Source organism: Pseudopipra pipra, chromosome 6 (assembly GCF_036250125.1).
Source record: "Pseudopipra pipra isolate bDixPip1 chromosome 6, bDixPip1.hap1, whole genome shotgun sequence".
NCBI lineage: Eukaryota > Metazoa > Chordata > Aves > Passeriformes > Pipridae > Pseudopipra > Pseudopipra pipra.
In genome coordinates, this window is record NC_087554.1 from 51,989,962 (window position 1) to 52,134,140 (window position 144,179).

At 37.8% G+C, this 144,179-nt stretch overlaps 2 long non-coding RNA genes across 2 annotated transcripts; both read right to left on the minus strand.

Annotated features, from left to right (window-relative positions):
• Window positions 1-19,749: 19,749 nt before the first annotated feature.
• LOC135416228 (uncharacterized) lies at window positions 19,750-83,447 on the minus strand. The gene is made up of 4 exons (XR_010431492.1): window positions 83,218-83,447; window positions 71,469-71,635; window positions 49,540-49,606; window positions 19,750-20,060 (listed from the first exon to the last, which is right to left on the minus strand). It is a non-coding gene; the product is annotated as an uncharacterized LOC135416228 (long non-coding RNA).
• Window positions 83,448-95,042: 11,595 nt separating this feature from the next.
• On the minus strand, window positions 95,043-98,199 carry LOC135416229 (uncharacterized). The gene is made up of 2 exons (XR_010431493.1): window positions 98,040-98,199; window positions 95,043-97,227 (listed from the first exon to the last, which is right to left on the minus strand). It is a non-coding gene; the product is annotated as an uncharacterized LOC135416229 (long non-coding RNA).
• Window positions 98,200-144,179: the final 45,980 nt, after the last annotated feature.

Here is a 144,179-nt window from a genome sequence, read left to right on the forward strand (position 1 = left end):
CATGCAATGCAGCACATAAATTGTTTGACTGCACTAGTGAGAATGTTAGGAAGAATTAAAATTTATTGTGAGTAATTGGAAAACAGTTGTCAAATAGCCAAAGACCCATTCTGAGCCTAACTCAGGCATGGGATACTAATTGCAGAAAATTTTGATAGCACAGGGAAGAATGGGAGTTGTAGGATGCTGTCCACAATAAAAGTGGACATCTGCATTTCAATTAGTAATCAATAGGAGACTTTCGGAAATCCATTACTCTTGACATTACTATGAAAGCTCATTATCTAATTCATCACCTAAATCCACTCAGCCTCTACCTGTGAGGTATTTTCCCAGAGGGGTCCATCCAGTAGATGTGCTTACAGCACAGCCCACAGATCTGGCTCTGACTAAACCGTGATTGGAAGGCAATAAAAGCTTCCTATTACAATCCCAAAGGACAAATGTTTGAAACTCAGGTTGAATTCCTTTCTCCAATTCCTTTGTGAGAGTCAATTCCTGATTGCACCATTTGTACATTTCTGTAGGGCCTCATGTTTCTTCATTCCTGTGGCAATGAACCTTTGCAGTACAAGCTTTCAGCAGTATACCAATATCCAGGTAGGTCAGCTGAACGTGCTCAACTTCAACGAAAGGTCCATATCGCATTTGGTATGCTGTTCCATCACACTCTCCCATTCATCACCACTCATGATTGAAAATTTTAGCAGACATTCTCAGCAAACAAGCAAAAACTGGTAAAATAAATCATCTATATTTGTTTACCTTGTTCCCTGTTTGCCAGACCCCAGACATTTGAAAATCCAATACTAACGGAGAAGATGAAGAATACCAAAATCCACTTAAGAAACACAGCACAAAATTTATACAACACACCTGTAGAGGACTGTGATGTCTTTTGCACCTACCTTTTGTCTATAATGGTCCAATTTTGCGGGAAGGTAACATAGAGTACTATTATTCACATCTTCATTACCGTTTATGTAAAAAATGTGAAACTAAGATTTTAGTGTTAGAATATTATATTGCTGGCATTTTACTATTACATTGTGCATGTGGGAAAGTTTGCAAGATTGCAGATTTTGAACCATATTATGTTTACCAAATTTTGTACTAATTACTGAAACTCAGTAGCTTTTTGAGAACTTAAAGTAGCATATAGGAGTTTCTAAAAAAGGAAGGTGTCTGTGAGTTAGTTGATGGTAATCATTGTGACTGTCTATTCCAGACCAGAGAATATTTTTTTTTCAAATAAACTCTTATATTTAGAATACACCATGTCATTACGTCACTGAATTTTTCAATTACCTGGAGTAAGGACAAGACTGGTCTAGGAATGAGTGTCAAAAAAAGATCTGGTGCCAGAAATTTTGACATAGGTACAGAAACCTCTCTCTTCTTTTCTGGACTTCTAATGCATGCTTTGCAGAATAAAAACTAAGATATACACTATTAGCCTGTTATGTCACTGACAAAAATTTTCTAATTGAAACGATGACACGTAACAATGAATCATTCCCAGTGCTTAGAAGTGAGGTGCATTTCCTTTACTATGTGGATTAGTCTTAAAACAATGCCTATTCATGTAGAGTTACCCATACTCATAGAAAAGTACTTTATGGAGTGAGTAAGTCTTTTCTGATCCTTGTCTTTCAGTTGCCAGTCAAACTGACAGAAATCTGTTGTATGTATTTTTTCAAGGAAAAGTGTATTTTTCTGCCCTTCCCAGCTTTGCCTGGATAGCCAGAGAACCTTAACATCCATTGTAGTGTGCAGTTACCAGTGGAAAGTCTCTGCTTCTCTCTTTCTGACAAAAGGTTGTGTGCTGGTTTGGCTGGGCTAGAGTTAATTGTGCCTAGTTGCCAGCTTTGGTTAAACCATGGCAGGTTGTTCAAGAGCAGTACCAGACATGAACAAGAGACATGCTGCAAGCTACAAAAGCAAAGTATTTGGGGGTAAGGATAATACTTGGAGAGACTGAACAATAACAAAAGTAAAAGTAAACCATGATGTTATGTAATAAAGTTTAGCCCTTTTCATGAGTTAAGGATTACCACTTACACATTAAAAATAGAGAAGACCACAGAGACCACTAAAGCTGGGATTAGAACGCTTAAAGCCCTGAATCCCAGATCTCGCCTTCAACCACTAAACCACATCTTCTATAGTTAGACCTTTTTTTTGAGTCATGGAGCTGCTTATTACTCAACATTCTGCAAGTACTTAAGCACCCTGCTGAACCAAGGCCCACCTCCTGGAGACCAGAGCCTGTAGTTCATACTCAGGCATTTATCCTTTGTAATCATGCAACTGGAATCTGTCTACAGTAAAACACACCCTTTTTCTGCACTGGAAAAATAGAGTCATCAGTTCCTCCGGAGTTCATAGCTTTGTTTTGTAGCATATCACTCCAGTTTTAAGCCGGAACAACTCCACTGCACTCATAACGATTCCACTGTTTAAAAGTGGGCGTAATGTAACAGAGAATCAGGCCCAAAGTCTCCAGTCAAATGGCTCTGCAGCCTTGATGAGAATATCATGCTTTCTTATCATAATCAGCTGTGTTTGTTATTGCTACCACCACCCTGCTGCTAACAGAGATCTGTATTGGTACATTTAAGAGGCACAGACAATCTCACTGAGAACCTGGCCATGCAGTTCTTTTTCATTTGACTGTATTTGATTTGCAAGAAATAATATATTAATTTGCATTAAATAATTATTCGCAAGCTGGAACCTGGTCCCGAGACTTTGACATATGAGTTTCTAGTCATGCTTAGCTGGCTATAATTTTTCATCTGGAGGGTATCTTCACTATGCAAGCTTGATGAACAGGTTATTTTATTTTAGATCTCCAGTGAATACCCATCATTCGCTTTAAAGAAAGGAATACAGAAAATGTATTGGCTCAACTAGACTCTGTCTTTCACATCTCCGTTTAGTCAAGAGCCATTTAAAGTTCTCTTTGTGTCTGCTCAGATAAATGTCTAGCTGGATCCTGTGTGTAATGCACACATTTTGGCAGGACCAGGGGTATTTGGTAACCATATGTGTGATGACTTTTGTGAGATCCAGTCACCTACATGTTCATCTGCCTCGGTTTGTTAGCCTTCTGCATCTCTTGAGTACTCTCTGCAGGAGGTAGCATAGGACAGAGAAGGACAGAGTGGTTGAAAGGACAGTTTTGAACTCTTCTGTCTCTTGCTAGTGCAATGGTAAGCAAGTTTAAATCCTATGCTATTCTTAGTCTGGGTGAGAGACAGACTTAATTTAATATGAATGGCTGCAGACACAGTGTTGTGCCATACAATCATTTAATTTGTTCAACACATTATCCCACTATTCAGAGCCACACAGTGGTTGACAGTTAGTTCACTCTTGTATCATAGGTAGAATTGTAGTGAAGCCTGTAAAACAAAGTGTCATAGAAGACTTGTCTATATTGAAAATCTTCCACTTAATTACCTTCTTAGTTGCCCTCTAAGGTGCTGTTCTGCCATCTCTCTGTTAATCCATTGCAGCTGAAATTTACTGGTAAACTCAAAATATATGCTTCCGAGGACTTGTGTAGAAGATCATAAATGTTCAATGAAGAGATGAAAAGCTTGAGGTAGGATCAATGCAGATTGAGAGCAATAACTGTAGTATATTTTTTTTCCTAGGTTTGAGAAGGTCTTTCTTTGCTCACCATCTTTGTTCAAGTCATTGAAGAAAAGCTAAGGAACAGACCCCAGAGATGGACAGACTGATAAGAGAGATATACTTGCTCCAGGTCAACTGCAGATACAGTTCTCTAATGTGTGAAACCTTGTCCACTGGCCCCTCATTCAGCCCTCCCACACCCTAAATCTGTTCTGGCTCTCAGTTACTTTTGCTAACACAACCATCATGACTCACACCATACTTTACCATGCAAATTCTTTAGAGGAGGAAATGAGAGGAAATAAAAAGGAAATGCTTCCATCGTCTACCTCCTTGACTACAGCATCCTGTAGCCATCATGGCAAGAAGGTGACTGACTGCGTGTCACCATGGCATTGCTCCAAGTCGGGAAGCTCCTTGTCCCTGCCCCTGCCCTGAGACAGTCTCAGGGCTGTCTTACACTCACCACTGTCCATCTGGGGCAAACAGAATTGGAGATAAACAAGATAAAAGTCTAAAAGTCTGGATGGGCTATTGTCCCATTCTCTGATGAACTCTGAGCTCACAGAAGAGCTGCCATTGAATTTGGTGCTCCTGAAGGACAACAGTCTTGTGTATCCTTGGGCCTGACAAGTATCAAAGAAGAAAATCAGGCCCAGGAAGAGGACATCTGAATTTGTCATCTGCCTCACAAAATAAAATGAGGCAGCAGCTGAACTCTTGTAAGATTCCAAGCAGGGTGTCATCCTTTGCTAAACACACAATAAATACATGGCAGATCTCCCCCAGCACTAACCCCACCCACACAGACAGACACACACTTGATCCGTGAGCAGTTTTGAAAATTTGGGCGGTAGAAACGTTTGTCACACCCACAAGCTATATCTGAAAGAAGGGAATGGGAGAAAAGCCATCCATCTTGGCTTCATGCTAAATTATCAGCTTCTTGGCTTTGTGCCAGCTCAGTCAGTTTATAATAATAACTGGCTCTGGACCAAGGTCTTTTTTTAGAGAGAGAGAGAGAGAACACACTGCTTTCTCTTTCCTCAAAAATATTTGTTAATAATCTCTATATTACTCATAATCTGTGTAACTTAATTAAATAAAAATGTCTATTTTAGCTTCCCTGCTAACTGAAAACTGGAGTTGAGATCAACTTATTGGGATCTTGGAACCAGTCTGGATTTCAAGCATGAGACAACATGGGACAGTTTGTAGCTGGATTTCTGGTTAGGGCCCCTGCTACCATGAGACCTGAACACAAACACAGTTTGATCGTGGATGGCATGAAAACAAGAAAAAGGATGAAAATATACAATGAAACCTACTGTTATATTGAACCATGTCTTGAACCTTGACCTGTTATCCCTGAAGATATAGCACAGTGTCTTTATATGACATGGTAAACTCCAAGAGGACTGACTGTACCTGAAAGACAGAGTTGCGATGATACCTGATGTAATATCTTTCTAATTTTAGAATTAATCCAGTCAAACTACATTTTTAATGGCAAGAGCTAAAGGAGAAGCACAATTCTTCTAATTCAAATTAGTGTGTAAGAACTGTCAGATCTCATTCACTTAAATTCTATTTCTTCTGGTCTCCTTGTTGGTTATATTTTTATTATTTAAAACTCCTAGAGATGACCTGCTGTGATTGTATAAAAAGCCCCTCATTCATGTGAGGTGCAACCACAAATAATAACAGTAAGCATAAAGAAAGTAAAAAACATATTTTATGCCTTTTGAACATAAGATACAGCAAAAAAGGAAAAGAACATATACTAAAGAGGTTTCCATTAAGCTGCAGGAAGAACTCCCAATGTTAATGCAATGGCAGATAAGCTTACTCAATATTTTTATTAATGTCTTACAATTTGTTCCTTTCTCAGCTTAGCTAATAATTTATCTTCCTCCTGCAGTGCAAACAGTGATCCTAAAAACTGTCCATGTACAAAAGTTCCTCTCTTGGGTTTTTACAGTTATCCATTGTTACAATCTGCATTCGATATTAAATCTATTACTGCCCTGTGCTGATGTACATTAACCCTATGAAGAAGTGTATTAGGCATACATCAAGAAGTGGTTGAAGTTCAGTTCATGCTGGACGTGTACTCAAATCCCTGGATGTTGAACCTTATAATCATTGACCTTCTTTAACCTTTTTTGTAGCCAAAAGTCGCTCAACTGGGCTGCAAACCCTTCAAGAACAATTTTTATTTTCAAATTTCCAGAGCCTCTTTTTTCATTCTTATTTTACAGTATTTTTAGTCCTTCTACTTCGGGGGCTGTCACTAAGGGGATGATGGTATCACAGGAGGCATTCAGCACTTTACAAGATTAGGTCTCTGGTCCTTGCCAAAAACTGTAAGGAGCTGAAGACTCAGAAAAAGAAAATAAAACTTCTTCTCTGAAACTGGGCAGATACAAAGCAAGCTGAGCTGCAGATGCCATAACACCTTACTTTATCATCATTTAATTCTCCTTATTTATCACTTAAATATTCTGGATCTTATCAGGTATAATAAATGTCAAGATCTCTGAGATAGAGACTATTTCTTTTGTTATTTGTACAGTGCCTTGCAGAATCAAGTTCTGATTCCTAGTTAGCCTGTACAAACCAGTGCACTATAATAATACCATGCGAGCATGAATTGTTTTCAATTTCAGAAATGTTCATGTCTCATTATTGGTCAGCTTTATACCAGGTCCCTATTTTAACTGGAGAAAATGAATCCATTTCCTGTGCACAACTTGCACAAGAGTTTGTATTCTTCACATTTAAGGACAGAGAATCACGATGATAGTCTTTAAGATATGACTGTTGTCAAATTTCATTCTGTGTAGTTTCTCTAGAAATCTCATTATTTTCTTCTTTTTTGCTAAAACTTCAGCTGAAAGTTAGGGTCTGAGCCACAGAGAATGCATACTAAGTGTCAACCCCAAATGAAACTGAATTCTTTGCTCTAGTGGAAATCTGTCTGGTTTATAGACCACAGGACAGATTGAGTCTACTTTGTGCAAAAGTTGGAGGGTTTATAGGTTCAAATGTAAGAAGCACTTTAGAAAATGGACTGCTGCTTTATAAAGCAGTTGATTGAGTGCTGCAAAGAACAGATGTCATGTATTCTCTGATAAAGGTACACCTAAGGTGGAAAGGCAGAGCCTGGTTGCCAGACCCTACAAGGCATGAAGTGCAAAGGCTGCCCTGCAGCAGTGTGCTGTCTTGGCAAAAGGCTGGTGCGGGGAGTTTCAGAAAACCTGAAGTACTCTTTGGGATGCTTTTGGGGGACAGTGACCCTGTCCAGGCCTCCTGGTACAGCTCCCACTGTGGCGTAAGTTAAGAGAACCAGTTCTGAGAGGGAACTGAGTGCACAGTGCTCTCCATGCAGAAACTGCGATTCCAGTGGTGGTTTGTGCTCATTATATAGTGTGAGATCACAAATAGAAGTTTTCACACTTGCCCATCTGCCACCAACTGACTCTAAAGAGCTGGTGAATCATACACTTAAAAGAGGGCGAATTTTTCCCCGCTGCCATTGGAATGTGTTTTGAAATTAAATATTCACAGTACAAAAGCTGAATAACAAGGTTGGGCTGATCACACCAGACACTGTGCATAATGTTACAGACATGAGGGTCAGGGGTCTAGGCCAAGACCATGGCCCTTAGTCACGGCATCAATGAAAGCTGATTCTTCCTTCCCCTTGGTGTCCCTTTCCATGTCTGAAGAGACTATTGAAAGAAAGATTTCTTTGAGAGGAGCCAGAGGAAAGAAAAAAGGGGAGGGGGAGAGGCTTAACTACCATAAATATGGTGAAAAAATATTATTTTTGTACTTGCATATGGTACTTTTTTCTAGCTATATATCTGCATACATTTTCCATTTGCTATTTGTAATTATGGATTTGGCTTTACAATATATTCATCAGTGACACTGTGATCCTTTTGTTCTGCTGCATATTAAAATGGTTCAGAAGATAGATTCAAAAGGTCTCAGGTTCCCAAGAAGGAACATAATAGGGGTAATGCATGGCAAGAACAGTTTCTGCTTTCTGCAAAACAGGAATAAGTAAGGGAGCTATTGCATTACACTTTGTGTACAGTACTCTACTCCTTGTCAAAGTTTTAGACAGATTCTTATCCATTGCAAATATCAGTTCTTATCTGGATTTATATCTTGAAATAATTTTTCATTTTCCCTGTGCTGACAGTGGAAAGCAGGCAGGATTTGTAGAAGTATTATCAGCACATTATTTTTGTGAAGAGCAATGCTAATATGATCATTTTGGTCATTCAAGAGAAAAAGAGAAAAAGGACAAAAGAATTTTTTTGGTTTTTGTTTCCACTTTAAAAGCAAGTTTTCTTTGGGTGTGACTAATCTACATGAAGTATAACTGTATCCATTACCCATTGTAGGTTTGTGCAATATGTGACAGCTGTTTGACCCCATCACTAAAGTCTCCCATGCCATGGAAAAGAGACAGGAGTATGCTGCAGTGAAGATAAAACACCCTTTATTCAGACTACTAGACAGAATCAGACTCCTTGGTTCTCTGGTTGCCAGAGAGACTCTGTATCTTATGCATTTGTATGTCATCACAAAAACCTTTCCAACCCCTGACCTGTGTAGCTCAGTTGCGGATGGAACCAAGTACACTACAGATGTCAGATCTCAACTGCCCCAGGACTCAACTTTGTCTTAGATATGCTGCCTGATTCTCTGGAAACATGACTCCAGCATCCAGGCTTAAGGTGAGATTCAACCGTATTGCAAATGAGGAAGTGGCTATGAACACAGCTGCATTGCACAGGCTCATTATCCCCGCAGTGTGTTTGTATCTACTGCAGTCAGCTTTGTGCAGTGGTGGAAGAATGATCAACTGTTCAACCAAAATCAATGTTTGACTGTTGCTTTCACAGTTTTTTTTCACTTAAGCACATGACTAAGCAATGCAGTGTCTGAATGAAGGTACTTCAGCTTGCATTCATGATACTAGATCCAGAAGTGGAGGCAGAATTTCCAAATCAGTTGGACATTGAAGATAATTTTATTCATTAAGAAACATCTGTTAATTGTGTCAGTAGGGGCTGTCTTACCTCCAGGACCTTGTATCTCTGTACAGGGATGGGTTTAAAATATACCAATATTTCATGTTACCTAGGCTTCCTGTAAGTGCTTCTGAAGTTCAGAACTGCACCTTGGAGACATGACTTTGAGATACTAGTTCTCAGGTTCTCGTCTATAAAACAGATACAGTTTGTCCTAACTCCCACTTCTTGTTGGCCTAATAGTATTAAAAGCGGTGACAACACTTGATGAAGGGCTCCATGTGAGTCATTATTTAAGGAAATAATGACTATTCTGTCAGCTATTTGTTCCTCCTTGCCATACAAAAGCAAGTGATTCTTCCCACCCCGTCATTTTCCAGACCCTACAAACCTGGAAGTGAGGAAATCAAACAAAAGTACATAAAAAGTGTCCAAAGGATAATGAGGAAAAGATAGGCTCAAATGGCAAATGTACATGTGCTGCTCTTAAACACTGGAGACTCCAAAATATTTAAGTACATGCCACATTTTGACAATATGGCTATCCTTGTTTACTTCAGTAAGAGGCCTTTATTTTACCTCTCTTCTTTGAGGGGTTTGAAGATCAGGACCACATTTACCATGGCATTCATGTCTAGAACAGTGAAAAACAAGTCAAAAATACGTTTATTTCATTCCCTTTCTTTCTAAACCCTTCTTTCATTCCCTTCCCATTCTAAACATGCTATGCATGTTTATGTGAAATTAATGTTGGTTATATACCACTGACATTATGGTTAAATAATTAGTGTTGTCTCAGTTTCTAGCAACTTGCTGTTCTTCACTTTGATGTGAGTCTATTTCCTCCTCAAGGAAATTTGGACACAGCTCTGAACTGAGAATTATCAAGTAATTTTTCTAAGCATTATTTTTGGTAGTCTCACTTGTGCCTTTTTCTGCTGATACAGCTATCTACGAGGAAAAGCACTTACCCTGTGTTCAGAACTGTGAAGGATAAAAGGCAACTAACCAAACAATTTTCCTAATTTTCCCCACCTCAGCCTCCTCTCTTCCTCACACATTCAACTTCTTTTATCTTTTTCTCTATCAGTCTTGCTTTTACCTGTTCTTGAAACATTTGATTAGGAAAGACAAATTGACTATTAAGGCAAAAATGATAACTGATGTACTTATATGCTTATACTCAGGCAAACCACATATAACCTGGAGAACGTGCAATTAAGTGACTGCGATCTTTCTGAACAAACTCTTTCCTTCTGTCTCTTCTAAATCATCAGTGCTTTTCATATACCTCTATTTTCCAAAAAATAGGTTTGAGGGAGGAGAAGTTGGATATGGTGCTTTTGTGAGGATAATGCTCAAATCTCTTTTAGCTACAAGGTTCTGCCTTGCACAAAGCTAAGAGAAGAATCTTCAACTTGTTGATAGCATTTTGCTCCACTGAGACCCAGTCTGGCTTCAGTTCTGCTCAGCTCTTCCATGGAACAGAGAGTCAGGAGAGGCTGTTGTCAGGCACTGGTGCTCAACAGCATCTCACTTCATTGACTTCTGCAGGAATTCAATGGGAGGTGGGAGGCACTGCCTTCACAGTGTCTTGACTGTGAAATAATTAGCTCCTCCTCCAACCGCTGGAGTTCGCACAGGAACAGCTTTGCCACTCAAAACATAGCTGTTAACTGACAGAGGTGGAGGTATGTATGATATTTTGGCGTAGCACATGGCCCTTTGAGAACTTACTCTGTGCCTTGCTCTGTGCAGACGCCAAGGTCTACATTCATGCTGCTCATGGCCTAAAGAAAGCAGCACTGAGCCTGAACAAATACAACACTAATAGGCAGGATATACTGGTCAGAGTTCACAGTTTTGCAGAGTCAACTGCATCATGTCCCAAAGCATGGTCAGAATAAGTGCATCTCTGCACTTTATCTATCCTTTGTAAGTTTGCTAGTGCGTGAATGCTCATTCTCTTTCCTCTTTAAAAACACTTTATCTGTTGTTTTGACTTCTGTTCTTTTGTATGCCAACATCACTATGAGTCTCACAACTCTTATCTATGGCTACAATTTCTTTGAATGCTATGCTGTCATCAACCTATGTAGGACATTTCTTTGACCTGTCTTATGACTGTTTTGAAAGAATTTCCAATTAGAAATAATTTTCCATGTGGGTACACTGATACTTTTATTTGAGTGGATATATGTCTTCAGATGTTGAACAACCTTTGCCACAACCCACAGTTAAAGCAATTGCAAGACGCGTGAACAAGAGGTGCAATAAAGACCTTTTAACATCTTTAAAAGTGTTTTCCTCTCAAGTAAGGCATTTCATTATTTTCCTAGAAGGAAATTTTGATCTTGGGAAAGTATTTCCCCAAGTACAAGAGATGGAACCTTCTGTTTCCTCTGATCTTCTCTTGCTTTATGGGTCTTTCCCTTTATGGAGAGAAATAAGGTACACAGTCATTTGAGATGAGCATTGGGGTCTCCAGGAGGCATTTAGTGAAAAATCAGAGAAAAAAACCTCAGGGTCAAAATTCATGCCTGTTTAACACTTTAACTGTTGGGGCATGTATAATAACAATCTATTACAGCAAAGGTGAATTTATGTAGTTCAGCGAAACAGAGCGAGAGATGGAAGCGGTTCTCTCACTATAATGGGAAGAGTGCAGAGTTGTGAAAGGGGAAAGAAACTCAAAAGTTCAACAATGCAGGGTGCAGAACATACAGCAACAATACAAGAGCTGCCCCTGCTTGACCCTTCTTGCAGTTTGAATCTGGTCATCCTAGTATGTTTGGAATTTGGAAATATTACGCACTAGAAAAATGTAAAGTATTCATAGAATCACGTATGCTGCCTAGAGAAACTGTTGTGAAGGATTTCTCATTACTGATATTTGGAGAGGTTAGTGATAGAAATGACTGTGGGATGAGTAATAAGTAAAAATATTCACTCAGACTGATTCAAACCATTATGAATTATGCCTGAGTCAATAATGAGTGTAGGATCCAACATACTGGACTTGATTTTCCTCTCAGTTACAACACTGAAAATTAAAATTAATTCAATGGACTGCATATTGCTAGTAAGTGTGAGAATACATACTTTCAGTCTGTAAGATCCATACTGATGGAGAAGCTCTGTTTTGTAGTTGCATTCAAAAAATTGGATCGAAATCTCAACATTTGTCTCAAGCCATTAGTCTCTGTGTCCTGCCACAATCTTTTGAATTTATTTTCACAAGTTGTTCAAATCAAAAGCACTCAAAATAGGGACTTTTCTTTTTTAAAATCTGCTAAGATAGTGCCCAACAAATCTGCACCAGGAGGTACAAATGTGGAACATGCATGTTACAGCGGGAATGAATCCCAGGTCTTGGGGAAGACAGCTGAGTGAACATGAGTGGTCAATATGTGTATCACCTGGTTCAGTGCTTCTTGAATAAAACATATATGAGTTTGGTTTCTTATCATCTTTTGGACCAATTGTCCTTTTATTTACTTTTGGTTTTGTTATTTCACAGCAAATAAAGATTATTTCCCTGTAATCTCTGACAGTGCATGGTACTGTGACAGAAAGGATCATAAGGACATAAGCTAAAATGGCACATTACCAACCACTGCTGGTACAGGCTAAAAAAGAAGGAAGATTGAAACTTTTTTTGTTTGTATTAAAAAAAATCCTCAAAAACTTACATCATGACTTTTAAAGATATTTGTTAAGATTTTTTTTTATTATTTAACTTCATTTATTTGAATATATGCTGTTGGCTACACAAAAGCGATTCCTCTTCACGTATCTGTAAAGTCTTTTTTCTCCCTTTATATGATCTCTTTTAGTTTTGCAAAACAGTTACAGATTTTGAAGTGAATAGATTGTCTGGATTTTTAAGCTGAAAAACAATTATGCTGTGATGTGTTTTTTGATGAACTCCCGTGAGAAGGTTGCCTACCCCCCAAACCTTTTCCTTCTTATGATATTTTAGAACAAAATTTTAAACAAATATTTTCCTGTCTATTCTAGTGATCAGTCTCAGAGAGAAACTCAGTAATAGTGTCAAATTCTGTGGAGGAAAACAAAGGGAGAAGTAGGGCTAATGGGTAGTGTACTATGCCTGGGTCACCATTCCATTGCCTCCTGAGCTGCACTCTTCCTATGTGACCTTGGACCTTATCCGACTTCTTGTTACTCTGTAAAAAAGAGGTAGAAATACTTGACGTATCACAGAGGTATTGTGAGAGAGATAGACATCAAAGTCTGGGAGGTGCTCAAACACTACAGAGATAGAGACAAGATAAGTACTGTACATAGAAAAAAACTCCATTATATGACCGAAAACTCTGAACAACAAGGCTTTAATCTTTAGACTTACAGTTTAAATAAAGCCTTGTCATATCCCATTGTGTAGTTTTCATGAATGTTTATTTCAACAGCCCTATTGCAGTGACCATCTGGAATCATTCAGTTGTTCAGTACTTCTCTGGGTACTAATTAATTTCTTAAGTCCAGAGAACAAGGGCCTGAGCCTTACCAAAATCTGATCAATATAAGACCTGAAGGGTCAGGTCAGCTTGGCTTATGCCAAGCTCATTCAGAAGCTGGTTTGGTATCAAGTTGCCAAATGGCTTAGGAAGTTACTGGGCACTCACTATGCTCTCAGACTTGTGTTAATACATGAACTTTACCCACAGAAAATGCCAGGTAATATAACCTACCTAAGCTGGTTTTCAGTGCAGGTTAAGAGCATACAGGCACTGATGAATCTTTAGCATTTAATATGGAAAAATCCCAATAATTAAACAGGAATTAAAAGAGCTTTTAATTCCACCCCAACAAAGCTGCTAAGCAAGAGTTAGTCAGCATTTCTCACTCTTTTCCTGCTGCTGGAAAATAGGCTTGTTTGTTCATTCTCTTTTTCTCTGACTCGCTCTCATCTCCAGAAGCTTAAAAGGATAGAGAAGGATCAGGCTCTTTAGACCATTAGATCACTGATCCCTCCTGTTAAGCTGGAATCAAGTTTCTAGATTCCTTAAAGCCTTTGTGTAAGTTCCAAGATTGATGTCTCAGGACAGAAATTCTGCTGCAGTGAACGGTCTCACAGCTGTGAAGACTATGGTACCATATGAATGTCACAGTAGAAAGAAGGGTTAGTAGAAAGTGAATATCTGCAACAGTAGCATTTTTTGCTTCAGATACAGCCCTGTTTAATGAGGAATTCAGAGGGGTTTCATGAAGTCAAACAGCAATAAAGCCCATTAATAAGTTTGCATATAGATAGTGAAATGCATCTATGGTCTAACAAAATAATCAATGTAAATAATCATCATTTCAGCTAAAATGGCTGATCACAGTTGCATTCTCCTGAACTGAAAAAAAATAAAAATAAAGCAGTGTGACTTTAAAATGACAAAGATATTAGCACATTGCTGCTCCGATGAAACACTGTAAAACAAATCTGGTTGGAGGCTGGTCAGTTTGTGCCTGATGCCTAATCGAGAGCTTATATTTACCACAGTCCCTAGGGCACTGCTTTATCTTCAAAGCTTGAGCCAAGAAAATTCGCTTGTTCGAGTTGTCTGCAGGCTGTTTTTCTTTCTTTCTCTCTTACTTTTTTTTTTTCCCCTCCCCTCTCTCTCCCTCTCCAGATCTCCATCCTGGCTCAGTTAACAAACCTATTAATCCCTGGTCAAGTGCATACATGCAAAACTGATGAAAGCAAGCAAATGTGGAAGAAAAGAAACAGAACTGTACAGATCAACACCAACACTACTATTTTCCTTCTGGTTTCATCTCTGTGTTCAGCAAAATTTTATACATGCATACATTTTCCAACATTATGGCAAGATGTAGCTTTGATACATGAACTTAACTGCAAACTTCGGCCAATACTTCTCATCAGAGGCCACTACTTTGTTCAAGAGATAGCAACCAATGATATGGGTGTTTCAGGAGCAAATTTTCAAGATGCCAGTGATGTGCTATTAACATAAATTCTGTTGTGAGCCAATGGGTTTTGGGTAGTTAATTTCCATGTGTGTTTTTGAAAGTTTTAACTGTTTATCAATATTCCACTAATGCAATAGGGAAGGAAACAGATACCAGAAATACCTTTTACAAAGTACCTCTGCAACTCTGCCTATAAATTAAGCAATTAAATATGTGAGATCTATGGTTAGACACCTACAGACTCAATTGAATAAACAACAGTCAAATAAGGTCAATTAAATCTACACAACAGTAGTACTCATACCAGCATGAGACCGAAGATACCCATCAGTATATTCTATTGCTTGAATGTGCTAGTGTTTTGAAAATTTTACTCTGTGTATGTTTATGGCTGCTTATCCCTTCCCTTCCTCCCACCCGCCCCTCAATTATTTCATTCCTATGGAATGCAACTGAGTGTGGAATATTGAATCTCTTCATTTCAGGGCATGCACAGTGTTTACCTGTAGCTCGTACACTACTGTATCTTAATGGGAACTTGAAGGAGGGTTCAAGGTTATTTAGTTTCCATGCTTAATTCATTCTTGAAGAGGTTTAAATAGAGACTGACAGCATGCTAATATTTGATAATCATTACTGTCAGCTAAGGGGGGAATCGATGATCACCTAATACTTCTGTTGGTTTTAGAAATGGATCCTGTGACTGAAAAGTCAAAGTCATTAATCAGCCCATAGGAGGATCCACATAAGACAAAGTACATTCTCTCAACACATAAAGCATGTTGTCTCCTGTTCATGCATGTTATCTTGCAATTTACATTTTATGCAGATTTGCATAGCTCTATGATCTCAAATCAATTTTCTGGCTTACAAGGATGTTTTAAACACTTTCAGTCCCTTTTCGAGTTTCACCATTTTCATCTGCAGTTGAAAATGCTGCTGGCTGAAGCTGCAGCTAGAAGGGGGTACATACTGAGCGGGGGGGAAATCCCTGTCTATGTGATACAAAGAGCAGCCATTTACTAGGAGAAATCCTGTCCTGTTAATGAGAACCAATTTACCAGCACTACTGTTTATATAATTTTATATAGTTCATATTACTTTTTGTACTGTTTACATTAATTAAGAGTATATGTAAACAATAAATAACAGAACTATTATTTGTTCTATTATAATATCAGTCTCAGTCACGCCTACAATTTTTTCATACTTGAATTGTGTAACTCCAGACCCAAACCTCAGTTTCTGTCCTAAAGTGCTAGTAACTGAATACAGCACTGGATATCCAGACAATTCAACAAAAAAACATAACAAAAACATAACATACAGAAATGTATTTCAAAAAATACCTGGGGTGGGCTGCATTTTTAGTATTATTGAAAAAAGAGACATGAGTGATCATAAATAGACATTTTTACAGCTTTCCATTAATCTGGAGTCTGGACTTATGCCTCTTTTTATATCTGATCAATTACTTTCTCAGTGCTATTTCCTTTCTATCACTTCAGCCAGCAGCCTGTGTTTCTGGCACTAAGGGTCTTGAGATTACTCTCAAGTGACAAATGATGATGTATGTACACACAGTTCAGTACTTCTCCCTTGGAGTTTAACTTGACTGGGAAATGCTACAGCCCCTGGAAATCAGGTTCTTTGTTTTCTGGTTTTAGCATTAGAGAAGAGAGGCATCCTGCTTTAATATGAGATTTTAACATTCGGTTTGGAAGTATTTTCTTACTTTCACAATCCTACAGAAAAGACAAGTCTCTTGACATGCACCTTGTGCTTTAATCACAAGAACATCCTTAATTAGAGGCAAATTCTGACACTGAGTCAATTAGATCACTTGTAGAATAAGGTAGTCCTCAGTGAGAATGACAGTGGCAAAATCTGGTCCTTGATAAATGAAAGGCAATGCCAAGTACTTCCCTAGGACTTTGATGAGAATGCACAATAACTCCCTTGTCTAAAAGTCTGAAGCTTTGCTGCCTTTCTTTATGAAAGTAAAAGATTTCGAAATATGTTCTATTATTATTATTTATTTAAAAATATAGTAAATTATTAATTTTCTTTTTATTCTCACTTGAATCAAAAAAATATTCACATTTTTGTTGTTAATTGGCTGAGATTGCAAAGCTGCAGAATTACCAAATGACTAGAATTAAAAATCTTACCTTCCATCTATTCACTCACATGGCACTCACGATTACAACAGTTCTTCCAAGAGTTCCTTTTCCTATCTATAGGTTTGAATTATGTTACCTTCTGTGTTACAACACAACCTCTTTCTAAAAGAGATGACTGCTGTTCATTTCTCAACTTTACTCTGTTTTGTTCCCCAATATGCCCCTTCCTATATTTCTTTTTACTATTGGAACAAACTTGTGACAATAGGGCTGATTCTTTTGTCAGCATACTGGATTTACTAGATCACTGTGCATCTCAAATATTGCAAAGAGGTTATAGAATTTCTACAGAGTGTAGTGGAAGTCATTTATTTTCTGTGGTTTTAACCACAGCACACTGATTCAGAGTGAAAATGGGGTAAATATTTTTATGAAAAGAAAATACACCCATTTATCATTGATAAATTCCAAAATTCAACGTTTCAGCTTGCTCAGATCTATGGTTAATATTATGCATCACTTCTGTTGAAGCATTCACTACAGATAGCTTAGAAGGTCATCATTCTCCAGCTGCAAGCTGCCAATTTATCCAGTTTAAGATTGCATGTCACCAGTGAGCATTCTGATCACTTGTAAAAGCTAGTGCTCTGACCTTAGTAATTGCGTAAGCTCTGCATGGGTCTTCTGGCTATGAGATATTTTCTTACAGGCAGTAGAAGTTCTCAAGACTACACAAAAAGGGAGATCAGAGTAGATACTGTAGTGATTGTTCATACACTGGGAAGAAATGCTTCCTCTGGAGTGGAAAGAAGGCATAAGGGGCCAAAATTGTAATAAAGACATGGAGTTATAACAGGAATAAATTTAGCTCCATGAGTTTGGATGAGCAGCCTGGACAAAATGGTACGTGACAGCTCTTCAGAGACAGGTTTTCCTCTGAGTCTGTACTGCCACTTTAGCACTACATGTTTTTCTTAGCCCTAATCATATGCAGTGCAAGAAAGAAAAGAAACTCAGCTGCTTCTGAGTGCTGAAAAAGACACTAGCTTTAGAGTTTCAGATGAATGGGTAAATGGTTAGATGGACAGAGAGTAGAACCCCACCAAATAAACTCCTCACAATTTGGGTTTACCAATTTTTGATTATTTTTCTCAATAGGTTAAAGAGAAGCACATGGTTGTAATATCTGGAAAAAGTGAGGCTCCATATCATGGTGTTCAGACATTGACCAAATCTCTTATCCAGGACAGTTGAGTTTCCCCACCTTCTGAAAAAGAAAGAAATATTAAAGTTTCTCCCCTTCCATCCTGTCAAGACTCCAAAATAAAGTGAATGACAGATAGTCTTAGTTAACCAATATATCGTGCTATTATCATTCTAAAAATATTTTATGAAGGGTTAGGGAAATAACATAGACTGAAGAAAATAAAAATAGTAACTATTTTCAAATAAAGAAATGTTGTTTGCGACAATTATCATTGAATGAATTAGTTTACTCTATGAGAATTATGAATTGACACTAGAATAAAATTTAAAAATTGTCTAAAATTGTATTTAAAAAAAGTCTCTAATCACTTAACCAACAACAGAACCACAGCCATTAAATTTAAGAACTTTATTGTAGTAATGAGTATGTCATCAGATGTTTGCACAAGCACCTTTCTACTAGCACTTTTACAACGCATTTCAATTTTAAGCAACAAAAGTTCCACCTCTGGCTACTCTTTCAATAATCAAAAGCCACTAATATAAGTAAAACTATTCAGATCTTTCTAACATCCCTTTTGGGTTTTTGCCTGCAAGTGTTTGCACGTGCAGTTCACTTCCAGGTAGAAGTTTAAACATTTGTCCTCTAAATACTGGAAATTGGTGCAAACAAAGTGGTTGAGAAACAACTACTTTGATTTACCCTTGCAATTTAGTTTTGGTCACAAAAATATTGCTATACCTTTAATATATGCAAATTGCATGAACATGGAGTGCATGCCTGAATCCTTTGAAAAATTCCTTCTTAATCTACTAGGCAACTTTGGTCACGTATTTGGATAAAGGAACAAAATTACTGGATGAAGAGAAAGTGGCATATGTAATGTTTTTGAATTTTAGAAAAAACCATTTGATACAGTGTCTGACAAAACCTTACTTGAAAACTTAATTGAAGTTATCTTGAAGAACACTGTTATGTGGATTGAAAACAGACATTAATGGATAAATAGGTAAAAAGTGCTGCAGTGAAAGGGTAAGGACAAATCGTAGTGTCATGACTGACAAGTGGTGCTTACCAGGGCACCAGAGGGATCAATCTTTGGTCCTCCATAACATCTTTATTAATGAACTCATATACAGAGTAAAGTAACATACTGACAAATTTAGTGGATGATACTAAATGTGAGGAGATGTAAAGGAGATGAATAAAGATTTAGATGACTTAATTATAACAACATGAAGAGAGAGTAGTTAAAAGAAATTTCCAATCATTTCAATGTACATTGCTGCAGAAGGATACAAGAAATACAGCAGAGAAATAATCTGTGAGATATAAAGTCTTCTGAGAAATGATTCAGAAGAAAGATCTAGAAGTAGCGGTTGACAATTAAAATTTAATATGAGCTCTCTATATAACATAGAAGCACATGAGGACCACGTCAAGTATGGACCAAAGGCATAGAAAAATAATTTCATAGAATTATAACATAATGAAGTCATAGTCTTTTCTTACATAATTATGGTGTTCCACATTAATGGAATTATTGTTTAGGTCCTGAACAATTGATAAGAAAGCATATCATCTGAAGCAACAAATAAATAAATGATCAGAAGGTAGCTACATAGCAAAATAAGGGGAAAGGCTAAAGCATGCTGGATATTTAAGAATATGCATATGGAAATCACAATCCTTCACGGAGTTGATAACTGAAAAAAAAATTTTTTTAAGAAGAAAATAAAACTGAAAATGACAGTTTAAGACTGAAAGGAAGATGCAAACTGAAGAAAGGACTATGCTATTTATTTACATTAAGTATTATTATCAGAATTGTTGTCATAGAGAAGTGATGGAGCAAACATGACTGAGTGGTTTTGACAGTAAAAGTTCTGATTATGTCTGGCTTCCTTTGAGGTGACAGAAACTGTTTTGTGTTTCTGACGCGTCCAATAGTTCAGTTACGCTCCACAAACCTGATGCATCTGGCCTAAACCACCAGTAGGGTTGAAACCTTCACATCTGGTAAGCTACATTGATTTAGAACATATGCATGCAGGGGGCTTGTCTTCTCTCACGATTTGCTCAGTTGTAGAAAAACTGGAATAGAAAAAACAGAAAGGAAAGTCAGCAGCATCTGGAAATTGGCTATCCTCTAGAGAGATCATGCAGCTCAAATGCCCAGGGTAGGGCTTGGAAATATGATTTATGTCTCCCTGTGCCAGCTTTGATGAATTTGGTGCAACATTACATTGCAAAGGGTGTCTGGGAAATTCTCTGACTATCATGTGAGGTGTCAACATGTATGTAGAGGTGTTATGTAAAGTCTAGTACAACTATGGTAATCAGACGTATCAAGTGACAAGCTGCTCACAAAGTCTTGGAACCCGGGAGCTTTGCACATGGGGATGCACCTGGATTAAGAACAGACAGTCTCTGCACAGGGTCAGAGGAGGCAGTAATCATGCTCCTCAAGCAGGTGCTGCCCCAATCGAATGGCTGTCCAGGGACCATGGGCCAGAGCTTCTTGCAGGATCGTCTGTGGTGCATCAGCAAAGGCAGTGAGCTGTGGGCAGTTCAACCACACTGCTGTGGCAAATGCCTTGAGAGCCATGGTGCACTGGAAATCCAAAATCACTCTTCACATGTAGAAGTTGGGAGACATAACAAGCAGTGGTAGGATGTAGTACCATTTGATAACAACCTTTCTGGGGAGGGAATCAGATATTTCTTTCCGTGTTTCAGTAGAAAGGGCCATGTGTTTGTGCATACTAGGCACTAGGCACTTCTGGTGCAGCTCTGGGACTTTGAGGCTGAAAGAAGACTGGTCTTATGATAAGTTTCTGCAAAAGTTGGCAACTAATTTCTTTAGTCTGAGAAGAAAGTTCAGTTTTGTACAGACACCGTGTGGCATTAGCCTTGTTATGTACAGCTTGGTAGAGGTCACCTTAGAGACAGAAAGGCATTTCCTCTCTGCTTCTTCCTGGGATCACTTTTGAAGTCATATTTGTTCCCTGTTCTGATGTGTAGTGGTTCCAGACCACAACATATGAACATGTCTTGTACCATCTCAGAAGAATAAGGATCTACCAGAAAATCAACTAAAAGCATTCATAAATAGTGCAAACACTGCATGAGCAACACATGATTATTCGTATCGTTCTTCTTTCCTCCCCAAGGGTCCTAGAGCATTTTATTCCCTCCTCTGACACTGAAATGCAGCCACCTCTGGGGTGGAAGCCAGCAGCCATTCAGCATCAGGGACAGTGCCATATTTAAGCAAGATAAATGCACAGAAGAAAGACCATCTGTTAGCATGCCAGTCAATTTGTAGATACAAGTAGATCCATAGCAAGTTGTGACAAATTCGTGTGCCAGAGCCCCCTCCAATATTTCTAGCAGAGTACAGACAAGCACAAGAAAGTCATTTGTGTACACCCTAATGGTGCTGTCAGCCTGCCTGGGTGGACTCTGCACTCTGTGATATCACTGTTCCCCTCTAGGACAAGGGACAGAGCCCAGCTGATGTCATCAGTCGATGGCTCCCCCATTTAAGGGCACGAAGGTAGGCACGTCAACTTTCTCCCTCAGCTCTAGTCAGTGGCTTTGCCAAAGTCTTGAGCCAAAGCTCCTCTAGACGAGTGCCCAGAAACATTTGGCACTAAAACCAAGCTGAGGGATCTCTAAGAGCCAAGTTGTAGAAGCCTCATGGAGTCTCTGTGGCCAAAACCGTGGAAAAGGAAATTAGCTTTGAATAGAGCCCTTATAGATCAAACATCCAGAGTAGACTAAACATCTTTGACAATGAGTCTAATATTTCATGGCAAGGCAATTTTGCTCAGTAATTTGTTCAGATCTAAATGCTTTTAGTTCTCTAAGTTCATTTCTCACTAAATTATTTTCTCAGGACAGTTCGTTTGAACATAATAAGGAATCCAAGCCTCAACTACAGTAGGACCTTTGCAATACAAGTGCATGTGTTATAATACCTTATTTTCCATCATGGAGATTTAATCAAATTCACTAAAATGATGGCCTATAATAGAGATTTTTCAATAATGTATGTTAAAAGGGTTATTATGTAATGACTTAGAAGCTGGGAATGAAAAGATGATAGTGTGTTTCAGCATACAATATGCTGAAAGGATTAGCTAAACTATTGGGAGCCCACACAGGTCTCCTCTACCCTCAGCTCTCATGAGTCATTATGGTCTTGTTTGTTTCTCTGATAAATTCAGTAAACTGGGGTGTAGTATATCATGCAAAAGTGCCATATATCATTCCATTCTCTAATAGGAACATAAAACAACCATTGATTGCAAACTGGCTCTTTTAAAGATTCACTACACTGTTTGGCATTTTCAAATCTTTTTATGTTGGCAAGCTATAATAATAACTCATATGTGATCAAAATGCATATAACTTATTCCAAAGTATTCCGCATGCTAATTAAGTAAACAGAAGTGCACTTGTCTCTACCTCCCTCATCAAAAGAAAGTATGTTTATTCTCCAGAACATTATTTCACTTCAACTTCTCCTTTTTACGTATCATCCCAATCCTTCTTCCCCCACCTCCAGCATTCATATTCGTGTTCACTGACTCTCTTGTTACTGTCTCTCTCTTTTCACATATCTAAAATATTAAAGTAAAGCAAGGCAATGAGTCACTTTTTATCTCTCCAAGGAAAAGAGAGGAAGATGACACATTGTGCGCTGATATTACTAAGAAAAGTACAGTATGTGTGGAGATTTTTTTTTGTTTTTATTTAATCTTTACAACAAAACTGCATTGCACGAGTCATCTTCATCTCTGAAAAAAAAAAAAAGGAGAGCAAAGCAAAGGCAGGTGTAAGAAGCACTAAGAATTATACCAATTATGACACTTTTTCAGTTTGGTTCAGGGCACTGGGTACTTGAATGCAGCTGGAGGGCAGTCACCTAAAAAAAGTTTGATATGTAATAATTTCAAGCAAAATAAGTTTCCCCTTGATGTCCATATGTATAAGTCCCATTAGTATTACTCATTCACATAAACCAGGGGAAGAACAGACCTCTCACATTTGAAGCCAGAACTGCAGTCTGCCATTAGCATGTTTATGGCTTATGTCTTTTTGCACAGAGGAGGCACCACTAACACCTTCACACAGCACGAGCAGGGAGGTGATCCCTGAGTCGACATTCTGGGATCCACATTCTGCAGAGGGCAAAGGGGGAATGTCTGTCTCTCTCAGTCTCTCTCACTGCAGAGCTGAGAGGCCTTTACAAAAGGCTTTCACTCTGAATCTGTTACTTGCTTAAGCACTGGTGAGGCTTTGCATCTACCTTGTATCCAGGAAGGAAACTGCAGTAGGAGGGGAGGACAAAGAGTGGAGTCTGGCACAAGTGAAGTGCTGGAGCTGGGACCAGGAAATTGCTCCTGCAAAGTAATTTTCAAAGGAGTTCACCTGGGTGAAAATGGTCTTTGAGGTACCAATGTTTCAGACCCCAACTTGTGGCTATAACCACTTGTGCCAGAGGAACAGCCAAAAACAGCTGCTCCACGATGTCTCATTAGATCTGCCATTTTACACACAGCAGCCAAAGACAAAACAGGCAGTTGCTTGGCAGAAGCCTGGGGCTGCTTGGCACCACAGCAGAAGCATGCTCTTAGCTCTGGCTGTGGCCAACCCCAGGCACAGAAAGAAGGAGAAAAAGAGGAGGAGGAGAAGGCGGCGGCCAACAGGCAGTGCCAAGCTTCATTATTGCAACAAGATTTACAGGTTGTAGGTTAGGTTTCTAAGCAGGTAACATCGCCTGAAATGATAGAGAAGGACACACACTATATCTGAATCTCTCAGGAGTGCTGTGAGGTCTGGAGAGTCATAAGCAAAAGGAATTGTGTCATAGCCATGCTACTCTCGAGTCTGGCACTGGGCTTCCATCCTTGGGTGTTTTTGTGAAAACAGAGAGCTAGCAAGCCAGCCTTTCAGTGCTTCATAGCATGGCAAATGACTTTGAGTGTTATTATTGAAAGATTAGCTACAATCACCGCAAGCTCCAGCTCAGACACCTATCATGATTAAATTCCATAGTGGCTATACATTTCCATTTTACCCTATCAAAATGCATTTATCCAAAACAACCATTGTAAAGGAAGGAGACAGTTTAAGAGGGAGGCCCTATTATTGTTTGGGTAGTCTTTCTCTTGCAGTGTTTGTTTTAAATGTGAACTCACAGTAAACAAGACTGGCTATGGCTCTTCCACCTTAAGATGATAAGGTATCATCTTCTGATACAGCCTAACTTTAGTACTCTCCTATTTATCTATGCTGGAGAAGACAACACTAATCCCTTCAAAATAACATCTCAGAACTCTCATGTGAGATCCCTGTGGTACCTCATGGGGAAGTCACAAAAATGCAGATCCTGCTAAAAGAATGAATTTCTTTCTTTAAATACAGTGAAGTTTACCTTTTTTTTTCTTTACTGCCTTGGCACCTTCTTTGTTTTCCTAAGACTGTTGTTAATGATAATAAGATCACTAACAACTTCTGGACATTCTGGACAGCATCTATCTGCACTAGAAAGTAGAGCACAAACATTTTCATTTGGATGCCTCAAATTTATCTCTTTCCCCCAAGACTTTTACTTGGTTATTGGGCTCCATTGTGGCAAATGTCTCAGCGTCTCCAACATGCAAGAGTAGGCTGCTCTGTGCAGTAGATCTGTCGCAGTCAGGATGGTGAGGCTGGAAGCCAGACAATTCCACCAGGATCCGTATGCCTGGTTCAATCCCCTTACTAACATGGGGAAGACTTAAATTCTCAAATCCACCCATTGCTTGCCCAGTTAGTTAACTTTTTCCAATGCAGATTTTATAAGGGTTATGTAATAAATTTAACTGTATGCTCAGTCTTCCCCGCTCACCCTTGGACACAAGAGATCTTGAATAACCATTACCATCTAAGCCTCACCTTCAGACATGTAGGCAGAAGCATTTCTGCAGGCTTCAGGAGCAGCCTTTTGATGGAATTGAGCTGAGCAAACCCTGCAAGTAAACATTTAACTCTCAGCTGTGCTTTGGGAAAAATCTCTTGGAAAATCTGCCCCAGAACTGTGTCGGACAGTATGCTCATGTTGTATCCTGAAACATCCAAGAAGAAAATACAGACCTCTGAGCACTTTGCCAAATCACTGGTGGCTGTGCTTATGGAGGACATATTTATACAAGAAATTTCAAAAAGTGAACAGTATTGTCTGAAAGAAATAAGCCCTAAAGGGTGCAACTCTTCTTATGGGACTGAAGTTAAAAAAGAATTGTAGTTTGCAGCATGTATCCTTAATTTTATGCTCTAACTTTAAATGTGTTGAGGTTTTGGAAGTTCCTCATTCTTACATGAAAATATATGCAAGGTATTTATTTTTCTTTCCAGTCCTGGGCAGAAAAAAAAAATAAAAACAAAAAGAAAAAGCACATGAAATACATTAACGTCTAAACCATAATCCTCACAGTGAAGGCAAACTGGGGATTCTCCAAACAATGCCAAGAATGAAGAAGCAGAGAGGGTTTCTCCCCCAAATGTTTAAAGGTCTTTTTTCCCCTCTCATAGTATGAAACTAAGTCTTACAACTAATTTCACAGGATTTCAGGCTGAAGCAACACACTGCAAGCACCTCAGCAGCACTGAATAGAAATCTGCATACCTCTTAGAGGTACAAAAAGTATCATCATGCCTTCAGAGAGCATGTAAGCTATACATCATGAACCTGTATTCCAGAAGCATGAGTTCTATGGAGAGGGAGGATGGATAGGAAGCAAATGTACTTTCAGGGTAGTGTAGCACAACCCTCTCCTCTGCCGTTCCCTTCTCCTGGCATCAGGGTGGATGTAATTCTTCTCATGCATTATTGATAGGCCCAAAAGCCTGCCAAGCTTGCCTGCTTTTTTGTGACAGACAAAGGAGGGTACACGGATGGCACCTCTCACTGCTTGGGGCTCTGCTTTCATTAAGAACATTTTCTGCCTGTTCTCCAAGGGCACCCTCTGTCAGAGACTGCCACACAATAAAAAAAATATGGCTTTGAAGTCCAGTGCATAGAAACAAAATGAATTAGCGTTCAGGTGTTCGTGCAACCTGATTACAAAGGCCCAATTCAGTGGCGTCCTTCACACCTTTTCACTTGTCCCTGCATAATCTCGACACATCTTTTAGGCTCTCTGCCTTTCTAGTCCCCCTCCTCCCTGCTCCCCCCCATCCCTTTATTTCCTAATGCTTGCAGGTCCTCCAGGAAGACACAAGCACTTACAGTTGTTGAGTGATTAAATATTTATAATCAGGGCAATGAGTGAGGTGTTGAATAATAAATGCTAAGGTTGAGGCGGCCTTAGATAATTTCTGCAGATTTCTTCACCCACAGCCTCTTTGATTCTAAGGCAAAATCCTTTTAATTAACAAAAACTTTTTTTCTTTCCTTTCCTTCTTCCTCTTCTTTTTTTTAGCATCTGTGACAGGCAATAGTCCTTTATCACTGTTTTTTTCATGAACTTTAACCCTGAGACAGTACTAGAGCTGTCATTAAAACCTTAGATACATATGCATAAAATTTACATTGGTTGTTGCTTGCTCACGTTTGGGTTTGGCTTTTATATATATATAAAACATATACATAAATATATCTATTTACCTACATTCATTCAAAATCCCCTACATCAACCAGTATTTACTCAGGAAATGAAAATCTGTCGTAAACAGTCAGTCAGTTGTTAGGGACAGTTACAGCACAATGACATGGGAACGATGAGTGACTTGTAAAAAGCTTTTTTATAGAGCTATAATTGTGGCTAACACTGTACTTTACAGAACAGACAGAACAGTTAGATTATCCACAGGTTTCTCTTGATTTGAACTAGAAATTAATTTAGTGTTTAATATATTCTTTGCCCTCCTTATTTTCTCTAACCAATGACATTGGAGGTATGGGGTTTTTTGCATCTTTTTTGCTTAAAATATACTCTTTAAAAACAAAAAAAGATCTGGCTTCTAGAGACGTGATAATTTCAGTTTGAGGGAAGGAATGTTCTTCTTCCTTAAAAAATATTTCAGACACTATTAGTATGGACAAAAAGCCTGTAAAATGATGTCTCATGAGATCAGAAGTCCTGCAGCAAGAAAGAATCTTTTTCCTTCCCCTCTCTCCTTCCAGTTCCATTCATTCTCATGTCTATGCAGAAGACTGATTTATCACTTCTGAATGCTGGATTTGGCTCAGAACTAATGGTATAACACAGAGAAAGCAAAATACAAGGCAATGACCCCTGTGAGCCAGGGTTCAGAGAGACTAACGTGAAATGACCAAAAGTAGGAAAAATGCATTCAGCAATAGGATTTGGAGAAACAGTAAGGAGATATCTGACAGTTAGGAGCTTTGAAGCATTTCAGTGTCAAAGATGACTTAACCTGAAGCATAAAACTAGCAGAGAAGCATTAGGAACCCCACGGTCTGTCTCCAGTCATGTCACTCTGATGGCTATATCACTAACAAAATGGATGTTAGTGTATTTCTACATGTGACAAAACACAGTTTTGAAACTCAGTAAACAAATATTCAATAGTATCTTAAGATCTTCAAATCAGAAAGGAACTGGAAAGCATTCAAAAGGCAAAGCAATGCAAAGGTTTCTGTCTGATGCTCCTTCCCTCTCACACTTTTCCCCTGCTTCAAGGTGCGCTCTTTTCCAGAGGCCACAGCTCCCTCAGGAAATACCCACCTGCTCTGCCATAGTCCTCCACATGGGCGGCAGTGTGGGTATCTGCTTCACCATGGTGTATCATGTCTTTATGTTCCTCCTCCTCCTCCTAACCTTGGTGTTCCCTCTGCTTACTCTAACTCTTTTTGTTCCCTGCTCTTCCTCCCTCTGGGCAACATTTTCTGCCCTTTCTTAATTATACTTTTCTGGGGGCACCACCAGGCTAGCTGATGGGTGCAGCTGTGTCCTGTGATGGGGCTGCTGGAACCAGCGAGGTAGCCCCAGCCTCTTCTCATGGAGGCCATCCTGCAGCCTCCCGCTGCCAGCATAGACACCCAAAATAAGCTAAATATTTTAGCAACGAATTAAATTTTGAGGAACGTGTCATCTAATGTGCTGTAGCTAGACACTGATGATGAATATTTCTACTGATATGTTCAGTTGTTTGACTCTTCAGCTATAAATACAAATCAAGAGAAATTAAGCTGTCCACTTAAGCTCAGTTGTTGAAATACAAAAGGGAATAAGGTTTGAGTTTAAATCAAAACATCTTCACACTGGTGATTCACTCTGTAATGAAAACAATACAGCTGCTCTGGTCATATTACCTCATATTATCTATCATTTTATCAGGTAATTTGAAATAGTTGGACATCCAAAAGAAAGCAGAAGTTGTGATTGATATTTCAAGGAGGAAAATGGTGACATCCCAGCAGGCAAAAAAGTTCACCAGGGATAGAAATATTTGCTCTTTTGCATGTACAATTTCAAATACAGGTACAGAACAACAACAGAAGCAGTAAGCTGAACTTTCTGGAGGATTTTTCCCTTGTCCTTGTTGTGGAACCCTGTTCATGTTGTAATCCTATCCTCCTACCTATCTTCATGCTGCATGGCTACTTCATCTTCCTGTTGCACCTTCGCCAGGCTTCAAGAACTCAGTCCTTAACAAATTCATGTAAGTGTTTACCCATGGGCATAGACCATTTGTATCCAGAAAGATGGGAGGAAAATCCTGTATGAAGAAGTTTCCAGGAACCTATTTGGATTGTAAGCTCTTAGAGCACCACACATCTAGGTAGCCTTCTCTATGGCTTCTATCCTTGTCATATGTTGACCGTAGATGCCGCAAAACAAATTTGTTCAAACTAGTTTTATTTCTCACACCCTTTTGGTATTTATAGAGGGGAAAAAAATCATCCCTAAATCAATTCCTTTAAGTTAATTCAAGTCTTCTTTTCGTAGAGTCTTCTACTCACTTTTCATACTATTTCCTGTTTCCAGAACTGGGTATTTTACTCAAGACTCCATGTCAGCTTTTAGTTGTAAAATGCTGCAAACCCACTAGGTTCAGGAGAGTTGCTTGTGATTTTCACTGATCAATAGAGATCAAAAGTGAGTATGACAGAAGAAATTCCCATTTACACTTCAGACCTTTATACCACCTGTCCTCATCTTGGTATGTATAAGACATTACAGAAGTAAGGCTGTGTTACCCTGGCAGAAGGAAGGAAGGAGGCCTCGAGGTGAACAAGATTTATTCCTGCCTCAAAACATAGTCTTTTGCCTCAAGTGGCCTATTACTCTTACAACTGAGTCCCATTTTGAAACAGATAAGATGCTTACAAACAATTTTTCTCCTAAAGAGGACCATTTGGAGTGTATACGTTGCATAGCATCCTGTGCACAGAGTGAATAATGTGAAAGATTTCATGTAGATGTTTCAGCTTGTAAGGAAACAGTACAGAATAGACAGACCTTGTAACTAGGCAAGATCTTAATTCTCTGCTTCATTCAGCCACTGATTTAATAGAAATGTAAACAGCTTCTTCCCTCTCCACTACAATCATAACATTCTGGAGTATGAGCTGCCACTTCACATGCATTTGTACATCTCCTACCAGCAAGGGTCAGTTCTCAGTTAGGGATACTCAGTGACATTACAATAAAAATTAGAAAAAAAAAAAAAGGTAAATACCACATGAGAAAGTAATTCAGAACTCTGTTGTAAACATCTCAAAGTCAAGAGCAATCCCCAGATTTATTTACAAATCTCACTTTATGAAGAGAAAATTATTCCAGGTGCATAACTAAGATATGTCGGGGTCTCAACAAAAAATCTTCTTAAATATTTGACTCCTAATAGTATTCATCCATGTAGTACTTCATGCTCTTCAGTTTCTCTTTGTCAGGCTCATCTTACATAAGCTTTCAAGCACCCCAAAATGGTGCATTACAGAGTCAGCAGTAGTGTGCATGCCACGACTAGAGCAACGGATGGGAAAAGGTTACCTAGAATTGCCTCCTAATTTTGTTTCCTCTCCACACTAAGAGGTAATTGCTAAACCACCAACTGCTAAAAAGGTCTATCAACAGATGCCAAGGCTGCTGATAGGTTTCAGTCATGTCTTTCCCAGTAGGGGCCACTACAGAGCATCAAATAAGAAGGAAGACTGGGAAGAGAAAATGAGTACAGTATAACAGAAGGAACCAGGTAAATATGAAAAATGCTTCACTGGAAGATTAATCCTTCCTGTAGTCCACCCTTAAAGTAATAAAAGGTTTATGATTCATTTCTTACATTATAATGGAGGAGGCAATTAGTAATTACTGGATTTATAGTATTTGTTGTGTTAACTCAGCCAATAAAATACACAGCAAAACTGTTTTTCTGAAGCACATTTATTGCAAAGTAATGTTCTTGAATCATTAAAAATGCAATCTAACGCACTGCACTTCATGTATTATTACAGAAAGAAGGATGCTTCTCCAATGTACACTGAGATATTAAGAACTCAAATATTTTCTTCATTTTTTTCCTATGCAATTTTTTTTCCCATGTAATTTTTTTCCCAAGGAAAGGTTAAACAATCTAACTCTAGTAATAAGATTTTGCAGAAAAAAATCACATCTGCTTAATGTCTATTGTTAAAAAACTAAGCACTCTTTTTCAATCAAACTGCCACATCTTTCCTCTTAATGTATTATCAAGTTTGGGTCTTTTCTTCACATGAGGGCATGGCCAGACTCATACAGTCTTTACTGGCTACTGGAATTTCCTTTGTATCTGCCTTAAAAATGCTTTTTGTTTCCTCAGAAGTATTTCATTAAAGTATTATTTGCTTCAGTAGTATTTTTATCCTGATGTGAATCAGGTTCCATTATTATACATTGTTCAATTGTATGTAAAGGTTTATATTCTGGAACAGCTATAAAGTAAATTCTATATTAAAACAGTTTTTAATATATAACAAAAAATTAACCTGAATTAACAAAAAATGAAAATATTATTTCTGTTACATTCTTGTATCTCACCTACATGTGCCTTGGAGCTCAAGATATTGGAAAGTAATTGATTTATAATGTATCCATGTTCAATTATTGGGCTTCTGTCCATGAGCTAAATTAAACATGGAGAAAAATAGAAAACACATGAATTTCCATCCAAAGAACACAATCATCTTTCACTTTAGCCAAAGAAAAGTATGCAATAAACACCAGTCATTTAGAGGGACCCTACAGCCGGGGAGGGAAAATGGAAAGGAAAGGGAAAAGAAAGAGATGAAGCTTGCAGAACTCAAGCAAGGCATTTTTCTAAATCATGACTGTAGGCATAATCCCCATGAAATTCAGGGTTGCTTATTCCCCTGTTAATACATTTTCCTATGCATTTCCTAAATGTTTTCATTTTCAAAAATACGATCGATGTTCTCTTCACTGAAAAGAAAACTAGCCACACAACCCTCGATCATCAAGGCAGGAACAGCTCTGTAATGCAATTTCCTTCCAGAAGTTCTTAAAACTGAATTCAGAGTTAAACTGTCATATGTAGCACTCCTCGGGGGTTCCTGGAAAACTGTTTCCTCATCTGAGATGTAACTCTGTGAAACCAAAAAGGGGAACCAGTCAATCTTGTCAGCTGTTTCTAGTCAAAAAGGTTTTTGACAGAATTATAATTCTTAGAAATAGATTTCTGCTATGGAATTAAGTTCACTAGAGTAAAAGCTGTTAGAAAATTCAAAATTGTCAAAATTATTGAAGTAAAATTTCTTTATTCATCTGAACTTTTTTAACCTATTATTTCCAGAATTTTCATCAGTAATATTGATTTTCAGATTGTCTGTGAAAAAAAAAACCTGTAATCTGAACTTTTTGGGGAAGACACTAAAAGATTACATCACCCAACACTAGTGACATATCTACTGCAAATGCATTGTTTTGCAAATATATTGCAAATGCACTGGAGAAAACCTTGTATAACTAACATGTAAAAAACCCCAAACAATAATAAGTTATCTAGCATACTCTTTATCACTGCTTCCTTAATAAAGTTTTAAACCCGAAGAAGTGCCTGTGTGCCTTAGAGCTTGTTGTTTTTTAACCAACCATATCAGTTGATCTAATAAAAGATAATGACTCTACAGACCTTCTCTTTAAAAATATTTCACACAGTCTAGCTAGAGACAGAGGGGGGGAAATTAAGTTCACAAGCCTTGCTTGTGAAGTCCCAACGAAGGGACGATGAATTTGTCTGGATGCAATATGTAATAAACAACCCTGTGAAAAAAAAGGCAGAAGCTTGCACAGCATCTGCTTTGCAAACTTAAATAACTTGGCCATTTAAGTTGTTTTGTTTGGTCTGTTGCATATGGCAAAATGATCCAATTGATGCACTCTACCATCAGTATTTCATTTTTAAAAACTAATCTGTTCCCTTCCCCTCCCCATGTTGATGGAGGATCAGTTTAATATCTGGATTGCTGGCAGTGCACTTGAGTGCTGGTGAGTCAGATAGATGGGAATGCTCCCTCTGAGTCAGTGTGGAGCCAGCCTCCCAGCATGGTGCTTGGGGACACTCTGGTGCTTGAGCTGCAATCATTTAGATCAGAGAAAACCAAAGCCCTGAACAGTTGCGGTCACTTGAAATCAGATGGAATAAAACATAGATATTATGCCAGTATCTTCAGCAAACTCAAAAGAAGACAATAATTGCATGAGGCCAGATCTGCTCACACTCTGCCAAGAAGCTTGATGAGATAAAGATAGTCTTCTTTGTTTTCTGCCATTAAACAGTCAAGCTTATTATTTTTTTTTATTGAAAGAAACTGTAAAAGTTGTTATATTCCATACAAGAAGTGGTTGCATTTCAGTGCTATACAAAGCAATTCTGTTATGTATGAGCTGTAGGTTTGCACATGACATGGAAAAAATTAGTCCTCTAGCTGTTCTTTTGCACAGATTTCAATGGAGTTTAGAGCAGTTCTAGAGTTTTTAAATGATCTATAATTAATCTGAGAGAAAATAAAAAGAATTTAATCAAAAATGAATTCTTTTAGAAAAAAATACTCCATCACCAGTTCTTCCCCTGGCCTATAAGCTCTTTGTAGCAGGGCCAGATTTTTATTTTGTGTTCACCCAGTGCATAGCACAGTCAGCTCCTCTGGGTTTTTGAATGATGCATCTCAACAAAGCTATAACAACAGCGATAACCCTGATGACAATGATGTCCATGATAATAAATTCAACACTTTCCAGTGAATAACACATATAATTATTACACTCCAGTCTGTTTATTATTCAAGTATTTTTAGTTTCCCTTAGCAAAAGTTCATGTCACTGACAATACAGCCAATTAAATACACAAAAATGAACATCTGTAAAATTTCAAGCTACAAAAAAAGCTCTGATACTTTCTTACTTCAAGAAAGGGAACAGACTTGGAAGATTTTTCCCTTTCTTCATTCTGAAACACTTGCTGTAACCACCATCCCCCTCATTCACATAGTTGCATAGTTGGTAATTTACTAGGGATTCATCATGTGCACAGAAACCATCTGACAAACAAAATCAATTCAGTGAAAGGGACAATAACACTAACATTTCAATGCAATTTGATGTGCACAGGTCAGGGAAAAAAGATTGTGGTATTCAAAGTAAAACAAATAAACATTTACTTTAGCACTGTATCAAAATGGAAAAGCACGTTTCCTGATGTGTGAAGTTTAGATGAAACTCTCCAAAAAGTATATGTTGAGATCCTGACCTGAGAACTCTTGTGGCAGGATAAAACTAAATGCAAAATTAAAAGGAACCAGTTCTCCACCCACCAACTTCAGCAGCGCTGCTAGGCACTGTAATAATTAATTGAGCCTTGATATTTCATCAACTGTTGATTACAGAATGGAGCTGAGTGGAACATTTCACACAGAAAGTGAGACAATATTGCAACAAAGTCAGGAAAAAAATATCACTTTTCACCCAGCATGGTTTTGTGAACTTTGACATTTGATTTCATTTAGCCAAATGAAGAATTGAGTTAGAGAAGGTGAGAATACCAGAGTGAGAGGGAGAGACAAGGGTCAGGAAGAACACCATTCTCTAAATGTTTCACATGTTTAATAGCTAATATCTGAAGATATGGGAGCAGATTTTTAGCTTTACCAAAATGTTGTTGCACACAAAGGAGAAAACTTTCGGGGACACAGCCAGTACTCCTAGTTGTTTTGACCAGACTCAAAAGACTGACTCTAAGCCCTGACCAGTAGGGAGGCTGCTCCGTATCTCTCAAGTTGGTCAAGGCCCTCAGTGAAGCATTGAACAGCTGAGCATAGGTGGAACAGAAACTGAAATATAGCCCTTGACACCTGGTGACTTGTTTTGGAGTGAAAACCTTGCCCAAGGGCAGCTGAACCTGGATGTGATGCCAAGGTGTATCTGCTATGGGCATTTGTGTAGCAGCTCAGAAGCCAGTGGTGAGCTGGTTTTTAAAGGGAGTTAAGAAATTAAAGTGTTCATTTTTATGACTGCCGACATTCACTTCAGCACTGCTCAAATCCCTCATCATCTCATGGCTTTCCAAGAGCAAACCCTCTTCAGGTTTTGCCATCAATTTTAGTGTAAGGCTTAAAGAGTTTTGGAGGGTGTTGTATGAAGGGGGTCTTTGTCTAGATACTCGATTTAGGAAAACTCGCCATTCCTTGCATGATCCTGTGTGTGTGTGTGTGTGTGTGTGTGTGTGTATGTGTAGTGTGTGTGTGTGTCTGCACACATTGGAATTTGTTTAAATGTGTTTAAGTATCAGTGAAAAAACTAGCATCCATAATTTAGCTATTTTTGATTTTGCAAGTTATGTATGTACAAATGCAGTGAAATGTATTTCCCTCATACAGCAAACTTTTCATTCCACAACATGATGTAAACAGCTAATTTCGTTCTTTTTGCTAGGACTAGGAGTGCTTTGGATGAAAGAAGGTGGGGGGGAGGAAATACTGGCATGTGTGAAATATAGGAGAGGAAATGTAAGAAGAGAGAAATCAGAACATGACACATAATGGGGCTACAGAAAGAGCAGCTGATAAAAAAAAGATAAGCATTAAAGAGGAAATTAAAAGACAACAAGTTATCCACTTGGAATTGATCAAGAAATGAGAGCATGTATGCCTGTAGTAACATCTCCATCTCCCATTGGCAGTTACTCCAAGATCTAGGGTGTTTCCCTGAATCCTGGCTGACATCCAGCTTGGGTAATTATATTCTACTTACATAAAATTCCCCTTGCAGTTTCAATTGGACACCACTTTGCATCCCAAACTGTTCTGCAGTGTGGTTATGCTTGTTTCACAGCAGAGATGGCTGCATTTCAGCAGGGAGCAAAGTTATCTTTTTATATAGTTCATATACTATGTTATAAAGCACCTGGGACCCTTCTGCATCAAACGTGCTGTACACATTATGTTATCAGTAGTATTCAAGTTATTAGGAGAAATAGTATACAGTCATCATTTATCTACTGAGACAATAAATTTTGTGTTAAGTAGGGTCTAAGCCAAATCACAATGCCATAGTAGTGCTCAGATGGAATTGAATGGCACAGTTATAAAAGTAATTGAACAAGCCAGTACGGCTACAGCTGGGAAAACTAAATCAAAGGCCCAGATCCTCAGCTTAAGTAATACAGATTCACAGAAGCTCAGCTATTTACAACAGTGGGGAATTTACCTCAGAAGAACAGGCTGGCAAAAAGAGACTGACCATCCCTCCCAAAGTTTTAATGCTTTCCCACCTGGCAGGACCAAGCAGGCAAGTGCTGATGAACTGTATTTAAGCAGTAGTAGCAGACTCAGGGGAGGTTCTGAGGCCAAAAAATTAGAGAAAGGGGAAAAAGGCACACACACAAGGGAAGGGCCAGTGAAAGAGAAAACAGAGATTCAGAATGCAGCTAGGATTGCAGAAGAAATCCACAGCAGTCATCTGACACAGGTGAAGGAGATGGAAGATGGCAATTGTGCTGTTGCCCAGTAGCTTGAAAAGAAATCTGACTGCTTATTAGTTTGGGGGGTTTGTTGGTTTTTTTGGTTGTTTTTCTTTATTTTATTTTATTTTATGTTTAGATCAAAAGGGCATCAAGTAATTCAATCCATGTGTTTACACAGAGAATAATATTAGCATGGGGATGCATGGAAACCACATGGGAATATCTACTAAATGAGACTACACTGAAAACAGCCATTCAGCAGTCTTGCAAAACCCCTTGTATGGAGGAAAGTTGACCACTGCATAATTCAACTAAGTGAAAGACAAAGACGTTGAGTGACTGAGTGCAGCAGCTTGTGAGGCAGAGACAGGTTTGCTGTACGACTGGTCTAACCTGCTACTTTTACAATCATTTCCACATCCAAAGTTAGGAGATGGAGCATAATAGGTTCCACAATAAGGAGTGTGATAGAAAAAGTTAATCAATTAGTGTGAAAGCAATGCAGACAAAGCAGAACATTCAGCTTCCAGAATTTCAGGGAAGAGTATCTAAAATACAGAAAATGGTTTAAATTAATTTGTGGTAAATTGTTTTTTTCTTGATCATGCTTCTGACTTACTCAACAGCCACTGGCACTTCATTTACTACTTCTTATTGTAAAATGTAACATGAAAAGGACTGTATAATGAGAGACAGACATTTTTCAGAGCATGATTTTTCTGCTGAAGAAAGCTAATTTTGACCTGGAAAGTAGACCTATGAGAGGAGCCAAATAATTTTTCATCCTTGGTAAAGTTAGAGGTAAGGAATTGTTGAGGCACAGCATCGCCAGCTGGTCAAGGGAGGTGATTGTCCTGCTCTACCCTGCACTACTGCGATCTCACCTTCAGTGTTATGTACAGATTTGGGCACCACAATTAAAAAAAAAAAGATATTAAGCTATTAGAGAGAGTCCAAAGAAGGACCACTGTGTTATGGTGAAGGGTCTCTAGGGGAAGCTGTATGAGGAGCGGCTGAGGTTACTTGGTCTGCTCAGCCTGGAGAAGAGAGACTAAGGGGAGACCTCACTGAGGTCTTCAACATCCTCATGAGGGAAGAGGAGGGGCAGGCATTGATCTTTTCACTCTCATGGCCAGTGACAGGACTCAAGGAAATGGCATTAAGCTGAGTCAGAGGAGGTTTAGGTTAGATATCAGGAAAAAGTTTTTCACCCACAGGGTGGTTGAGCACTGGAACAGACTCCCCAGGGAAGTGGTTACAGCACCAAGCCTTCCAGAGTTCAAGAAGCATTTGGTCAACGCTTTCAGGCACATGGTGTGACTTTTGAGGATGTTCTGCACGGGGCCAGGAGTTGGACTTTAAGATCCTGATGGAATCCTTCCAACTCAGCATATTCTATGATTCTATGAGGCTGTGTGGAATCCATTATTATAGACATTATTTCAAAAACTTTGTCAAGGTAGAGGTAAAAGCTCTAATTATGACAGTATTTGGCATCTTCTAAAAGAGAAGGAAAGTCAGTTGAGAAGGTAGGGAGTTTATTTCCTACTGATTTTTGACTGACCAGCCAGTTTTCTGCAAACTTCAGAAGATAGCAGTACTACAAACAAGACAGTTGAAATAGATTCAAACAGCAAAAGTCAGAATGTGGAGAATGCACTGGATACAGTCAAAGGGGGATAGAATTAAATAGGAAATAATGCTAGATAGCATAATGTCTTTCAAAAGAGAAGAAACTTTTAAAATACAACAGCAGCAGCTATTCCATACTTGGGAAAAAAAAAGTCTTTTTCGGAAACAGTCAAAGATAATTGGGAATAAAGCTTAAGAAAATGGGTCAAGGAATATTTTTATTATTATTTTGCACATACTGTGAAGTATTTTGTTGAATTACAGAGCCCTATATCTGAAAATCTTGCTGAAGCATCTGAGAAAATACTTAATTCTTTATTGCGGGTCTGCTAATGCTCAGAATAAAGCTAAATTACTGTGTCTTTGAAGCCTCATATTTTTGACAAATGTCTAAGACTTCTTGATCTTTACTATGTATTTCATGCTGGTCTGCAAGTGAACTTTGCAAAAAATTAGCTTTTGAATTTGCGCCTTGCATTTTGTCAACTGGATTCTTGTGAGCTTTGGGTTAGCAACTTTAAGCCTCTGCTTCACAGAGGCTAATTAAATTAAGTCAACTGAGTGAAAAGGCAGCCTCTCAGGTCTGCAGTAGAACAAGAGCCAATCCCAGAGGGATGAAGAAGGGTAAAGCAGCAGCATGCAAGCTTTTCCCCTTCCCCCTTCCTCTTTGTGGAAGCTGTCCTAGGCACTGTCCAGGAGGCTGTCAGCTGAAACTGGCGGCTGCCATCCGCTAACACTGGGCACATGAAAATGAGCCAAAAAGGCAACAGAAGGAGAGTGGAAGTGCCAATGTCCTCAAAATTCTGGCGCTGAGTGGAAATAAAATCTCCTTTATCTACCTCACTAATTTGTTTGATTAAGGGGATGTGACTTATCCCCATACATTGGGGACTGGTGAGAAAGCTGCTGGGAGATGGCTTTTGAAATCATGTGTGCAATTGGTTGCAGCTCCCAGTCTGTGGGCAGAAACTACTGTATTATCTCCTGATTAATGAAATGGCCTCACTATAGCAAAGTCTGTGAAGCTGGGAAAGCTTAAGGTAATTTTTACTGGTATGTGTCACAAGGTTTCAGTCAACAGACATAATTTGGAGCCACAGTAGTTATCATGTCAGGTACAGGTGGAAGTTTAGAAAACTCACCTTCACAGGACTATTTTTTCATACTGCAATAAAACCCACAGGTTAAAAGTTCAAGTGTCCAAGTCAGTATTCACAATTGGAACTGGAAATTATTTTACCATATTGCATAAACATGGCAGTAACCTTTCCTTTCTGAATGTGATGTAGCCGTGTGCTATGTGGCTGAAAACCTGGAGGCATTGAGCTCAAAGAAGGAGATAGGTCTGCAGGGAGAATTAATGTGTGTTAATAAACTGGTTATTAACACTGGTGAGAAGGGGAGGTTTCAAAAAACATAAATGCTTTCAAGTACACAAGCTCTTCTTCAGGAATACAATTCACATTCTTGCACTCCTTAAACTCAATGGGAGCTTTAGCATTGGCTCATTCATCCCTCATATTTAAATTGCAAATAGAGAGGATGTAAGATTCATCCTAAAGGAAGTGAAATTGCCTACCATTAAAGAAATTATGGGGTTGTTCTAAATAAAGCCTGGAGTGCTGGAGCATCTTGACCCATAGTGGGTGTAGAGTTCAGAGAAGGCAAGTCAGAACACTTTCTAGCATTGGTTTACCCACCTGTTAAACGGGTCTAACAGTCAACTTCAGGAAAACAGAGAACATTAATTAATGTATCTGATGTTCTCTGAGATTCTAGAGAAGAAAAAGAATACAGTGCAAAGTAGTATTCTGATTTTTGTCATTTTGGTGATCCATCATCCTGCAGCTCTGTGGGGACAGGAACTACTGTCTGATTCAGCAGGCAAACACATGCAAGAGCCGCTGAGATTTGCCTTTGTTGTGGGCTGTCAAATGTGTTTTTATTTTTATTTAATTATCAGCCTTTATTGGGAGTGAGTTCCGATTCTGAGTGCTTTCATGGGACATCATATGATGAGGTGGTACCAAGGGAAGTGCTGCAAAGTAGGTCAGGTACCACAAATGTAACCAGACAAGTCACTCAGGGGAAGTTCAGCTGTTTCAAATAAGTCAGAGACTACAGCCTGGAAGACAGTGATTAAAGCTTAGAAGCCTTTACTGAAGCCACAGCATGATAGGCCTGGATCACTACAGCAGTCAGATAAAGTTGTGCTATTATAAGTTTTCAGCCATCCTGCTAAAATCCTGATTCTGCCAACCTTACTCACATCGAGAACTACCCATTGCCTGGCAAGGAGACCCAATTCCTCAGTTCACATATCATAACTGAGGTCTGAGCCTAGAATAAATAAGGCATAAGAAAGACACTCAGTGCTGTCTACGTTGGATAAAATTTGCTTAAGCCTTTGAATTTTTATCCAAATTGAGCTCACTCATTGATTCTTTTAAGGTTCTTACACAGGCTGGACTTAAAATATTGTCAGCCACCTTAGGTAATTAAATGCATGTTTGTAATTAAATACTCTCAATATTTGTTGAATTTTAGCTATCTTCCCTCAATTACAAAGTAAAAATAAATATGGAAGAAATACTTTGACATATATGTTGCTTAACCAAAACAGTGACCTGTTTGCATCTGCCTAATTTGATACTCAGCTATAATACTAACTTCCCAATCCAGCCTCTTCAGCTTCTGTAATAATTGTTGACTTTTAGCTGCATACTTTCTTAAAAGGGGAAATGTTTGGCGTTACATTCATCTCAGTCTGAAAAGGACTGAATTTCATAAATTTCCTTTCCTTATTGCTGATCTTTGCTAGCTTCAGGTTTTGCCTGAGCATAGGACTAATGTGTTTATAATGTGGGGATTTTTGCCCTGGAATGGAAAAAAAAAAAAGAATAGTTAAGTCTGAGTTGTTTTGTTGTTTTTTTGTTGTTTTTTTTTTCCTCAGTATACATTTTGATTGAGATATCAGACTGGTCCTGATGCTGATTTTTGACAAAATGGATTGTACCAACAGTGCCCTAGTGTACCACACAATCCTTCAGTGCTTTCCCCTTGACATGTTCCTGGGCAAGCAAGCCTTAAAAGAATGCTGTTACACAGCTCTTGTTTAGTGTTTAGATCTTTAATATTTAGATCTTTTAAGTGTTTTGTGTCTACTTCTAACAGGCTTTGTGCCAGTTCCCCAACAATGTAGCTGAATCAGTAACTTGGAGCCTATTCCATGATAGTGGGTCCAGCAGTCTGCTCTGGGTATGTATCTTGTGAGTCCTGCAGCCTGCATGCCTCTTTGCCAAACAATGATATAATCAATAAGCTGCCAGCTCTTGGATCAAGGATGTATCCAAGATATTTTAGGCTTATCCAATTACTGAATAATTGTGTTTGCAATAACCAGCTCATGTTCAGCACATTAGAAGAAGATGATTGCTGCTGACTCTTTCAGTGCCAGTACAGCCAGCAAAGATACACTTTGCTGTGTCTACACTAAACCTAGAAAAGTTACCTTTGAGTGTCTGTTCTCCTATTTATTGTGTCACTGTAATGACATGTAGCTTATTCATGTTGCTGTCCTCCAGTGGGGTTAGTGTTATAGGCATTAAAGATATTGGCATTATGCCTCCAATTTCCTCTTCTCTCCTCTTATACAACCATAGAGCTTTAAATGGTAGTCCCTAAATTCACAACCAACTCCTGAAGCCATCCAGCGAGCCAGGAGGATGCAGAGCTATTTTGAAGCACTGATGAGTACCAAATGCTGTGCTCTTGGAGTCCCCTCTCCCTACAGCCATTAGCAAATCAGTGTACATCCACCTGGCAGATAAGGGTTACTTTTCTTATGGAAACTTGAGTTTTTCAAGGCTTTTCATTCTTCAGACAAAGAAATAACCTATAGACACTGCAGAAAGCTAAGACCATAAAAATTCTAGCTGTGCTGGAACAGTTCTGCTTTGGTGATTTCTTTGAATACAAGTGTAATAACTGCTCAAACAAGACAAAAAAAATGTTAATATATTTTCATAGTCATTCTTTTGCACTTCCAAGAAGATCCCAGGATGCAAAACCTATATAGCATGATTGGGTCTCATGTTGATTCCGAGTCCATAAATTCAGTAGGATTTGGGACTCCTTTGAGAAATCCTATAAAAATTTTCTTTAAAAGTCATGTTTAAAATACATTGTTCCACTTGTGCACTTAGTAGGTAAACATAAATAAGTTACAAATGGAGCTGCATGGGTAACTCTTGATTTTCCTAGAAGAAATTTAGTATTGGAATTTGAGGAGAAACTCTAAAAAACACAGACAATATTCTGGACCAACAACAAAGCATATTTACATGCTGCAGAACAATATACATTCAATTTGAAAGGGTATTGAGAGCAGAAGCAGATATTCCTGGATCAACAAGTGAGTTTCAGTCTGTATCCAGAAGCATGTTCCTCTCTACAGCAATTCACACGAGCTCCCAGGAAATCAGAGGGTGAACACTGAGCATATCATAGATGTAAGGTTTTTCAGTGGAATTGGTCATGGTTTAAAGCAGATCCAGATGCCTGTCAGTCAGTAGTTAAAGGGAACCATATAACCTCTTTCCTGGAAACAGATAAGGTACTTGGATAGTAACAGCTCAGTATACAGAAGCAACTAAAGGAAGAGATTAAAAAAAAAAAAAAAAAAAGAGAAAAACAAAGGCAGTCTAAAACAAGTGGTAACATCACTTTTAATTTTCTTTTTTTTTTTTTACTGACAGTTTTAAAAATCACTTAAAATCCACATAAAAGTACAGTATGTGGGATTCAAATAAACACAAGTGGCCTACTAATGCACTAACGTGTGTGTAATTATTTTAAAATCTGGTTGCACAACAATGAACTCTGCTTTTCATCTTAATCTCATGGAGGAGAAGAGATTTCTGTGGTCTTGGTAAAATGCAATCCACGCCAGGCTTGGACTAGTCTGGCCACCCAGGTTTGCCTTTTCATATATCTGATAGATGTGTTTTGACAAGTTATATTAAGTACAAAGCAGGCCACCAGAGCAGCATGTGGAGTTGATATAGACTGAGACAGAAAGGCAAATAACAGTATGAACACACTTTTGTAGGCAATATTTGCCATAACTGAGTATCCCCCCATACATCATATTACCACACTTAATGAAAAAAAAAAGTCATGCAAGAAACAGGACCTAAAGCCTTTCAAAAGGCAATATTTATGCATATTTTACAGTCTTTACATCTTCCTTATCTATGTCAGGTTTGTTTTATTTTTTATTCTTTTTTTTTAAGAACTAATTCATTAGCCTTGGTGTATCTTTCATTTTTCACTGGTTCAATTAAGGGGAATGGCAGAGCTTCCATTCCCACTCCATCCTTCACCTTCTATTAATACCACTCTGTATTTCATTTAGTCACTCTGAAAACTGGTGCAGAAACTTCATAAGGGGAAAAAAAATGCTGGCACATACACACCTGAACTGATTGCCCTTTTCTTTCACAACCATCTTGAGTACATCACCGTCATCCTCCAGAGCTCTCCTAAACAAGTTTTGGCAAAAGCAAAAACAAACACTATTTTACAACATCTTTGGATGCACTTCCAAAATGCAGAACTAATTAATCAGTAGTCTCTGAGAGACTCAGCTAAATGTGGCTGCCTCTTTGACACTGATCTCTGCTTTGATGTGAATATAGAAAGCATGTGAGCAAACCCCCTAAAAGAGGTAATGGGTTTCAATTATTTATTTGTTTGGAAGACAGGGGAGTGGAAGGTTAGCAATAAGTACACAGCTAATCCTGCTTAGGCCCTCCCAGCTGCGAGGGTGTTTAACTCCCTGCTTCCTTACACTACATCTGTACAGGATGCAGTAGGATGCATTTCTTAGGCTGTCATTGTGCCAAGTTCTTTACAAAGCAGAATGTACTTAAAGGACATGTATACTGTCAAGCCTCATATAAAGGCTGTTATTTTTAATTATTCATTATCAACACTAGAGAGCTGCTAGCTCAACATATAGGCCTTTCCCCTTGCTACATTTAACTGTCATTGGTTTTCAAGTCAAGAGTGTGTATTCTAAGCGTTAGCTAGTCATTAGCATCATATTCTCCGGACACAATATAATCATTCTAATAATTGATTGTAGTGAAGGTAGTCACTTGTATCCCATACAATTCTCAGCCATGACCTTTGTCCTCTGCAGTTTATTATGCACAGAGAAACATCTTGATGTTATAATCTATCTTCCTCACAAATTTACATCAAAGGGCAACAAGCTACATATTGCTCCTTCAAAACACACCACTTGTATGTTGCTGTAAAAGCACCTGCTTTTTCTGAAAAGCATGTTATTAGTAAATGTGAAATTAAAAAAAACACTAAGTGAAAGCCTTTCTCATAGAGACTATGAATGTATGGAGAGAGAAAATACACACAGGATTTTTCTTTAGAAATAAAACCTGTTAAATTAAAGTGGAAAGACTTTTGTGTCACAAACAAAAGGGATATATTGATAGCAGACTGATTAAGAGAAACTGCCTGTAGAAATAAAAGAAATCTACAACACTTATATGATAGACACCTTAGGTAAAATGCCTGTTTTCCTTGTTGACTGGACCAATTTAAAATCATTTCATGTTCTTAAATCATTTATAAGTTGTACTGTTTTTCTTTCCCCCTACACAGACCTGTCTAGTGCAATATATTGATAGTGAGACCTGGAAGTTTTCAAGAAGTCTATTTATAAAAGTTTTAAACCTGATTTGCCATACAAATTCTCTAAGCCTAAATATAGTTCCTCAAAGGTGCAAATGAAAAGGGACAAAAAGAAGTCACTGAAATATTTATAAAGATAAGAAGGAAAAAAAAATCCATGATAAACAGCAGCTAACCCTATTCTCATCCTCTCCTGCCTCAAGTATGAAGCTCAAAACCCATCTCATATTTGACCTCTGGAAGATAAAATGGGATTCTTTGTATTGCTTGATAGATTAGATCCATGTACAGTATTCTTATCACAATGGTGATTAAGCCCTTATTTATATAAAATAAATCAACATCTTAAAAATCTCGGGAGCTTACTCTCATCTGTAACATACAGGTACATTTTTCATCAACTTTAAATAAGAAAAGGGGTTGCAGGAGTGTTGGAAGATCTCAGAGAGGAGAACTCCATCTCTTTTCTTATCAGAAGGCGGTATAAACTCTGTAAAAATCTTCAACAACCAATTGAGTCACACTACAAGGAGAAAGAAGAGGATTTAATCAGTCACTGTTTCCAGTTCAGTTTAATTCTGATACTAGGATCTCACCTTAATTTGATGGACATTGAAGTATGTAAGATGGGATAGGCATGTTTGAGCCAGGATGAACAACTTTCCTATAAAATAGGAGACAAGTCAGGAAAACTGATGAAGTTTTCTCCAACAGAATGGAAGGGAATGTGAAATACTGATATGATCAAAGTATTCACTTACTGTGTCTCATATTACATCCCTAATCAAAGATCACTGCAGCTTTTGTACACGCACAAAGCCTTAACAAGTTTATAAGGTGTAAAATTTCTCCCTTCTAAGGTGATCATTAGACACTAATGGAGAAACTTTCTTTCTCCTGAGGATACTCAGCACTATCAGTTATTTTTTAAAGTTGTCATTCAAACAAGACTATTCGTAACTATTTATAATCTGTTTTTCCAGTAGTAATGATTAGATTTCTTTTTACTTTATTCTTGCAAAAGAGAAATGCTTCTAATAGATATTATACACAACAACAAGGCTTTAAAAGAGAAGTGAAAAGCTTAGTGAACTCAGTGAGTTGTAAGAGTCTTCTTTACTATAGCTTTTGAAGGAGTGGATATGTCTTCCTATTAATAAAATATATAAAAGCAAATGGTATGAAGTAGATCAGCATTTTGCAGATAAAGTAACATTGTGCCTAGTATGGGGTCAATTTGCAGCATGGATCTTAAAACACTTGGGTTAATATTCTGTCTGAGGCTTTCTAAAGTATTTTGTATTTTTCTGCTCATAGTAAAACTTTTGGAAATTTGATCAACGGACATTGTGCAAGAGCCTGGTCTCCATCTCTATTTCATTAGCTCTTACTCAGCTAGATGGAATCTTTGACAGTTCTTTAGTACTTGGTCACTGAAGAGACCTCTAAGACACAGTCAATTTTCTAGACCTGACAATAGAACTAATTCTAAATCTTCTTCTATACCCCTAGAGTCTCCTTTGTCCTCTGGGAGTTCCATATTAGGAAGTATATTTCCGAATTCCATTTCAAGGAGCTGTTTTCATTTCTTTTTAAGTGAATGTCTTGTCAGCTTCACCAACTCACTTATCCATGTTTCTCACCTAGAAAATGCATGCAGCACATTGCACATTTCCCTGTGTGACAAGGGTTGGGCTTTGTTAACTGGTAAGTAGGTTATTATTTAGATCTGATGAATGATTAAGCATTCTGTAATAATGTAAAGAAATTTGGCCTGTGTGGTCCAGCTGCTAGCTGAATTCGATTGCTTCTACTTGAGCTTGATACGTGGAATATTTAGTAGTCTCCAGCATAAAAATCTTTGTTCAGGTAGGAAATGTAAATATTTTCCTACTCTTTAGAAGAGGAAAAGGTCAAGTTTTACTAAATTGCCCATATCACATTTTCAATATTATAAATTTGTCAAAAGCTGAAATTTCTGTTATAAAAGGAATATTCATCTATCCACAATAAATATATTTAGTAAGTGACTGTCTAGCATAATAATCCTCTTACTTTTTACTTTTGTCACAGTGTATAGTGTTTCACAGTGTGAACAGCAATAATGGTCATGTGTTCATATGAATTGATTCACTTTGGCAAGTCTTGTTAGTTGACAGGTATGTAATACATTTGCCTTGCGGCTTTGGGACCAGGTTTCAAATACAGCCTTCACTGAAGTGACTGAAAATCATTCAGATCTCATAACTGCATCAAGTGACAAGTAATGTGAATTCAGTCAGTATGTGTATAGGACCTGATGTACACTAGCCAGTCAAAAATGCTTCCCTTTATTCAGTTGCACTGCTATCTCTGACCATCAGAAAGAAGACACTTAAGGCAAGGGATTAAGGCCAGCAACACAAATCTATCTTTCTAAATATATTCATATCTTTCCAACAAGACACTTATGTGCCCAGCAGCTGTTTCCTTAGCTTTTGGACTCACTGTCCACTAAAGTCCCTCACATATACAATAAGGGCACTGTACTAATTGTCAACATTAACTGCCAAAAGCAGCAATTCTATCAAGTTGATGTTGACTCAGACATGGACTTGTCCTGATTGGGTTACTCTTTAACGCTGCTGGACACCTCTCACTGTAATGTTTTCACTGCTTACCAAAGAGTGTCAAATGTTGGCATCTCATTCATGCTTGTCATTGCCATGATATCACACATTATCCTCTAAGAGGAAACAAGATTTCACCTTATTAGATCACATACGAGGAACATGTCAGTCATATGAACTCATGGACAAAAAAGGAAAATGGAATTTATGTCCAACAGCTAAATGTCCCAGCTTTACCCACTATAAAATAAACTTATTAAGAATAAAAACATGCCTGCTAGACACTTCGAGAGATACAGCTGGTTTACGACATTTTTTTATCCATAGGCACAATGTACAGTATGTGCAAGTATGGTTATTTTATTATAAGCCTCTCAAAACCCACTTTGTTCTACAAAATATTTTCTTATACGTGAGAAAGTATCATACAGATGGAGTGTCTTCCGACTTAGATACACTGAGAAAAGAAACTACTGTATTTTCACTTCCTGGCTTGGTTAGTGGCATGGATGGGGCATATTGCTCCTATTTGTAACATGGTCATACCAACAGTGGCAGAGGATACTGAAGTGCATGGAAAGAGAGCTCTCATTACATCAGCAAAGAGGGAAGCTGTGGGAAAGGAAGAAGGAGTAATTTGACTGTTCTCAGACTTTTATATTCCTCTCCTTCTCCACCTTAAAGCTTCCTTACTCGGATGGTATATTCCTCTTTTTAACTCACATCTGACCTCTGCAGTTTTCAAGCCTTTTTCAGTCCTGCCACATCTATCCTCTTTCTATGTACTCCAGACGTTCTTTCTTCTTTTCCACTCTTGCATCAGTTTTCATATTTAGAAACTGAATCCTTCAAGATGTTTTCTTCCCTTCCTCTACCCCAACAGTCTTTGAGTTTACTGATTCCCAAGGAAACATGAGATCAGGTCATTACTGCTCTGCCCCAAGGCTTTCCACTTTATCCCATAGTATGTCAGTGTTCTCTGTGCTGTTTGCAGCTCCTCCCAATTAATTTTCATATGATGATGTCAGTTACATACTGGAAGTAGCTACAACATTTGAGAGAATGCTATTTTTATTCCCCTTTAGCATTTAGGTTGTCTCCTCTACATACAAAATCACAATTACAGTTCTTCCTTGACAAATATTTCTTAATAAAAAACCTAAACAATCTGTTTATAAAATAAATCGCCTAGTGAAGATTATTGAATTGTTGAAGTTGGTATCATGGACATTACTGTTAGTAACATGACTACCATATCCTTTGGACTAAATCAAGATAAACAAGATTTTCTTCAGATAAAGCTGTGCAAAAGAGGAAAAACCATGATTTTTCAAGTAAAAATACACTGTAGCACAGTCACCCACTTTCCCTCCTGTGTCATTCAAGCCATAATTTTGGGAAACTGTAGGATGTATATTCCTCGTGCTGATAGCTTGCATGTAAGCACATGAGAATTGTGCTTGTGTTCATGTACAATTGCTACCTGTAAAAAGTCCATTTTAATTTATTTATAAGAGTCCTGTGTCTTTTTTTGCTCTAAAATCACTGCAGTGATCATTACAGAAACATTCTATGCTTCCAAAAGTCAGTAATGTTAATGAACGCCTGAACTTAGTTGTCTAGAACCTTACCAGCATAAGTCAGGGGACCTCACTCAAAGCCAGTGACAATACTTACAGCAGCTGAAGATTTGGGGTTTGGAGCAGTGTAACAATCTTGTTCCTTCAAGCTAACTACTATGTAAACAAACACAATAAATATGAATAATATTCATAGCAGTATGAACAGAAACACACCATAATTTTAAATGTTGAATTATAACTAAGTAGGCAGGTAGAAAGCACTAGATATTTATGTGTCTCGGGTAACCTGCATAGAAGTTTGTGTCCATATTTAAACTGTGAAGAGCATGAATTTCTAATTTGTATTATTTCTACAACATACAGAACTGAATTCATACTGTTGGTGGCATCTGCTTTGAAGCTTCTTTATCAGAGTTTTCTGTGTAGCAGCTTGTCCATAAAAGATCCTCTACATACAAGTTTGAGTAGTACGACTCTACTTCATAACTTGAAAGCTACTTTTTTGAGCAATTAATTTGGCTAAATGTCTTGTGAGCTATCTTCAAAAGTTCAACATACATTCAAATGTTAGAACAAATATACTGTGACTTGTCATGGCATCTGCATTAGTAAACAAAGTGTTTGAGAGAGGCCTTTGATTCTGTTGGTGGGTGAAATCCAGAAAAAGGTGCAAAGAAAATGTAAGTTGGGACATTTCTTTGTTCTTTTTCTTTTACATCTCTGACATTATAAATCAATAATAGAATAATTGTATAGATCAAGCATAGATTTATACATGAAAGTTTCCCAAAGATTTAATGTCCATTTTTTTACCAGAAGTCCATTTCAATAACAGGCCACTTAAAAAAAATGGCTACCACTTAAATCAAGAATCAATTAGAAACATTAATAAGAAAAAGCCCTGTTAACTTCCATTAGACCCTAAATGAGCTTTTTAATCTCCATTAATCATGCAGTTAGTCATTGTTTTTATCAAGATTGTAAAAAACAGGGATTTTAATTCCTTTCAAATAAATTAAAAATTACCTTTGTTGACAAACTACAAGCAAAACTTACCTACTAAATGAGGCAGGGAATAGAATTCATGTGTTCAGTCACTTCTTGTTCATGGACTGTTCATACACTGGTGGAAACCAGAGTAAGATAATTGGTAATTAGTGCAACATCATGATATGTGATGAAGACTCAAATCACAAAGGTATTCAAAAAGTCCTGGCTCAAGACTGCGGTCTAAGGAATGTAGAAAATTACCTTACAGTTTCAAAGAAAGATTTTAATTTTCATAAGAGATAGCTAAAGCATTGGGAAATGTATGATGCCTTCCCAACTATGCCCTATACCCTTTCCAGAAATAATCATAGAGTCAGAATGATTGGGGTTGGGGTTGGGGTTGGAAGAGAACTTAAAGATCATCAAAACCTTAATGGATCTGTGAACTCATCTGAAACAACTTGCACTAGCTGTTGTACAGTGGTTGCTGCCCATAGACCTCAGAGGTAGGGAGAAGGTTGCTCAAATTTTAGGCAGGTTAAGAAACCCTACCAAAACCTTCCTGTTTTGGGAGTGATGTCACCTATTCTAATCCTATTTTCTTTTAAGTGTTGCTATTTATGGCTGGCATTATTTGCATTAACAAGATAAATAAAAAAAATAGAGAACTGTGATGGGTATAGTAGGCAAGGAATTGAACCTTTTTTAACACTTCCTGCATTCATTTTCTGTGTTTGTGATAGAAGATCTGTATCACCCACTGTGACACTGGCAGGCTGAGATGTAGGTAGGTGGGAATGAAAATACCTTGTGGGATTTTTGGGCTTGGGCAGCACAAATGGTCATAGTACTTCTCTGTGTTAAGATTCTATGCAGGAAACAACTCAAATTTTAGCTTAAAGTCCAGTTTTTTTACAATACTCACCTAAGATTGGCCTTTAAGGCCCACCCTGAATTAACACCTGCAGCAGTTCACAGCAAAATAACTAGTTAGCCCAGACATGAAAATTTCCACTTAAAAAAGCAGGAGGTGAACCTTCCCTCTGGATCAAATGTTCATACACTCATGAAAACATCAGGCATTTTCTTCTTGCTCGGTTTACAAATATTCTCCCTCTCACACACAAAAGAATGGGTACATTGCACAACCACATCACAGGGAGCCTGGGGGCAGCAGTGCCATGCGTTCAAGAATTACCTAGGGGTTCTTCAAGACAGGCCACTGGAGGCGGAGGTGACACAATGAATTTGGAGAAAGTGGAGGAGTGCTGGCTGAATAGATTCTTATGCATTCTCTGTATTTAAAATACCCACGTATTGGCATTGACATGAGCTTCAGAGGCAGAAGGGTTGAGATGCAACATGGCATTCATAACGAAGGCTGATAGAAGCAAAGTGGGAGCAATACTAAATGGGACATCATTAAATATTATTATGAGAGAAAGTTAAATTTACTTTCAAGAAAAAAAAATTCGTAAGAACTGTGTTTCAAAGACTGACATTTCATTGCTTGGCACATTCCAGCAATGACTGAGAATTGAACAAAGACATTGCAGTCTAAGATCAGGGAGCAGAATATTACATTTCACTTTTTAATGTGTGAGTGAGTTTAGTGTGGGCTGAAGGTAGGAGCTGGTAAAGCAAGGAGGTGCTATGCAACCTTCAGTCAAACACACTGTTTCTGAGCTGCCAGAGACCTTCTCAGGTGCTCCTGATCTCTTTGGCAAAGAACATGGATAGGTGCAGCTGTGTGCAGAAAGGACCAGTTTATTCCTCTGGGGTGCTTACTCTAGCCAGAACAGAGATCTTTGCATAAGAAATGAAATCTCCTAACAGTAATAATGTGAGCCATCTAGACCCTTTTGTATTTTTTAGAGTTTATAAGCTCACAAAAGACTTCCAGGCTTAATCTTTCAGCCATAGTAAAGACTTGAGGGCAAGGGGGGAAGTTGTGCTAAATATAGCAAAACAAAGAGAGTTTCACTCTCCTGGAAGCAGTATGAAATTACGAAAATCCCTGTAATGACTCCAGGTTCTCCATAGTGTATGTAACACAGCAGTTTTTGGAACAGAGATATGTTGATAGAAGTATTGCTACACAAGTGCTAAGCCATTCAGTGACTAACCACAAACCTAGAGCTGATTTGCCACAAAACACTAGAGCTACCCACTGTCTACAGTTATTCAAACACAGTTGATTTGTACTACAGTCTTCCTTAAGTTTCCTCCAATTTCTTCCTACTGGAAACACAATCACCACCTAACACTTGAAGCCCAGTCTGACCAATTCCTACCTTCCCTTCCATTCTATTCCTATTACGTCCTTTGGTTAAGTTTTCCCAGGTGAAGGCAACTGGTCTTCCAATAGCTGTCCTTGTTCACTTAAGGTTTTGAATAGCATCTGTACCTCAAGCTAGACAGTGTGGCTATGAATATGGCATTCTCAAAATATTTTTCAAGGTTTTGCTAAGGTAATAGTTGTCCTTCCTTACGATATGTTGTGCTTTACTAACAGTAGGGCCTTCTTAATCCATCTTGTTGCAGCTGTTTCACCCTTCAGTAGCCTGAAGGGTGGAAAAAACACATATAACCACTTTTTTATACGCCTTGTTGGTGTTATTTACCACACTCTAGTGTGTTGCGATGTTTTCTTGTGATTGCTTGGCTTCTGCAAGCTGGGTGTTATCAAGTATGTTCAATATTCCCTGTGCTGAGTTTTTGTGATTTAAATGCTAATTTAATGAGTTCTGTATGAAACAGAGGTTGCCTGGCACCTGGGCAATCCTTTAGCAGTAAGGTGCTAGGATCTCTCTTCCCTTTGTATCAGTCTCATTAGCCTAAATAGAAGATTTATGTTACTTTTCAGTAGTGGGCCAGCTATTTTCATCTTCTACTGAGGACAACTGAGTGTTCAGTGGTTTGCTAACTGTGCATCAATACTCAGGAAACGCTATCCTATCTTACAGAAACATCACCAGTTTGGAACAGGACACTGTTCAGTCTAATTTGGTAGCAGTTTTCTGTGCTCCTTTCTTCACAGTGATTCCATCCATTCTTAACTTGCTCTCAGCTGCAGCTCTTTGTACTTGTGCAAGGAGTGGGTGGGGACAAAATGCTACCTGGGTGGGATGGTATGAATTCATATGAACTTTCCATTGAGGTAAAAAAAAGGGCAAGCAAGGAGGAAAAAGTAAATGCCTCTTTCTTGGGAAAAGACCCTGGGAAACTAAAACCAGGGGAGCCATACAGTAAGAGCTATTGGCCCTGGGAAAGGCTGGTATTGAGTTTTTCAGCTCTATCTCCAGAAATCTTTTGAAAGCAATATCTGAAAATGAGGCAGTTCATATAAAATGTCAGAAAATCAGAGTTATGATGCTGTGGAAACAAAATGGGGGTCTTTATTGCAAACCTCTGCTCTTAGTGTGATAGTGTCAAGAAAATAACTACTCATAGAGGTCCAATTTAAATGTTTTCTTTTTACACTTATATTTTATTTTGTACCTTGCACAGCTCAGTCTTCTACAATTCATCTGAAATACATATTTGAGTTTCCCTGTTAGTTACTGCCCTTCAATGTGAGGTATTTGCACTGACTGCAGTATGCATCCAGCTTAGGTGAACGTCCTTTTGGAATTATCCTTACTGTCCAAATAGGCGACTGCACCCAAAAGCTGCATGCCAAATAGAGCTTAACATAAAAAGGCAATTATTCCCAGTTTTGTACTCCCCTGATTTTATGTTTCCAAAAGTAATGAAGTAATGCAGCCCAGCTGGCTGGTTCTGGTGAAGAAGGTCTTGCACTTGGAAAGTACCAACTTTTGAGTCTCCTTAGGAACAACAGCTCCATGACAGCTGCTTGGAATGTAAGATTCAATTCTTATTCAATGAAAGATGAAATCTTTTTAAATTAAATCTTACATAGATTTTCATTCCCCATTTGCTCAAATCCAAGTAATTTTTTTATCATTATTTAGGGCATAAAAGGACATAAAAATCTGCCCTTCTTTCCTGCTCCTTCTCTCTTCTCTCTGCCTGTCTTATGGAGAAAAAAAATTGACAGACAAAAATAGTATCTAAAAAGGAAGACTTGATTGAAAAGTCACTTTAAAAAAGAATCTTTATTCATTTGCAAAAGATCATTTTTGATAATCTGCAAAGGAAACTATGGTGACCACCTATTTTTACCCTCTAAAGTAAAACTCTTTTACTTCCAGTTCCAGCACAGGGCTGTGCCCAAATTGTTTAGCCCACTAACAGGTTCAGCAATTCACAATGAGTTTTTGCTAAGGGTATTTTTCTTTCTCAATCATCAATTATTTCCTATTTTCCTGCCGAAATAAAAAAGTCAAATGCATTGTAAAACAAAAATGTCAGACATTCTTGCTTAGACTGACCTTTGACAAGCAATATATTTGTTCTGTTTTTTTGTGAGACAAAGTTTGAGAGAAGTGGGTACTTGACTAGGGCTTATGTAAATGTCTGGTGAAGTCAAACAGCATTGTTCTGGCACACTTGCACTTACCCGAGACTCTTAAGCTCAGTAAAATAAAAATACATATAGTGAAAACCAATGTTAATATACAAAAGGAAGAAACGACTTTCTGTGCTCAAGATACATTGGAATGATGAGAAAAACACCACCAGGAATCTTCCTCACCTTTCATCCCTGCCCCTCTAAACTGATGGTCTCTACAGAACTGCTGCATGCTTTGAATGGCAGAAGTACAATGTCTTATGACGTTATAATCAGGCTAGATCTCACTAATCTGGGTTATAGCTCAACTGTGAAGGCTCTTTTGAGTAAAATCATTTCTTTATTAATGAGATTCAGACCAATCTCACTGATAAAAATTACTTTAAAAGATGTCCCTTTGCTGCTATTCAAATGAATGGGAGAAAATGGTGGGTGTTTTAAGAGCTGTCTTCCTGTCATATCAGGATGGATCTCATTAGTGAAGGGAATGATTTTACCAGGAAAAAGCTTCTACAATGAGAAAACATAACCTACCACAGATGAGCAAAATTCAAGTCAATTAGGCTAAAAAAAATTAAAAATCTCCTCAGTGCTCTCACTCAATAACAGAAGAAAGGACATTTCTCTCTCTCTTAAAAAAAAAAAAAAAAGAAAAATTAAGTATATTTTTAAGTTGAATTGGACTGGATCTCATTAATATACAAACTATTTTACTTAAAAGAACTACCAGTGTTCAACCTAGATTAATCAAATCAAATATGATTGTGGGAGGAAAGAATAACTCAAAAATGTTATATATGTATATAAAGCATTACATTTGACTCAAGAAATAGACATGAAGAGATTATAATCCACAGATATTTTTTAAGTAGCTGGCATACATTTGCCCAGGTAAACTTTTAAACCAATTCTTGGAATCTCAGCTACATGCAGTCAGCCAAAAGTGATTGACAAAAAGGCAATACAAATAGTATAAGACCACATAGATCCTACAACAGCCTTATTATCCTCTTACTTGGATGATTAGCAGGAAAGGCTATGAGAGCTATAGACCTTTTAGCCATTCTTGAATCCTCTTACTATCAAAAGAAAGACAGTTTCAGCTGGGTCCTGGCCTAGAGTCAATGTGGGACTCTGTGCTTTTTTACTGTCACCCTTTACTGGGTTATGAGACTCAGCTAGAATCTTACAGTCAGGTCTCTCAATTAGCATTAGTCTGAATGCAAAAGACAGTGTTGATAAGGAAATGTCCTATGGTGAAGGAGTGAACATAGTTATCTTCATCTCTGAAGTGCCTTCAGAAGAGAGGAGAGGCTGTTCCACAGATGTGCAGCTGAGAGTCCTATGCAGACAGGAGCAAGGAGTCTGGAATAAACCTCACACCCAGCTCAGGAAATTACCCAAGCCTGGAAATATCTATTTGAACAGAAACTAAGCCTAAGAAACTGTGTCTTTCATAGACTGTGATTGCTATTGCAGTATTAGGCAGACAACAACAGCGACTGCAAGATCACAACTGTACATTTGTATAGTGTCTCTGGTTTCCTGATACAGGGTTTTTCTAACATTTTTGTGCCTTTATTCTTCTCTCATAGCGCTCCTCTATGAAGCAATACAGCCAGCTGCATATACGTATCCAAGCTGCAAACACAAACCTAGACAGGAATCAGCTTTTGATTTAAATAAATTAATTTGAATCACTGTAAGACTACACACACCTGTGCCCATGGATGGCTTTTTTTGGGTTCTGGCCCTGGAACTTTTGCAGTGATTTCTCAATGATTTAATGCAGCAGCAACTCCAGAGACCTGGAAAACTTAGTATTTGAGTGTGTGTTCACCAGAACCCAACTTCTGAGAGATGTTTTAGGATTCATTTTCCCATTATCACCACATAGCAAATATTAATGTGATAAACACTCATGTTTTTTTCAGTGTACTTAAAATAATTTCTGATCAGCAGATTACTGAACATACTTGAAATATAGTACAAGCTAATTGCAAGGAAAAAAAGAAAGTGAAAAAACTAGATTTTGTGTAAAGCATGTTCTAATTTTTTTCGTTCAAAGACTGTCATATTCTTTGACATATCTACAAGTTTTATTCCCAGGAAACCTGGGCATATATACCATGCTCATATATTTACAATCACAAATTACCTCTGTAATATACTTTACAATAGCTAAGGTTATATTTATTCCATCTCTTTTACACAGAAACACACCTGCAAGCACACAAAAATATATCATCTCACACACATGTAAAAATCTATAGTGATCTTTCTTTTTAGCCCAATTCGAGGTGAGCTGGACTTCTATCATTCACATTTTTATATATTCTGAACATGTTAAAACAAATCTGTCCATGTCAAAAATGTGCATGCTACGGACTTTATCTTTCCAGATGAGAAAGCTGCTCTGGGGTCTGATTGCAGCTATCTGAAATGAAAACACTGTAGGTGTATCCCACGTTAAATGTTCAGCTTGAAGCTAGCAGTTAAGCATGTCACATCATTACATGCATAATAATATGATGAGCTGAAATGACAGAATGCCAGCTTTCCACCAAAAAATTAAAGCAACAAACACTAATTTCTTCCAAGGATAGCAACTATAACTTTGCACAGTGGCTTTGGGAAGTGAAAGCATGTGCTACACAGGCAAAATGACATACCAAGGAAAATAGATGAGAACACAGACAGCTGAGGAATGGACTTGCTTCTCTGGTGTTCTCAAGAGCAAGAAAACTCTCTGAAATACCACATCATGGTTTAGGAACACACCAAGTTTTAAATGGTGCAGCAGGTATAGAGTGTGAGTAAAAATGGCAAAGTCTGCTTAAAAAAATTAGTTTCATCTCCTTTCACTGAAATCAAATTTAACGTACTCTTGATTGGGTCTTATACTTGCTAAAGAAAAATCAGATATGTTTGACGCATTAGAAGATGACCGTTCAGGAAATCTTAGCTCCCATTCCTTCCATGGAATTTTGGATCTGTTTTACACTCACATGTAGGACCTCATAAGGTTTATCGGGACTTAAAAAGATGCACTTAATTAGGTTAATATTTTATTTATGTTACAACTTCCCCCTAGTCATGTCTAAGAGAGGTTCTGCTTACAATCTTGCCAAATACCAAAGAACAAATCAACAGAACCTAAATATACTTTCTAAGAAGATGTTATTTGGATAGAATTTACATTTGAAAGTCTAAATTTGCATTTTACTCTATCTCCCCAAATATCAGCTTATTAAAAATAAAAGTTTTCAAGATATCTTTTGGAAGCAAAACTTTTTTTTTTATTTATTTTTAGAATGCTTTAAACACTTTTACTGGTGGATGTTTTGTATCATTTTGCTCTATTACATCCTAATTTTAATCTCACTGCAAGTGAGACATTGTTTGTAAACAAGTAATATCACAAAAGAAATACATTCGTACTAAAAGCTGAAAACAACCAGATCTCATAAAAATAATTGTCATCAATCAGAGCTCTTTCTACATCACATACATGAGTGTTAATTGGAGGGAAAAACATCAGCATAAACCTACTCTAGTGCATAGTTGTAGTACTTAGTGCTGATTCTCAAGTGTGAATCTCAGTTGCTCTAGCCCTGCCACATTGCCCCTTGGACTTCATTCTGTGGCTACTGGATGTAATACTTTCAGATAAGGATTTACTTTCCAGAAAGAGATAGAGAATATTCCAGGACCATTGAAATCTGAGTAAAAGAGGGTTGCAAAATATTTTTTGTATTCCTAAGAAACTACTGACACACATTAGCCTCTTAGATTGTGTTCCATGTCATCTATCTATGTCCATTACTTGTGCAAGTAACAAGGTAGATATGGTAGATATTGTTATAAAATAATATATTACATGATGTTTTTGGCGATTCATTGGCCAAATATAAATGAGAAAACAGCATTTTATTTTACTTACATCAAACATTTAAAAAAAACAAAGGCATTCAATGTCTTGTGTTTTTGCAACAATGAAAACATACAGTAACCTAAATTCAAGAAGATCAAGTATACAGCCCACATGCTACTTTATTGCTCTCAGAATAGTGCTCTTCAATATGCCAAACTACTTTGCTCTCTGCTGTGGGCCTCTAGATCACCAGGATCTCATACATCCCTGATTTAAAATTCTGAAAAACTGACATGTCTGGTTTCTGGCAAACCACAGGGAAAAGAAAGTTCCAACCTCAAGCATTTCCTTGGAAAATACTATGCCAAAGAGCGGTCTCCGACAGGAGAAGCACTGCAGTTTTCACTATCTTTTCTCTGGCACAGAAGTGTTGTCATGTAGCAGAATTCTGCACTATTCAGAGAGTTATGCACTGCAATGCTCACCCTGGCTGTATTTATATCCCTGTTAGGTCATTCACAGATGTCGCCGACTTGGGGTACCCCATCCTGGGCACTGTACGTACACTCACTGCAAAGCCAAGCCACTCCAGAGGTAAGCATAGTGCAAAGTGGTACACTGAGGAGGGACTTCCTAGCATAATATCAGATTTTCAGTCCTGGCAATGTTCCTTTACCACTCCTCCTTGCAATGCTGCTGTCTCCTATTCTTTCTCCTTTTCTGTTCAGAGGAAAGTCATGGACAGTCACAGTCTCCATGGAGGCTTCTCTAACAATACCTTCCTGAACATTTAATACCCTAGGACAGGAGTTGCTTTCCTTCTCCAAGGCAATGAGTTGTTGTGAACACTTTGGTAGTCTCTAGCCATGCTAGACAAGATACATTAGAGCATAGTTTGCCCGGAAAATCTTTCATCAACACGGACAGCAGTGCAAAGTCAGGAGCTTCCAGCATTTCTTTCCTCCCTGCTGTACACTAAGGGGATACTCCAGAGGGATTGCCAAAGGAAAAAAGTTTAACTGGTAAGCTGATCTCAGAGCGGCTGCCAGAGGTACTGTAATAAGACAAATGGGCACAGCTATTTTAGTCTCACTGGCTTATTCTTTCATTTGTGGCTTCTCTGATGGGTTGCTAATTTCTGCTCTGGTTTTCAACTTCTAGGAGCTCTCTAGATACAGCTTCATGCACACCTCTGCAATGGCCTCATTTGTAATGTAATCAGAGCAAGGGTAACTGCAGAGAAGTTCACACATAACAGAAATGCCTGCACCTGTTATAAATGCAAGTGAAAAAAATAACTTGGTTGACAAGAAGCTCAACGTGACCCGGCAATGTGTGTTTGCAGCTCAGAAAGCCAACTGTGTCCTGGGCTGCATCAAAAGCAGCGTGGCCAGCAGGCTGATGGAGAGGATTACATCTCTCTATCCTGCTCTGGTGAGACCCCACATGGAGGGCTGCATCCAGCTCTGGGGTCCTCGGCAGAGGAAGGACACGGACCTGTGGAGCAATTCCAGAGAATGGCCACGAAGATAGAGGGATGGAGAACCTCCCTCATGAGGAAAGGCAGAGAGAGTTGGCGTTGTTCATCCTGGAGAAGAAAAAGCTCCAGGGAGACTGTATAGCACCTTCCAGTACCTAAAAGGGCCTACAAGAAAGCTGGAAACAGACTTTTTATGAGGGCATGTGGTGACAGGACAAGAGGGAAAGGCTTTAACTAAAAGGGGGCAGATGCAGACTAGATATAAGGAACAAATTATTTAGTCAGAGAATGATCAGACATTGGAATAGATTGCCCAGACAATTTGTGGATGCCTTATCTGTTCAAGGTGAGGCTGGATGGGGCTTGGAGCAACCTGGTCTAGTGGAAGGTGTCCGTGCCCACAGCAGGGCGATTGGAATGAAAAGATTCTTAAGGTCCCTTCCAACCAAAACCATTCTATGATTCTATGATGCTATTAACCTAACTGGGACTGCTATACAAGTCAACAATTGCTGCCTGTGCTCAAGCATGGCTTGCAATTCAGGACCATTTCTTCTGATTTCATCCTTTTTGTATCTCAAAATATCAATTTTTCTTTGCCTGTATGCATCAGTTTCAGGCTCAGATTTCTTCCTGGACTCTTCTAGCTCTCTTAAACTTCTGCAAGTGTTTTGTAAATCATGCTGACTTGCAGGGCTAAAGAGAGAGAAGATTCAACCATTTATGTCCTTCTGTCTATGTAAATAAGTCAGGACATAGTCTTTACCTTCTCCTTCCTATCTTTAGTCATTTGCAATATCTGGAACCTCCATTAAATGTCTCGTCATTTTCATATGGATTATACTATGCACAAAGGAGTTCAATACTGAAAAATTAAACTATTATAGAAAAAAGACAAAATTGGGAGAGAAGAGGGGAAAAAAAACCCAAACTCAGAGGTATAAACTGTGATGCTGTCTGGTCTCAAACATAGTGATAAAAAGACAACTTATTTTTTGCTTCCTCAGGATATGAGAACATTGCTTCCAATCAAGTATGCAGCACATGCCACAATCCAAATGATGGAGCTGACCAGGTGATTTCTGCCCTCACTGACTCCAACATAAATCTGGTTTTGTGTCCTGTAAAGGATTGCTGTGAGTCTGTGCTGGGAAAACTAAGAATAGAGTTTGAACTGCTGCCATAAGAAGAAGCAAAGAACCAAACAGAACACTATTAAAATGTCAGCATTCATTTCTGGTCTTAATAGCTATGTACAACACCCCTGCTCCTTCACAAAAAGGATTGGAAGGTCACTGTCATTTCTGGTCTTGAAGACATGTGTCACTCATTTCCAGCCTCTTCTGATATTTGACAGTATGGACCTGCCTGGAGCACAGCAAGAATAAAGGGTGACACAGCTCACTGAGCAAAATTTCATTAACAATTTTCCTCCTACTCAAATAAGAGTTCACCCCTGACCCTAAAATGTAGAGTTTGCTACAGAAGAGGCACTTGTGAGAGCTTCAGTTAATGCAATCCAGTCTTTGATAAAGTCAGGTCTCTGTCTTGGAGAAATGCTTGAATTTATAACCATCTTTGATAAAATACTACATAATCTCTAAGAGAAGAAATAGGCCGTTTCAGCAGATTAGGTCATATTTTTCATTGTTTAGTCTGATCTGAGTTTATCGCACCAAGCAAAGCTAAAAGCATGTTTTCTCAGTGAAAACATTTGCATGTCTGTCAGCTACATTTGTGCATTCATACTCATGTAAGAATTAGTAGTTTACTCATAATTTGCAGATTAGATGTTGTATTTCATTTTGGTAAAACTGGAAACTCCATTAACAATTTAATTACTAGCTTGCCCAGGATGTGCTGTGTTGTAGTTTGTACTGATACTTTTCTTTTTTCTGTAACATATCCTCTTCAAATATTTACAGTTGGTACCTGACTTAACACCTTTTACAGATTTTGCTTCATGACAAGTAATGTTGCTTGGGTCAAGCAGCCTCTAGATTCACCAAAATGGTTTCTATTTTAAAAACAACTATATACAACTGTCTATACAGCCTAATGCACAACATGTTATCATAACACAGAGCATGATAATTGAGATTTTATATTCTTATTAAAGACATAACATGAAGTTTAAGTTGGGTGAAATCATGCCACTTGTCCAAACCTGTAAACACTAGATTGAAACAAGTCTCCCAAACTTAACATTTCCACATTTGGGGGGATTGCGGTTTTGAATTTTAACCAGCCTCTAATATTAAATGACACTAGTTGCAAAGGTAATGTATTCTATTCCGCCTGTTCAGACACAAATTAAGATGATCTTAAAGCATGGATGGGACAAAGAGTGTTGTACCAGCAGACGCTGCTCTTCTGTAGAGTAAAGCATATCTGGAAGAGAGTCCTGTCACAATAGCTTTAGAGTTTCCACTCTGTAAAAAAAGATTCAGTTCTGTTCTATAGAAACCCTTCATAGAATCACAGAATATCCTGAATTGGAAGGGAAACAGTAGGATCATCAAAGTCCAACTCCTGACTCTGCACAGGATATCCTCAAGAATTACAACATGTGCCTGAGAGCATTGTCCAAATGCTTTTTGAACTCTGTCAGGTTTGGTGCTGTGACCACTTCCCTGGGGAGTCTGTTCCAGTGTTTGACCACCCTCTGGATGAAAAAGTTTTTCCTGATATCTAAATCTCCCCTGACTCAGTCTCATGCTATTTCATTGAGTCCTGTCACTAGTCATGAGAGTGAAGAGATCTGTGCCTGCCCCACTGCTTTCCCTCACGACGAAGTTGTAGACTGCAATGGGGTCTCCCCTCAGTCTCCTCCAGGCTGAACAGACCAAGTGTCCTCAGCCTCGCCTCACACTGTTTCCCCTCAAGGCCCTTCACCATCTTCATTGCCCTCCTCTGGATGCTCTCTAATAGCTTAATATCTTTCTCACATTGTGGTGCCCAAAACTGTCACAAAATTCAAGGTGATATCAGCATTTTTAGAGAGAAAAAGAAAGCTTAGTATCACTTTATTATTTGGTTTAAATTTAAAATACAGTCTAAAGACAGTTGTGTAGTGGGAGTATGGTCATTTTAAGTAAGTACTGTCTTATGTTGTTCTTGTTTGTAATGTTCTTAGTAACTGAGGTAACAGTGACTGATAAATGATCAATACCTGCAAGACCACATAAATAAAGCAGAATATTAAGATGAAAGAGCTCAAGAATCAAAAGAGATATTGAGACTATTCCCAAGCAATTAGATATTTCCTTTGTTGACAGACTTTTTTTTAAAATGTATCATTGTCTTTCTAACCAATACTTGGAGTTAGTAAGAACTGCTCCAGCAGCGAGCAACTGAAAGAATCTGACACAAGGTTTAGTTTTCATTATTATTGTTTCTGAATATTAGGGAGCAGGGATATTAATTTAATTTTAAATTTCTACTCTTCCAGTAAAGGCTATATTAATGAAGACAGCACATAGGAGTCTTAAAGTATGATATAAGGCTGTATGGGGGAGACCTGTTCAATGTGGGCGACCTGTCTCCCAAATTCAGTTCTTATACTTCATCTTTTAATTTATTCAGAACGCCTTTGCAATTCACACCCTCTGATCTTCTCTTGTATAAATCACATTGCCCCTCCTTATTCCTTCGGTAACTTCATACTGGTACCTACTATCAGGTACTCAGAAACAAGACAATACTGCATCTTCACATTTTATCACCTCAACACACTGCACAAGACTTGCACTTTGGATTAAAACTTAGCCCTATGAGTGCAAAAGTCAATAGCTGCAGGGCTTACATTTCTCTTGCCCCCAGTAAATAAGGCTTAGGAAAGCTTTGAATTCCACAGAGACAGATAAAAAATGTAAAGGATCAATTCGCATTATGAGAAACAGATCTCTAAAAAGTTACAAACAAGGTATCCATATAGCTACACTTTTTTTCCTTAAATGATATTTTATAGAGAATATAGAATTCTTCACTTTTCCTCAATTTTTAACTAAAATGGCTCTAGATTAAAAAAAAGTCAAATATTTGCAATCAGTCTTATTTTTGGTATTTAAAAGTAGAAAGGGAGCATTTATAGTTTCTTTAAGTTAGATTAAAAAATTAAATCTGCAGCTCTGAATCTGGGTAAAATTCTCAGTAATTTCCAAGGTTACTGCAGTTGTGTTCCTCTGGTTGCTGGTCACCTACTCTTTCTTACTGACCAGAAGACTGATGAAAAACTTCTCAGGGTCTGTCAACAGTCTCCAGTATATATTTGCTGCTCCATTACAGACTGTAACTTCAATACTCATAGCATTTAGTGAGGTTGTTAGACTATAGAACTGGCTCTTAATTGCATTAGCCAGCAAAAAGGGGGTCTCTGGAAGAATGGCTGACAAAGAATTTGGATCCAGAACACTCCTACAGGACTCCATGCCTCCCATATTGTCCTTTGTTTCTTTTGTCCTATTTTACTGTGCTTTTTAAAGCTTATTGTTTACCTGGGAACAAAATTCAGTGAGAACCATGAAATACGAGTAATCATCAATGTTTGCCAATAACCAAAGGGTAGTAAATAAGGTATTAGCCACAGAACATCAGCTACTAAATGCCTGGAGAGTGGCCAGTCTGGCTGGAAGTATGTATTCCTTTTCTCCCCTGCTGTCATTTATGTCAGTCTTGAATAGATTCTGTTTTACTATGCAGTGGATTACACCCAAAGCTTATGGATATGAATATGGGTTGCTTGCTTTGCTCTCTCTGATCATGCTCCAGTGGTATTAACACTTGGGGTCAATCTGGATTATCCCATGTTTAAAAGATGGCAATTAAACACTTCAATTCTTAATTTCTGAGAATTTCTTCTTGCTTGTATGAAGAGCTAAAGCAATTGCTCTCACAGATTTTGCCAATTTCTTGTTGCTGGTGGTCTGTGTAGTGGTAAGGGGAAAAAGAAATAAAACTGTTGCACAAGTATATTCCCTTGAATCTGAACAAGTTCCAAGGAACTTAAAGGTTGAATGGGTGACTTCACTTTTCAGAGACATTTTCTCCTTCTGTGTTGAGACTCCACAGTCAAAATTAGCTAAGATGCAAACCTAAAGCAAAGTCTGGAGTTCAAATTTTACCAGTTTTGTGTTCAGGAAAGAGCCTGGTTTGTCATCACAGGAGGTAAGGGTGACTGCATGTGAGACCGTCTGGGATACCACCAAGTGAGAAGGAACTTGGGACCCACTTCCAAGCTGGAAGAAAAATGTAAAGAAAAGCAGAAGGCTATCTTTAGCATGCCAAGTACATTAGATGAAAAGATGAGATCATCCTAAAGGTAAAAGAGACTTTCTGCTCAAATATATATCTCTGATGTCATGGAGTAGCTGGTGTGAAAACTTGCTCAATATGTAGTAGCTCAGATATTTTAGCTCACTATTTATTTTTATCCTCAGTATGTTAACTAGGAAGACAGTGTCAGAACTACACAAAATGAAGACACTTTGAGTAAGAAAAAATATTTTGAAGAAGTGTAGAAATTATTATGAGAAAGACTTCATTTAAAATATTGCTAAATCCCCTTTCTAAATACATTGGTTTAGAACTCGAACAGGTCTAATCAGGACTGAATAGGCAGCTTCAAGGGCCCTGGAAAAGTGGGTGAAGGGCAAAAGAAAGCAAGATGCCTGCTTAGACTCACTGTGTGTGACCTTTCCTAGGGCTTGGCTATGAATTTCAAGCTTGACCATAGTTTTCTGTCTACATTTTGAAGGCAGGGATTTTTATGTATAGAAAGAACTTCACGATGTAATTATGTGAAATGGCGTACATATTTTCTCTATATAAAGAACAACATAAATCAATGATTTTAAAGATTACATTATTCTTTTCCCAAGTGGAAAAATGTGTGACTCTGTGACCAGATAGCAGCTACATGTCAGTAACAATGTTAAATTTAGCTTTCCAAAATTTATTTCCCAAACTCTCTGACAGTATGCAAAGAATACGAACTACCCAAGGTTGAAAATAGGCCACATAATCATAGTATTCCAAGAGGCCATAGGGCCTACAAGTACCCTTAGCCATGAAGGTGTTAATCAGAGTATATACTCTCATCTGCATCTAAGGAGCTCTGCAATTAAAATTAAAACTTTTATGCCTGATCCCCAGCTTGCTGCTATTCAAAGCTCCTATCTGCATACACTGGGGATGGAAAAGGCCTTTTGAAAGTAAATAATTGGAAAAATTAGAGGGATTTTCGAAGATTGCAGAGTTTCCCTTTAGGACCAGTCCAGGAGCCCTGTCCTTCTGTCAAAGTACAAATTACCCCCATATGGTGATGTCCGTTCTCTCAACTGTAATTTATTCATTATGCAGAGCGCCGAATACCAAATGGTGAAAGCACAGCAGCAGAACAATGAAACAGGCTTGGGAAGCTAATAAGTGTCCAATCAATGAGAACCTAATGAACTATAACATGTAATACTTTATAAGGCATTCAAATTAAAAAGGGAGGAAAACCCAACAATGATGCAATATCAATTTACTAATTCCAAGTCTAATCAAATGAAATAAACATCATCCTCCAAAAATACAGTCATAACTGACATTTGAGAAGGGGGAATGAGTGGAATATATGATCAAGCCAGAATTCCTTTAAGAACATAATTAGTACTAACCAACTGTCTTATTTAATGTAAGCTCTTTGCACCAAACTCTTCTGGTGAGGTAGTAAAAGATTGTTTGGGTTTTTTTAGTACATAGCCTTTTCCCCTGTATCCCAAACGTCTTATTTGACTATGAGTCCCATTCCCACTTTTGCTAAAAATCTTGAATATGATTCTGTAGAAATAATAATAATTAATAAATCATGTACAAGGTAGTCTCAGGAAGGTGTTCTGTCTTTCTTAAACAGCCAATATGCAGAACGTCTTCTGGGTAGAGCTGTTTTCAATTACATGCTGGCAAGGAAGTTATTAACTCCTTCTCCAAGATGAGTAGGTTAAGGCAGAGATCCAGGTATCCTGTCTGACAGACCACTTTGCTGGCTTTACTGTCTGCTGGGCTGGTCAGTCAAGAATCTCTGTCCTTTAGTCTTCTTCCACTGATACACCCATGAGAAATTTCAGTTCATTTGTCTCTGAATTATTGTTTCTGTGTATTTTTTTAAAAAAGCTTGTTGAGGGCTCTTTTGTGATCATTGCTGGTTTTTGTATTTTGAGTATCCGTAATCCATCTTAGATTGGCTTCTATTGCCTTCCCTGACAGAAAAGGTGCCAACAAGATGGTTCGTTCTTGTCTCAGCCAGCTACACATATTAGCAATTCTCACAGCAGTTGCCAAGTGTAACTGTACATCCTCCTCTTCAAGAGTGGCTGTAGTTTTCTTCTTCCACAGCAGTTGACGTTAAGTGTCTTCTGTGTTTCCTGCTGCTCCTGTTTGCATGTACTAGTGGTTAGTGTCAGCTTCACTCTCTCTCCATTTCTTCTTCTGAGTCTCTTGCCTCTTGTAATTTCCTCCATTAAAAAGAATAAAATAAATCCCTATAATTCCGTGCTTAAATATGATGAAAGGCATTTTGGTCTCAGGACTCCTGCTTCCATCTCTGCAACTGATATTGTGGCCTTTTGCACCAGTCGTAGGAATGAAGTCTCTGGATTGTACTGCAGGAGCCTTGTGCTGTTTATAAAACTGCACAAGGCTGTGTACTAAAAAAACACAGTGCTGTTTATAAAAGCAAAAACGTGTATTATGTGTGACTTCAAACACGTGGTCATAAAAAGGTTTTGATGCTGTCTCTCCTTAGATGGGCAAACAAGCACTGTTTGTAATAGTCATGCATTTCTGGGAGCTCTGTTATCCTGTGTTCATACAAAACCAATAGGAAAGGAACCCTGTGAGTTGGTCTGATTTGCAATGTGTATGTGTCCTTTTCTTCAGGACCACAGTCACCGAACGACTTCTGGGAACTAGAAGCAATCGTCTATGATGTAAGAGAAATCTTTCATCAGTGAAAGGAGACAAAAAATGATATTGTGTGCATTTGTCTGGACAGCAATTGCAACAGGTGGGCCGTAAGAAGGGTGTTCAGCATTTTAGCAACACTGGACATAAGTAGGATGTTTGCATTGCTCAAAAGCCTTGCTAAGGAGATCACACCAGTGAAATTTCCACTAGCCCAAGGAAAAACGTTTGAGAAATCTAATCAAGTCTTTCTCGGCCTGTCTCACATTCATATAGAAGTAAGATGAAAGGATGCAAATGCATCAAGCTCTGCTTTGGAGTCTGACTGTAAGAAATAAGTTATTATTATCTGAATTCTTTTTTTTTTTTACATTTCTGTGTTGTTTGTTGGCTCACAGAGCTTTCTTTTTCTTTCTCACACCTCACACTTTGGCCTGACAACCTCAAAGCAATTGCTACTAAGATTACATTAGCAAAACTCACTCAGCAATGCAGGTGCAGTAAAACAAAAATAAAAACGAAACTGACAAAAATCAGAAGAAAAAAACATGACAGAACTGCTTTGTTTCCCAAATTATCATTGTGCAATAAAGACGTGGAGAAGCAGCAAATAGCTATTGCACCACAGATAATACAGAAAAGCTCTTCTTAGAACAATGGGAGTAGCCCTCCCACACTCAGAACGTGAGCTGTCGTTGGGAATTAATGTCCATCAGATCTTCCTCACTGCCTGGAGTTTCACTACTGGGCTGAGCCAGAAGGTGCGCTCACGAGGTCAAGGGGGAAGGTGCAGCACAGAAGATTGTAACACATGCAGTTTTAAGAGAGCATTATCAAACTAAGTTGTCATTTTTAACTGTCCTTCAGGGACAGTAGTGGAATCTCAGTCCCCTTTTAGTGAATGGAAGCTTTGCCTGTAACATTAAAAAGAGAGTAAGTACTTTTAACTGTTAGACTTGGCTCTTTTTTTCCTCTATTATTATTATTACTGTTTTAAAGCCAGGCACAGCATATAGGGTTAATGATGTAAAATCTTAGCATAGTGCGATAAAACTGATACTGAAATAGTGTCCCCCCACTGTAGGAGGAATCTGCAATCAGGACTTCCAAGCACATGCAAAAAATAACTCTTGGATCAGTCTTCTTGTCTTCCAGTAGACTTGGCAAGAAAGACAAGCCATATGTGAAGCCAGCCATATATCAGTTATGTGGTCTTAGATATTTGCAATAAAACAAAGGACTTTGCTGTCAGCCCTCCTGATTTCATGAAGCCTTTACAGCTCACAGCAATGTCCCTTTATCAAAAGCCACAAAGTTATCCTTAGACATGTGCATTTCTTAGAGAAAATATTCTCTGAAATAGCTATTTATGATTAATTCCATCAGGGAAAGGGGAAGACATGAAAGGACCTAATACAGTCAGTTTCAGCCATGCTGAATGTCTCTAGATATAACAAGGAGGGTAAAGACAATTAAAAAGAAAAGCGGTAATACTGGGTGCTGGAGGAGGGTGGGGGAATTAAAGTACACATGCATAAGACAATAAGTTCAAGAAGAAAATCTTTGTAACAGTGATGTGGATGCCCTGGTAAATTAAGTGGACCTAAGACTTCATCCCCAAATTCCTCCTGGCCATTTATTTAGACATTATTAACTGGCTGTTTCATACAGGGATCGTGTTAGGAGTGGATTCAAAGAAAGAATTTTATAACAGTGCTTCTTTTCGCAGCTAATTCTGGGTGGACAGCCTGCACTCAAGGAACCAAAAGGAAGGCTGGGGAATAGTTCAGGGTGAGCCATGAAGTGAGGTCAGGAGCTAATGAATAGCTGACACCCCAGACGCGCAAAACCATGTGGATGTGAATGGCCCTGTGTGTGTGATTACTCACATATGTGGAGTTCAGTGGGCACTCGAGCTCAGGAAAAGAACTAGTAGTTTTATTTGATGTAGTGGTGAAAGGAGCCAGGGAAGGAATTCTAGAAGTGAAGTGAGGTGATTACAGCAGTGTTTTTCTGAACTGGCATAAAAAAAAGGCTTAAGAGAATGGAAATTTTACTAAATAAATAGGGTTTATTATAGAACAGCAGCAATGGCTTTGACAAAAAGTTTGTATGAATTTCAAGACTATAATGACAAATCCTGATTTTTTAATCAAGTATTATCAACTATTACATTATAAACAAGAGTAAAACCCAAATGGACAGATTAGCATTTCTGTTCATTTTCAATTCTTTTTTACAGTGTTCTCTTTGTGCAGACCCTGAGTTTTTAAATTTCTTAAGCTTTCTAGGTGCAATTCAGTGAGGCAGTTCAGCTTACTCCAAGTGTGTGTTTTGTGTCACCGAAATTAGTGGCTTACAATGTTGTATGTGCTTAAGGACCTTGCCATGTCATCCAGGTTGTTTATATTTTTTTCTTTCTAAAATTTAAGAAGAAAAAACCCTAAAATTGACTCCCCTCCCATCCTACTTTTTAATTCCTCTATATGACATCTTTGCAATTAATATTTTTAATAAGATTATGGATTCATATACTGGTCAAATATGTGTTTTACAATGAGTATTTCTTACTAATGTCCTGCTCAATATCATGCTGTTTCTGTGGACTCAGTACATAAAGCCTAAGAGGTCTTATTCAGGGATACTGCTATAGCTAAGTTTATAATTTATATCTCTAGACAGAGCAACAAATGCTATTATACAAATATTTGAAGCTATCACAAGGAGAGGAATGCTTTAAAATAATTCTTCACTCAGAAGTTGCATTTGCAGCTTTTTTCAGTTACTTTTCATTATTTCACCACAGGGGAACAGTTTCAAGGAATTATGATACTAGCCATTATATTAAAAATGAGCTCTGAAAGCCCATCCCTACCCTAATAAATATCATTTAACATTCACTGTTGTGGAAATATGTAACAGATAAGACAAGAGAGTTTTTGGGTTTTTACTTCTCACAAAGGTAAGAAAATATTAGCAAATGTTCAGATCGCCACTACTCAAAATATTATGGGTCAGATCCAAGCAGAGTGGAGAGGTCAGTGCTCCATCATCACAGCTTTATATCATTATGGGCTTTAGGGCATAATAACCTATGAGAAAGCTTGCTTAAAAGATGGGAAGGAAACCTGAAAAAGGTTAATTATGGCACGCACAGCACTTGACAGTTCCTTTTCAATCTGATTCAGCTCAGCTGTGAAAGCCGTTGTGTCCTCAGCACAAAGCTCCTGCTCTCTGCCACACTACTTTCTGTCACCCCAAGGTTGTGGTGTGGTTCCCCCACAAGAATGCACCCCAAACCCAAATGCCATGTGTTTTCCAAAGGGTGCACCTGTTTTGTCGTGGATCTGGTGCTTAGAACTTGCTGTCTGAAACCTTAACACTCAGAAACTTGTTTTAACAGTTTGGCTTATATTCATTAGGAAGCCCAAGGACTGATTATTTCTTGGGGGGGATGGAGGGGGGTGTAGAACAGGGGAAGAAGAATAAACAAAACAAAAACTTAAGCCTGTGACTAATTGGCTGAAAGGATGTGAGCAATTCAGCTCCACTTAATTGAACGTGGGCTTAAATTAAACAGAAAGAGTAATTGCCTTCGAAACTTTGCATTGCAGATTGCTGGCCTCTTCTATACATTAAGTGAAAGACTTTGAGCACATGTGTCAGTGGTGTTGCTGACAGGAACCCAAATATCCTGTCGTATGCATTTGCATTCAGAGGGCTTCATTCTAGAAGGGATTACTCTGCATTATACTGATGGTTTTATTTACAAGATGAATTTTCTTGAAAAAGGTGTCCTGATTTTGGCTGGAAATTTTGAATCACGACCATGCCTTCCAACTGCTGGCTGCTTTCCAAATATTTCCTGATCAGAAGACCTGAAAATAGTACTTTATTTTTCAAATAAAAAAAAAAGAGTTTTTGCATTTGGAGCCAAGGCTGTATAATTTTACACAAATTTTCCACTGTTTTGGGGAAGAGTTTCAGTTGAGCAAAGCCATACCTGCCTTAAACGTGCATAATCAAGGAGTAGAGGGCTGAGGAATTCACCCATGTAAGTACAGAGCTCAGTTATAAGGCATTTTCAAATAAAAATCATGAATTAGATTGTTTTGTCTGCACACTGACATTGCCATTTATTCTTTAAATCAAAGCGATATCCACAACTTCTAACCTTATTGTGCTATGCACAAAAACACAGAACAAAAGATTTGCCCTACCTCTCAAAATACTTCACTGCAAGAGCAACAAAAACCCTTTGTTTGCTATTTAAGTAGGATTGGTGGACATCATCTCTAAGCAGAAGCTCTGAGAATCAGCATTTTCCATCCTCTTCCAAACATGTATATGCACATTTTCACACGAGTCTGCTACAGCAAAAGGACTCCTAAAGAAAAGAATCGAGCAGAGCAAAGGGAAAATATTACTTTATATTAATAACAAATGGAGTGCACAATGCATTCCACATACAAAGGTTACCCATTTGCGGAGCTGGAAGCCGAGGGCATTTTAAAACTTAAAGATCTCTTAAATAAACATATTGGTTTAAGTATGAAGCAAATATTCTTAGCTCAGCAGGTAGTTGGTATCTAAATCACATTCAGACTTCACATAAATACACATGTCAAAGCATTTATCTAGTAATAAAAAAACAACTCTTAAGGAATGCAGTTCAGATAGGGAAGTGTCAGTTATTTTGCACATTTCCTATTTCCAGCTCATTAGTTTCAGCTTTTGACAGGGGTGGAGCTGAAAGAAATCCTGTAGAGGTTTTTCTCTCCTCCCAATTTCACATGAATAAACAGAGGGAGGGAGTCCCCTGCCTGTCTGCCAGGCTCTTATCTATCATATTTAGATGCTAGATGCTGTCAGATTTTAGATAGTGATGCCTGTAGGTATTGCCAGTTACTGGGAAATTAAACGTGGAATAGAAGGCAGTCCTTTCCTTTCCCAAACTGGCTGTGTTCTAGGAGGAGCTTTGGACATCTTTTAAAAAATATTGATGTCCATATAAAGGTGTCAGGATTAAATTTCTGTCATTCATTTCTTGCACTTGATTTTCTTTTTTTCTCATTTTATCTTTGGTGTCTCAGAAGCACCCCACCTGCATATTTTCTTTCACCTGCATTCTTACATTTCTCTCAAATCCAGATCCTTTCACTTCAGAAGTGGTAAGTATAGATTTACACTGCTGAATTTTGTTTAAACTTTCCTCATGTAAAATACCTCCTCAAGTATTAGAAATCCTTAGAAATTCTGTGTTTTCATTCTTAGAGCCAATAAAACCAGACAATTTTCCTTGATTTCCACCCCCCCCAAATGTTTCATGAAATGAAGATGTTCCTCTAGGGACTAAAGGCAGTGAACACAAGAGTGATTTCTATAAAATTCTAATTCATAGAAAATATCCCTACAACCACCAATAATAAAGATAGCAATTACCACCCTTGTGCTAGAAGTTACATCTCTGTAAACTGAGATAAGATAAGCACAAGTGCACACTTTTCCCTCCCAGCAGTAAAGCACACCTACCCATCAGGGACTGCAAAATGAAAGCATGTGTTCAGTCAGGTACTGCGTTTGAAGTTTGTAACTTCCCTCTGAAGAAGGTAACTCCTTAAGATGATCTTACTGCCATTACCCCAGCACACAATCTAAATATTTTGGAATAGTGCTTTAAGTGATGCAGCTTAGTATCATACCCACCTGGCTTATCCTTTCATTCACAATCTCAGAATCAGCCGGGTTGGAAGGGACCTCTGAGATCTCACCTGCATAGGTACTGTCCTGATTTGATTTTAGTAGAATCCTTCAAAATAACCCCTAAAACTAAAATAAATTGTGTGGTTGTATTTACGTGTGTATGTCTTCATGTGGCAGTTTATATATATGAAGCTGTGTGTTTGGGTTACAAAGAGGGTAAAAACAAAAATATGACATGTTTCTATGAATCAGAGAGACCTCAAATGATACTTTACACATGTAGGAACATCCACACCTTTCGATCTTCCTTTGAAAAACTCAGTGTAGATCTGGAGGTGCTTTTACTGCACTATACATGAAATACTGCAGCAAAATGGCTTTCATTTGATGGTCAGATGGAACTTCAGTTTGGTTCCTGTCACCTTCCAGATTTGTTCATACAATTCTGATTCTAAAGTTTGTGTATTTTTGAAAGGAAAGAGATTTATGACTTCTGTTAAAACCATTCTCCACATAGGGATATAGGTTAAACAAATTACATTTATCACTAATTTGTAGAATGTGACTTCATTCTACATTAACTCGTAAACTAACTGTAGCAGCAAAGGCCACAGCCTGTGTACTTCTTTTGGGCTCAAATCTCAAATTCTTGTGTGGAACCACAATAAAGATGTTGTAACTTCCTCCCAGTATTTTGAGCAATTACTAAATACGGCAGCACTGCAGATCTGGAGATGCTCTATGACTTTTCTCTTTCACACACCCGGGAGATCAGGAGGCTGCCCATTGTGGTTGATGAGGTATTTTAGTGTGCATGAATGCAGAAAGAGACCCAAAAGTAGATCCATCTTTAAGGAAGAGAAGTTTTGTTGATGTAAATTTCTCTACTTGAGAGAAAAGCATAGACAAATGCTCATTAGTCATACAAGATTATCATTAGCTAGTGAGGGACTTTACAAGGACATGTAGTGATAGGACAAGGGGAAATGGCTTTGAACTCAGAGACTAGATTTAGGTTAGATATAAGAGAGAAATTTTTCACTGTGAGAGTGGGGAGGCGCTAGCACATCCTTCCCAGAGAAGCTGTGGATGCTCTATTCCTGGAAGTGTTCAAGGCCTGTCTGGATGGTGCTTTGAGCAACCTGGTCTAGTGGAACATGTCACTACCCATGGCAGGAGGGTTGGAACAAGATGATGAACACTAAAACAAAGTTGGATACATAAATTACTTGGTGCTTTCCTTGTTTTGTATTTTCAACTGTACTGCTCAGACTGTGAAACTAACAGTATCTAATAGGAGTGTAAGTGACCCAAACATTAATAAAATTTAGTTTAGAGCCCATCAGATGGCAAGATGAGCCATGTGTCTTAGGTGCGTGTATACTGAGTTAGATAAGGATCTAACAGTAGAAGAAATATAATCCTGCCACCATTGATATTTTTTCACAAATTCCCAGCTGTTTTTTTGATATGCAACTGGAAGCAGTTATTGCTTTTTCCCATTTTTTTCCTTCTCTGTTAGACAAAATAGTGAAACCATAACATCAGTGTTGTTTGAAAATATATTTATGTTTGTTTTCCCTATAAAAAGAGATAATAATGTTATGTTCCAATAATATTAAGTTGCAATGTTATTTGCAAGATTGCAGAGCTTTTAATTTTCTGATTATTTCCACAGTGGGAGTTTCAGCTCAATTTCTACCAAGACACTTCTATCTGTTTCGCTTATTTTTTTATTACAGCTAGAAGCAACAATAATTGCCTTTAGTGTATGAAAACATGACTGAGGAGACAATTGTTGTCCCTAAAGAGTAAAATCATCAGCATACATTTTTGATGTAAAATTTTTGTAAATTAATTGCAAGGTCCTATAAATATTATATTTACAAAAATTGTGTGTTGTCTGCTGTCTTCAAAGAAACAATCTTTTTTTTATTTTTTTGTAAATTATGCTTCATACACAGTACATTTCCTGAGGCAGAAAACAAAAACATGGAACAAAATATTAGCCTTCTACTTTTGTAATTTTACATTCTACTACTTTTCTTTCCCAACTCTGTTTTTTCTTGGGGGGTGGGGGGGTGTTAATATAATTCTGGAAGCATACAGGGAAAAAAAAATCAGTAACACTCCCAATAATCAAGCCTCATTTTCAGTGTTTCACTATTTGGATGATAAAAAAAATTAAATATTCATCCCAAATGTTAAGGCAGTGAGTTTACATTTAATTTGGTCACAAATCAAGACAATAATTCAAAATTTTGAACATTTTCTGGTCTATTCTTTCTACAATTTTTATTCAAAAATGATAGTATGAAATATTTTAGATAGTCTCTAATGATAGTCTCTTGTTTTTCTAATGAAAAAATTTCATCTTGAAGTGCTCCAATCCACCGTTATATCTTGGAAAATTTATCTATCAAGACTTCTAAAGGAATTGTCCTCTACAGCCACCCCATAGAGGAACCTGACAGACTGTACAAGACCTGTAAATACAGTTGTTAAAAGTCTCTGAAATAACTTGGGTTAATGCCAAGATTAGCAAGCCAAATGAAAATTATCCTACTTTTTTTCCTTTTTTCCTGTTAGAAAAATAAATAACAGTCAGCTTTTTAACTAGGGAGGGCGGGGGGTTGGAGACAAGAAAAAACAATCCAACCAACCAACCAAAAACACAAAAGGAAAAACACCATCATCAACAACAAAAAACAAACAAACAAACAAACAAAAAACCCCTACCAAACAAAAACAACTGGATTTTGAATTTTAATCAGATTCTAGCATCTTTTCAGCTGTATTAGCTCTCAGTCTGTGTCCTGTGTAATGCAGATATACAGAAATTTCATATGATTTAGGAGTACACAGGAAAGCACTCAAGACACACATATTATACCCTTTTTCTGTCACTGTGTTTGACTGCAGGAGATACAAAATATTTTGGATAAATAAACCTAGAGGCTTTTTTGAAGGAGATGGGCAGTGGTACAGCCAACATCAAGAACAGGGATTAGTTCCAATAGATATTTCAGCAGATTTACTCCAGTCAGAATGGTGGTACTGACTTTTAAACAGGCAGCGCATTGCATTTATATTAACTAGTGTTAGCAAATTTGCTCCTAGAAAAATTGTAGAATACTAGGAAAAATCAGTATTTGGAAATCATGTTTTCATAAGATCTAATCTCAATGGAGGATCGGGGACCAGATTGCATAAATAGTCAGAAATATTTGAGGACGTAATTTGATATGTCTTTTTGACAGTTTCAGAGGAGGTCAGTCTGTGATTATTTAATTATTTGTTTATTTTTGAAGCCACAGTACCAGAAGTTCCCTTTTTGAGCAAGTGATAGCAACACAGTTTTCTCACACACCATTGGAGACTAGGGCAATAGAAGGACTGGGGCATGGAAATTCATCTCCAAATAATAAAAATGAGCAAGAGTGCTCTTCCCTGCCATAATACCATTGCAAGCAAACTCTCAACATATTTGACGACTCTATGGGATTAACCAATAATATGCCAATTAGCCAATAAGTATTGAATTGAATCATCTTTTTTTTTTTCAGAAAAGGATCATTTTATCCAAGTTGGAAAATATCATACTGCTGGCATCAAATCATATCGACTATAAACAAAGCACAGTATTTCACTGCCAATAAACTCTGTATGGTATTTTAGGCCAAGAAGTAGTCCATATCTATGTCATCTATATCTATATATAATCTATATCTATCTCTGAAAATAACTAGGAACAGGAATAATAATTGAATCCTAAGCGGTGGTGAATCATCTGTCCTCATTTGTATTTCAGCATTTAAACATTTCAGCACCGGGAATGTGAAAGGGTTAAACAGCAGCAGATTTCCTGGGCTAGATAACTTAATGAAAAACATTCACAGTGCTTTTTAAGAACAACAGACTCATGCTGTCGGATGGTAATCTTTGGTACATCTTTTTCTTTTTTTTTTTTTTCACAAGGAAAATGTAGGAAAGACAGACTTTGCTTTAATTCCTCCTAATTGCTCTAATGCATTTGCTTTTACTTTAGTGTATTCAGCTTATAAAAACAGTTAGCATCAGTTTGTTTCCAGTTTTAATGGAGATAAACTCCTTCTTTTCCCCCTGAAAAACTTCACAATATGGTTAGAAATGTCAGCAATAATTAGACAAAATGCTTGTGAAAACATAAAATAGAAACAATACATCTTTTTATAATGGAATCAGTTTGTCTGATTATCTCAAACAATGTACATTTCCAGCTGCCCAGGAGGGTCATTAGAGCTTATGAAAATCAAACTCTCTTTTTTCTGCTTCATACATCATGGACAACAATATTGTCTCCAGGATCATTATATATTGCCTGGCTTTATAAATACATGTTAGACTTTCTTGAGCTATGGTGAACCTGGAGCATGAAATGCATTCAAAAATAAAAACAACAGGGGGAAAGAAAAAAGAAAATCTTGTTATTAACTAAATAACTGTTACATAGAAATTATAAAAGGCAACCTCACTGAATACAGTACTCAAGGGACCTTGGTTCAATTCTGTCTTCAGTCACAGATTTTCAGTATAAACTCAGGAAAGTAATTTCTACCCTATGCACAATGAGAGCTATTTGTCCCTTAAAGCAATGGTTGTGACAGCGTTCCCTTCTGAGTTCCTGTCAAGGTGTGAAGTCTAATTCAGAAGTTTTTGTTATTCCTTTGAGATACACTCAAAGAATAGACAAGAGTATCACCTTACCTTTTTTCCCATTTGTAGAAATGGGGCTAATATTCCCTTACTCTCACTGGATGCAATGCATTAGTGTGTAAGAGGCATTCAGATACCATGATGACAAGGGCTATTTAATGAGTAAATATCTTGGAAGCAGTAGGAGAAATTGGGCTACAGTTTCCAATTTACATCAAAAACAGTTTAGTATGAAAAACAAGGGAAATCTGATAAGGTTATTGTATGTTCAATTATTATCCTGCACTCTAGAAAGCTGGAAAGCTCTTTCAAAGATGACCTTTACACCTGTTTAGGAATTTTTTTCTGTAAGTATTGCAATATGTTTGCTCTGCCCTCTGGTTTAAGCACCTTGCTCTTTCTCAGTGATTATGGGTTTTCAGTCTTCACTTATCTCTTTCAGATTCAGTGACTGTGTCACCCAGCAGGATGGAGTTTTAGGAACGAAGCTGTTTTATTTTGAACAGGGCCGTAGTATATCAGCTGCCAAAGTGCCCAAGGAAAAACTGAAACTAACAGCAAAAGTGTAAAAACGTGCAACAATTTCATTATATGTTCTAAACTTTTTATCTTTTGAAGATCTTAACCTGTATCTGGAAAATGTTAAAAAAAGCAAATACGTTACAGGAGTAACCTGCTATAACCAAATCAAGCATATCTCTTCTGTATCACTAGTGCACGTATGTTCTTGTTAATACAAGCAAAGGCTTACCAATAATGAACTCTCTGTATTGGTTGCAATGTTCTATCCTAAAGTAGACGTGATGCTTAAAACTATTTTTAAAACACATGAAGGAATTAATAAACAAAATCCTTCTGCTGCTCCAAATTTGTAATGAAGCAATTCCTTTCAGCCAAGCCTTCAGTATTATATAAACCAAACCACTACTGGTGAATGCAGCATATTTTCCCTGGCTCTCCAGGGATTAAATCTGAGGGTTAAATCTGAGGGTTAAATGCTGAGGGTTAAATCTGCCCTACTAGAGTAGGTTTATTTGAAGGAGGAGGAGGAGGAGAAGAAGGCTAAGGCACCAAGGTCTCTCTAGTCTGCTCGCACTGTCTAGCATCTAGGCCTTCCATGGCACAAAAGGAGATAGAAGTTGCCCAGTCTCCCAGTTGTAACATGGTCTGGTATGCTCCAGAATAAAATGTAAATGTCCATTATCATCCTCATGCAAGGGTTTTGTTCTTTATTAGCAGAAACCAAAGCAGTATCAACATATTTTTGTTTGGTTCATTTTCTGTCTTTTTCATGTTATTTTGCTCCTTAAGAAGCTGTTGAGCACTTCTTTTAGTCCAGTAATTCCTTACCTACTGACACAGTACCATCAGGCTCACAGGTCCAAACTTTATTCCACCTCCATGCTCAAATATTTCTTGTCCAGTGAAATGCAGATTGATTGCCAGAATAAACATAGATTTTGCAGATTGGAACAGCAGAGAAGTCACACTTCTCTCTCCTGCGTCTCCTACAACATGATGCAGAACAGAAAGTAAAGCCCAGGAAAAAACAAATCAGACTGAAAACCCGAGGTTCTGTAGACAACATTTGCAGACTTTATCATCAAAATAAAGATTTGAGAACTCATCAATCAACATCTCAAATACACCAGAAGAAAAAGGCCAAATTTGGGCCAAGACACAGATTCACACATGAGGCTTCCACATGGTAAAAAGCCAATGCTTGCAAATGCACACGAGCAAATGGTGGAAGACATACCAGCAGGGAGGGCAGGCCAGTAGTTTTATCTCTCTGGGACAGACTGAAACAATAACAAATTACACAGAGAAATGGGAGATGAATTTTAACTTTGTGTACCAGTACCACAATGTAAAGGACACAATACAACCTCTAGAGAAGCCGATTGTCCCCGTGTCCCATCTGAAATCTGTGATCGCATCAGGACTCCATTGCAGTTATGTCCTCTACCATAAACACCAGCCTGCCTCAGCTCACCAGCCTGCTGCTCTGTACACTCTATTTTTTGAGAGGGGGAACCTCAAGAAGCTCAACTTCATTCAACTGTAACATTTTCTTGTCAGCCTAATTTTTCCATGTCATGTACTTGCTTCTGATATTTTCCCACTTGTGTTATTTGCTTGCTGAAGCTGCTCTATTCATGGAGTTCAATAAATGGTGTTTGTCATCATAACAATTTGATTCCAGTTCTAATTATAGCAACAAGCTGCTTTCTTGAAACATATTATGGGTGTTTCATTATTTTAAATTGTTATCTTCCTTATTAATTACAGAAACAGTTGATCTTTTCTGAGAAGCCAGCAGCTGCAATTCCCCCCTTTACAAATGTCTCATTTTAATAGGTGAAACATCAGGTAAAAATCAAATCAAATTGTAATATAATTCTCCAGAAGAAGATATGTAAGTTACAACACATTGCCTCCAGATTCCATAGGGTTACACTATTCAGAGGTACTGAACCATATCCCTTAGTATAGATCATAGCAAGCCACATGCTGCACAGCTCAATTGCAAATTCAAAGCCCCTAAATAAATCACACAGCAATGGCAACATTACTAATAGGACTATCAGAATCAAAGGAAGAAGGGTGATGAATCTGAGAAGAGACTACATCATTATTCTGTGTGATTTGTTTATGGTATTGTTAGAGAGATTGTTTCTCCCCCCATCCTTACCCTAGTCCCTCTAGATTAAGAATGGAAATGAAAAGAGTAGCAGAAACCAGGAACAGCCTGTACACTGTAATCCTACAATCATAAACAGTGGTAGTCTGGTACTATTTGCAAGGCATTTTATTAAACCAGCTCACTCAACATCTTTATTCTGACACAATTCAACATTTGAACTTCTTTCAGTTTTCTGCTATCATGTATTTCTAGCCACTGTTCACAGTGATCCCCAAATAGAACACAGCACAACACACAGAGCGGTAACTAAAACTGCTAACACTAGCATTAACACTTTTGGCCATATTTACTCAAAGGCCTCTGCCTGTTTTAAGCAGCCATGGAAAATTAATCATATTTGTAAGATGAAAAGTAGTGTTTCCAATGAAGGTAAAGACTTTTTCTCCTCACTAGAAAAGTTGTTAAGAATCAAAGAGGAAACATTTATGTTGGTGGGGACAAATATGCTGCCAGCAATGGGAAGTTCCTTAGTGTTTCTATTGTATTTAAAATTAGTTTGAAGAAAACATTAGAATTTTATTTATCTATTGATTTATTTCTTTATTTGGAAACAGTTCTCCAAAGATGGGAGATAAACTGTATGACCACTGACATTGTGTCAAATCCTTTCAGCCATAAGGTAGAGATACATTTATCTTATTTAAGCATGGAGCTGACTCTTTTTTAAGCATGGAGTTACCTCTCTGCAGTGATTAGGACTTGGTCAAATATAATTTGGAAGATAGAGACTCAGATTCTTAAATAAAGGATTGACTGCAGATAAATACCTTTTTTTTCAGTGGTACAAATAAAAGCTAGTTAACATCAAGATACTTTTGAACAGGAGGTATAGTGGGTTTCTGTGGCTGGGTTTTGGTACTGGGAGGGGGTACAGGGGTGGCTTCTGTTAGAAGCTGCTGGAAGCTTCCCCTGTCCCGTGGAGCCAATGCCAGCCGGCTCCAGGACAGGCTTCTTGCTGCTGGCCAAGGCCAAGCAGGAGTAACTCTGTGACAACATATTTGAGAACAGAAGGTTGTTGTGCAGAAGAATTCCGGCCAGGGAAGAGCAGAGTGAGAACATGGGAACAACAAAGCAGACACCAAGGTCAGTGCAGAAGGAGGGGCAGAAGGCGCTCCAGGTGCTGGAGCTGTGGCCCCTGCGGCCCGTGGTACAGACCATGGGGGAGCAGCTGTGCCCCTGCAGCCCATGCAGGACCATCGGGGTGCAGAGACCCACCTTCAGCCCATGGAGGAGCCCATGCTGGAGCACGTGGATTCATGAAGGAGGCTGTGACCCCATGGGAGGCCCACGATGGAGCAAGACCCTGCTGGAGACCTGCGGCCCGTGGAGAGGGAAGCCCACCCTGGAGCAGGTTTTTCCCAGGTAGGACTTGTGGCCCCTGTGGGGGACCCACATCAGTACAGCTCATTTATGAAGGACTGAACCCCATGGAGGAGTGACCCACGGGACAGCAGTCTGGGAAGAACTGCTGCCCGAGGGATGGACTCGCACCGGAGAGGTCCTTCAAGGACTGTCTCCCATGGGAGGGACCCCAGGGGAGCAGGGGAAGGACTCCTCTCTCTGAGCAGCAGCAGAAACAACAACCCACATTCCCTGTCCCCCTGCACCACTGGGGGGAGGAGGGAGAAAATGGAAGGAAGGAGGGGTGGGGGGAAGGTGTTTTTAAGAGTGGTTTGTTTCTCACTCTTTGGTTCTTAACCTGTTAGTAATAAATTTAAGTAATATCCCCACTTTGAGTCTGTTTTGCCCACAAAGGTAATCAGTAAGTGATCTCTCCCAGCTGTTATCTCAACTCATGAATCCTTAGCTGTTTTTTTTCTCTCCTCTGTCCAGTTGCAGAGGGAGAGTGAGAGAGTGGCTTTAGTGGGTACCTGGCATGTGGCCAGGGTCAACCCACTACAGGAGGTTTCAAAATCCCTTCATGGATTCAAAAAAAAAAAAAAAAGTAAGAAATAAAAAGAAAAGAAATACCTTAAAAGAAAAGTGAGAGAAAAAACAAACAAACAAATAAACAAAAAACAAAACTCCAGACCCCCAAGAAACCTGCAGAAACCGATAAACTGAGAGCAAGACAAATTAGGAATTTATAATAAAAGACTAATGCTCCTTTTCCAGAAAAATCAATAGCCCTCCCAAACATGTTTCAACCTATAAAGTAAGATTTTGCAATTATGAGACATCTAAAATAATGCTCAGATCAACCAGATAGTTACAACTGTGGTTTTCTGTGCTCCTCTTTCACTTTCCCTTTCTTACATGTCCCTCCCACTTTGCATTAGACCAATTAATATCTTTCCTTCCCTAACAGCTCTCTAGATAATTCACAGAAGCATTTGTCTGTGTGGCCTAGCATTAAACAGAAACTATTAAACAGTCAACTCCTATCTCTTTTGTTAAATTAATGTCATGTTAACTCCTACCATGCTTTGCTGATATGTGGTATGTAAATGGGATATCTTAAAGAATTTGTAAAGAATTTCTCTCACACCTTCAGCACAGTCTCACAATTTAATCCGGGATGCAGTAAGCCTGTTTTAGTATGGGAATTCTTCTTTAATCACTAATTTTAGCCTTAGTAATCCAAGAAGAAACCACAAGGACAATCCAACACTCTTCATATTACAGCAACTGAGTTGAAGTTTTGGTATTTTTGATATATGCACCACATTTTATGATTTGCTCTTAAAACATGCATGAAAGAGACCTGAGGAAAATTTGGCTGTGGGAAGGAGGAGGAGCGTATCAAACTGTGTGACTGAGGCTTATGAGCATACTTTGGAGTAATTTCATACTCCATGCTGTCAATTTTACTAGAACAATGTGCTCTTATTCTTGAAGCCCTAAGGACATGAGCACTCACTCACCTCTATAAGTATCAGTGTTCAGGATCCCATTATATTCCTTTATGATGATTAATGGCGTCCAATGAATTTGTACAAAAGCAGTTTGATGCAAAGAGAACACTTAGGTCATCATCAGCACACGGCTCATCTCCTGTGGTCACATTAATGACATGACTTCAGCTACCATACAAAATTGCAGTGCTGGATCAGTGCAGGTGTGATCAAACCCCCTTTCATCTCAGGGACTTCACTGTCTTCCTAAAACACAGAGGTGACATCAGAAATGAGCCTTTTGACATTTCTTTATCAGACAGAGTCAACCTGCTAAGGGGTCAGATGTGTTGCCCCTACTGAAATGGTCAGCAAGCTGTGACCTGCACAGCTGCAACTGCAAGTGCAGCCACACTCAGAAACAAGATGCTTCAGCACCTCAGAAGGACAAAATATGGAACAATGCTTAATTTCATTCTGGTTTGATCAGATTTTAAATGACTTTGAGATGATAACATTAACTCCATAGGCCCAGGAGCTGGGTGTCACAGTGCTCGTACAAGTATCAGTGCTTTAACCCTAATATGACTTTTCTTTTCCGTTCCAGGGCATTATGCCTTGTACAACTCCCTTCTGTAGATACTTATGAATTCTTGCTCCCTCTCAGGCAATCAAATGAATAAATCTGCTGTGTGCAGAAGAGCATGATTTCCTCTACACGGGCTACACACCTTTCCCAGAGCTTACTTCACTCAGTCTGTTAAAGCATTTTCTACCTCACTTTCCAAGACATAGAGAGCGTCTGTGTGGCCTGTGGTGACCATGCAGCATGGTGCAGAGCAGGTGGGAGTGAAGTGTGGGGATGCCAAGGAGGAAGATTCCCTCCAACTCAGTCATGTTTGATTGATATTGTGTGCATGATAAAAGGGTCTCAGGGCATTTACTATCCTGCTGCTTTATGAGAAGAAAATCTGAGGTCCTTGTGCATGAGTAATCATTATAAAATAAGGTAGGATATAACTATACAAACAATCTGATGATCTGGTGCAAACTGACCTCCATTTGAAAACTAACTTGGAGAAATCTACAGCTTTCACATTACAGAATCACAGAATCAGTTAGGTTGGAAAAGACCTCAGAGATCACTGAGTCCAACCTTTGACCAAACACTCCAATGTCAACTAGACCATGGCACTAAGTGTCATGGCCAGTCTTCTCTTAAACACCTCCAGGGACAATGACACCACCACCTCTCTGGGCAGTCCATTCCAATGTTTAATCACCCCTTCTGTGAAGAAATTCTTCCTAATGTTTAACCTGAACCTCCCCTGGAACAGCTTGAGACTATGTCCTCTCATCCTGTCACTGGTTACCTGGGAGAAGAGGTCAAACCCACCTGGCTACAACCTCCTTTCAGGTAGTTGTAGAGATCGATGTGGTCACGCCTGAGCATTCTTTTCTCCAGGCTAAACAACTCCAGCTCCCTCAGCTGCTCCTCATAGGACTTACCCTCCAGACCCATCACCAGCTTTGTTGCCCTTCTCTGAACTGACTCCAGCACCTCAATGTTCTTCCTGAGTTGAGGGCCCCTAATTTGTTATCAGTCTTACTTGCAACAGAATCAGAAATTACTATCATTGTTCCACAGATAGTAAATCAAGACAGGAAAAATAAAACAACTTGACTCAGACCAATGAGGACATCACTGTCAGAGCCCAGATGAGAAGGAGTCTCTTTTTTTGATACATAGTTTATTCCAAGCCTTAGTGCCTTCATTATGCGCTCCCTGAAATTACTCAGCTGCAGGCAGTGAGACTGCAAGAAAGCAATCATGCATTCACACCTATGGAGACAAGTTTGTGCCTCTCAAAAGCCATACTTTTCTGCAGAGACCACAGAGAGCCAACAGCAGCCGTAGCACCTTTTACTCTTGTAATAAATTAGCAAAACAAGCCATGTAGAAGTTATCTCTGAGTACTGACAGTTGTTAGAGACCATATAACAGTCTGCAATGTATATAAAATTATTGACATCATATGTGTTTATATTTAGATTAAACAACTCTATTGTTTTTATAAGAGAAAACTGTTTCTGGAAACAATAGGCCAAATTGCTTTTTCTTGCTAAGAACAATGATACAATGCTGCCAGTACCAACAGTTGTTATTACAGAATCACCTAACTGAAAACACAAGGCTCTTTAACGACTGGTATCTTACAAAGCACTCCAATGCATGCTGATACTGTTTTACTTTGTTTGCAAGTCAAGATGGTTAAAAGCAATTTGTATTTTGCATTTTGCTCATTATTGCACTTTTCCTGTATATGTTTCCTCCTGTTTTCATTTCTCTTTCATAAGGGCAAATATACAAAGACCCAATTCTGTGAATTTTTCACTATCAGAACTAGTTGATGAAATCAGAGTCAGCTGAACAGAGGAAGGCAAATCCTTCTGGGATATACCAGGAGCCAGAAGAAAAAGAGAAGGGAACTGAGATGGAAAATATACTCCTGACAACAGAAATAAGCAAGACTTCCCAAAAATTTGGAGATTACTCAATCACAGCCACCACAGCAAACATTTTGAACAGTGTCTCGGACCATCCCATTAAAAAAAAAATTAAATATACAACTGTAGCACAGTTTGCAACAGAGCTGCATATTTGAGATGGTTTTCAATAGCTAACATTATGATGAGCACAATCAATTCAGATATGCTGAAACTGGGAGTGTAAAATAGAGTGAGAACAAGGTACCTTACCACTTGCCACTTAGATGCAGTTTAAAACAAAGTCTTCAGCTTTTCACATAGGTGACAGGTTAGAGACTCACCAGATGTGGAGAAGATGCAGCATACTGAGAGCATAAATTGATTTTATATTTAGGTTTAAAATGGATCTCATTGTCACTGAAATGTTAACCACGCAACAGAAAAAAAACACTGGATTTTACAAATGCAAATTCTAAGTTCCCGTGCTTGGCACAATAATGAAATATACAGCATTCCTTGTTGTCCTTACCTTTGAACTGCAGGTAACTGTACAGCAATGTTACAGGACAAAGATACACTTGTGAAATATTCACAAGCTGATGTCTTTGCAGCCCCATGGGACCTGTGAGGAGCTCTTTTTTCCCCCCACATCTCTCTCTCAGACTTTAAATAATGAGGAGCAGAAAAGGTATGAGACAACATGTCTGTGTGTCTCCTTTGAAATCTTTTCTTACATTACCTTGTTATCTGTGCTCAAGAGCAGCAGGTATTCCAGCAGTTCAGAGTGTGTCCACAGCAAAAACACCCAGCAAAACAGAGTACCAGTAGACACAGCTTTCAGTTCCAGGTCCAGTCAGCAAAACACAAAACAGATACACGGAGGGTGTGGTAGCACAGCTGAGTGTTTGGGGGTATGTGTGTGTGGAGGGGTGTGAAGGTAGAATTTTGCCAAACCAGTCATTTAGGAAAATAGATATTTATTTTCCATCCTGGCAAGCTACCTCTCTTTCTTAATCTGAGCTCATAAAATGCTTTTGTATAGAAAGTTATCAAACTTCCTTAATATTACAGCCTGGATCAAAGCCTGACTGTCCCAGAGAGATGAGAGGGCTGGTTGTTCTGCTAGTCACAAGGATTTGGATCATTCTGCTTGATTTAGCCCTCAGTGATAACTGTTAAGAAACACTGATACAGACAGGGACTGGGAGGTTTTACTATAGTCCTGTATTGTGCATCAGGAAAGACCAATATGAACCTCGTATGAGGTATGAGCTGAGTATAAGGGATTCCACTTGTTTCCACACATCTGAGTCAGTCCTGAGTACACACAAGACTAAAATCAGATGAGATTTATCAAATGAATCCACCCTGGCATACATCACTGCAAGTATAGTCCTTTTTCTGAGGTGGCATCACTTTTTTAATTTCCAGTGCTCTAAGACTTCTAACCATTTCTTTATCCTTTCTGCATTTCAAAGATGCTTATATAACAGGTACTTTCCCACACTGGCCTTAAAAGCCCTTATTCTGTTTTTTTCATTATTTCAACAGACTAATAGTGGTTGCAACACAGGTGACGGTAAATCAAATCAACTTGAAATGTGGGCCTGACTCATTCTCAGACGATATATGATTTGTTTGCATTACATTATCTTGGAAACCCATAAGCAATGTGCACTAACTACATGTCCGCACATGGCAAGAAGATAAATGCTCTTAGTCAGTAATATAAAATCTAAATAAAATTACAATCAGGTTTGGATATTAGGATAGCTTTGCAACACCCTTGGGGCATTGCTCTTATCATTAGCACCATTTGCATTAGAGTAGTGTCCAGAGATCCTGCCTGTGATCAGTTTCAAATTGTGCTAGGCTCTGGAAAACGTGGGAAGAGACAAAAGTTTTGAATGCTAAATAGATAATTACAGGCAAAGGGTGGGAGAAATAAAGGATTGTTATCATCTTTATGTAGAGCTCTGAGGTGAAGAGATTAAATTTTTGTTATAGTCTAAGCACAGGCGCAACGTAAAGGAATGTTGGAGTCCAAATTCACCTTGCATACAAAGAGTTTGCACACAAGCCCATGTTTAGGCTCCCACTGGCTTTGTGGGAGTGCTGATAACAGTCAGAGAGATAGTTTGAGTTTGCCTTTCCCCAGCTACATACCTACCTGCAGCACAGGCAGCTGGGAACAAAGTTGGCTTGGCTTTCTTGGCCTGAGGCAACCTCCACATATGCTGTCATGCTGTCCTGTGACACCTTCTCAGTGCTGATCAGGCAAGTTTGCCCAAGTCCTTCCCATACATGCTTATAGCCCTGGAGTGTAGGATGGATGGGCAGGTGAGCACAGGAATATCAAGCTCAAGCACCTGAATGACTGCTCAGGCAGCATGGTTTGTTTTTTTGGTTTGGGGTGGGTTTTTTGGTGGGTTTAGTTTTTCTCTCCTCTCTGGGGAAGACTGTATGTCTTCCTCAAGTTCACCAGAAAGTCAAAGTGCAGCTAAAAAGCAGACACCTGACTCCAGTTCAGCATCCAAAAGTTCACCATTAATCTCTAAAGGGAGAGCTACTGGAATTATAGAAACAACTTGGTAGAAGAATAGGACATGTGGTCTTTCAATCGGTAGTGGAAGGACTCTGTGGACCTTCAAGGAACTTTCTTTTCAAGTAACATTTCAAGGTGTCCTCCATACACACTTACAAAACTTTTTACAATGATTACACAAACACCCATCACAATGCTGGGCTGATGAAACAGGGGGTGGATGTTTATGTGCTGCTGTTTCACCCCATATTGGCAGGGATAAGAAAATTACAAAGTGATAAGGAGAGATGCAAGCGGGAGGAGCAGACATGAGTGCTTGATTATTTGCTTAATTAAGCAATGCTGGCCACATCAAATTGTAATGAAGTGTGTGCATATCTATAGCATGTTTTTAGTCCCAGGCAACACATTGGCTACCTGACTCTGAATGGACAGTGAGGCAGATATTTTCAAAGGCAGAAATGTTGACTATCCAGGAGAGCTGGATGGTTTTAGTTTTTTGCCTTTGAAGACTGTATATAGTCAGTTAGGATCACAATCTCACCAAGTGATCCAGTCACTGACAAAAGTAATTGTACTTAGGTAAATGAGACAACAGGCAGGAGTAAGGCTTGCAGACCTAGACCTTGCACTAAGGCAGAACAAGTTATTCCCTCCTGTTTAAGTTCTTTAATAAGAATGCAAATTTTTTTCCATAACATGATGCAAACACTAGTTATTATTTTTCAAAACTAATGTTATTTTTTTCTATAACTTCTGTTGTTCTGTAATTCTTGGGGCTTATGTCTAATCCCATATGTAACATGTTTATTAGATGTAATATTTTATCACTCGGATTCAGTGTCTGACACTATAATTTTGTTCTTACTTCAATAAAAGTGTTTTCCCTCCTTCTCACTTTGTCAGAATCTAATGGTTTTCTTTATCACAATAGAAAGCTAGAAAGGTTCCTCCCTAAAAGACAAAAGTGGACTGTATGTGTCTGCACCTTAATTCAATTTGTATCATAAAATCCAGACCAAATAAAGCAACTTTATAATATTAGAAACTGCCAGAATTGAGCTGGGATTTTTTTGTTTGTTGCTTGTTTTTAATAAATGGGCATGTAGTCTCAGTAAATCTGTAGCCCACTGGCTTCATTACCTGTATCCTTGTGAACACAGAATGCAACAGTACCAAATGCTCATGCGATATCTGGTTTTCTTTGGGAATTCACTATCTGTGTGCTTTAATCAAGTGAAAATACATAGGAACCACTCCAACTTTCAGCTGACAAAAGCACAATATTAGTTTTTTGATGAGAACTCCTCTATGGATATAAATTCCACATGGATTTTCCCAGGCTTTGTAAATTTATTAAAAAATAATATATTCTATACACAATTAGATCATGAATGTTAAAAGAGTTAGTAAAATAATTTATTGGGAATGTGAATCCATCTAGGAAATACAAGCATTTTCATATAATTGTGACTATCATATAATAATATGTAAGATGCTGAAAGCATCTGAAACCTTGGTATCCAGACCCAGAAAAGATTCCCACTAGAAATGTATTTCTTGCATACCATCTTCTGGAAGAAAGGACTTCTTTGTCTCCTTTATCATATCTGCTTAGATTTTTGCTGAATGGGCAGTCAAACACCATTGTTGAATATAGAGATTGGAAAACGCTCATCTTCTTTCTTATTCATTTTCCACACCTTGTCAACATCTGCATAGCTCACCAGTGAAGCTGCTTTTCATGCAATCCACCCAAAGGTTACAACTTATAGGTTGGGGATGGGAATTCACTTTGAAATCACTGGTCAGCTCAGACTACATACGTTACTGAGGTGACAGGTGTAGCCTGCAATGATGAACCTACCATCAGTCAGAGAGAGGTCACATTGATATCAGTTGTCAAAATGTCTTTCTCCCATCTTAAAAAAAAAAAAAAAAAAAAAGGGAAATTTAGAAAAGTCTATTTTTTTTTTCTTCTTGTGGAAAACGGGAACAGAGTTGATGGTGTTCACTAGTGTCAAGTGGCTGAAGATTTAGGACCCCAGAGCTCAGGAGGTCTCCTTTAACTGTACTGGCTGTACTCTCTGCAACAACACAAATTGCTGCCTGAACTGAGCCCCTCATAAGATATTCCAGAAGCAACGATGACAGCCACATTAACGTGTACTGTACTGGAAACAAACATCTCCAACCCAGTGTCAGGAAAGCCAAAATAAGAGCATGGAATTCTCCTGTTTCATACCTATTTTTTCCGTAATAACCATCACTTTACAAAACCTGTAAAATAGGTCTAGTTTAAAAATGATCACATTAACAGACTAAAAGATTTATAGTTTTGAGAAAGAGGTGTCTGAATCTCACGTGAAAAAAAGAGTAAGTTGTAACATAAATAAAAAGAATGAGTATCTGAGTTTGCTAAAGGTTCACTTACAACTCCATAACTTTAACACTATCATGAACAGATCAGAAGACCAAATCTATGATCAGTACTCATATCTTATTATGCCATCTTTTTCTATGGTGTTAAAGAAATGCCAGAGCTGATCAGATAACAACAGAATATTAATATTGCAAAGATTAAAGAATCAAGATATCTGTAGTTTTCTCAAAGTGTTTGGTCTAGTTGCTGCAAAATCTTGTTTCAAGGTCCTCAGAGGTTAATAAGATCACTGATTTTCAGTCTTTCTGTGAGATTCCAGAAGACTGTTCTCATATTTTCCAACCTACTGAAGTGCTTGAATGTTCTGTGTGTTTGATCTGCACAGACAAATGCTGGCTTTTCTAAACAAGGTGGTTTGGATGACAATATTTTTGGTGTCAAAATGAAGTCTTTCTTCCACTGAAAAAAAAGCCACCTCAGAACAAAACAAAAAAATCATCCCTAGCATAAAGCAGTGTTAATACACATGAAATAAGTTGATTTTGCCAAGGCTAAATTTTTCTAGTGGAGCCTATACTTGAGATCACTCAAGTGCTCTCTTGAGTTATCTCATTGTATCAGTGTTTGCAGGACAGTGCCTTGAATTTGTTTCTGTCATACAAAGCTGATATATAAGAATACAGGATTTAATTGAAACTTTGAGGAGTGTTCAATAAATCCTGTATTTCTTTATCAGAAAAAAATCTTTTTATAAAAGAAGAATCAAAGACTACAAGGAACCTTTAATAGAGATTCTGGTATGAAATGCAACTACAGTCTGTAATAAGTGTGGCTGCAGTCTATAATGAATACATTTTCATTTTCATATGGGAAGTTTTATAGGGGGAAGGATTTGCTCCTTAAAAATATTTTTTTTTTTGCTTTGCATATTGGATTTTAGAAATCCATTCATACCATGGATTTGATGAAGACATAAGTTTATGCAAAGTCTTTAGCTGCAGAGGACTTTGACCTTACAGAGGATCAACTTTTCCAGAGTGCTATTACCAAATTAATACACTTGCTTAAATAAGGTAGTGCATATGAACACAAACTGTGGAGATATGCCTGAGGTTGTTAGCCTTTTCTGTATGTCCCCATCTCTCCTTCAACATAGCTGTCAACGAGCTGTCTTACTCGTCCCAGTACTTCAGCATAACAGGGATTGAACCTAAAGGTTCCATATAGCAAAGTCTGATACTTAGGTTCCTCCCACCTAACTTGAGGTACTAAAGTGAGTAGTATCTACATTAATAATGGAAACACTGTTTAAAAACAGGGCTATTTATGTCTTTGTACACATAGACCTTTTTTTTTTTTTTGAAGGGAGGGTTTTAGAAATTCTAGGTGTATGAAGCTGCCTTTTGGGGGGTTGGTGGCACTGTATTCATATACCATCCTCTTTTTACTTCTGTGAGGTTTGGTTTTTTGCCCTGCAATTATTTATCAGGATCATCATTATACAGAGACAAGGAATAATTTCTGATGCTTGTTCAGGAACACCAATACAAGTGTGTTTTATCCTTTTCACCCCTAAGAACTATGTTGCCTTAAAAGTTGCTTTTTACCTTCATATTGTGGGAAGTCCTAGTAGCCAAGTTACTTGGGGCTTTCTCTGCCAGGAATGAGTGGCTCAGAGTATGAGGCATTCACCCCTATAGGCTAGAGAAAGTAACAATAAATAGGTTGTCCACATCCCCATTTCAGTGGTCTTTTCATATGTCTTAGAGTTTTCCTTTACTGTGAGAAGGTGACTTCAGCACCCTTGTCATACACAAAGGTGATAGACAAGGACATAACTGTCAATACCAGTTACAGTGATGTACATCAAGGGCAACACCATTAGAGTCAAAGGGGTATAAAAGTATAAAACTGGGGATAACAAGCTCGTAGCTTGATCTCTGCAGGAATTAATCATGTTTTCAGGAAACCAATTCATCTGTCACGTGACACTAAAAATTACATTTAGAAAATATTAAATCTTACCTTTCCTTTGTTAATTTTTGAAGAAATGTAACTCAAGAGGCAAAGCTTTAAGCTCAGTGTCCAGTCCCATCTTGCAGATTTAGCCATGATTCCCTGTGAATAAAGTCCATCATATCCTTAGAATTTAGCTTTATTAAACTGACTCTCTCCCCCATCTCAGCATCCATTAAATTATTGTTCTTCTCCTCCTCAGTTCTCCCAAAGATACTATTCATTAAAATGTAGAGAATAAAATCTCTGTATGTGCATTTTTGCTTATTAGCTTTGTTCACTGCCTCATCATTTGCCAAAATCATATTTCTTGAACAAGGAGGGCAGAAACAATGTGAAATCAATCTTTTTTGCTTGGCCAGATAAACATAAGACACAATGAGAGAAAGAAAGGCACAGAGAGAGACAGATAGGGAGAAAGAAAATAAAGCAGGAAAACAGCAACACCATTCCAATGGTGATGGATAACTGAAGTGAACGTGTCAGGATGGTATTATGTAAATTACCAAAGCAGCTGAGCAGTGCACTGATGATTACAGAGGATGTGAACAATGTTGTGGTCCCCAGGTGCTACCATGCCTTGTTATTTTTTCTTCCCTCTAACTACCCTTGGGGTAGATTCTTCCTGACCCGAGTCCTTGAAAAAATCATCGAAGAAATACGTTCCTAAAAAAAAAGGTTAGAGGACATCTATGACATTTCTCTAAAGCAATAACTGCACCCTGTATGTTGCCAGTTTAACAATCTAAAAAGTGCTTTTTACCTGCACCTCTGAAGGGTTTGACCTATCAAACACCTTGATTACAGAATCGACTCAAGGTCAACATGATTTTAAATGGAAAAGGGAAACTGAAGGATGAGGGACATGCTTTCAACCTGCCTTTAGATATATTATAAAATTACTCTGTATTATTAGGAAAAACTTTTTTCCCTTTCATTAGATGACCTATGTATCTGTGTTTGAATTTGTATGTTAGTGTTTGTGTCTATGTTCAGTAGTTTTCATTTCTCCTTTTACCAAGTGTTGATTTAAATAACTGTTGAACAAGATTGCAAAGTGATAACTTGCTAATTACCCCTCATTTGAAATTATTCCTTCTTTGAGCTGAATGTGGGCCTAAAACCCAAAATTGCACAGTCCACTGACAAGCTCATAAATTATCAAGACAAACATCCAGACACTCTGCAAACTTTTCAGGATTGGATCTGAGAAAATAACAAACCTGAGGTTATGCAAAACCACTAGTCAACATGTCAAGGATTTCACCCAAATGCTTCTTTGCAAACAAGGAAAGTGTTAGAAATTAAACAAAGCCTAAGAAAAATATAGAAAATTATTTAGAAGGATTTTCAGGGTATTTAAAGTAAGTTATTTTGACCATGCTCCTAATTAATTTGCATTCTCCTTTCACAAGTAGATGAAATTATGTTATCTTATTAGTAACATGCTTAGAACATATTTCTACTTCATTGAGGTTGATCTATATTGATTACATGAAGGGCTAATTACAATAATAAAAGTTTTAAGAAGTTCAAGGAAACCAAAACTAGGTCCTCCTACAGGAGGAGGGGTCCCACACACGGACAAATGTTGCAGCAGGGTGGGATTCTTTGATTTGCAGATCAGACTAGGTGACAAAAATTGTTCCGTCTCCCCTTGAAGTTTGGGAGAGACAAGCAGCCCTGGTAGTTCTTTATTTCTGCAAAGCATCTATTAAATCACGTCCAATCTCATTTCTGAATTTACTGGACTCTGCAATACCAGCAATAAATAAAAATCATTAACATTTATGCCTTCAGTAAGAGTTTCTTGGAGTAAGTAATGCAATGTCTTGCAATGTGTGCACAGTAGCACGCTTTCCAGCTGTGCTATGGGCAGCCTCATGGGACTGACAGGGGAACTTGGTAACTGACACTTGTACAGGTATAAATTTGAAATTGCATTTAATTTGTTTATCATTATGTAATCGAGAACAAGAACCTTTAAGACAAATATATCAGTAAATAGGCATCCTGCTAAAAATATTTGCAATACAATAATTAATTTAGTGGGATTCATGTCTCTGGAGACTCTTACAAGGCCTTTTTGTGGTAGATTGTATTTGTTCTGTTTACGTGTGTAAGGGGGGCACTCAATGGGTTAGGGAACATGTGAGCTGGTAGAAGTCCAGAATTATTTACTTCTGGAGTGACAGTTTCCTTTCACGGGACAGGAACAGCATGATCAAATGTATAGTTCCTCTTGGGTTCAGTGACATTTGAAGCACTTTCCGAGATGGAAGTTATCAGTAAGGTCAGTATGACTTCTTTGGGATTCTTTCTTGACTACTTTCACTGGAGTCTCTGTAGCTGTCACTGAATACATTGTTTAGTTTAAATTCATTACAAGATCAAAATAAAGAAACCTGGGAGAAAACAAGCTACACTGACCACACAGAGAAACTTTATCATGCCAAACTTACCTCCAGTTTTCTAATTAATATACGGTGTTTTGGTATGCCGAGACATCTTAAAAATGCCATAATGTAGGAATAAGCTTTTAAAGGAAAAGTTGCTTATGAAACTTCTATCAGTTTGGATTTGGTTAGATTGCCAACCCTGTTGCCTGACTGGGTTCCTTCTACATTCCTGAACTCAATGGTGGATAGTAAAGTTATGATGTAACAGTTGCTTCTTTCTTGGTTCTATACTATATTTAATTCAGAAATTTTTTATATGACTTTAAAAATAACTCCTATAGAAAGGATATAGAAAGTCTCCTTCATGTGACTTTGTCATTGTCGTATTGTGTAAGATCTCCAAAAACCCTTAAGAGCACAAGTCTTGCTAATTGTTAATTGGGACATTCAATGGGACTTGAGCACCCACTTCACTTAATTGCTTTTGAGCAGCCAACACAGCTCCGAGAAGTGGCAGACATTTGTGACCAGATTTACTCCTATATCCTGGGTCCAATTTGTCGAGAGCAAAAGCATCACTTACAAAATGCCATTGACCCACAATTGTTCAGCTTTTCTGCTGACCCAGACTACCTATTGCAGGAGTTATTTTGTTCCACTTGGCTTTTTGTTACAGAAGTAAATAGATATAGAATTTTTATAATGTTCTATTTCCTTTGTTTTAAAGCATCTATTTTAATGTGATTTTTCACTCACAAAAAATAGTACTTCTGGCACTGTAGTGATAACTTGCATTTGGATTGTACCATTCATCTCAAGTGATCCCAAAGCACTTTACTAACTTAACAAGCTGAAACACACTATATTAGATACTACACATAGGGATCACTTCATCCACCACTAAAGCAACCACTTATGTGGTGAAATGAACCAACTGTTTAAGGGCTCAGTTCTGCAAGGTGTTGAGCTCTATTAGCCTGATACAATGCCGTTGAAGTCAATATAAAGACTCCTACAGATTTCATTGGGCTCTGAATTAGAATTTATTACAGTCTTCCAACAAAGCATTTAGGAACATGCTTAACTTAAGCACTTAAGCAGTTCCATTGACATTAATAGAGCCTGAAGTTGCTTAAAGTTGAGCTTGCAAGTTTTTGAAGTAGGACCAGGTGTCTCAGTGCTGTGCAATACAGATTGCACTGAGTACATTGACACAGCATAGAGAAGCAGTAAATGATCTGAAGAACACCCTAACTCATTAAATTCACATCTTTACCAAATGATCAAGACAACATGACAGAAGAATTCTTGGTCCGCTCCTTAAAACATTTATGCATTCGCTACATGCCACTGTGTTTATGTTACTACCTCTGTTTCATTACCAGCGCTTTGTTATTTAGAAATTGTAAAATTATGAATCTTTTTGTGTTTGCAGATCATAGATTCCTCTTAATCCAGTAATTCATTACTTTTCTTCCTGCACTGGTAGCTGGATTAATAAGCATCTCCTACATTAATTGATTAATTAAAAAATGGTAGAAAAGAATGGGCCTATACACTGGAGCAAAACATCTGGAAAGAACTATAGCAAAGCAACTGGAGGAATACAACTGCGGCTGCCCTGTTTAGCATTAAGCAGCTCCAAGGATGCTACTTCTCGCTCCCAAAGACAGTAAGGTTTTGTGATACTAGAAAAGATAGTAAGTCCAGGTCAGAGCTGGGACAGTAATAACCCTTCTTCATAACCTGACTGCACCCTTCCATGTTAACATACTGTGAACTGAGCACAAGTGACAAAACCAATCCATCACTGCACCGCCAACACAAAGAAGAATAGAGAGGTTAACAGAAATTGATGACATCCCTGCTCGAATTTTACACTGATTCGGCCAGCTTTACGATTGAAACAGACAAAGATTTATAGTCCAAGCTAGGACGCTGGCTCTCCTTGATTGCCTTGATTTTTTTTTTTATGCGCTTCTGCATATTTATTTCCAAGCTCATCACGGGCTTGTATCATTAGAATGCTGATTTGATTTTACATTCCAAGAGGAGTAGACATTATGCAGCCATTTGCATGATGTGAGAGAAATCACCATAACGGTTTGTGATATCGGAGACCAAAATGATCGGTAATGTTCACCTGCATAAGCAGGATTGTGTAATATTTTTTTTGAAATTCAGATTTTTTCCTTTTACTTCTCCCTCTGTAAAAAAAAATAAAAAAGAGAGAATTATTCCATATCCTGTGGATGAGAAATTGTGTTTTGTCATGCCTCCGAGGGCTACAGTGGTATTGAGCTTTTATGAATTCGTTTGATATCAGGGCTGAGCGTTACGAGTTCCAACACAAATTTTTTTCCCCATGACATTATTACTGAAAGCTTTTATCAGTTCATTGTGACAAAAAATTGATTATTATCCTTGACATTTGATGGATAGCTTTCATAAAAGTGCATTTTTTTTAGGGTCTTTTTTTGTGTGTGTGCGTGTAAGACTGTAAAGTTTTCTTAGGAAGGTTCTATTTTCTGGAGAGGTAAAAAAAAAAATCAAGTAACAACCACTTATTCCATGGAGTATTCTTGAATCACTGCTATCTGTGAAAACCTTGGAAGTGAAATGAAATCCTGCTTCCTTACAGCTTCTTCCACTTAAACACTAGGAAAATATACATTCACACAGCTTAGAGGTAAATTTGGATCAGTAATATAACTGTTCCATAGGCAGCTGAAAAAGGGATTTTGAAGTGGTTGAGACAGAAGCATTGATAGACACTCTATAGTTAAGGTTAATTTGGGCCTTTGTCTTTGCCAGATTCTAATACCTCTTTGGAGTTGTTATATTTAACCAAAATTCATCAGGTGCCTGACAGAAGAACAAAGCTGCCTTTAAATAGTTTAACTCTTGTTTATTGCATTCTAGCAACAAGAAGCAATAGGACTTGACTCATTCTGAACAACGCCAGAAGCTGAAGCTAATGGTGATTCAATTACAGTCTCTCACAAATGGGAATATTCACCTCTGTGTGTGCATTAGTGTTGATGGGAGCTCTGTGCTTGCCCTGGGAGGAGAATATACTTTAAGAGAATGTGGCAGAACAGTTTTCTTCTGGAGAAAATGGCTGCTTTCCCTGGTTGCCATTCTCAATGATGGATTCGTAGGAGTCTTCCCAGGGACCCTCGCTGAAACGAAAGGTGGGAGGATAGTGAATTTTAGAGAAATTTGTGAAGACAGAAAGTCAGCCAGAGGCCAGACCAGCCATTCACTAGAGAAAAGGGGCTTTAAAGAAGATAAGATTAGTTATAAGAACAGATTTTAACCTTTTGAAGCAAATGCTGTAAAGTGTCAGATCAATTAACAAAAAAAAAAAGTAAAAGAGTTTTCCAAAATGTGTGCCAGTTTCAGACGTTCAGTGGTTTTCAAGATCAGGGAAGTCAACAGTAAACCAAAAAAAAAAAAAAAAAAGAAGAAAATTTAGTCTTGCTGTTACTGTTGCACAGATGCTAAAGTGATTCCTGGTGATGGACTGGTGTAAGGACAATTGCAACATGAGTGTGACACAGAGAAAGAGGTTACAAGAAGCCTCGGTCCATCACATAACTCCCAGTATGTGCCCTGCACTGAGAGAAGTGATTCAATGGCAGCAGACTTATTAATTCATTTCACTTCGCTCCCGAAAAGTCTGTCCTGAGGGAAGGTTCTGGGCCAAGTTTACTGAATGGTGACCAAATATAAAAATCAGTAATGCTGAGGAAAGGAAGAATTCTCCAGTGCATACTTAACATCTGTTCTTAGAAAGAAGGATGATGTTAACAACAACAACAAAACAGATTTTCTTCCAGTAGTACTGAGAGGAAAGGAACAGCAAAGAAGTTTAAAAAAAAAATAAGTTAAATTTAACTATGATGAAATACTTCACACATGATAAGTTCAAAGGAATGTCAAACAGATGAATTAATCTGGAAGACTGAAAAAACTCTGGGGTTCTAGAAAAAAAACTGGTTTATGTGCCACTGTTTAAGAAGGAAAAATACTTGAGCGAACTGTTGTCTCATTAAATGGATATAGAGAGACTAAGTCAAGGTAATGGGGAATGAAATCAATGAAGAATTAAAATAATGGCAATATAAGCACTGTCAATCAACACAGCTCAATGAAAAAAATTATCAAATAAACTTGGTCTTTTTGATTATGTTTATGATTTCATTGGTAAAAAGTTTCTAAAAGGCATTTGATTTCATTAGGATTTAAAAATACCACAGATAGAGAATCTAATTGATAGTTTTTGGAAAAAATTTTAATGAAAAAATAATCCATTTGTTTTTTCCTATTGGCTTCCTTCTTATCTTATTCAAGTCATGACCTAAGCAGTGATGTGCAAAACGATATACAATCAGTCTTGTTAAGATTTACATACACAAAAACAATAGTGCAGTAAATTATGAGAAAGACAGATCTGACAAATGGCCTGGATATTACAATGATCTGGACTTACTTGAATAAGATTTATTTTAAATTTTCAAATGGCAATATTACATATCTAGGAATAAAGACTGAAAGTCACAGTTCCCTTCCGAAGGAGAAACTAATTTCGAAAAGGAGCATCATAAGGAGTTGGAAATTTCTGGGTTTCATATAATATGGAAAAGCATATGATCAGGAGGTTAAGGGAGCAAACGTTAGTCCTCAGATCTATGGCCAGAAAGAGTAAGTTGATGATTAACCAGTGGAATAATTTATTTAAGGATCTCATGGCTCCTCCAGCTTTTGGTGTTTTAAAAAATGAAAAACTTTGAAAAGATATGTTCTGTCTTACCAGCAGGCCTGATGCAAGAGATAGGGTCGTGCTGTTCCCTCCACTGATGAGTTTAAATTATCTCTGAATTGTCAGCTTCATCAAAATAAAATTAAAAATATGTAATTGCCTATGAGTTTCATGAAAAAAAGGATTGTGTAAACTGAAATGCCCAAATTAGACACTGAAAGCATAGAAAAGGTAGTATTAGAGTACCTAAATGCTAGATTCAGGCCAAATTACTCTAGCTAATTTTCTGCAGAATACCCTTTTAACCAAATTGATGGGCATAATGCACCCTCTGTTTTTATAATACCATTATGAACTTAATTTTTAAAGTCTGATTTTACTTTTATAAAATCAAAATTCATTTGGATTGTTCAATTGGTTAATTTCAACCCTCTTCTAATGCAACAAAAGATCAGGGTTTTATTTAATTTCTATCACGATGACTGCATTTGCAACGAAACTGATAAAACAAATCTCTGTTTTGGTTCTAGATAACATTTTATTTAAACTGCAAAATTGTTGCTGTTTGTATTCAAATGGATATCATAGAGCATAATATTAGGTTCTTGGCTGGATCTTCCTGTCAACAGTCCATTAGTTGTAATGACTCTACTAAGAAACTAATGTACTATCCATATTAGAAATTTGTGAAGGCTGGAATATCTGCTGCATAAAGGTTTTTCAGGAATTTCAAAATTTGTCTGCCAGCACAATTGATTTCACAGAACGAAAATGATAGTAGAGCGAAGGAGGGGTCATTCAGATATCTCGCTTCAGAAAATTAGAAGAATTTGTTTTGATTTCAATGCTTGAGTCTTTGTTCTATTAGATCAATTGTCATTCTGTTATGATTATAATTTGGCAAATTATTTCTAATTGAAAAGTCAGTTTCCATGAAGAAATCAAATGTCTAAAATAACCTGAAACCCAGCCATTTCAAAACTGTCAGAAATTTTCTTTATATTTGCAAGCAAAATCCTAGAAATATGAATCCTATTTCACAAAGCATTTCTGGTAGCGATATTTTCCAGTGAACTGTAAATCAGTCAACTTTTCTCTTACTGCCTCTAGTCTTAATTTCACAAATTTCTGTATTCTTCCTTATCAGTCATCAGTTTGTCTCCTTTTGCACACAAAGTACTAAGTTAAAAAAGTAGATTTTAGAATTAGACTTAAACATAGAACTGAACAGAATATTTTAATTATTTCCCAATTCAAGTGGTTTATTTAGTTAGACAAGGATTTGGGATAAATTAGCTACTACGTTGAATTAAAGAAAGTCATGTGTTGACAAAATGACATTACTTTACACTTAGTCTGATTTCTTTGCAGATCAAAAGCAGGCACAGGTAGGAAGATACCAACAGCCTGAAATATTTGTGGTACTTTCTGTGAGAGGAATAATGAATTTATTCTCATGAATAAAAGTAAATCAAGTTTAAACTGTGAAGGTGGAGAGTATCTGAAGGGAAAGAATAATAAACTAAAAATAAATTGTTCTCCGTTGTTGTGAGTGAATTACGCACATTACTCCAAACAGATTTTGTTGAGGTGATTTAGCCATAATCCACTTGTTTTGTGCTTGCATGCCTAAATTTTATGTATCATTTGTACAAAGATGAATAAAAGACTGATTCAGAGATATAAATATGCATATGCAAAGCCAAGTACAGTAAGATTGAATCATCTCCATATATTCTGTAACAGGAAAATAAAAAAGATGACATGGGGCATCAAATTACCTTATTTTACTAGCTTCTTCCTCAAATACATTTTTAAAAGTGCAAAACAATATAATTTGTTGTGGCGTGCTACTCCCTGTGATGCTATTAAGCTATCCAGGTGATGCTCTCTTGGGAATCCACTCAGAACAGAGGCCTAATTCAAGACTGGATCACAACATCTGCACCAGATAGAATTTGTCATCTTCTGTCTTCAAGCCCATTGGCTGTTGCTTAGCAACTGGTCAATCTCACAGAGTATTTGCCATGACAAATTAGTAGTGTTGTTACCATGACAACCAGCTTTGTTACTTAATTAAATTGATTTGAATCAGAATTGGCTTTCGGGAAACAAGTGTGTTGTGTGAAGTAGTAAACACGAGCTTGCAGCTAAACCATTCATGCTTTGATGTAGCAGTCCCTAAAATCAACACCATCAGGATGAAATCCACAATCAAGTCCTGAAATCACTGTGGACAGACTTGGTTAAGATTTTAATTTCCTCTTCCAGATTTTTAGAGCACTCTGGATATATTTAGCGATGGTCAAAAAAACCAAACCAAACCAAACCCAAAAAAACCCCAAACAAACAAAAAATCAATCACCAAAGCAAAAAAAAGAAAATCCCTACCTCTCAGGAAAAAGAACCAAAAATAAACCCAAACCCCAGGCTGCTCTAATTTCTTGATTAATGCTTTGCCAGTGTAAGTAAGGAAGTTACTGCTCTTTAGCAACTGATTGTGGAACAATGTTGCATTTGTCACTGGAAATTGCACAGCTTCTCGCAGAAGAAGAAGGAAAAGAAATCAGATTATGTGGGGTAAAGATCTAGGAATGGAATTTCTTGACATTCTTTCTATCTCTTCTCCAACGCCATCTTGGCTGCTACATTGGAAGTCTCAGTGTTCACCATAATATGTGACTCTGCCTGGCTTGAGGAAGTGAGGGAAATCCCTTCTTTTGATACTTAGGGCCCAGGCATCACAAAATTAAAATAAGGCAAGCTAGAAATTCAGATTTCACACTACTGACAAATTTCTTTTAACAGAAACACCTACACACTTTTTAATTATGTTTTCTACCCTTCTTATCCTCTTTGCAGACTGACAGAGGCACAAGATTAGCATATTTATATCATACATATATTTAATGAATGAAACCTACACGTTAAGTATGAGCACAGCTGTTGCAGACTTCAGATACACAATCTCACATTTTTTCAGTTTATCTCTATTTTATCACTGGTAATGTATGTGTGGCTGCTCTTGCTGTCCTTCTTGATCTGCAAATTTAACTGCACAATTCGAGCTGCATTTTTCTTATAAAATATTAAATTAACTGCTTGGAATGATTTGAAAATTTTCATTATGTGTGACTGATTTAAAGCTTGAATGTGCTGTTTTGCATGGACGTTCCAAAGCTTAAGCCTATGTAAACAATAAATGGGAAACATCAACCAAGTGGTGACTCACAGGGGAAACTGCAAAATGTTGACAAATTCTAAATTGCAAGGTGCTGTGTGGCCTTGCTACACCGCTTGTGTGCTATCTGTAATTCACACTGCTATCATTAGAATATGCAGACTGCCTACTGCATTTCTCTGAAGTAGATTTTTATTTCTTTAGACATTATTAGCAGAGTCTCACTTTTTAATGCACTTGTTTTGAGAGTTTGTTCAGAAGCTTCTGGAAAAATAAATCATTTAAAAGAAAGAAACATTTACATATATACCACTAGCAAAACCAGCTAAGAATATCTTTCACACCTCTGAATGAATTCATACAAACAATTTTTCTCCTTAAATTGTTTTCACAAAACTTAGTAATTACAACAACTGGTTTACAGCAGATTATACATAAGTTCCAAATACTTTAACATTTTCTCCTTCTAAATATTATGTATTATACACTGATGCAGTGATTTCATCTTCAAAAATCCTTTATAAATATTATATTGTCCTTCTCATACTTAAAGAAAAATTAATAATAGGAACTGACATCTTTATTATACAGAGAGGGAAACTGTAGAGGAAAAATTAAGTCATTGTCAACAGTTCAGAACTCAGAATCACTGTTCACATATCTGTCACATACATCAGTGTTAAGCTTCAAGTTTGACCAGCTAGAATTGACATACAAAAAAGTATTTCTAAAAGCTGATTTTCAAGTATTTTTTCATTACAAGCCCCTTTATATTTTTTGTGGACTATTAGAAGAAAAATAAATTCTCATGAGTGGGGTTTTTTTGATATATTTCACTTGTGTTTTCCTAAGTCTGACTGCTGAAACAATACCTTGTCAGGAAAAAAAGTTGTTTTCTGACAAATAGCTATTAATGTTAATTAAAGAAAAGTCTAAAGAATTAAAGTGGAGAGAAAATGTGGAGTAAAATTATGTCCAAGGGATAGATGCAAGTCTAAAACAAGGAGGTGTTTCAGACTATTTACAAGATGCACAGGTAGAAGCTGAAAAGTAAGTCAGAAACAGAACAACTTAGGAAAAAAAAAGACAAAAGATATTATCTTTTTTCATACATCAGTGACTTGAGCAGAGATGCAACACCTCATCTATTGCACAGCTTACTACTCATTTTGGTGACCAACAGTAATCAGCATCTTCTGATTAAGGTATAGTTTTTAGAAATGGTAGTCATTTCTCTCCAGAGGAGAGGAACAGATATGTCAGCAGTTTTTATCAATTTAAATACTTGGATTCCTTCCTAAGAGTATTTGGGCTTCAGATATCATGAACTAGACAAATATTAGGCAGTTAGCAAAGACACAAATTTAGTAGTTCAGGAACCTGTACAGATATCATTCACCACTGCTTGGGGATTCTGGCCACAGAATTGGAGAATGGCACAGGGTTTAAGCACACAGTCTCATTAGCGTAATTTCTCCTACAGTATAAACAAAACTATTTGCACCACGGCCCTGTTGCTTTGAGTGATGGTGTGGTCCCGGACGTAACCCTTCTGATTGTGAAAAGCAGCTACTCAGTGGCTCAGACATGGCTGAAATGGAGTCCTTGGCTTCCATGGCCTCTTCACACACAAGGCAAGGGATTAGGTCAGTTCAAGGGCGGCTAAGGCAGACAAACCATCTCATCACCAAGCCTGATGAATCATACTGCTTGCCCTTGGGCAGAGCAGGTAGATACTTACTAGACACTGTTCATTCCTATTTTAGTGGGTTTGTTAAATAGACAGTAAAAATGCTGTAACTTTGCTTAGCCACAGCTAACAAATCTCAGAGTCTTATAGTATTCTACTTTTTGTTGAAATTTTTGAGAGATGAGAGCTAAAGTAGGAATTTATAAGTATGGCAAAGAGCTTTCAGTTGTTTGTCATCACTTATTACCCTTCTCAGTCCCTCCAAAAGAATAAAAGTTTGGGGGTATATTTTTCTTTTCTCATCATCTATGTTGATGAGATAACCATGATTTTTAATTCTGATCTTTCTAAAAATCCTTAATATTTTTGCTGAATATTGTTTCAACTGAAAGGAAGTTTCTTCAGTGAGGGTAGATGTAGGAATGAGAGTAGAAACATCCCAGACACAGTTATTAAGTGTTTTTACATTGAAGATGAATACTTTAAAACCCTTCTATAATGATCAACTTCATATGCCAAAAAAGAAACATTTCTCTTTTGGAAATGTTATAATATTCTTTTGTAGCTGACTATCCTCTTCAGGTTCACTGCAGCAAATTATGAGTTAGTGATATTTTTCCTACCCACACCTTAAGATTAAAGGTACAATCGAGCAATTAAAAACATGCCCATTCTCTCTTCCATGAACAGTGACAGATCTGAACCACGCAAATATAAACAGATGCAGCAGGACTAATTCTGATTTTTCTTAAATCTGGGTAGCTACAGTAAAATTTCAGGGAATTAACTGTACAAATCTTTAAGATTCTTATCATGAACACAAACTACTGTTGTACTAGACACTACAAACAGAGTAAAATGTTATACAGACTTACAAGTCAAAGGTAAGGATATTGGTCCTAGAAGTAAGGGGAATAGAAGAAAACAATGAGACATGGGTAGTTAATGTGCTATGCTTCAGTCTCAGAATCACAGAATCATAGAATATGGTGAATTGGAAGGGACTTATCAGGATCATGAAGTCCAACTTCTGGCCTTGCACAGGATACCCCAAGAATCACACCATGTGCCTGAGAGCATTGTCCAAATGCTTCTTGAACTCAGACAGGATTGGTGCTGTGACCGCTTCCCTATTCCAGTGCCCAACCACCCTCTGGGTGAAAAACCTTTCCTGATGTCTAACCTAAGCCTCCCCTGACTCAGCTTCATGCTGTTTCCTCAAGTCATTTCACTTCACAGGATAAATATTTGAAAAGTAGCAGTCCTAGAGATTGGTGAATGTCATTAGAAGTAAGAAAGGGATAATAAATAGGTAAGAACAAGTTTTCAAGTAAGAGTATCAGTTTAAGTTCTGTGGTATAAAAATTTAACAAATTTTAGTAAATTGTAGAATCCCACTTATAGAAATTGGGATGTCATGAAAGATCACAATAATTTAAACTGTGTTAAAGGTTGTATCTCAGAAAAATTATGTAGAGAGCATTTGGATTCAAGGACTAGGGATCAGTCAGAGATGAGCCAGGTTGCAAGCCTGAGAGACATGCAAGAGAGTGATGAATGTGATCAAAAAGAAGATATAATAAAGAATTTCATTCCTGTAGGCCTGTGAAGAAAAATAAACCCAAGGTGATAGTTACATTAGTCTAAATGAATGAGGTGACCAAGTCCTGTGATTTGGAGGAAAGGAAAAATATCAAAGAGCAAGACAAGTGGTACCACCATAATAAGCTGAAAGTAACTATTAAACAGTGGATCAGAGAAGAGATGAAAGGGAGGATTAGAGGAAACAGGAAAACAGGTAAGAAAATGAGTCATGAAAGGGGCGAGAAGATAAGGTTTCAAGTGTGGGATTGAGTATGTTGATGAGATAACTGTGATTTTTAATTCTGATCTTTCTAAAAATCCTTAATATTTTTACTGAATATTGTTTCAGCTGAAAGGAAGTTTCTTCAGTGAGGGTAGATGTAGGAATGAGAGTAGAAACATCCCAGACACATGCTGCATTCTTTAAAAATCTGAGAAATAATAAAAAAAATAAAAATCAACATCGCAAGCAATAGTAGAAAAGCAAAAGGCATCATCAGTGGACTTTCTAAGATAAGAAAAACAAAGTAATGTTTATATACTAAGAGAGAAAACATAGAACCAAAGTCACTGAGAATATGAAGAAAAAGATGAGGAGATTATCAAGGAAAAAACAATCATTAAAACTCACGGGACAAGGAAGTAAAAGGTCAATATGGGAAAAGCATACAGTTACTCCAATATTTAAATTGGAACATAATGGCAATATTATTGCTTGATAAGTAATCTGGGAGGGTATTTTTAATTGCTTTTCAGTCTTCTAGATTGTACATGGAAAATTATACTAGCTTCATAGGTACCTGGGTGCCTAGAAAAGACTTGCTAGAAATTTGTAGTGGCATAAGTCAGACCATAATTAATCAAGTATTTATTAGAATAGTTTTATAAAGAAGATATAACAGTGTAAGCTCGGAGAAAGCTCAGCCTGGAACAGGTCTTAAGTCTTCACTGGAGAATCAACAAGAACCTGGAAAAGTGACTATTATTCTTGTAGGACTTCACCTATTAAGGATTTTATTTAATTCTACTGATCCTCCTACTATCGTCTAATGAAAAAAAATTGCCAATATCAAAATGAAATGTTGCTAGGTTACAAATTCCATTTCCTACTCCCATTTCTTATTTGTAATATAACCTCAAACATACATGTAAATACGTATGCATGTATATATGCACAGGCACACAACTATAATGATACCTTGCAAGATATGATATCTACCGAGTAAGTAAATATAACCAAAAAGACCTATTACCCCATTTTTATTTATTAATTGTATAATTTTCTCCATCGTGTGATAAAAATATATAGAAGTTTGTAATTTCTTAATCTTCAAAATTTGGTGTCTTTTCCTCATTCTTTACAAAGTGCTTAATAAATATTACATTACATAGAGACAGTACATCTGAAAGCATACTTTCTTAATAGAGCAAAACAAAGGACAAAGTTAAGGTTGAATACATGACACTGAAAGGAAATTGTGTTGAGTGATGACGGATTATGTTGCAGTTAGGAGAGGATGCATGTTTTCATTCACAGAATCACAAGGCTGAAAATGACCTCAGGAGGTCAGCTAGTCCATCCCTCTGCCCTAAGGCAAAACCAACTATACCTATGTCATTCCTGACAGTTGCTTGTCTAATCTGCTCTTAAAGACCTCTAATGATGGAGATTCCACCGCTCCCAGACTGTCTTTTTCCAGTACTTCCCTAAGCTTTCTGTTAGAACACATTTTCTAAAGTTTCTCTGGACTATTCTTTGCCCCAGTTAAGCCTATTGCATTTTAGTCTAGGCAGAGGGATCTATTAATTTCAATATAATTAGAATTTTTCTTCTTCGGGATTTTTTTTAAGAATAAATTTGATGTGGGATGTTAATTTTATGTCAAGCAAGACAGAAAACATCCATTGAAATATTTTGTGTCTTTACAGGTATTTGAAGAAATTATTTGTAGGTGAGAGCCTAGAGGTGAAGGAAGGATTATAGATTGATTTATAGCACATTTTTTCCTTTACATCCATGGAAATAAACATCTGATGAGTTGCAGGAACACAGTTTGCATACATTAAGTGGGGAAATAATGAAAACAGTACACTTTTATATGAAATGTAACATTTGAAAGCATCAAGAAAAAGGACTTTGTTGAGTAGTGAGATTTGTATCCATGTCTCCAGCTGAGAGAGATCACTGCCCACTGAAAACCTCAGAGAGTAGAGAGCAAAGAGCAACCTGAGGAAGTGTTGCACTTCACTGTCACAGTCAACCTAAAATCTAGTAGTGGTGACCCCACACTAGACTTTTTAGGTTTCTGTGGCTGTAATTAACATCACGGAGACTTTCAGGTAGCACACAGATTCTGAACAGTGTGCAGAAATACAGTGACTTTGTAAATAGCTATTCTTAATAAGGAGGTGCTGAAGTAACTTAAACACATTTTATTTTCCTTTTTTTTTTCCTAGACTCCACCACCAATCTAAGTAATCTGACTCTTGACAATGCATTGATGATAAGAAAGATTAGGTCAAGGATCATTGGAAGTCACATTTGTAAGAAGAAATTACACAAAATGTGACTGCAGTTGCAATAGTAACTACAGAAAATAAAAATATAAAAAGTTAACGTATTTCTAGCAAACCTTTCTCTATCCTATTAAGACAAGAAAAATCAAATAATTCTTCTAGAAAAAAAAAGATCTTTGTCTAACTGTCTCTGCTTAAATCATTGTGAGAAAGTTTTTGTACCTATTCTCTTTGGAACTAGGTGACCTGACCTTGGCCAAAGATTTTCAGTAGATTTCCATAAAATTCTTGCATAGTTACCTGGTTTGAATATTTTTCTGTTCAGCCATCCCCAGATGCAATATTCCATGCACTTATGCCTTTGCACCATTTGTCAAAGTGTTTGCAAAAGTTGGGTTTTCCCCAGAATAACACTTCTATTTTGAGGCCATTTTCTTCAGTTACTTTCTAGTCTAAATTATTCTGATTTATGTGGAAATAATGTAAATACAGTGAATCCTTATAAAAATACTTCAGTTATTAAAAATTGGTGTACAGGTTTATGTTGATGGTCTCTCATTTTAAATGATCAGACAATAGTGCCCCTGTGTAAGTAGAAGAGGAGAAGAAAGGACCAATCTTAGAAAACTAGAGTGTATTTGGGGAGTGGGATACTTTAGCTAGTGCCACTAACATTCGTTCTCCAAACAAGCTGAGGGATTACTGAGTTTAGAAAGAGCACCGAGAGCCGTTTTCTCACAGCCCAGGGGCCCCAAAAACTAGCCTGATTTTTTTGTTTCCTGTGCAATCTATATAACACAATCTAATCTAGTATAGCCAACAAGATTTACTGTCATGTTTGGAACGTGTTTTAAACAGTGATTTACCATCTCTTAAATAAATGTTGTTTGTAGCAGACAGTCTCTAGTTTAGTTTTGTTTTCCCTATCTGACATGAGGATCCCGTTTTCCCTTTAGTATGCTGACAACACAACTTCGTTAAGGCTGGTTGGTTCCATTTGCATTGGACATCTCTTCTGCATATAGATTGATGAGTTTAATCAGCGAATCAGGAGAAAGACTTGGACATCAATCAGTGTCAGTGTTCTTCCTTTCTAATTTCTGATTTGCTACTTCTAGTTATCAATGCAATAAAATGATGCCAATTTAAGATAAAAGCTTGGAAATAATGCAACGTTAGTGTAAAATTGTCACCAGGCCCAGGAGCTCTACTGCACTATGATCGCAAATATTTTGAAAAAGAGACACTGTATTTAACAGCCAGGAACAATGATGAACCCGTTGTTCACAGTTCAGTTAAGAAAACATTTAGTAGTCTACTGATTAAACCATAGCATAGTGTCTTTTGTCTTATTAGTAGAACAAAAATATTCCTATGCGTTTCCATGGACTGCTAATGAAGAGAAAGTACAGTTTGTGCCTCAAAACCCAGACTCATCTATCTTTAGAAGTAGTATACTCATTATCATTTCATACTGCCAGTGTACCTGGAACATCTCAAAGTACTGTTTCATGTATCTATTTTCACAGCAAACTCAGGGAGTGGGAAAGATCTGCATGCTCATATCATGCTGCAGGAAGCTAATTCTGATCAATTTAAATACAAATAAGGTTCCTGAATTCCTCTAAGTATCTGGGTCCACCTGACTTGCTCAGTATCCTGTGAAGGCAATGAATCAAACTAGACCTCCAGGCTAATTCCAAGCATTGCACTGTTCTTTCTCTGATAGAAAACACCATCTAGTTATAGACCTTTGCCAGTAGCAGATTGTTTTCCTGACTGTGGAGGGGATGGAGGTAGTGTTTCCTTATTGCTAGACCACCTTTATTGTCACACTCTAGGATAAAGAGAAATACACAGAGTACTCCTCCCATACCTACAGGTTAGAGATGGAGAGATAAGCAAACTGGCAGAGAGATCACTCCTCCTCATGCCCTAGCATGGCCATGTAATTTTGGTCCACAATGTGGGCCTAATTAAGGAATTAGACTAGCATCCTTTTTTACAGGGCTGCAGATTGAAAAACAGTATAGTTAGACCAATTATGCCTATACCTCATAAAATGGTAAAAAAAAATCAGCTCAAAAGCCAGCCACCCAAGAAGATAAAATGTCTCATATAATTACACCTCTTGAAGTATGTTTCTGCTTTTATAAATGCTACTACATGTTAATGGAGATTCTTATTTAGTTTACATGCTAGAAGCTGTGGTTTTGAAGCAGTAGGTCCTGAGATTCCTCCCTCAGTATTGAATGTTTCTGATTTAGTTATTTACAAATTTTCATTATAGGTGGAAATCACACACATATTTGTAACATCAAGTTTGTTTTATTTTTTTTTAAATCTATAGCTAAACAGTGTCTCTAGAAATATCTGAGGAAATATCCATTCGATTTTAATTTATATGCAGGCAACCAAAGAATCACAGAATATAATCACAGAATCCTGTGGTCAGATATGCTTAAAATGGAAACCATTTGCTTCACATATTAATTTATTCCACAGTCTGCAATGTGGCACTGACTGAACATGAACCATCTTTTCTGCCTCACACTTTCTAGAATAATTTTTCAACTTTTCCTTTTTTTTTTTAATTCTGATACATCTATAGAGAATAGTAAAGACAATGAAATAATGATGTTAATGAGATGATACAAGTATCTGCAAAAGACCGAACATACTGCATGTAGATTTCTTATATATTTATATATGTATTTATATACATACATAAAAATGGATAGGTAGACATATGTATATGTATTTATATGAGTATATAAAAATGCACATATATATGTATGCATATCTGAATATAAGTCTATACAAAACAGACTTAGTACTACGTGTATTTCAATACATATGTTTCATAGAGAGAGTGGGAGAAGATCCAACTGAGCCTTGTTTAAGAGTTTTGTTATCATCCTAGTCTGGAAAGAAAATGATATGATTATATAAACCAGAGAAGCAATAACAGAAGAACAAAGAAATGTCAGAATGTAAGCTATTTACTCATAGTGACGCTGGTGACTGGAGTAATTTCTTCCTATCCAAATGGCAGGTAGTTAGGCTTTGGTACAACACCTGGTGCATAAAGAAGGCCTCCAAACAGGATTCAGAGGCTTTCGTCCTTCCAGAAGAGGCTTGAAAACATGCTAAGGTGTAGGTCCATAAGTCCAATGCTGTCTAGACTGGAAGACTTCCAAGAGTATCCACTGCATTCCATGTGGCTTCCATAGCCACAGCAGAGTAAAACTGGACATTACGAATGCAAAATGATTAAAAAGTGATTTTAAAATTTATTCAACATGACAATATAACACAACCTAACAGAGCAATAGTTCTTCAGGTGCTCTGAATTCTATCTCCCAGCACACATCAAGGTTGGTTGATGGCTTTAAAGCCACAAAATTGTATTATGTCTCCTATATATATTCAGACTGTGCTTTGCTATCTTCTCCTCTTCTCCCAGAAACAAAGATAGGTGCTTAGGGCTCTCTTCTACAGGCACTGAGCATCGCAAAGGCACTTAGTGTCATTTGAGATGCCCTAAAACATTCCTGCCCAGCCTCAGCTGTCACTTTAAAAACACACAGGTCTGCCGTAGGTGTGGCATCATATTTGACAGCCGTATGTGGATGCCTTAGGGTGTGTCAAGCAATGCTAGATGACAATGCATAGAGAACCAAATCAAACCCTCCTGAAGAACGGCTGCAATAACAAGTCTTGCCACCCTAGGCAGGTACCTCAGGCAGCCAAATCCAAAAATTTGCCCCTAGAGAGGTGGGGCAGAAGTGGCTGGATCCTGCTGAGTCTGTGCTGCTGTGGCTCCCACTCCCAAAGACAGGGGTGGTGGGTGAGAAGCAGATGAAGACAGGCTGCCTGGATCTGCCATCACCGTCTTGAGCCCTCAGACTGCCGCTGCAGGCCTCGTGTCGCAGTAGCCTTTTCTGAGTGTCTTTGCAGTCAATCCACTGCTCAAGGGAAAAATTTTCCTTTTTCCCTTATAGTCTGCTGTGGAGACACTTATCACCCAGGCCATTCAAACTGGCTCAGGGGTCCTGTTTAAAAGCAATCAACTGCATAACATATGGGGCCAGCTGTCCTTACACCAATATCTGACTTTAAAAAGAAAAGGAGCAGGGATTTCAGAAGAGGCTATGCTCTTACTGCAGGGCAAGCTCATATTCAGCAAACAGGATGCAAAGGCCTTGGCTTGTACAGTCTTATTTACAATTAGCTGTAATAATTGAGAAGAGACAGTTGTCCTGGAACTGACTCTGTGGGAACACCTGATCATGCAAACACAGAAGCTGAAGAAACCTCAAGGGACCTACACACACTTTTCACACCTCCCCGATTAGTGACTGGAGCCAGGCCCTTTTGCTTGTGATAGATTAATCAAACCTTCCCTCAGCCTCTAATTGGATGACAATCAGGTTCTCAGGGTATGCTGAATGAAGGAAAAAACTCTTCTTCCCTTATATTTTATATGTCTTTCATTTCTGGCCTAGCTGTCTTTTTTTTTTTCCCTTTTCCTTTTTTTTTTTTTTTTATGTGGTTCATTTACTTTGTTACAGTTTCTCCTCCTTTAAATGAGCTGCATATTTTCACCCAGCATTACTAACTTCCATCAGTTTTGCGCTGAAGACACAACCTTTTCTTCTTATTATAACAGCACAGCTTGCAAAGTGATAGCTAGGAATCAGATTGTGTCAGCACTCCCATTACAAACCTCCATTTTCAGGGAGTCATTTTTAGTGTGGCCACAGAAATATACTCAGGACTTGCTGCTGCTATCTAGGTCTTGCTCAAAGAGTGAATTTCTTTTTCCTTCACGCAGATGAAAAAGAAAATATTTGACCACTTTTCAACTCAATGAATATAAACAAACCAGCACAGGGGAGAATGTGACAGATTTATGAGGCCAAGGTTACGTCAGTGGTTGTCTGGTCAATCCCTTTTCTGCCCTAGCACTCTCTAATATTAGAAACTTTATCCTCTGCCATACTGACCATGTGTTTAGCCAAGAGAACGGCATAACATTCTGTATGAATGAATGTACAGGAACCTCTGAGACCATTTGCTCCACAGAAGAATTTCAGCTCTTGAATGTTTGTCCAAGCTTTCTAGGGTTATCTCTATAACTTTTCCTCCTAGTTCACTAATGTCAGCTGAAGACGAAAGGATCCCTAAATTTAATTTCTTGGACTTTGTTCAATTATTGAAATTTAATGTTGGGACTGAGTTTCAGGTTTTGTTTTGGTTTTGTTTAGTTGATCTTGTGTTGTGGTGTTTTTTCCATTGACTGCTGATGATTTGAATCTGACTTGATATTGTCACCTGAATTCGAAAAAAGTATTTTTTTTATTTCCCCTCGATAATTTTTTTATAAACCCTCAAAGGATCTATATCTCACATTAATTGATATTTTAATAAATATAAGCACTCTTTATTCAAGAGGAAACAAGATAAAGGTATTCCCAGAATTATTTTACTGCCTCAGAATTAGTGGTACTGAACTGCACTGAAAAAATCTGCTGAATGAATTTGATTTCAAGTCATGCAAAATCCCTTATACCAACTTTCACATTCTATTACAGCTGAGCAAAAATTGTGAAGAGAAAGTGTCTCTAATTCTATATGTGTTCCTTATTTTGTCTTAGGCCTAGGAAAACTGAGGTATATAAACTGTGGTGCCCCTGACAGTTGAAGTCTGTCTGCACAGCATCTATCTGTAACAGACCATTCTAGGTCCCGTGTCAAACTCTAGGAATTTTCTTTGTCTGATGAGCCAACATTTCTTCAGTGGAAGCCCCTGGTACCAGCTTCTGGCATGTGAGCTAATACCATGATCACACTGTCTCTCTCACCTAGAGGTCTATCTAGGTCAACTCTGTACTTTAAACCAAATTCTCTTTTCTCCCAACACCACTTTAAATGTAAACATCATGTCCTTGTCTATAAGGCTTCACCTAACCAAGCTTCTCTCTTTTTTTATCAGCCTTTTAAGGTTATTTTTGTACTGATGCTTTATATATGTATATGCGTTTCTGCACAATTACAAAGGAAAATCATCACCTATTTTCCAACTTTGAACTCATGTTCAATTACATAACTCTGAACTGATTCTCTCTAGAATTTCCCAGCAAACAAGTAGACTGCAGTGATCAGTTGATGTGAGATTATTTTCTTGCCTCAATCTGTGACATCATTTAAACTGTGTGTATTCAAATCCATGTGAGAACCCATTTCTTCTTGCTACCTGCAAGGACTAGCTGATAATTGCTTATGTGGAGATCATCCTATATGAAAATGGATTAACAAACCAACTGTGTTATTAAAACTTATAATTTAACAAGTATATTAATTATCCTGACCACTATGGTTGTATGATGCACTCATCTAGACCTCTTTAATTGTTTAGACTGTTGCTTCTATGAGACAAGGATCTTTCTTTGGATGTGGTGAGAATATATCCAGAAGGCTGTAAACCATAGTCTACAAAATCTTAATTATCATAACTCATCTTGGTAATAAAAGGGAAATTGTCTTAAACTACGTTATTATTTTCAACAACCCAATAATTCTTTTTATCTGAACATCACAGTAAGCTTTTTTTTTCCTTTATATCTCATTCTTATCACTTGAGAATTGTCGTCTAAAACAAACTAATAAAAATAAATTTGTATTTTCCAATTTTTATTTTGCAGGTAAGCTTAGCTTTTAAAAGTCTTAAATATAATGTAGTCCCCTGATTTCAGCTTAATACCAAAATACACCTGGAGTTATTACTGTCATTCTTTATAACATTGTTCAAGTGCCTTTAGCAGTTGTTATTTTTTCCATGTGGACAACATTCTTTATTTTAGACTAAAATTTGGAGTCTGCTCTCAGACCTACTTTTTGAGATCATTCAGCTGCAGAAAGTAGGTAGCAAAGTTGAGTGACAGAGAGATAAATGCACTAATGTAAATTTAGACTTCTTCAGGTCCCAAACATTTCCCACGGAATCCAGTATGTTACTACAGCTTTGCCGCAACATGCATAAGAGCAGATTTAAGAGGTGATGCTTCTAAGCTGAATTTTTGGTGGAATGATGATGGATTTTTGACCATGAAATATAATCTGATTTTACTGAGCAAATAAGCACATGGCTGAAACTGTAGAAGTCTTCGTTCTTCCCTGAATAGGGGCTATTGGAGAGAAATGTATGTTTCCAGAAAAGAAAAGATGACCACTGAGAAACTATTCATTGAGATGGTCCACATTACAGTGGTCAGAGAAGCCTTTTACATATGGATGGGTAACTGAAGAATGAATGACCAGTTTCTGGCCCCCTGAGATGCCATAGGTCACTTTACTCTGCTGTTATGTTTGCATAATATCATCTTTAACTCAGAATTATCTAAAGGCATAATTTGACTTCATACTCACATATTCCCAGGTGTAGCCTTCAGGGTATTTGCCATAGGTTATCCTCATATTATATTCCTTTGCTTCTGAAATTGACCTTTCAGTCAATTTTTACTCCATCTTCCCCAGCAGCTTTGCACATCTATAACACCTTTCCTCCAAAGGTCTCAAAGTGCATTATAGCCATCAATAAAATAAAGGTGAGATTTTCAAGGGCATCAAGGGCATTTAGAATGACTCTTTCTGATTTTCAGTGAGATCTTAACATTTATTTTTTTCACTGTTTTATCTTTAGATATTTCTCTTTAACACGCCTTTCAAGGATGTAAAGAGATTAAGTGTAGTTACTTCCATTTTACAAAAGGGGAAACTGAGGCACAATTGAAGATGACAGGCTCACAGGTGAGACTCTCACTTTCCTGAAAAGGCACCTAAGAAATTCAAGTCCACTACCTTAATTATTAGAGTATGTACCCCTCCAGAAAAACCTTCACATTTTCTTCCACTACCTCAATATGGATTACGTCTGTGACTTTAAAAGAAAAGACCATTCTTTAAAACTGTTCCAGCTTCTTCAAGTCCATTCTAGACTATTTTAAAAGCGAGCTCCATGGAATGCAACCCCAGAGCCTGGAGCATGGTTTTTTTCAGATGTTCTGGTCTGTCGGATTCATATGTATTTAGGGCTTCAGGCATTTTATGTAGCCAGTTGATTAAATATATATTTAGAATTTTTTAATATGCATATTAATTACCCAATAGACTAGAATGACTCTTTAGGGAAAATTTCTTCTATTGTGTAAAAGTATTATAAAAATCCTTATGAAAAAATAGAGACTGCATGTGCTTAAATGTTCTCTTCTTTCTATGCTGGTCCCCGCTTCTGCTCCCTAAAATAACAGAACAAAGCTGTATCATATCCTGGATTAATCGCTCAATGAATTTCCATTATTGTATTCCAGGAATGCAAAATATCATCTTAAATTGAAATTTTCCCCTCCTAGACCACAAACTGATAAATCTCCCCAAGTGCAGACTGCTACCAAGATCAGGACCTTTACAAAGTACCAGAGAGTAAATCCATCATTATTGTTGTTCTAATATTTTTTTAAATAAAGGAAATTGGTGGAGGTGGGGCATGATGAATGCATTTTCCTACAGTATATTTCAGTTTGAATTTGGTTTGTGCTCCCATATTCAGGGGTGGGGGTGAGAGGAAAGGCAGAGTAACAGAACTGTACCAGAGGTATTGGTAAGACCACAGGTATGGCCGGATAAGAATGGTCAGGCAGTGTGGTGCATGGGAGTGTGTGTAATGATCCAGGGAGCTGGAGAAGAGACTAAGAAAAAGCAAAACTCTGTGCTATCTTCTTTCTCCAGTTCTCTCACTCCTTCCCAAGAGCTCCAGACTCACCTGCCACATACATGGTTGTATGTGCAGCCCTTCCTCTTTTACTCCAGGAATGCTCTTCTGATGCAACCTTCCTGACTATACATCCCAAATACTGCAATCCTCTTTCTCACACTCCTGGTAGCCCTGTAAGTATGTGTTTGAACATGTGTGCCCATGTTTTGGAGACTGTTTTACAAACTGAGAACCACAAGTTGAGGAAAGGAGGCTGGTTGCAGAAGAACAACATAACATTGCCTAGATCCTTACAGACGCTTCTGTTCTGTTAAATTACTGGAGATCCAGTAATCAATAGAATCATCTCATGCAGGTTTCCCTCTGCCCACTTAAAAGACCACCATGTGAGGACCACAATGAAGCATGGTTGACTGCAGAATCACTCTGTTTTCTGTTAGGTTACAGGAGGAAGGTCCCAGCACTTCATACCAGATTTCTTGGATACAGTTCTCAAACTATACTCCTTTTTGTACATGAAAGGAGATTGCTTGGATAAGATGTGAATGAGCCACTTGCAGCTATGAAATGAGGTGCTGCATAGCTCCTCTTTGAAATAAAGCTTGCTGGGTTTCAGTCTCAAACCAGGCTCCTGACATTCAAGAGTTAAGTCCTGACTGCTGGTTTACACAAATTTATAGCAACTCCTCAACTGACTGATCTGTTGGAAAAGTTTCAAAATTAATCCTGTGTTGTTTCAAAGCCCTCCTAGCTCTTTCCTGAGGGCAATGGGCAGAGTAGCACACCATTCCCTAATACTAGCTGTAAAAGCTGCACCCCAGTAAGTCAAGTATCAAGATAAATGCTCTGTCAACCTGCTCTGCCGTTATTAAAGGAACAGAGCTGAAGTGTGTGCTGATGGACCATGAAATCTGAGGAGAGCCACAAGTCACTCAAGGTGAGAAATATGTTCTGGGAGGTCACACAGTATCTTTGATGTTTCTGTGAAATTATCACACCATAAACTGACAGACTAAAATATTAGATTTTGACCTTTTAAGTCAATCATATTGCTTTTTATCTCAAAGATCTTTCATTTGCAGCTTGGTCACATATCAGAAAGTTTAACGTCCTTTTTGTGGTGAAAAACAGGTGCAAGCAAACCCTCTGGGAAAGGTTGAGCAATGAAAGCCATTCGTAATCTTGTACTCTTGCCACACTATCTCACTTCAAATGTGGTACATACGTGTTAAGTTAAAGCATAAATAATACCACTTGTACATCTGCTTGAAAAACTCAGGGAAGATAGTATGGGCTGTGTTTTTCACGGGCATGTTCATGTTTGAAGTGCAAACGGAAGGCCTCAACGACAGAGGCTGAATCCTCAAAAAACAATTGTTAACATGAACTCTCAAGTAAACATGAAATCCAGTGAGCCACTAATATGAGTACAGAGTAAGAGTAGGCTTTTGATTTTCCTGGACTCGAGTTGCACTCACTTCTTGGAAAATACTAGAAATTCTGATTAATGCTTCACTTTTCCTTGGACTAAACTGAAGACTGTTAAGGTTGTCCTCAGAGGACAATAAGTAAAAAGCATCTTCAGCATGAAAAATTCAGATCTGCAGTACTAGTACCATTGTCAACATGATGGTTTCAGGTTACAAACAAAATATAAAATATACTTTAAATTCACATATTTCACAGAAGAAAGGAATTAACTCATTATATAGATGAGATAAGGTCACTAGACTTATCCCATTAGGGAAATTGAGTATGCATCATTATTTTGCTGTCTTATAGGAAGTGGCCATTTTCTTTTCCTATGAATACCCCAAAGTAGGAAGACAATCAGCAGGTAGTGAAATGCATATAAAGAATGATACCTCAGTAGAACCATCACCTCCGACACTGATCTGCTCCATAACTCTCACCAATTTTTTTTCCTGCTCTTTGACAGAGTAAAGTTGTAAGGCTTCAATTGCTGTAAGATGAAATTCTTTGATCATGAAATCAGCCAGAACTCAGTGACTTAGAATTCACTTATTCTATGATGAGTCAGTGACTCCATAGACAAGGAACATTTATCTCAAAGCAAACCCCATATTCACAATCTTTATCATCATGCTATGGTGTGATGTCTAGGTAGGAAGAATGATGCTGTACATGCTATAATTTTTATCAGATACTTTATAATTTCAAAGACCCTTTAGCCGCTGAGTTAAATGTAAAATTACAGAATTTCAGACTTAGAATAAATTACTGAATTTGCAGTGAAATGCAAGAAAATTATTTTATGTTGTTTTGGATGGCTAAAATGAACTATTTATAATATAAATTTCATTTATAGCATGGGTTTGACAGTCACAGTATAATTAAAAATACTAAAAAAAGTAAAGAGAGAAGTAGAGTGAGGAGAGGAGAAGACAAGTGAATTGAAATTAAGATAATAGATCTTATGGTAGCTAACATAGACCTGAATTTTTTTTACCAGCTGGTGTTTTTCTGATGAAAACTATAACTCAGAGAAAATTTTAGGTCAGTTCTACAGAAGATGATCAAATTACTTGTTTTTCTTTTATTAGTAGAAAGGAATAGCCAACCCAGATGTTAGCTTTCATTCAAGGGTGAGAAGAAGCCATCAATATGTTGATGGTTCCATCAGTGTTAGGTAGACTTGCATATAGGAACCACAAGTAGTAATGTTTAGTGGACATCAGCATTCACTCTGTTATGTCCTCCCACAGGAGCTGGAGATGTGTGTTACAGGTGGGAATTCTAAAGCACTGCCCAAAACTACTAATCAGCCCAGGATCTACAATAGCACTTTGGCTAGGTTTGAGGTTATCATCACTGAATATACTATGTAAGCTTGTGAGCTAAATAGTTGTGCCCATGTTATTTTAAAACCATTTGAATGGCCCATTCTTTGATCAGCTGCTCAATAACCACTGCTTATTGTTCTTTCTTCCTCTCCCTAGTTTTAGTCTCCTCCAGTTTCTGTGGCTTGCAGATTGAAAAAAAAACCCAAACCAAACATCAGCTCAGTTCATGACTAGTCTTCACGAAGGTTTGGGAATGGCTCTACCCACATTTGCTACAAGCGCACTGGTGGCTAAAAAGGCCAATGCGAGATAGACAGGTCCGGTTGCAAAAGGCACAGTGGAAAGACTCCTTAGGTGGTAAGACTCCTTAGGTAGTACCAAACATAACAGTTAGAAAAATGCCTGAATTTCATAAGTTGCACAAGAAAGGTCACTTCCCATCCTCATTTTAATTTTTCTTCGCATCTTACAGCATAAGATGCATTCTCACACATACATGATTCATGGCTGCTCATAGGACAGTCCTGAGCTTTCCCACCTTCCACTGAGTGATTGCCAGTGTCTTGGGACTGTGTGATAGCAAGAAGCAGTAGATTCAACAGGTTTGCAGGTCCCTCTTAGCAGCAGCACTTCTGTCGGTCGCTCAGGGGTGGGTCAGTGTTAGCTGCTGTGGAGAAAAAGGCAGTGAGAATGCAGGGAATTGTGCTGCTGGGATGGGGGTGCTGACAGGAAAAGCTCTTACATGGTAGCTGCAAAGAGCCAAGTGGGGACAGCACCAAAAAATTGAGGTCATGAAATGAGGAGTTGAGGGACCAAGTTAGGTACAAGAAAAGAAATTACTATCCAGGAAAAGAAACAACCGTAAGTTAGGAAGGTGGAAGATATGAGATGAAGGAGCAAAGGGGAATCACAGCCCCCAGATAGGTTATTTAAAGAATCTGACAGAGAGCTGACCAAAATCTTTGTTGGTTTGCACTTTTAAGTTGAAATAAAGCTTAAGGTAGCCTTATTGGCTTCTAAGTTCAGAACACATATACATTATGGAATGACTCCCTTTTAAAGCAGACAAAGTTGGCTATACAAGTATTACATAAGATGCTCAAAGGCACTTGCTACTTTGAAGACTGTGCCTAGTCGAGTCATTGCTGTTTTCTGTCAGGCTTGAGAGTGAGGCAAGGCCTGTGGGAGGGTAGGCAGTTATGGGGTCCCCATGCAAGGAGCATACACTGTATTTGTCAATCTGACTCAGAACAGGACAACCATTGTCACAAGTGAGGGTGTTGGATCTTCTTCTCATCTGTGCAAGTTCCAGTGTGAAATGAATAATACTACTTTTTCACTTTGAGGTAGCAGACCCTGAGTATGGTCCAACTACACTGGCTACAAGAACATGTATCCAGACCTTGCTGTTAAAAAACAACCCAAAATTTAAAATTCAGAGAAGAAAAAATCAGCCTCCGCTAACAATTCCTTCAAGTAGCTGAAAAAAAATTAATTTTCTCTCCCAACTCACAGGTATTGCATGGTTAGAAATAAAGACTAATGGTGGATGGTATTGTCCACCTGATATGAGCTCAGGGATAGGGACAGCAAGTGTGAGGCCCTTTTATTTTGAGTTTGCTTTTACATCTTGAGAATAGGTTTGTAGGTGCTGCAGTCATAGATCCTGGGAAATAAAGCTAGTGATGAAGAGACCTGAAAGCCCATCTGTTACATACAGATGTCACATATTGTACAGAGATGAGAGGCTTTGCAGGGTGTACTTTTTTCCTTTAAACTAGTGGGAGGAGTTTCTTATAATTGAGAACAGATGGGAAAAAAAGAAGGGAAAAGCACCCAAATCATCCTCCTTCCTGTCATGCTTCAAGAAACATGGTTTCTTTTTCTGCATGCTATTCATGTACCTGGGTCTCTACCTGACCATGTGTTGTCCAGTGTTTTAATTACAACAGATTTTTACAGAAACTCCTTATTTTAAGAGATGTGAGAAACTACAAATATGCTGTGTAAGGTACATGAACATGACTGCACAGGAAGCCAGCTCTAGCACAAACTAGGCAGTGTCTGATCCACCCAGAGCCAGAAACCCTTACAAACTAGTCATGTGTTTCTTTAAACAAAACTATATGGACTAACCTTAATGTCTCAGAAGTGACCTTACCCTGGTGCAGAGGACAATGAAAATGAATCATGTTTAGGACAGAATATCTTGGATGTTCAATCTATTTCCTGGTGGAATTATGTCCCCCGTGCAAAATTTCAAAAGTCACAATCTCATTTAATGAATAATTGTCATTGCACCCAAGTCTGGTTTCTCAGAGATTGCTGCAGAGATAGAAGAGCAACTTCTGACTGTTATCTCAGACATCCCTTCTGTTCAAACATTTGGGTTTCAGCAAAACTACTCCGATTTATCTTGTTCTACATCAGGCCGAAGAGCAGTCATTTTGGAGTGCTGGAATAAGTATCTGTGTTCAGAAAAAAATGCATCAAGCTCAAAGGCTGGGTGAATACATAGGTGAGGTATTAAGTGTGTGGTAATTCAGGAATGCACAAAATTAAAACAATTATTTCTCACTCTCTTTTTCATTGGGTTTGGGTTTTGTTTGTTTTTTTTTTTTTCATGGTGAGTTTTCTACTCTTTTCAGTTAAAATAGCCAAAGCAAATCTATGCTGTCCAAGTAAAATCAGCATGCAAAAACTGGACAATTAAGTAGCTTTCCAACAGATCATCTGCATGCCCACACTAAAGTGCACAAACACACAAAAAAAGAGGTTACAGGTTCATGACTATATTGCGCAGTTAGCTTATGGAAGGTGGGACACTGGAATGAGCTATCGTTATCTACTCCAACCTCAGTCCCACCTTCTCTAGCTGCACTGGGGGCCAAGGCACGCACGGCTGCTCATGTTTCAAGACATCCTGGTGTGCAATGGCAAGCAAAGAGAGCAGCCCATCGCAGCCATACCGCAAGGAGCCGTGCTAGACTTGCTGCTGGATGTTTCCTTTTGCACCGCTTACATCAGCTGAAAATAATCATCTTTAATCCAAACAGGAAATGGTTTGCTCACACCACCACAGCCAGCATGCAGGGCAGGGCGTTCCTGTTAGAACGGAGCTCAACAACAAGGTTCAAAATATAGATAGAGGAAAAGATACGGTGCATCACCTCAGGTGCAGATATATGTGTCAAAAGAAAGCAAATCGTGAGACTATTTAATCAGAAAGTCTGTTACTCGTGCAAATGTGGCCATACCCACTTCATGCTCTTTTGTTCATCTGTTTTAAATCAGGGTTGCAGCTTTCCAGCCTGTGTCCTCTGCGTCTGCAGGAGTGGCCATTCTCCTGCAGTATAGATTTGAAGACAAATAAATAGCATGGAGGAAGATCAGTTAGTGATCATTTATAAGGCAATCAAGACCTGATTGATTACTAGCAAATGACCCTTAAACTGTGTATGTGGGAGTGGAGATGGATCCAGAAATATCCAGTGCTTATCTGAGTTTACTGAATAGCCTTCAGGAGTCAATAACTGCACCCATTTCTCAGGATACCTACTACACTCTCTACTAAACCTACCTTATACAGACATCTCCTTGTCATGACACAGGCTGACTGGGTAAAAGAAGGTCCCAACTCTCAGTTCATCCTCATTTTGGTGTGATCAGGTGCTGTTATTCCAGAGCTGTATGCACATAATAATTTAAGTATTCCAGTAATGTGGAGAATAAAACCACATTTTTTGAGAAACTGAGACAATTAAGTACCTATGCAGGTAGATGCTTATGAAAATTGCTAGTGTGAGCTTTAGGATCTCTAATTACTTTTCTACTTTTTACATCTTACTGAACACCTTCTGTGCATTTTAACACCAAAGAACCTTTAAAAATTTCTGTATCAGCTACAACAGAATTTATGAGATCACAACCCCCTGAACATACAAACTCCCAAGCTCTTAGGTACTCATGAAATTTTACTTCCTCTCAAAACGATGTCTGTTCTGAAAGGACTCTGCTTTCCACTAGGCACGATCAAAATAGTTAAGGTCTCTGACTAAGTAACTTTTCTTCCTATTAATAAAGAACTGACTCAAAGCTTCTCTATGTCATGCTGTCTGACCACATTCATTGTCAGTTATATTCCTGGAAAAAAGTGAGCTTCAACAGCACATTTGGAGTGGAGAGCACAACTGCAATAATTCACATCATCAAAACACTTCAGCAAGCTTTAAAGCCAACCAGGTTACAGATATCTGTTTTGATACACTAAATTTGGAATCCCTGCTTTAGCAATGTTCATTAATTCCCTATTAAGCAAGTTATAACATTTTATTCATGTTTGTATGTCATTAGGTTCTAACCTGTTTTGTCAATTTTTATTGTATCTTTTGAGTCTTCTTTATCTCCAGAAAGATTAACAACAGTCTAGATGTAAATTTTAATAGCAAATGTATCTGTGTTTCTCCTTCTAGATCTAACGTTTATGATCATTAATCTTTAAAGAGAAACTGTCCTTACATGAAAATTCTGGCATTTGTAATTTCATGTCTTCGTTTTTCTTATAAGTTTTTTTTTTCAAGGTTTTTTAAAAATCTTCTTTAGCAGACTAGGGTGAATATGCAGATTTTTTTTGTGTGTGAAAGAATGAGAATAAAGTAAAAAAGTTCAGCAGATGTTTAATAAAACTCAAATTATGCAGACAACAACCAATTGCTTGATTCAGTTTTTCCAGCATTCATTTGAAATAACTTTTATTTCCGTTTTACAGGCTGGCTTGAAAATCTGTGGTCTTTGGAGACAATATATCCGTATGTTTTCCTTGTCTATGCTTCAAGTGAATCTTATTTCTTGGAATTTTCATTCATTCTGGAAATTTTAATCCTCCTCTAATAATTTACCGTCTTCTATAACCCAGTTAAAGCTCCCCCTGAAACCACTGAATCCCTGGATGAATAATGGTGAACATGAAATCGAGGGCAAAGAACAATTTTTATTTACAGTGGTAACTTTTCAAAAGTTGGAGAGTTTTTATTATTATTGTTTTATTGGCTTCCTCATTGAATAGTTTGATCTAATTTAATTGCTGTTTTGTTTGATTATGAGTTGTATTCATTCTAAGGAGAAATGTAATACTAGTTTAATCATATTTAATGACAAAATGGGGATATCTGAATGGAAATGTTGATGTAAGTATATTTACTAAATGTCAATGGCGCATAATTGTGACTATTATAACTGAATAATTTGGTAATGTGAAAATACTTTATTTCTTGCTTTAAAGGTAGAAACAACAATTTTGTATGTTTGCTGGGGGTTTTTATAATGTAAAGATCTCTTGAAAATATCACAGAAGTTTGAAGTTTAAGTTATTTTTGTATTTTAAATGGAATTTTAAATATACAAATGCAGTAACATAGTTGCAGAAGTGGCTGAAAATAGTGAATATTTTTGGTCATTTTTCCTAATCTCATACTCTGCATCCACACTGGCATTCCAATTACACTTTCAGAACATTTTCAAATTTTGGAAAATTTCAATCAGCTTTTTCATTAGTTGACATTAAAAATTGAGTTGAATTTTTTTAAGTTTTTATTCTATGTCACGATTCTATACATATGAGTATGTAAAATATATACATGTTCTAAATAGGTCTCAGAGTAACCATCTTTTTAATATAATATTATGAAATTTCTCGAAATTCTTTTTAGTAACAGTACATGTCTCAGAAAGCATGAAGAAATCCAAAACCATGAGGCATTTGGGCAAATTTTAGCTGAACCACTAATATTTTTCAAGTCAAAAAAAGAAACATCCTGTAGTTACGTTGCTTGTCATATTTTCTTCTGAACTCAGTGAATAACATTTTATACATTTTGCTGCAGACCATTCACCCAGTAAATATCTTTGTCAGAATAACCTCTTCTCTATATGTACACAGATTTTGTCAGCGTTGACTGTTGTTTAAATGTGGAACACAAAATGCAATGCAATTTAAAGCCTGGAAAGACCTTGAACAGGATAAGACTGAGCATTTTGTAAAACAATAAGCATAGGCAGCAAAACAATATATTATCAGTGTAAGCTTTAAACATGGGCAAAACCATTACTTTTTCACGTCCCACATCTTTTGACCCAGAGGTTGGCTTTGCTGGAGCAGCAATGTCCCATCTCTACAGCTTTCTGCTCAGACACTGCTTGAGGATGGAAACAAAGAAGTAGGAAGAGTGGAATTTCATGTTGGAAGAGGTAGAAAGAAATTAACTGCAAGGAGGTGAAGGGTATTGGAGAGGCTACCCACAGAGTCCCAGAGATAAATAGCTGTGAGGGGTGAAAAGGGGAAGGCAGAAGAGAGGAATCAGTATCACATGCTCTGAAAGACAGGAGGGCTGCTAGGGGAGGTGAATTTGTAGGAGATGAAGAGAGAGAAGGAGAAACCCTTGCTGGCCCAAGCATACCTCCAAAACTTCAACAACTCTCTACAATCTGTTGGCCTATATCAACCACTACTAAAACTTTACTCAGGTACCATAACAGAATTGATTTTGAGGTCTCAACAGGAAGAAAACATATGCTCTTTTGTTTTGATCTTTGATATGATAGACCCCAGTTTAGCCTGCATTGTGAGCAGCCTGGGAATAGCTTGCTACAGTTCGGTACCTTCTTTCTGAGCCTGCTCTTGGAGCACTTACAGAAGCAAAGAATTACCTATAGAGCAAGGAAAAGTTCAGGGAGAAAAATAACTGCTAGATGACTTGGAGAGTGAGCAATCTGCAGTTATCCAGCAGATATTCTGTCTGATTTTCTGTGTGGGAACACAGTTTCACCTAAATTATTCATATTCCCATCTAACTGCCCAAGATCTCACCCATGGATTTTAAGATATGGGCATTTATATACCAAGCTGACCAAAAAGAAATTTTCTCTGATGCAATGATATATTCAATAGTAGCTTCAGAACCCAATTTTGTAAGACTGCATTTGCTGATAGATGAGACAGAAAATTTTTGAACAAGAAAATCGAATAATTATAGGAGTCCACATGGATTGAGACTAAGTGAAAAACAGAGGATAGTAATTCAAGATTCCTGTTTTCCATCTACTCATACCAGAAGGACAAAAAGAATAAGGTAGGGATTATGTGAATGAGACAGCCAAGCAAGGGCTCAGCTTACTCATATTAAATCATCTGTGATTTAAAAAAAAAAGAAAAGAAAAATAGACTATTGATTGGCAAATTGTATTGTAATTGCTTTCAGTTCTGTATAGTTGTCTTTGTGAATAACTGACAAACAAGATTCTGCTATGTTTGAGTTTGTCGAATCAAATGTGATTTTGCAAAACAAGCATACCAATTAACAATTTTAGAAATGAAGAAGATTTTTAGCCTAAAATGAATATTTTTACCAGAACTTTCTATTTCGTTTATCAAAGCATCTCACAAGTGTGAGAATACTTCCTTGATCAGGGTTCTTAGCTATTTCAGTTGGGCCTAGTGGAAAGCAGAGATGTTTGGCCTTCAGATTATCAGAACAGTTATAGATTTGAGGAGAAGTAAAAATTCGTGAGTATCTAAAAGCTTGAGAGTCTGTACATTCAGGGGATTATGACTGCCTAGATTGCAAAGTAACTTAGAGAGAGATTTTTCGATAGAGCATGTGTGAATTGAAAATGAAGAGGACCTGGAGATTAGGAATATAGAAATGGCTTTAAAAAAGTCAAATGTTCACCTTGACTGATTTTTTTACATGAAGTCTGAGCAATGAAAACAATGAGCATCCATTCTGGTAAAAACTACATGAAGCTGAAGTTAAAATTGAGACTCCCTTGCATTTGCACAATTACTCTGCCTGGATCTAGCTGGGACAAGCAGTGTGCTATTGTGTTATCACTGGTTTGGCTAACATGGCTTAGAAGAGGAAAACATGTGAAAGGACTTAATTTTGCCACTCCTTAACAGAGATGCCCAGCTTAGCATTGTCATCTGAAGAAGATATTCTGGTAAAAGAGGATTAGTGAAAAGAAATTAGCATATTTTTTTTCCTATTAACACTTTGCACTTTTGGTTAGATCCAAATAAACAGTTAATCTATTTTCTAGTTTTACATGTCTGATATTCATGTTTTTGAAGGCATCGATATGAGTTTTAAAATTGAACATACAGTCTCCTCACTCTATCAAGCATACCTATAAACTAAAAAGATCTGTGAAAAAGAAAGGTCAAGCTAAATAACATTAAACTTTTCCAGCAGCCTGAAGTGAAGAAGACAATGGATAAAGTAACTTGGTAGAAGTAGCTTGATTCCTCTCTCATAGCTAGCTGTTATCAGATATGCATCTGATAATAATTATAAGATTTATCAAAGAGCAGATTGACATCCTAGCAGTCATTATTTTCATTTCAAGTCCAGCTGGAAGCCTCTGGAATACACGTTGTTAATCTTTTTTCCCATTATCTCTCTCAACTCCATCTTCAAATTATTCAGACCCTATGTATGCTTTTGTGGGAAAATCTTAGCCTCATCTGTGTGGCAGATGATAAAGACAATACTTTCGTGCATTTTTTTAAAACTGGTTTTAATCCAAACAAATCACAATATTATTATCTATCAGCAGCAGTTGAGAAGTTGGGATAGAAACTCAGAAAAAGACATGCACTGTAGGTTTTTTGCCACTTTGCAGAAGTTGAATAATGATGTAAAGTTCACCTCATGATTAAAATAAATGTACTTTTTCTCTTCTGCTTAACAGTAAGCACTGTGCCTCTTCCTGAAAACTGCAAAACATAACACCGAGTGTGGGCTTGACAGAGACTATCACTTTTCTCCTGGGTCTCAGGTGGTTGAAATAAGTTTGGATTGTTTACCAGAATACAGTATTTTTACAGTTACAGGAACGTCTACATTCTCAAGTACATCCCCAGTGTTGGCTGAAAAGCAATAAGGATTTTCTCTCCCTCTACTATTTTTTTCACTAGTACTAATTTAACAGATAACTCTGTGTGGTCCATAGTACAAAATATGTATTGATGTAAGCCTCACGTGTCTACTCCAAGCTATCAGATCTTTATTTTCTCCAAAATGATCATTATTTTCTCAATCACGGGATGATATGATCTTAAGACTAAGTTAAAAAAACAGTAATACTATTTGCAACAGTGCAGGAATCTTTGTATTTAGGACAAAACAATGTTTAACCATTGTTTGAGGCTTAAAATCCTCCTATCAAAATAGTTTGAGGTCTTTCTCCTTCTGTAAAATAAATTTTATATCTGGTAAAGAGTGTGGGTTAGTTTTATTCCTTTAGAATTTAAATTAGAAGTTGTTTTGAAGCCTGGGACTTAGTTTTATGAGTGTTCACTGAGGTTTACAAACCCATTCAGCAAAACTCATGTCTGGTGAGTGAAACTGTGCCCCATAGAGCTTCAACCCACTGCTGAGACATGAAGAGGTCTATGAGGCACACAGAAGCATTTAGTAGAAATGTTGCTGGTATTAATTACTACAAGAAAACCAACTTGCATTTTTTAGGTTAGATCATAAACCCTCCAGCTGCTGAATACATCTATAGGTATCTTCCTATTGCATTTATTTGCCTCCTAAAGTAGCACAGTGCTGAGCAAATGGCAAGAATTAAAATGAACTAAAGTAATTTCTTGCATCTGGATGACAACTGAGAGTCCAGATAAATAAAGTCGTGAGGAGTTTTTTAAAGATTCAACTTCTGCGGTTGTTTGTTCAGCAGCAGTTTAGGCACCAGGCAAACTAATTGTTTCTCTCTAATGCCTTAAATTAAACTACAGATATCACTGACCTCAGGGTAAGGAAGAGATTTTTACCAAACTCACAGGCTCCAAAAGTGAAAAGAATTCCTTAATGCTGCTGTGAAGGAAGCTTTATGCCAGAGTGTCACACTCAACAGGAGTTTCATGAGCAAAGGAGAAGGAAAAAAAGTAGAACCCCATTGCTTCTAATTAAGGATTAATTCGGGTTTATTAGAAGCAGATTCAAACCAAAAAGAGAAGGAGAAAAGCAAATTTAAAAGAAAAGAAAAAAAAAAAGAAAAGGAAAAAAAAGACAGAGTTTTTCAAGGACCCTAAGTTTGTTAGAGATCCAGACTTGTGCTTTGACTCCCCCTGCACTGACTGTTGCAGCTTTTTCCATCCAACCTTTAAAGCAATACAAATGAAAAAAATCTCTTAATTTCCACAAAGCAAAGCTGTCTTTTTGTATCCCTCAGTTACAGCTGATAGATGTAGTAAATGACACCAGAAACCCTGCTACTCAGTGAGGGGTAGAGTTTCTTGGACTCCCCAGTGTGTCCCCATCCTCCCAAAATGCAGGAATGGCTGAGAGGGATCTGCTGCCTTTTTATGAGTGCAGCCTAACATCTGCTTCAACTAGGCAGTCTCCTGTGCAGTCTTGAAAGAGCTTTGTAAAAGAAGACCCCAGAAAAGGAGTTGGATCCAAATTTTTAAATATTATAGATGCAAGATAAGGTGCTTAAATAACAGCTTAATGTCCTTATTTCTGCTACCCACTTGGTGATCTTACATAAGGCTGATTCTCTCATTTAATAGTGATGAAAATTTCATCAACAAATTTGCTTTTGGTCTGCCAAGTCATGACAACCTCAATTAGAGCTGAGCTGGAGAGACATTTGGGTGATTACATCAGTCCAACTGGATGTCCTCTTCTCCCTGTGATGGCTCTTTCTATGCCATTCCCTGGGTATTTGATCTTTCTATCCGGATTTGGGCGGCTGAGTAGTGAGATGAAATAAAGAGTAGCTAAAACATTTTGGAAGAATCTGCCCACAATCATGATTTTCATTCTTCATTCATTTTTTAAAGCCGTAAGTTAAACATGCTCTAAACCACAATGCAGTCAGATCCAATTTGGTAAGGTCTTTGCTGAAAGCTTGATAATTCTGATGAATATAACAATGAAAATGCATTATACAAAACCTATCTTCCTCTAAAAGGTCTGCATTGATGGTCAAGTGATCTTATTTTTCTTTTCTCGAATCCACCTTGAACAGCACTTCCTTAATCTTCTGCAGTCCTTAGATATTATGCTTTGGTAGTTAATTTTAGAAATTCCATTCCACAGAGCATTTAACAACACAGAATATTTACCTTTTAATGGGCTGTGTATACTGGTGTCTGGTAAAATACTGACACCAAGAATAGAAAGTAACAGAAGGTTTTCACCCATTTAGATTTCTTTCTTGTAAACAACCCAGAGATATAATGTGATTTGTAATGAAAATTGTACAAAATGATAGTTGCCGATCAATATATATATTAAAATTTTAATTTCATATTCATCTTAAAAATTGTAATTATCTTAAAAGAATGAACTTCAAATGCAAGAAAAGGTGAAATGGCAAATGAAAGAATATGAAAGAGATAAACTAAAAGGATTTGCTTCAGGTTTCTTTGCATGACTCCTTCTTTACTTCTCCTTTTAGGCCTGCTTTCTGAAGGAGATATGAGCAGGATGATTAGCCTGTTTGCCAGTTCCTGCACAATAACCTTTCTTAAATCCATTAAAAAAAAATTCAAACCAATTTGAAAGAGGAGGTAAAACTCAAAGGGTATCTAATTTTCTATTACTTTAGTGAAAGTTGATAAATAGCTAGGGGAAACACATACAAAAAGAAGTGCCTCCACTGAAGAAAAGATGAGTAAAACTCAGCTATTTCACCTTTTATCAGCAATAATCAGACAGCCAAGGAATAGGTAAAAACAAACTAGTCAATGGGGGTATGAAAGTTCATGCTGTTGCATTTATTTAATAGTTACAACAATACCCAGATGCATTTATTGCAGCTAATGCTAGAAAAACTTTTTGACTGCAAAGGACATGAATTCATAGGACAACAGGCTTCAGTAGTTCAGCTGCTCACAGTCAGTCTTCTGTATTCCCAGCAGTGCATCTGAACAAATCAACACTGTGTTGATGGAAATTGGATTTTTCTTTTACCCCAGTGCTTAGGTTTTCATTTGAGCATCTCTGAGGACAGGGCCCATTTACAAACTTGCACCCTCAAATCTGAGTTTCTGTCCTTACTGCGACTTGTCTTTTTCTTGACTTTGATTGTGATGTTTGAGTAACTCTTATAAAGAAATTTCAAAGCCAAATTAATAAGTCCTGTGTCTTACAAATCATTTGTCGTTGTGGACATCTGGATGGGGAAAAGAAAACCTACTTATCTAACCACATCTTCAGAAAACATTTTCCTTAGACAATTCTTTTTTGGAACTCATATCTGTAGAAATCACACACAGTATATTAGAAACTTGTAACCTCTCTTAAGCTCTGTAGTTTGATGGGCTTATATTTAGTTATCTTACATGATTGCTTGAAAAAACCATTGATGGGGCTAGGTCAGTAATTAGGTTCATTTTAGATAAGTTGGAGGTATTCAGTGAAAAGCTGAAGTAATATTTAAAGTATTTAAAGAATAGGTCTTACAGTGAAAGGTTTGAGAAGCTCAGTCTGTTCCATTTATAAAAGGTTAAAGGGCCATTTGTTCATGACCAGTCATTCCCTTACAATGGGAAAAAAATAATAACAAATTAATGTAAACAAATCCAAAATATGTAAAATTATCTTAAAGCTGAACAATGTAGTTAGACAATTCAGACCGTGGTTTTAAAACTCTGAGATAGTCACTTCACCAAAGATTATGACTGAGATATCAGATTCTGACCTGCACCCAAATGAACAGAACTACCCAAGAGACACCCTAAACTCATGCAGTAAAACACTAGAAGTTTAGCATCACCTTATCAACAAGTCCAGGAATATTGTACATCCCAAATTTAACATTGCCACTCTCTTCACAGGCTGTCCACAGGACTATTTTTACATTCATTTTACCTCCATTCCTTGCAAAAGATACATGGCCATTCAACTAAAAGTTTTACCTTTACTTGCTTTAGCCCAATAGATAGTCACCAGTTTATTTTCCCCACTAATTTTCTCAGCTTTCATCCCAGCAGTAGCAGAGTACTGCAATGGACTAGGAACGTTTACCCACATCCTCTGAAGGTGAACTGCTGCTACTGGAATTTAATTTCCTGTCTTCGTGAACAAAAGGTATAACAGTCCTACAAACACTGGTTGGCTGAGACATAAAACCCCAAAGGTGTGTCCACCTTATAATGCATTCAATGTTTTTTTCAGGCAGCAACAACCCCAGGTCAGACAATGAAAAAAAAAACCAGCTATCTGCTATCGCTTCTGGATATTCACCTTCATGAGGCAAAATAAAAACTGGAATTAATGTGTTTGTTGCCTACACACCTGGTCTCCTCTGAAAAGGTCTTGAGTTGATTAGTTATCCCTTCCAGACAAAATGTTTTCCTCTCATCCTAAGCCTTGAGATATTCCATTATTTAGGAATAAATACTGCTTGGCGAAGCATGGGTCCGGCACAGAAAGAAAACAAAAAAAAAGAACAGAAGCACCTACTTATCTTCCTGAAGGCAAATTAATCTAAGCAGTAGACTTTAAGGACAAGGAATAGGCCATAGCTAGTGTTGCTAGTGGTTTTTCCTGGTCAAAATGAGCTTATTAGTAGAGTGAGATACTAGTTATAGGAAGAAGTTCCAAAATTTTTGGACAGCATATATTTATTTTACCATCATCAGGTATCCATTTTATGACCAGTCCTGACTGTACCTGCAAGAGATAAATATCTGCATTAACATTTCTGCTTCAGGTATAAACATTTTGGCCTGCAATCCCTCAAACTCTTAGCATATACCACCATCAGATGATGCACAAGAGCATTGCAGTTTGCTCCTGTCACAAGCAGAATTAGGAAGAGGACACAATTTTTCCCTAAAGGTAAATCATCCTACAGTATGGTTTATTTTTTCCTTCTCTGAAGCTGCCATCACTAGATAAGCAGAAGCAGCAACTTCCATTTGCACTGAAATTCTGCTCTTCTGTAATTGTACAATAGCAAAAGCAATAGAAAGGCTGTGCCAGGCCCAGTGTGTGTAAGTGTGGTTGTCTTCCCCAACTCTGCCATCTCTCTTCAAACATAATCTTTCTTTTTTTCCCATTAAGGGAAACCTGTCTCCTGAAGCCAACATAACCTGTGAAGCAGCTTACTTTCAGATTTGAAATCCAGAATGCAAATCCATGACCAGCTCTCATTTTCAGTGTCTCTGTTGTGCAGAAACATTACACTAAACTGGAGAATTGCACTGTTTTGTTGAGCCATTATGACTGCCAGTATCACTGGCAACACGGTATTTGGGCATCCTAATGTAGAGCTACAAGATTTCCTGGAGAAAAAGAAGCAGATCTTCTGCTGTCCTCTACTTGTTAAGCCATCTACTTCCTCTGGTAAAACCCAACCCATTTCATAATGCCTAATCATCTCTGACCCCAAGTGTCTTGCAGATTAAAGGTCCTATACCTGCAAAATGTGCTAACCATCACCCTTCCTGATAAGAGTCCCCAACCAACCAGATGCTTGCCAGATGTCAGGCTTTTTGTACAATAAAAAGAGCCCTGACTTACTCTGCTTTCATTCTGTTTCATGAGCAAGCAACCACAAAGAAGTGTGTTTTATAGGTATGGATGTCCAGCTCAAGGAAGTGACTCTCAGACTCCCACAATGTTGTTCAGGTAGAAATACTAGCCCCCCTGTACTACCAGGATAAGGAGGACTGTCCAAGTCAAGAAATATTCCTGTACGGTAGTGCTGTGGAATGTGATGAGACAGCACAGAGGGAGAATGGCACTCCCAGACACCCAGGAAAAGTACAGGTGCTCATTAACACACAGAAGACATCTCTAATTTTTAGTCTTGCAATTAGAAATTACTCCCTATGGAAATATTTCAAAATAGAACTGAAACTAGTTTTAGAGCTATAAATAACATGTGTCTTGGCAGGCCCCTGAAGAAAGATTTCTCCATTTGTTTTTCTTCTTCTTAACCTAAAGTTACAAGTGTAGATACATTCTTTCCTGTTTTATGCTCCCTGAAGATCTCAGGAGACCTAATTTAAACCCTACGCTGCATTATGGATCCCTCCATGGCCCAAGACTTGGGAGGATCTGACCCCAAGAGGTTCCAAAGCATTTTTTCTTTTACTCCCTGAGAAATCTCACTAAAGCTGCTTTGGTTGCACAAGTATTTTCATGCTGGAAGCTTTGATATGCTTGGTACGTATTCCGAAATAGTAAGCATGTATGATGTACTGTGGATCCTGGTAGTAAGCTATATGTTGTGTCATCTCTTTCAATCAACAGCCTTTTCAGGTCAGATTTTTCTTCTGTTATATGTATCTCAAAGGATGTAACAAGAAAGTCTGCATCTCATTTGGAACAATCTTGCCTTACCATGTGATGGGCAGATCTTAGAATCATAAGATGGTCTCGGTTGGAAGGGACCTTAAAGATCACTTAGTTCCTAACATCCTGACAGATGAGGATAAATTTCTGACTAAACAAATTTTCATTGTGTTCACATTTTTAACACTAATACTGATAACATTCTTCAGACCATCCTATTAACTGCTTTTTAAAATTTAAGATATATTAGAAGCCTCCTTCTATAATCTGTCTGTTACTTCCAGTAAGTCACACTGTATAAAAGAGAATAGGTTCATTTCTTATCAGTTCTAGACCTATTTAAATAATGAAAACTGACATTTGAATTTCTGGATGATTATGTGAATATTTTTGATCACATCAATAAAGTAATTATTAAAGCATGGGCTCAATAAAGTATTTTCCATTTAAAATACATTTTTGTCCCATGGTAAACACAGAACAGGGAAGTATTCTATATTTCTTGATTTTTTACAAATATACCTAAGACTGCAAGGTATCACTATAAAGCTTAGAAAATGCTTAATAGTGTCATGGATTTACTGCTCTGCTTACAGTGTGGCTTCAGACGTGTACCCTTCTTCAAGGTCCTCTTCCACGAGCATTAGTACAAAGAGCAGACATGCTCTGTTCAACTCAAGCAAGGCTTCTGCAGAGATAAAGCTACCATTAGACATCCTAATGCACATAGTTTAAATCACACAACCAAAAAAAAACAGTTCAGCACAACTGGGTAAACTGATGTCCTTTATTAAAATACAGACACGGAAGGACTCTGGAATGGGTAAAGACTAAATTATTCTTCTTGCCAGATGAGCGATCCTTTTAAGTCTAGGTTTAAGTTCACCGGTGCAGTGATGGGAGCGAGCCATGCCTGTACAGTACCTCATCTAAAGACAGATAAATCTTCAGAGCTCTGCAGGGAGCCCAGGTGCCATGGTATATTTTATCATCACTCTATAAACCATGCTCTGCCTCCATGCCTTTATAATGAGCACAAGGACATGAAGACGGAGAGCCTTGCTGCATATGCATCATGTAAATCTATCAGTTTCATTGCTAAATTTGAGCAATTCTGCTAAGGTCAGTCTGGGTAGCAGCATGTCTCTCTTTCTGTCTCTTTATAGAGACTGAAAATTAGTTTTTTGTAGTATTTTATGTAATACAGTGTATTCAAAAGTTTTTATCATCTACTATGTGATATGCATTCAACACAAAAGGTGAGTGGGTTCTTCCGTTTTTCTTCCTTTTTTCTTCCTTCTTTCTTTGTTCCTTTTTTCTCTTTCTGCCTTTCTCTTTCTCTCTCTACCTGTCTCACTCTCTCCCTCTCTCCCTCTTTCTGTTTTGTCTTGCTATCACCCTTCCTTCCTTCCTTCCTTCCTTCCTTCCTTCCTTCCTCCCTTCCTTCCTTCCTTCCTTCCTTTTACAATAGAAAATTGCTACATACTGTGTGTGAACATAAAATGTCTAAATAGCTCCTGAGCCTGAATATTTCCTCAGCCTTGTCTCTCCTTTACATGGGCCAATCCCAAATGTGATCCCAGAGTGATCAGAGAGTGAGAAATAGCTTACAAAGCAGAGGTAAACTCATCCAGGGAGGATGAGTTAACAAGTCAGTCTAATCTGAGATGGAAAATTCATAATGAAAAAGATACTGTGCCTTTCTGAAAAGATGTGTCACACGGCCTCTCGCACTGGGGCAGGCAGCCTGCCGCACTCTGCACCCGGTGTTCTGACACCACCTCCGACTGCCACTAACATCCCTAATGTCAAAAATTTTTTTAGCCTGCATGTGGAAAGCAGTTCATAATTGGAGTTTCTATGAAACTGAAGCTAAAAAAAAAAAAAACCAAAAACAACCAAACCACAAGATGAGAAAATCTGCAAGCAACATCGTTGTCAATTTTTTGCTATCACTTCATTTTTAAATGACTAATATTAGTGCTATGATTTGTATGACAGAATTTACCACAGCTTCCAATCATGGTAGGCCAAAAAGCATCTTTTTATTTCATAGGAGGCATAAGAGTTATTAACGTATGTAGAGATAGGTAGATTAGATAGATAGATAGACAGATAGATAGATAGATAGATAGATAGATAGACAGATAGATAAATAGATAATATCTCTCTCCCAGCTGTTAATTTTTCTTTTTATTCCACATTTGGCAAACAATGATCCATTTCAAAATCTGCCATGAAAATCTGCTCATGGCTGAAGGTCCACTCTAGAGTTTGCAGTGGCTTTAATCACAGCACCACGATCGTATACCAGGCTGGGAGAGGAGGCAGGATCGCAGAGCCATGCATGTGGCCATGACACCAACAATCCAGGCTGGTACCTCTGCAGCACTTTCATGACCACTGTCAGGTTGATGTCACTGTTCAAGGAGCTGTGACACCTCTGCATCCAGAATTCAGACATTGACCCTATACTGCTAAATCTAAATCCAACACAGATATTTTTCAAAATATACATATATTTTTTTAAGATCTATGTGGATGTTTCTTTCTATTACAGGTTTCATTTAATGAGCTAGATGAACAGCAGAGATCTCAATAGAAACATTTTCCTTAGGGTAGCAAGAAACCTTACACTGAAGCTACATTGTATTTTATTATCAGACACAGGATTTTAATTTATTTTACTGTTGCTTAAGTGCCCGGGGTCCCATTCTCAAGGATTTACTTATTTATTCTAGTCAAGGATAACTGAATACTTTCGTGGTATCTTTGCCCTCTGCCTCCTCAGTTAAGGTGTTTACTGTCCTTTGCTTGCTTGTATATCAGCAAAATACTTTTAAATCTCCATCATATTAGGTCTTTCTGTCCAAATCTTCCCGAAGTACGACCGTTTTACTGCTGCCTCTGTCAGGAAATAATGGTTACAAGGCCATGCAGGGTAGCCATTTTGAGAGACTTGGTAAGTGCAGTGCATCAATGTAATAGTGAAGCTGGCTGCAGGAAGATCTGAGAACAGGAAAGTAGCAGTTATTCACCCTCATTCTAAGGGACTATGCAGCTCCCTGAGCCCCAGCGAGCAGGAAGCCCACTTGCCCTGGTACAAGCAATCCAGCCCGTCAATCGGAGTGGAATCTGGGAAGACAGGATGGAAAGTCACAGGGATTTGGGAGTCAGAAAAGAACAGTGTTTGGATGCCATCTGAGAGCTGAGTGGTACCAAAGCACATGACTGGAGCCTTTGCTTTATCTGAAGTGGCACAATGAGACACAGCCTTGAAAATAAGGAATAGCTTTGAGTAGGTGACAGCCTGAGTTAAGATCCGTTTGCTGATTATAATGATCCTGTGAAGTACACCTAAAAGAGCCTTGAGTGTACTTCTTAGTTATATTGGCTCTCTGCAGTGATTATCTGTTTGTCATCTGTGTCTATTTTGGAAAATTATATTTTAGTTACTGTGAGTTAGTCAGCAGCTTGCACAATAAACAGCTAGTCACAATGAGAGTGTCAGGCTCCTACTGGGTCCAGCTACAGAGATGTTTCCACCAACGGTATTTATAAATGAAGCACACAAAGTGCCAGCCTCTTAAACACAGGGCTGTGTTAAGGCTGTTCGGTGTAGCAGCAACGGGAGCAATTGCTTGGAAAAGGTTCATCAAAGAGTCGAACTGAACTGGGCTGTTCTCACAGCAATTTGAATTCTCTAAGTCTGGAGGAAACAGGATCACCAGTTTAAGAACAGGAAGGATTAGCTTTACATCACACAGCTCAAGGGAAAGATGACAGCAGAATGTCAGGGAGGTGGCAATTTGACCCAGCACTGTTTCCAGGGAAAGCAAGGCCTGTACTGCAGCTCCATGTGTTCCCAGTACCCAATACCAACACAGTTTTAATCCATGAAACAGCCTTTTCAGAATGGCTGCAGTAAAAATGAGTCATGATGATCTATTCTGGAAAAATATGTCAATAAAATACCTGTAATTTTACAGTAACCTCTTTATTTGGGCCTGCTTTGGAAGTGATTCATTTGCAGCAGAAGCCAGTGCCACTAGCTTGAGAAGAAAAATGTTTTCCAAGGGCTAGGGAGTAAGGGTAAATAAGGCTGTGCTTGTATGTGGTTGCATCTTTTGGACTGGGCACAAAAGTGCTCCTAAAAATGAGTGACATGAAATAATTTTCAAACAATCATTTTGTTATTTAACATCCCTCAAAAGTGCAAGGTCTTTCTTATAGATTTTGTCTGTGTCACATCCTGTTAATAGCAAAATCTCATTACCACAATGGCAACAGTCACTTGATGCTCGTTTAACAGAAATCTTTCAAAACAACAGTATTACATTTTCACAGTTGGCTCTGTATGATACAGGTTAGCAGTTTCTTAACTCTGCTTTCTTAGCATAATTACATAATTTAGAATTAGTCAGTCATGTTGACCTTTAAATAGAATCAAACATTCAATTTAGATGGTTGTTTTGTCATTAGCAAACAGGGAGCAGCTGAGAACTTATCTGACATTGGCTGACAATGTCTTTATGAACATGTTCGAGTCCAGGTAAACTGCAATATCTGTATTAATTATGCCTGTCCTTTGATTTCAGTCTGGATTCTCATCAGTCATCACAACGGTTAAGGTCCAGTCTCACCCTCTTGAAAGAAGTAGCTTTCATCCTTGCATCAGAGGCAGACTCAGCATGTTTACAAAAATACTAACTCTGACATACAGAAGATGAAGGGATAAATTCTGCCCTGAAATACTTCTCATCAGTTCTTACTACAGTTTTACGTGTGGAGGATGATAAAACTGACCTCTGCATACTGAAGTTCTTTTATCTCTAAAGTTTTCCACAGGCAGAAATCACTTTGACCACCAAGAAAGTTGCCCCACATCTGGGATAGGATTCAGCAGCTGTTTGCACTTTTGCGCTTAGTTACCTGGCTGCACCCTCTTGGAAATCAAAAAGTTCTGCAAGGGTAACAGAAAGCAAAATGTTGCCTGTAGCTTTTAGCCGCTCCAAATCCTCGGCGCATATGTCCCACACACAGTGCTTTGAGAAAAACAGGAAGAAGCAAGATAAGCCAAAGCTCCGGTGACTACAAAATATACCTTACTAAGTCCCTAACTGATACTGCCTCTTATCAGATGAAATATCTTAGTATTAATTTCTTTTAATTAAATTCATGTTTGATTCTCCAGTGATCTTCGGTGCATATTTATAGGCACTCTTTGCTGCAGTATGATGCACTCTAAGCTACAGAACTGTTCAAAGTATTTAGATGAGCATTGAAGTATGTGTTACAAAAACATAAGTAAGGGTATATATTTCTGTTTGCAAACATACACAAACACAGAATTACAGAATCACAGAATCATTAGGATTGAAAGGGACCTCTGGAGATCATCCAGTCCAATCTCCCTGCCAGGGCATGGTCACTTAAACTAGATTTACACTGGAGTGTATCCAGGTTGGTTTTGAACGTCTCCAGAGAGGAAGGCTCCACGATCTCCCTGGGCAGCCTGTCCCAGTGCTCTACCACCCTCAGTGTAAAGAATTTCTTCCTCATCTTGAGGTGAAACTTCTTGTGGTTTAGTTTAAGGCCGTTACTCCCTGTACTGTCACTGGACACCACCAAAAACATTTGTGCACACACAAACGCATCAGCAGCATAAATGATACAAGACTAGACACTGAGGAGATTTGTTGACTGCTAATTTTACTCTCTCAGGACATTTTCTTCCACTTATAGTGTTTAATGTGCTCTTTTATGGACGAGGTCAAATTGTATAATAGTCTGCTGATAAATTGTAAGGTGCCTGTGAGGCAGACGATCTATTATGAACTTTTGATTCACAGCAAACATTAATAAAGATCATGAGGTTAAGGAAAACATGAAAGTGCTGAAAAAGCCATAGCAAAGACTAAGACACATACAAAAGGTTGAATACTTTTTTAAAATTGAAAATTTTATGCAGTAAGTTTTTATGAAACTTTTCCCGCTTTTGTCTTCCAGTTAAAATATAATTTCTTACACTGTTTTAAAAAAAGAAATGATAGGAAGATACAGGAAAATTGCTTACAGATGTTTCTGATATCTACCTCCAGTGAATCAAAATGCATTTTTTCTATTAATATTCCATATATTTTTCATACTGCGAAGGAATAACAAATATTTTAAAAAAATATTTTCTGTCCAATATAAAAATATAAGTAACAGTGCAATCAGTGTTTTCCTTTGGTTACTTAAGCAGTTGAGTGGTAAAATTACCATTTTATTCACCCTCGCCTTAGCAAGATAACAGTCTGTTGACTACATGGACTAACAGTCCCAGCAAACTCTCAGAGAACTATCACTTCTAGAACAGCCTTTCTTAATATACCATCTCCTACTACAAGTGCAAAAGTCCTGTTCCATACTACTACACATAACAGAAAAGAAATAAATACGTATTCCTGAGCAGCTATATGATAAACCAAGGAATTATAGCTCTAATAGCCTAGACAGTGAGTCAGTGTTATGTAGAAAGGTTAATCATGGTTAAGGACTATTATTCTGTGGACAGAAGACCATACTTATCCCCATCGTTTGTGGCTGTTTTTGAAAGGGACTCCATGATAGGCCTGACTAAAGCCTTATCATCGTGGTTTGTGGTCAGATGGGCCAGCTGAAGCACCAACCAGAATGTATTTACATACTCAAAAGTAATTTCTGGTGAGATTTCCTCAAAAACAACAGTTAAACCAGCTATTAAAGAAGCAAATGGTTTCTAAAGTTAAAACTAATATTTCTGAAAATAACACTGTCCTTATTTGGGGATAGGAACAATCTGGATGAAATATGAAAAACAAGAAAATATGATCCAACTCCATTACTCCTTAATACACTACCAATTCTCAGTGGTGAAGGAATAAATTAGAAATAGAAAATTAGAAATATGCAGTCAGCCTGCAGCCTTTTAGATTTTTTTTAATAAAATACTTTTGAAAATGCCAGTTTTCAAAACTCTGAACTTCTCAGTAATTTACCAAATTTAGTGCATATTTCAGAAAAAAAAGGCTTTGCAGGACCAAAAATAAAACTGTAAAACCTGTCTTACAAAAATGTAGAAATTAGATATTTCAACTTGTGTATTGGAGACATAGTTCTGAATTCAAAATCAAGCAACATAAACTCTTCTGCTAAGGATATTCTGCATCTTGAGTCTGTGGCCTATACTCTGCTAATACAGATGCAGATAAAAGGTAAAATTATTATTTCTGAAAAATCCCTCTAACTCTTTAATTTTTTATTCTGATGAATTACAAAAACAAAATAAATTTTCCCAATTTAGGATTTCAGTTTTCTAGTGATATTTAGCATATACCTGCCAGTAGACATTTATATTAAGGCCAAATTAGTCCTTTGGAGGGCCCTGTCCACATCCTGAAGAGTAGTTTGCTTTCCCTCTGCACAGGGAATAAGGTCTGCAGCTTAGAACTTGCAATTCAGCTTTTTCCAGGAATTTGTCATCTGTAGTAGCTTTTATCAAGCTAAGTGTTTTAATTTAGTTTCAACTCTTAAATTTGTCTGACTCATATTTAGTTGAATACGTATTGCAAAATAAATAAATATATAAATGAATGAATCTTGTCAGTCTGACTTAGTGTTGTTTAATTTATCAGATGAACTTTGTCTGTGTGTGAATGTGCTGGAGTTCCAGATTTTTGAGAAATCAAGGCAATTCCTACCTATAAGAAAATTAGCTCATACATTTTAGATACCATTGAGGCTTATTCTGGGGAATTTCTGACATAGATCAGGGCTCTCCATAAGTCAATCAAAACAAACTGAAGCAGATCTATTTGAACACCTATGCTCAACACAGGGCAGTCAAAGTGGTTTCAGGCAGCAGTGTATTCCCAGGGGCTGGAGTAGTTAAAAGAAACCAAGCCTTGCTGCCAGCATGCCCCAGTTGGCTGATTAGAAAGCACATAGTCTGCTTTTGTGCTTCTATCATTTCATCTCAACGTGTGTTTTCTAGGGTGCTGGTCAGTATTTACCTGTACACTATGACACTTGGAAAGCATTTCTTTTGTGAGGAGATAATTGTCTATAAATCACAACTAAATAGTAGGCAAAGAGATTTCTGATAAGCACCTAACAAATTATTTAAGGGATTCCTAGGATCACGTTTAAAAATTCAAAGAGTAGTGTCACAATATGTGTCTCACACAGACAGATACAGTTTGGCATAATAATGCAACTCTGAGAAGCTCTTTATCTTTACCTGACAGAATTCAATGCAACTCTGTAAGAATTTTGATTATTATTTACAGAACACCTTGGGCATGTATGCTCTATTCATACATGTCTGTGAATGAGTGCAGCATGTCCATGCCTCACTGAAATTGCATTCTGTGAAGGAGGGAGCATTTTATTTCAATCTTGTGAAAGGGCTGGCATGTAGCAGCAGCACTCTAGGAGAAGCCCCAGAGGAACAGTGATGGGACGGTGAGTCAGAGAATTCCCATCTCCTCTCTGTCTCCTAA